This window comes from Carcharodon carcharias, chromosome 10 (genome assembly GCF_017639515.1).
Source record: "Carcharodon carcharias isolate sCarCar2 chromosome 10, sCarCar2.pri, whole genome shotgun sequence".
NCBI classification, from domain to species: domain Eukaryota; kingdom Metazoa; phylum Chordata; class Chondrichthyes; order Lamniformes; family Lamnidae; genus Carcharodon; species Carcharodon carcharias.
In genome coordinates, this window is record NC_054476.1 from 169588423 (window position 1) to 169732601 (window position 144179).

General features: G+C 45.3%; 1 protein-coding gene and 1 long non-coding RNA gene across 2 annotated transcripts; both read left to right on the forward strand.

Annotated features, from left to right (window-relative positions):
• Window positions 1-1363: 1363 nt before the first annotated feature.
• aifm4 (apoptosis inducing factor mitochondria associated 4) lies at window positions 1364-76367 on the forward strand. The gene is made up of 19 exons (XM_041196733.1): window positions 1364-1490; window positions 13011-13155; window positions 14339-14448; window positions 16123-16232; window positions 24715-24759; window positions 24872-24953; window positions 27897-28009; window positions 33599-33685; window positions 34278-34361; window positions 37867-37958; window positions 42009-42139; window positions 61053-61168; window positions 61493-61564; window positions 61682-61745; window positions 61863-61939; window positions 67900-68017; window positions 70224-70322; window positions 76040-76115; window positions 76226-76367. The coding sequence occupies exons 1-19, from the start codon at window positions 1466-1468 to the stop codon at window positions 76365-76367; spliced, it is 1788 nt and encodes a 595-aa protein (XP_041052667.1). The 5' UTR covers window positions 1364-1465.
• A 735-nt stretch (window positions 76368-77102) lies between these two features.
• LOC121283443 lies at window positions 77103-80067 on the forward strand. The gene is made up of 2 exons (XR_005944262.1): window positions 77103-77254; window positions 78329-80067. It is a non-coding gene; the product is annotated as an uncharacterized LOC121283443 (long non-coding RNA).
• Window positions 80068-144179: the final 64112 nt, after the last annotated feature.

Sequence of the window (144179 nt, forward strand, 5' to 3'; positions counted from 1 at the left end):
TCACCCCACCAGTCTCTGCATTCAAAGGATCATCCTCCGCCATTTCCGCCAACTCCAGCATGATGCCACCACCAAATACATCTTCTCCTCACCCCCCCGGCGGCATTCCGTAGGGATCGTTCCCTCCGGGACACCCTGGTCCACTCCTCCATCACCCCCTACACCTCAACCCCCTCCCACGGCACCTTCCCATGCAACCGCAGAAGGTGCAACACCTGCCCCTTTACTTCCCCTCTCCTCACCGTCCGAGGGCCAAAACACTTCTTTCAAGTGAAGCAGCATTTCACTTGCACTTCCCTTAATTTAGTCTACTGCATTCGTTGCTCCCAATGCGGTTTCCTCTACATTGGAGAGACCAAACGCAGACTGGGTGACCGCTTTGCAGAACACCTTCGGTCTGTCCACAAGCATGACCCAGACCTCCCTGTCGCTTGCCATTTCAACACTCCACCCTGCTCTCATGCCCACATGTCCGTCCTTGGCCTGCTGCATTGCTCCAGTGAAGCTCAACGCAAACTGGAGGATCAGCACCTCATCTTCCGACTGGGCACTTTACAGCCTTCCGGACTGAATATTGAGTTCAACAATTTTAGATCATGAACTCTCTCCTCCATCCCCACCCCCTTTCCGATTTCCTCCTCCTTTTTGTTTTTTCCAATAATTTATATAGACTTTTCTTTTCCCACCTATTTCCATTATTTTTAAATGTATTTCCATCCATTGTTTTATCTCTACCGTTTAGCCTATTGCGATTCCTTCACCCCACCCCACCCCCACTAGTGCTATCTGTACCTTGCTCATCCTGTTTCTACCCTTGATTAGCACATTCCTTAGATAATATCACCACCTTCAACACCTCTTTGTCCTTTTGTCTGTGACATCTTTTGGTTATCTCCACCTATCACTGGGCCTCTATCCAGCTCTACTTGTCCCCCCTCCCCCACCCCCACCACCACCACCACCACCCCTTAAACCAGCTTATATTTCACCTCTTTTGTATCTCTACTCAGTTCTGTTGAAGAGTCATACGGACTCGAAACGTTAACTGTGTCCCTCTCCGCAGATGCTGCCAGACCTGCTGGGTTTTTCCAGGTATTCTTGTTTTTGTTCTGGATTTCCAGCATCGGCAGTTTTTCTTTGCTTTTATGTTAGGTCTGGGCAGTGACAGCTCGTGTGACATAATTGGGGGGTGGGGGTGGGGGGCGTGGCGGTTCCTAGGAGACCGGCGTGTTACACAGTCTCTGATTGTTTACCCTGGGTTTAGTGTTGACGCCAGCCTCGGCTCCGCGAACCATTCGCTGTTTCAGGGCTGGCTGACCATTCATTCCTCTGCTTCAAACCGAACCTCTGCCCTCTCGCACACAACTCGGCGCCGTCCTGTCACTGACTGCGGCTCCTGCCAGCCCGTCATTGTACCTGCGCTCATGGTCCTTCCTCCTTCTAAAAAGACAATATATTCGATGCGATGGGAGCATCCAGATCCAGATCAGGTACTGACAATAACCAGAAAGGCACATCTGTTCTAATTTGGTGTGTCAGGGAAAACTGTTCCCACGTTGGGTTATGAACCAGGTCACCGTTAAAAAGGGAACACACAACGTTCACATAATGTTGAATCCACTCCTGTAACTGAAACTTTATTTTCAAAGTTTTTTTTTTCGGTAGTTTTTCATGTGTCCTGTTTCGAGATGAGCTGGGCAGATTATCCTGGTAAAGTAATCGAAAATATTTCAATGTTCTGGTTAAAATGTGAGCTTTAATGTATTTTAAATAATTATTTTTTATCTAAATTGGCAGCACTCTGTTAGACAGTTGAGTAATTTAAATGCACTTTACATGATACTTCGCAGTTTGTCAGTAATAACCTGGGAGTAAGAATCAGTATCGGTATTTTGTTACAAATAGCGTCAAGTCAAACAAAGTAGGTGTGTTTTTAGATTGAAAATCGCGTTAAGCGAATCTCCCAAACGTGGCACTTACAATTCTGGTCACTAGCTTATTTTTTATTCAATGAATTGTGTGTATGTGGAGAGGTGTGTGTTAGGGTTTACATATTAAGGTATCTAAATGAACATTAAAAAGCTGTGTTATAGTCAGTGCCGGTGCCACTAATAGGGCGTAGATTGGGTTTTATTATCTTAACCATACTTAAGTTTAGTTAGTATCTCCTGAATATGTGATATGTTGTATCTTACTGTGATATTGAGTCTTTTTCTCTCTCACTAATGGATCTCCCTTCATGGTGTACATGGGCGGTGAGGTGTCAGGCAGACTAGGCTGCCATGGGAGAGGAGGGAGCTGTGTGAGAACAGGAGACAGGGAGAGCAGAATGGGGGTTGGTAGCTGGGAGTAAAGGAGGGGAGAGGAGGATGAGATTGCAGTTTAGGAGGAAGAAGTTGAGGAAGAGGAGTAACAGAATTTAGTAAAAGGCTCATGGTGCTAGGGCAGTGCCCATTTCTTCAGAGGGTTTGGATGGAGAGGAGGAGTGTGAGATAGATGGGGAAGGGAGGGTAGGAGGGGAACAGGTTAGGCAAGAGGAGGTGGATATTGAATGTGGAAGGGTCGGGTGGTACTGGTGAAAGCCAATTCTACCTCAGGGGTGGGGTTGTGGAGAGAGGATTCCACCTGGAAACTGGAACATTATAGAAGGGAGGTTTTCAGCTCTGGGTTGACGTGATGTAAGTTAAATATTCTAAGTGAGGGGAGGAGTGTGGGGGAAGAAGGGGTAAGGGGTGTTGTGCCAAACCTTTCCTCAATGTAGGAAGAGGCGCAAACGTTAAGTTTGGAGTAGGAGCTATAATATTCTTGGTCTTGTTGTGCTAACACAGAATATTCATGGAGTCTGCTGAAGTAAGGAAAATGTTTATTAAGAAACAATTTACTGTGGGTTCCTTACCATGATATCTGAGAGAGAGCAAGATCATGAGCCATTACATCACTTTCTATGTGCTGTCTTATTAGCATATCACACAATAGAATTAATCCCTTATACTACTTCTCCCCCATTATACTACATCTCCACTAAGTTTTTGACTTTAATATCTTTATTATAGGGACAGTTACTGCTGTGGTTGTTTCATTACCTAGCTGACTGGGTCCTCTAGTCCTTTGGTGAAGATTGGGCATTTGAGTCCAGCTTGTGACCTGTCAGACTCTGTAAGGCAGAAGGAGAATTTGTAGATGACTCAGGGTTATCAGTCATCTGGATCCCTCAACGAATGCAGCATGCCTGTTTTTTTTTGGCTGTGTAGATGAATGCTCCAGCTGTGTAGAAGGTGGCTTCTGTGCGCCAAATAGTGCACGTCTGTTCCGTCTCACCATGCCATTTTTGGTTTGAATGAGGTAGGACTGCAGATGTGGTGTATATTCAACTACTTGTCCTTAGTGAGTTTGGTCTTGGATCCAAACTGGCTCTCCTGTTGGAACTGTGGCAGGTTGTGTGCTTTGTGACGCTTGTCATAGTTTCACATCTGGCTGGAATGATACTCATCGTCTTTCTCCCTCACCTTGTCCAAGCCATCAGCTTGTACTTGCAGCATGAGTGTGTGTGGGAGAGTAGGGAGTCGAATTCTCGGTTGCCTTCCCATGAGGAGTTCAAATGGTGCTAGTGGAGTTGAATGATAGCTCAGAAGTGCAAATTGGATGTTATTGTTCTTCTTCAGCAATGCTTTCACTGTACGTGCTCCTCTTGCAGCTTCACCATTGGCTTGAGGGTATTTTGGTGAGCTGGTAGTATGGACAAATCCATATGACGTTGTGAACTTTTTTAGGTATTCATTTGCAAACTGCAGTCCATTGTCCAAGGTTACAGGGTCTTAGATTCCATGTGTTACAAATATCTCCTTCAGTAATGTAATCACTGCTTCAGAAGTGTGACCCTGCAGTTGCTTGACTTCTACCTATCTGAAGTATTAGTCTACTATGATCAAGAACGTTTTACCTCTGTGTTCAAAGAGGTCCATTCCAAGAGGTTCCCACGGTCTCAGTGGAAGGGAAGATAACATCAATGGTTCTCTCATCTCCTGTTCATAAGCCGTACAAGCAGTGCAGCTTTATATCATATTTTCCAATGACTTTGAGAGACCAGGCCACCAAACAGAATATCTTGCTCTGGTTCAATATTTTATAATGTCCAAATACAGTGTAATAATTGCACCAAGGATATTGAGTCTTAGAACTCTTGGAATGTCCGCTCTTTTGTCAAATGACTAAATCATCAACAACATTCAGGTGTCCTCTTTTCATAATATTGTCTGATAATGGGATTGTGTAGTATGTACGCTGGCCATCCTTTGATGCAGTACTCTCTGACCTGAGCACATTCTTCATCAGACTTCTGTGCATCTCTGCATTCATTTAGTCGCTGAGTTGTTGGTGTAGAGTTTTGGAAGTTCTCAATGCAAAGGTTACAGCCCCTTGAACAAGGGCTACATCACCTTGTTTAGGTCTTGTCAATAGGATATGGGACAAAGCATCTGCTGTAGTCTGCTGTTTCCTGGGGAAGCGTTATGCCTTTGTATCAAACCTCATCATCCTCAGTCTGAATTGTTGTGCTTGTGGAGGCATTTTTGCTAGTGTTCACTAAGGATTTGTGGTCTGCCTTTATCTTAAAGTTGAGACCAAGAACATAATCTGCAAACTTTTCACAAGCCCATGTAGCAGCTAATGCTTTTTTTTATTACAGCATATCTCTGTTCAGTTTCTGTCAGTGAATGGGACATGCAGTAAACTGTGCGTGTCTATGCTTTCTCTCCACCTGTCCATTTCCCAATCCTGTAGAAGATGCACCTGCGGCAATGATGATGGATAGTTTTGAGTCATAGTGCGCTAAAATATCAGCATCTCTTTGATTTTCTTAAAAGACCTCTGTTGTGCTTCCTTCCAGCACCATGTATTGTCTTGTCAGAATAGCTGACATAGTGGCTCATTAGATTGGGCAAGAACTTTCCAACTTGGTTTACCATTCACATGAATCTCTGGAGTTCAGTCACATTGTGAGGAGCTGGAAACTCTTTGATTGCTCTTGTGTTTTGTAGATCAACTCTGACACCTGATGCATCCACAATATGCAAGGAACTTAACAGTCAACTGCAAGAATTCGCATTTGTTGTGTGTTAAGTTTTGCCTCCTGTGGGCGTTGCAGCACAGTTCTCTCTCTAGTGTAATGTTCCATCTGGGTGGCTCCATCAGGACATCGTCCATGTGACATAAGACTCCACCTAGTCCTTCTAGGTTACTTGACGTTACCCTCTGGAAGATGTCTGGCACTGATGTGATGCCAAAGGTAATCTGGTGAAACTAAATCTTTCAGACGGTGTAATGAAGATTGTCAGCAACTACCCTTTAATGAACAGTCTAAAACCACTATTTGCATCTATCTTTGTGAAGAACTCTCTCAGTTTTGCTAAATTTGCCTCCATAGACAACATAAGATAAACTTCACATTCAAGGGCTTTGATCAGCTGTGTAAGCGCTATGCAAATTTTGATAGGTCCGTTGGGTTTTGACACTGGGACCATTCCCAAGCATCAGCTTGTTGGTTCTGTCACAAGTGAAATAACTCCTTGTTTCAACTTAGTCAATTTCCTTTTTTACCTTTGGCAAGAACTTTTCTGGGTGTAATCAGACACACTGGCTTCATCTCAGGATGTATAGTAATGTGGTATGTTGTCCTTGTCTTTCCTATTCCATGAACAGCTGTGGAAATTCAGCTCTGAAGTTTTTATGCTGATCTTCTCGGCTTTCCAGATCCTCTACTCGGAAAATCAGATGCAAGTCAGCACAGGCTTTCCTGCTTAAGAGTAAACAACTCTGGTTCAGGATCACATATAAGGTTTCAGTTTTTTGTCTCTCTCTATATTGAAGGGTTGCAATCAGTAGTTATATCACCTTGAGTTCTATACTTCCTGGCCTGTGTAGTTTTATGCATGATGGCTGAAGTGAACTTTCCTGCAACCATGTTTCAGCATCAGAAAGAACAAAAGCTGCTGCACCTGTGCCTAACTTAAAGCATCTCTTGTTCCCCTCTACTAGGATAACAGCACTCCAGTAGCTTCCACTTGGGTCCTGTATCTCCCCAAGGAAAGACATCTCAATATCATTGATATCTTCTATTTCATGGATCTGGCCACATTTCAAAGGCTTCTCTTTTTGTTTATTCTGCACCGCCTCCTTGCTGTAACACAGCCTGAAAGTGCCCCTTCTTTCTGCAAAATTGGCATTTGGCCTCTTTGATGTAATAATTTTCACGCCTATGTTTTTTCCCACCACGCCAATTGCAGTTAGCTGGGGCAGATGATGGATGCTCTTCCTGCTTCTGTACAGCCACATCTTTGCTTTTAAATTTAACATACTCCACTGAGTCAGTTGTTTTTGGGATATTGTTCTCCCCATCACCCCGAATCATCGATCGATCGATTTTGCTTCCTGACCTAAGCTTGTCTGCTCAGATGAATTGCCTCTGTTAGGGTTAAATCATCCACCAACTGCGAGTGGTCAGACAATGCTTCATCTAAATCTCCGACAATAATTCTGTCCCTGATTAGTTCATCATCTTTTAAGCTGCCATATTCACAGTTCTCTGCAAGTCTATACGGATTTTTTTTTTATCGATGTATCACTACTTTCTCCTTGTCATTGGGAACACTTCTTTAAATTCAGCCGCTCAACAATGGTATTCTTTCATAGATTGATGAAAGAATCAAGTGCTTTTCTTACTTCATCGTACACAACTTTTTCTTCGATCTCTAGCCTGACTAGGATATTGTCTACACGGCCACCTACTACATACAACAACATACTGACCTGCTTGCCACTCAGCTTCACCATGAGGCCTGATGCCGTGTGCCGTGTGATATCTGGCATATCTGCACCACCAGTTCAGCCATGCTTCTCGTTGATTGAGTCCTGCTGCCTAGTCGAAGCTTTTCCTTGCTTGTTCTTTAGCTCGCTGCCACCATGTCATGCTTACACTATTGTGACATCTCTTATTGCTGGCTCGATGTTACAAGGAGGTTGTATAAGAAAGAGCAAGATAATGAGACATTGCATCAATTCCTGTGATGGGGTATATGTCTCATTAGCATTTCACAGTTAGAATTGGCCCCTTATTCTAAAGGAGTGACTGTATCAAGAATTTCTCATGCATATTGTCTGCTTAAGATCTTTCATTTTCTTACCCAGGTTCATGGAGAAAGTTGATATTAAATACTCTTGTTTGCACTTCCACTCCTTTATTATCAATAATTCTTAAATTGGAAATATGATTTCTTGTCTATGGTTGTTTCCAAAAATATTGTGCCAAATTCTCTACTCAGTTAGGGGGAAGGGTTCAGAATAGCTACAATCTCTGCTTATTCTGTGGAGGTGGCATAGATTACTGGACAGTAAGGGTAGGACAGAGGGGGGTTCCACTCATTTCAGAGCAATCATTACTTTCAGTGGATTTGCTCCACTGCTTAGGAGTTTAGGGCCTTTGCTCTGAATGGGGGTTGAATGGGCAAGATGAATTTTTGTTCACTGTTCAGTAAATCTCAGTTCTGCCAGAGTGTTTTGTTTTGAATGGAGTGGGTTTACACTCGGCTTTAGAGAGGGGCAGTTTGTTGGGGGTTGATGATGAGGAGCAAAGACTCAGTAGAAGAGGATTTTTTTGAGGTGTTGCTGGAACTGCACTCTGTGTGGATGAAGGGATTTGCTAAATCTCTGCTCCTGGTTGTGGGGGGGCGGGGTTTTGGGAGTGGTGGTGGAAAGGGGTATGGTGGCTGAGGGTTTAGGATTCTGTGGCATTCTTTCCGACTCCCAAACAAATATGCACTATATTTTAAGTGGCCTTAGTTCAGCCTCACACCTTTATGTGGTTTACACAACTTGTGCTTGTGAGAATGATTCCTGTCATTTGTAAGTTAATTGGACTCCCTCATTGTTCAAAAATACTGCTAAATTAAATTATGTTTCTCTGCTTTGGCTGCAGCCTACATTTGAATTCAAAGTCAGAGTCTGATTGAAATTAATAGGACATCCAAACCCTTAATATTGGCAGATAACATAATTGCATTGGAAATAACTTCTCTGGCAACACGAGTCTTTCAAGGGAACCAACTACATCAAACAAAACATTTCCTTTATTTGATTAATCCTATTAGCAAATGTCCCATGAAGCATATGTTTTCTGGCATAGTTTACAACAGCTTGTGGGCAATAACTAAGACAGCGAGCGTACATCAAATTGCAGGCTTGCAGTTGGAAATAATCTGTGGATCTTTAGCACCGAGTCTGTTGTATAACAGTGACTCATGGTTAAAAGGAAATTCTTCCATCCTGGATAGTGTTTCCATTTGGACAAAAAGTAGTTTTCAGGCTGGGTAATGCTCTGACTTTAGATTCTGATTTCTTGTAATTTTTTTTTAGTGAGCAAATTTTAATAAGTGGCTATTTTCAGTAGGTTTAGCTTTCTTACAAAGGTCTTTAGTATTGACCTGTACATGGAGCTATACAAAAAACTAAATTTTAATTCCTGAAAAGCTGCATTTTCAAAAATAATTTGAAAATCATTCCCTCCTCAATATTCTTGAATAGCTAGCTGTTCAAAATCTTATACTTTACTCAGCTCTATATCCTCTGGAACAGTAAACGGCGAGGATGTACATTTTAAAAGACTGTCTGAACTGATGTGGGTGAGAGTGACAATGATGGAAATCTTACTAAGCTAGCAGCATGTGGAGCTTTTCTACATTACTCCTTTTTGTTGCTTTACAGCTATGGATGTTTTAAAAATTTGTTATTTAAGAAGGGCTTTCTGTTCATCCCTACAGTTGAAGGGTGAAATTGGCTGTTTTAAAAAAAGAAATAGTGGAGGCTCTGACCATTATTTTTCAATCCTCTCTGGCTACAGCTGTGGTGCCAAGGGACTGGGGGACTGTTAATATTGTACCATTGTTTAAAAAAGGAAGAAATGAATAGACCAAGTTATTACAAGCCAGTCAGCATTACTTAAGTAGCAGGAAATTTATTAGAAAAAAACTCTGAGGGACAAGATAAATCTTCACTTAGAAAGACACAGATTAATCGAGGACTGTCAACATGGATTTGTTAAGGGAAGGTTATGTCTGACTAACATGATTTAATTTTTTGAGGCGGTAATGAGGAGGATCAATGAGGATAGTGTATTTGATGTAGTCTATATGGATTTTAGTAAGGCTTTTGATAAAGTCCCACATGGCAGACTGGTCACAAGTATAAAAGCCCAAAGGCAAATTAGCAAGTTTAATCCAAAATTCGTTCAGTGGCAAGAAACAAAGGGTAATGGTCAATGGGTGTTCTTGTGACTGGAAAGCTGTTCTAGTAAGGTTCCGCAGGGTTCAGTACTAGGTCCCTTGCTTTTTGTGGTATATATCAATCATTTGGATTTGAATTTAAGAAGTAGGATTAAGTAGTTTGCAGACGATACAAAAATTGGCCATGTGGTTGATAATGAAGCAAGGTGCAAACAGCAGGAAGATATCAACAGACTAGCCAGTTGGGTGGAGCAGTGGCAAATGGAGTTCAGTCTGGAGAAGTGTGAAGCAATGCACTTGGAGAAAGCTGACAAGGCAAGGGAATACACAAAATAAATGGAAGGATTCTGAGAAGGAAAGAGGAATAAAGGGACCTTGGAATGCATGTGCACAGATCCTGAGGGTGTCTGGACACCTAGATAATGTGTTCAAGAAAGCATAAAGGATCCTTGCCTTTATTAGCTGAGGCATAGAATATAGGAGCTGGGAGGTTATACTCTAACTATATTAAAACTACCATTAACACTCCTTTTGTCTTGTGTCCATGATATCTTTGTCAATCTCTCCTTAACCCCCACCAATCGCTGACCTTCTATCCAGCTTCAACCCCCCTTAAACAGTATAAATTTCATCACATTTCTACTTCTCTTTAGCTCTGAAGAAGAGTCATACAGACTTGAAATGTTAACTCTGTTCCTCTATCCACAGACGCTGTCAGATCTGCGAGTTTTTCCAGCATTTTCTGTTTTTATTTCAGATTTCTAGTATCTGCAGTATTTTGCTTTTATATTTAAAAACTGGTTAAACTACAGCTGCAGTACTGTGTGCAGTTTTGATTATTGTACTGTAGGAAAGATATGATTGAGCTAGAGATGGTACAGAGGAAAATTATGAGAATGTTGCCTGGACTGAAGAATTTTATTTGTGGGGAAAAATTGGATAGACTGCAGTCCTTGAAACTGATGAGGCTGAGGGGAAACCTAATTGAAGTGTATAAAATTGAGGAGTCCAGATAGGGTCAATAGGAAGGCCTTATTCCCCTTGGTTAAGAGATCCATGACCAGGGGCATAGATTTAGGGTGAGGTAGGAGATTAAAAGGGCATTCAAGGGGAAATTCTTTTCACCCAGAGGGTGGTGGGAATCTGAAACTCACTACCTGAAATAGTGGTAGAGTCGGAAACCCTCAGAATATTTTATAAGTACTTGGATATGTTTTTAGTGTCATAACCAACTAGACTAGGGGCCAAGAGCTGGAAAGTTGAATTAAGCTGGACAATTACTTGGTGCTCGGTGCTGACTGGTCTCCTTCCATGCTGGAAACTTCAATGATTGTCTAACAGCCAGCCAAGGTAAAGCTGTCAACAGCTGTAGCATCTGCTCACTGCAATGAGAAATTAGAGGTGAGAAACTGATGCTGCCTTTGGACTCAAATGGTGACTTTCACTTCCATGGCACTAAGTCTTCCTTAGACATGCTACACAGGGATTTTTCAGTATAGTGTTGTCTTTCTTCAGTACCAATGCCCCTTCCCCAATGCCATTCTGCAACTCCAAGAAAAGGAATTCAGTATCATTCTGTCTTCTTTCTGATAACTTGATGCATTGACTCTTATATTGGATTGTCAGTGTGGAGCTGTTTCCTTTGGCAGTGCTGCAAGTTCAGCTCAACATGGCTTGTATTCTGCATCAGGGCCTGCCTTAATGCTGAAAGAACCTAAGCAGGACTCTTTGGAGGTGACCATTTTTTGAACAAGTAAATCTAATAGTCTTTATTCTCCAAAACCTGAGTTATATTTTTTTGGGTGCTAACTATATTGTTCAAATACAAATTCTAAAACTGACTTGTAATCCAGCATAATGTGCTTCTTAACAGTGACACTACAGGCATTGTTAGTAAAGGAAAAGCTAATCAACAATGATGTAAACCCGCATGGGCCCCAGCTATGCCTGTCTCTTTATGGGGTATGTTGAACATTCCTTGTTGCAGTCCTACTCCGGCCCCCTTCCACAACTCTTTCTCCGGTACATCGATGATTACTTTGGCGCCGCTTCATGCTCTCGTCGGGACTTGGAAAAATTTATTAATTTTGCTTCCAATCTCCACCCCTCCATCATTTTCACGTGGTCCATCTCTGACACTTCCCTTCCCTTCCTTGACCTCTCTGTCTCAATCTCTGGTGATAGATTGTCCACCAATATCCATTACAAACCCACCGATTCCCACAGCTATCTCGACTACAGCTCCTCACACCCCGCTTCCTGTAAGGACTCCATCCCATTCTCTCAGTTCCTTCGCCTCCGTCGCATCTGTTCCGATGATGCTACATTCAAAAACAGTTCCTCTGACATGTCCTCCTTCTTCCTTAACCGAGGTTTTCCACCCACGGTCGTTGACAGGGCCCTCAACCGTGTCCGGCCCATCTCCCGCGCATCCGCCCTCACGCCTTCTCCTCCCTCCCAGAAACATGATAGGGTCCCCCTTGTCCTCACTTATCACCCCACCAGCCTCCGCATTCAAAGGATCATCCTCCGCCATTTCCGCCAACTCCAGCATGATGCCACCACCAAACACATCTTCCCTTCACCCCCCCTGTCGGCATTCCGTAGGGATCGTTCCCTCCGGGACACCCTGGTCCACTCCTCCATCACCCCCTACTCCTCAACCCCCTCCTATGGCACAACCCCATGCCCACGCAAAAGATGCAACACCTGCCCCTTCACTTCCTCTCTCCTCACCGTCCAAGGACCCAAACACTCCTTTCAAGTGAAGCAGCATTTCACTTGCATTTCCCCCAACTTAGTCTACTGCATTCGTTGCTCCCAATGTGGTCTCCTCTACATTGGAGAGACCAAACGTAAACTGGGCGACTGCTTTGCAGAACACCTGCGGTCTGTCCGCAAGAATGACCCAAACCTCCCTGTCGCTTGCCATTTTAACACTCCACCCTGCTCTCTTGCCCACATATCTGTCCTTGGCTTGCTGCATTGTTCCAGTGAAGCCCAACGCAAACTGGAGGAACAACACCTCATCTTCCGACTAGGGACTTTACAGCCTTCCGGACTGAATATTGAATTCAACAACTTTAGGTCGTGAGCTCCCTCCCCCATCCCCACCCCCTTTCTGTTTCCCCCTTCCTTTTTTTTTCCAATAAATTATAAAGATTTTCCTTTTCCCACCTATTTCCATTATAAAAAAAACCCCACTAGAGCTATACCTTGAGTGCCCTACCATCCATTCTTAATTAGCACATTCGTTTAGATAATATCACCAACTTTAATTTTAACACCTATGTGTTCTATTGTACTATTGTCGTTGACATCTTTTGATGATCTGCTTCTATCACTGCTTGTTTGTCCCTACAACCACACCCCCCCCCCCCCCCCCCCCCCCACCTCTCTGTCTCTCTATCTCTCCGCCCCCACACACACACCTTAAACCAGCTTATATTTCAGCTCTTTCCTGGACTCGAACTCAAGTCCTGTCGAAGGGTCATGAGGACACGAAACGTCAACTCTTTTCTTCTCCGCTGATGCTGCCAGACCTGCTGAGTTTTTCCAGGTAATTCTGTTTTTGTTTTGGATTTCCAGCATCCGCAGTTTTTTTGTTTTTAATTATGATGTAAACATAGGTCACTGTGGTACAGCTGTCACACCTGAAGATGGCATAGCTACTTTTCCTGTAGCCTTACAAAAGGAGGTGAACTTAAATTGTTTTTATCCCCTTTTTTTCCAATACAGTTGATCTTCGCACACTTCCTGACACTGGAGCCAAGGAACATGAATTGCATGGTGTCAGACATACATATCAAAGTAAAGTGAAAGAGGAGCCTGAGACTATGTTTGAAAAAGAAGTTTGTTTGGCTACTGAGATGCAAGATGAAGAGTAAGTACTGGTATTTTATAATTGCAGTTTTCAACATATTAATGTTTTTCCATTTAAGAACTTATCAGTTGCAGACTGGTATTTAGTGTTGTGGGAATGGAAAGTTTGTTGTCAAAACGCTCTCTTTGCTCTCCTTACTACCCCAAGGAAAAGGTTTTGATTACTGAAGGAAGAAGGGAAATGGAAAATTGTAGATATCGGGTATAGCAATTTATATTTATTCCAATATCCGAGATCTTTGCACTGCCACTTTTTAAATAATTGAGCAGATAAATCTTTCTCTAAATGGTTCCAAGTTAAAAGAGCAATGGACCATTATGTTTTGAATGTTGCCTGTCATCCATTGCTTACTTACGTCAGGGTGAAAGTAAAACGCAGCTTATTTATTTTTTTGTCACAAACTATGTCTTTATCCATTTGTTACTGAAGACCATTTGAGCTCTGTTTCTGGGATCTAATTGTTCAGTGTGACTGATCTCATTATTCCATGCTATGTTTAAAAACTATTGGTCTGGTGTTCACCTAAACTGCAGCTTGTCACCTCCAGCCTGCTCCATGCCTCAGCTCAGATAGCTCACTCCCAGCGTGCCAACAGCCAGCTAGCAAAGATGAATGTACAAAATTAACAGGCTGGATAAGACCAGTTTTTGCCTGCCCTGTATCACAATTGCTGGATGATCATGGCTGAAATATAGTATTCCAAATCTTGTGCCTACACATACTTCCTGTTGCTATGATTTTAGTTATGTTTTTAAAGCAATGTTTAATATTTAATATTGCCTTATAAACACTTAGAATTCAATTCAATTCGCGAATGATGCAGCCTCATATGGGGTGAATTGTCAAAGCACAAAATGCAGAATTGGAATATCAGATTGCAATGGTCTTACTATACTCACTGAAAATTTTAGATAATTGCACACGATCATTTAATTTCCCTACGACACATACATATGTAGTGGTGAAAAAGAAATGGCACGCTTAAGTTTTCTGTGAAAATTAACTACATGATTACAATGGAAATTCTTCCAGTCGATTAAATTATAACCTGACTTCTTAAGGTGCAAGGGTAGAAGGAAAATGTAAACTTGAACTGGTTGTACTATTGCTTAAGATTTTTTCCAGTGATATTTGATACTATTTACTGTGTTTAATCAGTTTTACCTTTTGTCGTTCCACACAGGATGCGTGAAGTTGAAATAAAAAACCACAAGGTGCTACTTATCAAAAGTAATGGAGAATTTAGTGCCATAGGGCACTTGTGCTCTCATTATGGAAGTCCACTGGTAAAAGGTAAAAGTGTTGTATTCCACAGACATTAAGTTGTTCATTATAGCACAAATAATTTGTTTGCTAATGAACTATTTATAAGGCCAGTAATTTTAAAATACCTTATGTTGATTATGGGTGTATGTGATTTGTCAGTGATTTAACACCAATTACCAGAATGAAACATTGTGCTCTAATTTCCCCATATGTTGAATTTCTGACCTTGGTGCTGATTGCCAAATTTCACATAGGGCAGGATTTTCCAGTCGGCGGGTGGGGTGGGGCCTGCTCGCTAACACGTAAAATGATGCGGGGATACATCAGGCTGCGTCCCGACGTTATCCCACATCACTTAGATTTTCAGTTTGGTGGGCTGTGCGCCCATCGAAGTGTCAGCAGCCTGTTAAGGCCATTAAGAAAATAAATTAAACTCATTGATGGACCTGCCTATCCAACCTTAAGGTCGGCGGGTAGGCCAAGAGCCCCGCCGGGCCTCAGAAAAAGCCTGAAACCTTAACCACAGGCAGGGTGAGGTTTCATGAGGGTATTTAAGTTTTTAAGAAAGGTTTCAATAAAACTTATGGACATGTCCTAACTCATGTGACAGTGTCACATGAGGGGACATGGCAGGGAAAATGTTTAAACTCCTTTCTTAAAAGTTTCAAAATGGAGCCGATTTCCCTGAGGCAGCACTTAGCCTCAGGGAGATCTGTGCGGTCTTTCGTGCGCATGTGCTAAAGAACGCACTCCCGGCTGAGGGAATCCCCCACTGCCCGGAACAGGGCGCATAGCGCTTCCTGGCGGACATCACACTGGGTGGGCCTTAACTGGCCTGTCCACTTAAAATGGCGGCATGCCCCCAATCAGGGGTGCCAATTGGAAGGCCGCCCACTGGCACCCACTTCCCCCCACCCCCCGACAGGGGGAAAATGTTGCCCATAGCCTATCCAAAATAGGTACTTGACCAATGCAAGAAAGTGTCTAGAGTAACTGGCCTGGTGATTTTATCTTGTGTGTGTGACAGGCACCGAGTTTCTATTTGGTATTTAATGTAAACAAAATTCCTAGCACTTTATCGCATCTCAAATGGTTCACATAACTATGAAATGTAATTGCTGCAATACAGGCAAGTCCAGCAACTATTTTACAAACAACAAGATCCCTCAAAAAGCAATGAAATGAATGAAGAGTTCAACTGTTTTCAGTGGTGTGATTGAGGGAGAGATATTGGCCAGGATACACCTCCCTGAAAATTAAAGTTCTTGCGGCAGCGTTTGAATAAGCAGTCAGAACCTGGGTTCGATGCTTTACTGAAGGGACTGCACATCTGGCAAAACAGCAGGTCACACAGTACTTTTAAAAAAAATACTCTTTCGTGGGCATCACCGGCAAGGTCAGCATTTATTGCCCATCCCTAATTGCCCTTGAGAAGGTGGTGGTGAGCACTTTCTTGAACGGCTGCAGTCCCTGTGGTGCAGGTGCACCCACAGTGCTGTTGGAAAGGGAGTTCCAGGACAGTACTGTAGATATGTCTCTGCTTAGGTTCAAGCCCCCAAAATTGAGGCTTAAACCAATAGCCTTATGAGACAGAGGTAACGATGCTACCAGATAAGTCAAGCTGGGTATGCTCAATCCTCTGAAAAGCATGTCTATTATTTTGCTTTTGACATTTTATCCCCCATCTTCCTATACCTCCAGGAGTTCTCTCACATGGAAGGGTTCGGTGCCCTAGGCATGGTGCATGTTTTAATATAAAAACAGGTGACATTGAAGAGTTCCCTTGTGTGGATGGACTGCAAAGGTTTAAGGTACAATTGATTGAGACTGCTTTACTGATTTCTATAACTTGTACTGGTGTTACACCTATGTGTTCTTTTGTTCTGTTGTCTGTGACATCTTTTGATGATCTGCTTCTATCACTGCTTGTTTGTCCCTACAACCACACCAACCCCCTCCATTTCTCTCCCCCAACCCCAAACACCACCCCCCCAAAACACCTTAAACCAGCTTATATTTCACCCCTTTCTTGGATTCACCCAGTTCTGTCGAAGGGTCAAGAGGACTCGAAACGTCAACTCTTTTCTTCACCACCGATGCTGCCAGACCTGCTGAGTTTTTCCAGTCTTAACCCAGTTTGGTCTGACTTGGTTTTAAACAGATTGAAATTTATGGCAGAATTTTCTGGGTGACGTGTGGGGCGCAGGCGGTGATGTCGAGTGAAAGTCCTGATGTCACCGCACGCCATTGTGATATTTTGCTGGAAGGGCGCACGATTAAGTTTTAATTAACAGGTTAGTTAAGGCCCTTAATTCATCAATCAACGGCGATTTTCAGGCGCCTGTGCAATCTTCAGCTTGGCACACAGGCACAATGGACAGGAGGGTCAGAGCCTTTTTAATGAACCTCATCCTTGGGTGGGGTAAGAGGGCTCAGTGGCATCATGAATCTGGTCTGTGAAGTATTTATTGCAGAAAGTTTTCTAAACTTGCCTGTATGATTGTTAATGGTTCAGATCGATTTCCAATAGTTTTCTCTGTACTTTGAAGCTTCAGCTCAGCAGTCTGCAGACAGGAATCTTTATCGGGTCTGCAGCCTTCCAGAGGCCTCCATTTAGCCTGGGTATGGGTTCTGACATCTCCACTGGAGGCAGCTCCTCTGAGGAGGAAGGGAGGGATAGAATAAGGAGGAGGCCAGGAGTGGACAACCAGCCTCCAGGGGAGCCACCTTTGGGAGGCTGGGTACAGGCACAAGGGGCGCAGAGCCAAGAGGTTGTCCAAGGTGGAAGGGGCCACAGAAGATGCCACTATCCTGCTGCCAGGGTTTACAGGTGGCGAAGCAGCAACCTCAATATGTCTGAGGTGCAATGCAGAAGGAGGCTCCGACTCTCAAGGGAGACAGTCACCTCCATCTGTCAGATGATTGGCCCTGAGATCTCCCCTAACTGTGTGGGTGGACACCCCATGCCAGCGGCTCTGAAGGTCACAGCTGCCCTCAACTTCTATACCTCTGGCTCCTTCCAGGTCTCAGCGGGTGATCTTTGTGGTGTCTCCCAATCAGCTGTCCACACTTGTGTCAAGCAGGATACAGACGCTCTGTTCAGACGGGCATTGACCTTCATCCACTTCCGGTGTGACCAGGCAAGCCAGACACAGTGAGCCAGAGGCTTCGCGGCCATTGCTGGCTTCCCCCGTGTCCAGGGTGCTATAGACTGTACACATGTGACCATCCAGGCACCAGCAGGTGAGCCCGGTGCCTTCGTCAACAGGAAGGGCTTCCACTCCATGAACGTGCAGATAGTGTGTGACCACAGGATGCTGATTCTACAAGTCTGTGCAAGGTACCCAGGCAGCTCCCACGTCACCTACATCCTCAGACACTCCCAGGTGCCGGGGCTCTTCAGTGCTCCAGCCCGGCTGGATGGATGGCTGCTGGGTGACAAGGGCTATCCCCTCAGAAGGTGGCTCATGACCCCTCTCCACCATCCAAGAACAGAAGCTGAGCAGCGGTACAATAGGAGCCACAGCACCACAAGGGCTGTGGTGGAGAGAGCCATTGGTCTTCTCAAGATGCACTTCTGATGCCTGGACCCTTTAGGGGGTGCACTCCAGTACCCCCCAGATCGTGTCTCGGTGATAGTGGTTACATGCTGCACTCTCCACAATCTTGTGCTGGAAAGGGGGGGACACAGTGGACGATGAAGATGTCGACACAGTGGCTGCAGCTGCACATGATGAGTCCAGCAGTGAATCCGAGGATGACTACACACAGGGAAATGCTGAGGGGGTAGACGCTGACCCGGGCATACTCCAGGGAGGCAGGGACACCCGGGAGGCTTTAATCCAACGAACCTTCAGCTAACACAGCACAGATGGATCAGGAGGACCAGCCTTGCCTGGTGCTTCCATACTCGACACCTCAGTGTTAAATCTGCCACCTAAGGGCTTTGGACATAAATTTCCATGTCAAAACAAACACTCAAGACATTTATTTTAAACATACAAATGCAGAGCAAAGGAGCCACCCTCAGCCAAGGTAACACATCTGGTTTTTATTTTAACCATCAGATGTTCTCACAAATCCAAAACAAAATGTTAATCAAGCAGAAAAAAATTATAAGGACCTAATCTAGGGCCAACACAAAAGCCCCAGTGAGAAACCCGTGCTGTGTCTAAGGTACCTTATGTTTATGTTTCCGGGTGCTGTGTCTTGGTGCTGCCCCCTCGCTGGGAGTGGTATCTGAGACAGCTGCTGACTCTGCTGTCCTGTTGGCCTCGATGACCTTGGCGGACGTCCTCTGGCCCGTGGAGCCTGTGCTGGTCCCACCTGGGAGGGAGCTGCCAGTTCCACAGCTGGCACCTCCCCAGTCACCGCAGCCTCACTGGATGCTATGGTCACTGGGAGAGGAGGGGAGGAGCTGCTGCCCTCATCCGGAGCGCCCTGAGAGGTGCCCACAGAGACGTCAGGGCAGCTGCTGCACCGACGTGAGGTCGCTTCAGACCTCCCTGCTCACCGTGGATGGATGGGCACTGAGATGGGAAACTTGGTGCCCAGGCCATCTCCCACACTGGCACTGACCAGCTGTGGCCACTGACACTGTGAGGGCTTGCAGGTCAGAGAGCATCCCCAGGAAGCCAAGACAGGTCTCCTGGAGGAGCCTCTCCACGAGAGTCACCACTCTCTCCATGGAGGACCCATGGCACTCGGACATGAGGCTCATTGCCTCGGTGATCATCTGCATAGACTCCTCCACCACGGAGACCAAGCCAATCACAGCCTCATGTATCTCCCCCAGATGCTCCCACACATCCGGCCGCATTTCCTGCAGCTGCTGCATCGCGGACGACTCCAGAGGGACATCATCAGGCACTGACTGATCATGTGCCTGGTACCCTGCAGTCCTCCGACTGCTGGCGCCGTGGGCACTCTCTGTCTCTGCCAGCTCCTCCAGCGAGTGTGAAGTGCTCTCACCGCTGTGCCCCGGGACACTAGCCGATGTTGCAATGCCCACTGAGGTGCTAGAATCTGCTCTGGTGTCTGCCTGGCAGGGATGGTGTGACGAAAGGGTCCTCAGGTGTGAGAGGGGGTATCTGCAGCTCCTCCTGCCGTTCATGCTCTGATGATGCTGAAATGAACAACAAGGACAGTGGACCAGTTAGTGTGCACACAGTGACACACTTCATTCCTTTCTCCCTGGCTCATTATGTGCTCAATCTCCCAGAACCTATGGACACGAACATTGGTGGGGTGGGAGATAGTGAGGAGGATAGCCTTACATTACAGGTGGATACGGATGGGCTGGTCAGATGGGCTGATGAATGCCAAATGGAATGTGGATAAGTGTGAGGCGATGCACTTGGTCAGGACAAACAAGGTACGGGAATACACGATGAATGGTAGGACCCTGGGAAGTACTGAGGATCAGAGGGACCTTGCTGGGCATGTCGACAGGTCCCATAAGGTTGCGGGACAGATACATAAGGTGTTTAAGAAGGCAAATGCCATACTTGCCTTTATTAGCCAAGGAATAGAATATAGGAGCAGGGAGGTCATGTTCCAAGTGCAGAAAACGCTGCTTAGGCCATAGCTAGAGTTCTGCGTGCAGTTGTGAAATGTGCTTCATGGGAGGGAGGTGATTGGAGTGGAGAGAGTGCAGAGGTCACTGACCAGGATGCTGGCTGGCCTGGAGAGTTTGACTTATGAGGAGACATAGCATAGACTGGGGTTATTTCCCCTAGAGCAGAGGAGATTGAGGGGGGATGTGATTGAGGTTTATAACATTATGAGGGGCATAGATAGGGTCGACAGAAAGGAACTTTTCCCTTTGGCGAAGGGATTGGTAACCAGGTGGCATAGATTTAAGGTAAGGGGCATGAGGTTGACAGGTGATGTGATGAACAACTTTTGCACACAGAGGGTGTTGGGAATGTGGAACGCACTGTCTGAAAAGGTGGTGGATGCAGAAACCCTCCTAACATGTAATAAGTATTTGGATGTGCAGTTGTGATGCTGTGGCATACAAGGCCATGGGGATAGTGCTGGGAAATGGGGTTGGGAGACTGAAGGTGTTTGACCCGTGCATCCTCAAAGGGCCGAAGGGCCTTTTTCTATGATCCACACCTCTGACTCTCTCACTCTGTGACCGAGCAATGTTACAACAATAACAAATTAAACAATCATCAGCGTTATGGATGTTGGGAGGACAGAGTGGATCTCACTGTTAGCCTCAAATACCTGGCCGTTCCACCCCAGTCTCACCGACACCTGTTGACCTGGGTACATGGCGCCTCTCAAGCTTCAGGGCCTCCTGTTCAAAGCAGCTTAACATCATCAGGTGAGACTGGCTGCCTCGAATGTTCTGACGCATTGTGAGCATTCTTCTCCTGAAAAACAGAGACCATTCATTGCGGCAATTTGCACATGGACTCTGCACGTGCACACTGCACCCCGACCACAGTGGCCCATATCAGGCCTCCTCTCTCTGCTACTGCTGATCAGCCACACAAAGACAACCACTCCCCAATGGCCACCTTGGACACATTCTGCGTCCATCACTTTAGGAAACACACGGTCTTAGCTCCCATAGCAAGGAGGGGCAACCACATGTAGCGTTGAGGGCAGCAGATGGTTCTTGGCCAAAACACCTTGAGGCTCCCCTTCCACCATCTCAACATCATGAATAGGACATGTCCTGGAGTTCTGAGCATGTGTCTAGCTGCATCTCCTGCAGGTTGCCCCCAGACTAGTCATGTGTGACTAAGAGCAACACATGGTGCAGGGAGAACTCATCTCCTCATGAACCACTCAGGCTGATCTAAGCATGGGCACTATCTGTTTGCCCAACATGATTCAATGCAGCCACGACACTAAGACTTTGGTGGGTGGGGGAGGCCTCAAAGGCTAAGGCTACCTACTGGGCTAAATGCCCAATGCCAACATGGTCCTCACCCTTCCTGAGCGCAACAAATCATTGAAGCGCTTGTGACACTGGATCCAGGTGCGCTGCACCACATCGCAGGAGCTCACCACCTCCACCACCTCCTCCCAGGCACGTTCGGTCATGTGGGGGGGCCTCCTCGTCCTGTCCATGGAGACCAATACCTCTCACCGTGCTGCCACCTCCTCGAGGTCAGCAGCAAGGCACTCATCAGAAAAGTGAGGGGCACAATGCCCACCCCACCACCCCCCACCACCCCCCCCTCACCCCCCCACACCTCCTGCTAGCCGACCCAGCAGGCTGCCCTGCTCCTGGGGGAGACCCTGCAGCCTGGCCCTGTCCCTGTGACAGACCCTGCAGCCTGGCCCTGCTCCTGGGGGAGACCCTGCAGCCTGACCCTGCTCCCCTGTCCTTCCCTCCAGTGTGTCCTGCTCAGACGACCCCCTGTGGTGTGACCTGGACATGGCCATTGTGAGCAGCCTACAGGAGGTAAACAGACTGCTGGCTGGCCATTGGACCCGCTGGTCTGTACATGCGCGCCGCAGCCCGCACACTCCTGCTGTTCACGCGAGTCGGCAAATGCACTGGGCGGGCCTTAATTGACAAAATGGTGCAAAATGGTGGCACGGAGCCGATCGCTCAGTGCCCGGCTACTCCAGCTCCGGCCGCGCGACAGGCAGAACATTCTGCCGTTAGTAAATCAGGCCAGTCACAATCTCAATGAAATGCAATAAATTATTAATTTCTATTATGAATTTTGCACTGAGGCAGGCCAGTAAAATGTGTATTACTTAATGTATTATCCCAGGGCAAAGCCTTTTGTTCATCTGTACTTGAGAGAACCTCCATGGAGTTTTACTGTGGAACACTCCTAAATCAGCCATTAGTTGCAGGATTACTGCCCTGGGTAGAAATGTTCGCTCGAGTGTGAAATGATGCGTGTTGAGGCCTTTAAAGAATCGATTCAATTAATTTTTTCGCTGCCCGTCCATTGGCAGGAAGGCAAAAAGGCCAAAGCGGCCTTTGCAATTTTTTGGAAACCTCATCCATGGGCGGGATGAGATTTCCAAAAGCAAATAATAATAAAATAAGATTTTTAAAATTTAATTAATAACATGTCCCTGCTCGTGTGACAGAGTCACATGAGCTGGGACATGTTTCATCACTTTTTTAAAATTTAATTTTTCAAATATCTCTTCATCTCCGTAAGGCAGCTCCGTGCCTCAGGGAGATGATACAGCACTCACTTGCTCACATGTGCAAAGTGTTTGTACTGGGCCCACGCACCCTCCCTGTCATTCCCACCCTCACCCCACACAGGCAGTGCCCAGCGCTGCCGCTCGTATTTCCAACTGCCCCCACCAAGGGCAAAATTCTGCCCCCTGAGTGGATGCATTCCTGTGTTAGACAATGATGATCAGCCCCAGAGAAACAGATCATAAAATGCATAAAATATAAAGATTCTTCAATCTTCCGATTCTCTTATTAATATACTGTCTTTCTCTGAGGCATAGTTCCGCATCTGATGACAGCCATCCCTGTTTTTCATCCAAGGAGCTGTTTCTAAAGTGTAAACTTGCACAGTAAGCATGGGCAGGTAACTTCACTGTGTGGGGTGTCACAGTGGGCTTCATCCTATCCTGGCACAACATCCACACACAACCACTCGTTAACAGAATCACTGCAAGGCAATTGGGTGCATGAACCTTGGCTGATTTTAATTCCTCTCTTCTGCTATGACTCTATTTGATTAGGTATTTCAGCACAGAAGGGAGATTATCTTGGTCTAGTTTACTCAGTAATCAACAATGGGTTGAATTGACAAATCATTTCCATGGGTTTGAATGCCGTTGCCTGTGGCTGCCATAGAGTGTGGACCTGCTGCAATAACTGATGGTCTGTGTTTCTCAGCCCTCTTGGTCATATCGCTTTCAGATCTAGTTTACTTTCTGGCAAAGCAGAGAAAGCAAGCAGAGCCTGAATCCAACCTGTAACTCTGAGCAAGATGTCTTTTAAGGAACATGAAAGACCATAAATCTTGGGTCCCCATTGGAGACTATCTTTTACATGAATGAAAGAGTGTTCGTAAACACCATCAATGATGTGGGGCTCAAGTTTTCCTTCAAATATTCACCGGAATGCCTCGTATAGTTCAAATGATCATCAGTCATTTTGTGTTGAAAAAGGCTGATTTCCTTTTCATTGTGTCTCATTATTGGATGTCTGGGCTGTGGAATCCTCACACTGCTGAAGAACTCCAACTAATCTATAAAACACCGCTGTGGAATCCTCACACTGCTGAAGAACTCCAACTAATCTATAAAACACTGCTGAAGAATCCTCACACTGCTGAAGAACTCCAACTAATCTATAAAACACTGCTGTGGAATCCTCACACTGCTGAAGAACTCCAACTAATCTATAAAACACTGCTGAAGAATCCTCACACTGCTGAAGAACTCCAACTAATCTATAAAACACTGCTGTGGAATCCTCACACTGCTGAAGAACTCCAACTAATCTATAAAACACTGCTGAAGAATCCTCACACTGCTGAAGAACTCCAACTAATCTATAAAACACTGCTGAAGAATCCTCACACTGCTGAAGAACTCCAACTAATCTATAAAACACTGCTGTGGAATCCTCACACTGCTGAAGAACTCCAACTAATCTATAAAACACTGCTGAAGAATCCTCACACTGCTGAAGAACTCCAACTAATCTATAAAACACTGCTGTGGAATCCTCACACTGCTGAAGAACTCCAACTAATCTATAAAACACTGCTGAAGAATCCTCACACTGCTGAAGAACTCCAACTAATCTATAAAACACTGCTGAAGAATCCTCACACTGCTGAAGAACTCCAACTAATCTATAAAACACTGCTGAAGAATCCTCACACTGCTGAAGAACTCCAACTAATCTATAAAACACTGCTGAAGAATCCTCACACTGCTGAAGAACTCCAACTAATCTATAAAACACTGCTGAAGAATCCTCACACTGCTGAAGAACTCCAACTAATCTATAAAACACTGCTGAAGAATCCTCACACTGCTGAAGAACTCCAACTAATCTATAAAACACTGCTGAAGAATCCTCACACTGCTGAAGAACTCCAACTAATCTATAAAACACTGCTGAAGAATCCTCACACTGCTGAAGAACTCCAACTAATCTATAAAACACTGCTGTGGAATCCTCACACTGCTGAAGAACTCCAACTAATCTATAAAACAAATAAAAGATTTCCGAAAGGTATCCTATTTATGTGCTAATATGTTGCATGCGTTAAAGAAAACTGTTAATTTACAATAATATTAACATTGTTTTTGTTTCTGTTTCCACAGGTTGAAGTTCAGGATGGCAAGGTTATTTTATCCATAAGTGCCAAGGTAAGTTTCCTTTTGTAGCCCTCAAGGCAAACTTTGAAAAAAATTGGATTTTCTTACCGATTTGTTTGGCTGCCTATAAATAGGATTCAGTATTTTCTGTGATTTTAAATAGATCCTGGAATTAAATAAAAGAACACAAGATATGGTTACCCGGTCACCAGGGAATAAAGGTGTCATTCTTCTTATAGGCGGAGGTAGGTTTAATGTGCCAGTTCAGAAGTTGTGTTCTCTGTTATTTATGAAGTGAAATAATTTTTGTCTTTCATGATCTTGAGGCTACAGTTGCCTGCAGTGATTGATTTGCTGTGGAGTGTGATGATGAATAGCCAGCAGACCCCAATTATACTGCCAGCTCCGAATTGCACTGGAGGTCAGCAACAAATGAAACCTGTGCATGCAAGCTTGCGTGTAGGCATAGAGCTCCTCTTCAATTGATAATGTTAGGAAACAACATGTGCTTTTGCCTAACATTAACAACATTGAAAAGTAAACTAATCCAAGTGCCCAGTTTATGCAGCCAATTGTGTTTTAATGTTTACCTGAAATCACCTTTGCGATAATGTTCCCTTGAAGGTGTTTTTGTACGTGGCTGTACAACACTGTGGGCTGAAGTTGATCAATGGTTTTTGTCTAAATGAGCACTTTACATTTATGATATAGATTGTGTTATTAATCATGTATATGGACCTTGGTCAATGAAAACTTGTAGTTAGCATTGATTGGGCCACATATACCAGCCTGAAAATCGCAGGGTAAGTGATAATTGAAGCTGTTCAGGCTAATGGATGATGAGGGACCAGATTATGAGAGTTTCATTTCACAATTTAGTGAGATGAATGGATTTTTAAGGTGGCTTATGATCTAAAACCGGACTTTCAGGCTACGTGCACCACCCCCCCCCCTCCCCACTCTTTTTGTTTTCATTTACTCTCCTTAAAGTGGGAGCTCTTATGTCTAGAAAAAGGAGCTAACATTCCAGGTGTGAGATGTCTCAGGACAGGTAGAATGGAACAGATTGAGGATGGGTAGAATGGGACCAGTGAGCGGAGAGTGAGAATGGGAGATCTGAAGAGAGGCTGATTGAAATGTGAGACAGTGGTAGAATGATACGACCTCTCAGAGGATTCACACCAGTGAGAAATGAAGATGGAATGGGACCTGTGAGGAGAGGGAGGAATGAACCAGTAGAAGGGTAATAATGCTTCCTCTAAGCACTGTGCAACAATCTGGAGTATACCATGCATTGAAATACTCAACTTTGTGACAATTGTGCTTTATAAAATATAAGCTTTTTATATGGACAAAATAGTGCTAAAAAGAGTTTGTAGCCTGCCAGTATAAAGAGAACTTAGAGGGAACATTGTTTACATCAATTTAATAAAGAAGGTAATATAACTTCTACTACATAGTGGACACAATTTTGCCAAATTTTGTATTAATTTGTCATTCACCTTTTGAGAGGTGTGAAGTATGATGAGTGGGTGATATTATTTTGTTTAATGGTGATTTAAAAACTGTCTCTGGCCCTGCCTTTGAGTTCAATGAGGTGCTTAACTGAGATCATGGCCCAAACACTTGCGACTGACATAGGAAGCTCAAGTCAGGAAATTTCCTGACTCACTGACCCACTTCGGAAAACAACACCTCCAAATGCCATGATGTGGGCACAGATGTGGGATGGACCCTGGCCTGTTGCGTCAGAAACAGAGCCTAGGTGGCCACGGCCAGCTGAGTGCCAAGGTAAGCTGGTTAGAAGGCCTGCTTCACTTCTCGGGGACTTGTGTTATATATTTTAGGTACTCTTTACCTCACATCCCCTCATCCCCACCTACCCTCCTGGCCCCTTATACCCTCTAAGCCAAATCAATCAATATCCACCCTGGACACACCTTGGGAGCCATGTAGAGATGGAATAAAATCAAAGTTGAAATATTTAATATGGCTCTCACTATACAGACTTGATTGTAAAAAGAAACTCTAATTCATAAAAGCCAGTTCAAGAGCAGTTTTTCAATATCAAGTACTTAATTTCTTATTAAAAACAAACAATCCTCTATTCAGACCTCACATCAAAGACTGCTTATTCTTCAATGGACTCTTTAGCACATCAATCAAACTGTGAACTCAGATTCCCCTGTTGAGATAATTATAGCTTTTACAAATCACTCAAACATTCCTAATGAGTGCATGGGGACATGTCAACAAAGAGCTACTGAAACTACTAGAACAGATGCTACATCACCTGGCCTGTCAATGAAAGCAATATAGCAGAGATTGTTGTAACTCTCTCTGACAGTGCAGCCTTTTTTCATTTTTTAAAGGGTTGGGATTTAGGTAGCTTCAGATTATGATAGTTTAATAGATCTTGTCCATCCTTCAAGAGCTTTTACGTGTACTCCATAAATATGTGACTCCGACATTCTGGTTAAGCCCCTTGCAACAGGAAAATGGGATCTGTTTTAACTCAACACTAAGTTCAACTGTCCCTGCTGACTTTGGGTTTTCCTTTCTGTGTGAATCACACCCCTCCCCCCCTTTTTTCCCCTATTGGCAAAAATTGGAAAAGGGGTCGGGACTTCTGCGTTTGGGTTATGCCTTCCCATTTTTGAATGTTCCCACCTCCGCAAAACTCTGTCCCTATGTCTACCTATTTCAGTGGATGTACTCTTGCCAAGTTGTCAAGAGGCAGTCACAAGTTCCAAAATGCTGCAGTGCTCCCTTTGGTTGTCTTCTAGGGGTGAATTGTCACCCATACTGAAGTACTCTGTCTCTCACACATCTTAGACATGCATTGCCTATGCTCTCCCCACAGAGTGAATAGCTGACCTTACTGTGCCACTGTGGGAAAGTGGCATTAATGGCATCTCGTGAAAAGCCAAAGGAGAAGGAGCAGCTCTGGGCTGTACTTATGTGTTTTCTTGTGGTTGTTTTCAGAGCAGCATTGTTAGTGTCCTGGAAGCAACTGCACATGCTCTGTTACTGGGTAAAGTCCCCAAAAAAGAAGAGAATGTAGATTTAAAAAGAAATTGTGTCTATTTTTTTCAATAGCTGATAATACCTTCCCCAGTAATGTATTGTGGTAGTGAGAATGTGCTTCTTCTGTCCACACTGTGCTCTTTTTCCATTTCTGCCATTAGGTCCAGCTTCATTAATCTGTGCAGAAACTCTTCGCCAGGAAGGTTACAAAGGACGTGTAATACTCGCAACCAAAGAAATGCACTTGCCTTATGATCGCCCGAAACTCAGCAAGGTTAGTAAGAAAAAAGCAGCTCAAAACAAAAAATAAAAAATACCTGGAAAAACTCAGCAGGTCTGGCAGCATTGGCGGAGGAGAGCACAGTTGACATTTCGAGTCCTCATGACCCTTCGACAGAACTGGTTCTTGTTTTTATCTTTGTTTTTATGTAGAAAAAAGTAACAGTTTTATGGGACAAACATGAATAATAACTAGGAACATGTGGGCTCAATAATGTCATGTTCTTATGGTTACGTTTGTATGATTAAATCAATTAGTTTTATAATACAGTTAAACATTAACTAGGCTCTTGATAATGCACCGTTTATACATCTGGAACATAATCGAGGTGCATTTGGAGTTGTGCTTGAAGAATGACAACAACAAAAATAACACTTTGTTTGTGAACAGCAGTTAAAAACACAATTTTTACTTTCCTAAATATAATGTGAGACAAATTAAACTTGCCTTTGGCTGTTTTTGGGATGCTATGAATGCTCACAGAGCTTCAAAGTGTCTCCTGTGGTGCACATGTGGGCCAAATCCCACTAGACACCATATTGTTGCAGACATTAACAAGCATGCAGGAATTGTCTGTTGGAAGTATGCAGAGTAGGAAGATCATGGTATCAATCAACATGCAGTGCTGATTGTCAGCAACGGTATCATCTTGGAGCTCAATGCTCTAGGTAGCACCCTCTTAACGTTGCACAGCTGAATATGTGTTCAGCAGCAAGTATTCCCCCCTACCACATCTCCACCGTAACTATTTAAAAGGATCATCACTAATTGCAGGTTAGTTGCTGGTTGATAGTCTTCTGGCGGTTACTACAATTTTATAAGTGTTTGGTGCTTTCTATAGTTATTTCAAAAGTCTACAGGAAGTGATGGGGCAATTGCTGAAGGACTTTTTGCTGACTTCAAGGCTACTCCACAAACCAGTTGCTCCAAGATGTGGGTGCATGAGTAGCTGTTCCCCTGGAACACAGCATTACTTAGAGAACTCGAAGAGGCCATTTAGAGCTGGGTAAGTTACTGGAAGTGTATGGAGATATGGGAGAGAAGGGGATCTCACCTCTTTCTATAATTCAAATCCAATAAATTTTACTAATTGATTGATTTATGTTGGTTTATCATCTTATTCTCCAATTACAGAAATGACATGTACACAAGGCGACTGTTTGCTGCAGTTTAGGTCTTGCGATTTTCTGACCTCACCTGTTTTTGCTACTGTTGGAGCTGTTATCAGTGCAGCTTTTACTATGGAAATATAACACCTTGATGATTTATTACTTTTGGCTGGAGTTGCTTATCCTGAATGAGGGCACAGTCTTCCCTTCTCTCCTTATCACATTCCAGTGAAGGTGCAAAGCCTTGGTTCCTATGGGAATGCAACTGCCCTGTTTGCAGCTCTGTTCTATTCTTCTGTTACTCCTTTAATTTACTTAGCCGCGTTACCCGTTACTTCCCTTCTAGTTGTCCGGCTTTTCCTAATATACTCACTTTCCCACTTTCATCTGCAAGGCATAATGTTTCTAAGATTACAAGTAAACATGCTTTGTTTCACCTTTTGTATGAGAGATATTTCTGGGATTACAAGGTAGAAGCATTTCAAGATACATTTTCTAATTAAGCACTTATCTTAATAAGCAACTAGTGAATTTACAGAAGAGTTCCCCGGTACTCAAATGCAGTCTTTTGACTTTATATCTGGAGGTCCTCCTGCAGATCCCAGGACATCTCCTTTCCACCTCCCCCACCAAGACTTGCAGTGCAGTGCCTGAAAATTTTGGAACCTGCTCTCTCCCATCTCCCACACTGTCCCCTGTTGTGCCATACCTCTCCCAGCTCAGAATCACTTCTTACAAAACTCCCAGCATCTGGTACAGCCACAATGCATCTCCCCTTTGAGAGGCTCCAGCCAACTTAAAGTGATGCTAGCTGCTCACAATATTAGCTCCTTGTTGATGTGTGCAGTGCATGAATAGCACATTAGTGCTGGCTGGATGCAGAGATCACAGAAGTGAACCGGCAGCATGGAGTTAGCTTGTGGTGAACTGATCAGGAAATTCACCTACTCCTTTCGATCTGGTGTAATGTATTCCAGGTCACGTGATGCATTCCGAGTAAACTCTCATTCCAGCACTGTGTTAAGTTTGGGGGAAGAGATGAAGAAAAAGTTCTTTCTTCATGTAGTAGGAAATTTGATTTTTGAATTTGTTGGTAAGGATATTATTATTAGCATACTTACATTTTCCAATTTTAAAACCTCCGCCATATTAGTTTTAAAGCTGCTTTCTCATTTAATCTGTTAATTTATTGTTAAAAGTCCTTTTTTATTTAATGAATGTGATGCCTGTACACATACACACACACACACACACACACACACACGCATACACACACACGCGCATACACACACACACACGCATACACACACACACACACGCATACACACACACACGCATACACACACACACACACACACACATACACACACACGCATACACACACACACACATGCATACACACACACACGGATACACACACACACACGCATACACACACACAAACATACACGCATACACACACACGCATACACACACATGCATACACACACGCATACACACACACAACACACAAACATACACGCATACACACATGTATACACACGGATACACACACACACACGCACGCATACGCACACAAACATACACGCATACACACACACGCATACACACACATGCATACACACACGCATACACACACACAACACACAAACATACACGCATACACACATGTATACACAAACGCATACACACACACATGCATACACACACACGCATACACACACACGCATGCATACACACACACATACACACACGCATACACACACACATGCATACACACACACATGCATACACACACACGCATACACACACACACACATACACACACACACACGCATACACACACACATGCATACACATACACACGCACACACACACACATGAATACACACTGTAACATTTGTGATATCATTTAACATTGGTACCATTGTTTTTGGCTTATTCTGTAGCTGAGTATGTTAATGCATCACACTAATGCATCACAATTCTGATGGTTGTTGGAGAACATGACTGCTGATAAGATTGTGATAACGCAATATGTGGTGGTATAACACAAAGTACTTTTCTAAGGCTAAATGCCAAGGCACAATGTAAGCAAAGTAGAGAACTAATCTAATTAGCTCTTAATTTGCCCAGTGCTATATTTGGGAGTTTAAAGCTAATATTGGGCTTAAAAAGAGGAAAACGCTCTCTTTCAGTCCTGGCGAACTCCATTTTAAGTTTCTGCAATGACTTGGTGTGTGTATGCATGTGTGTGTGTATGCGTGTGTGTGTATGTGTGTGTGTGTGTATGCGTGTGTGTGTGTGTATGCTTGTGTGTGTGTATGCTTGTGTGTGTGTATGCGTGTGTGTGTTTGCACGTGTGTATGCGTGTGTGTGTGTATGCGTGTGTGTGTGTATGCGCGTGTGTGTATGCGTGTGTGTATGTATGCGTGTGTGTGTATGCGTGTGTGTGTATGCGTGCGTGTGTGTATGCGCATGTGTGTGTACGTGTGCATGTATATGCGTGTGTGTGTGTCTGTGTGTATGCGTGTACATATGCATGTGTGTGTGTGTATGTGTGTGCGTGTGCGTGTGCGTGTGCCTGTGTGTATGCTTACTGACATGAGACTCCCAACAGCATTAGTCTGACAGGTTTTTGGTTTCCACAGTCCAAGAACAAATGATCATATAAGCAGGATTCTTGCAACTTGGACAACTGTGATTTATTGAAGTTACCTAAATAATAATTTGTCAAATGTTCTAATTTATACAGATTATTTGCATCACTCATATTTTTTTTAGGATGATGACTGAGTTTTCACAAGCTCTGTCAAAGAAAACAACTCCTATTTATGTAGTGCCTTTACTATAATAAAGTATTCCAAAGTGCTTCAAAGGAGCATTATAAAACAAAGTATGACACCGAGCCACAGTAGGAGATATGAGGTCAGATGGAAGAGCTAGGTTTTAAGGAGGATATTAAAGAAGGAAAGTGAAGTGGAGAGGTGCAGGGAGGATATTCCAGAGCTTGGCATTTTGCGATTGAAAGCCTGGCCACCAGTGGTGATTGCATAATTCATTTGAAACCACTACCAGGAAAAGTGGCAAACAGTAGTTGAATTATCCAACTAGCTCACTATTGCTTAAGTTTCCATGGATCCTCATAGGCGCTGTAGGATTATTTTAGCAAGAAAGGTTAATGAGTTTATTGCCCATCCCTAATTGCCCTTGAGAAGATGGGGGTGCATTGCCTTCTTGAACCGCTGCAGTCCATGTTGTAGGAACACCCACACTGCTGTTAGGAAGGTAGGATTCTACCAGGATTTTGACCAGCGACAGTGAAGGAATAACAATATAGTTTCAAGCCAGGATGGTGTCTCGCTTGAAGGGGAACTTGCAGGTGGTGGTGTTCCCATGCATCTGCTGGTCTTGTCCTACTTGGTGGTAGAGGTCGTGTGTTTGGAAGATGCTGTCGAAAGAGCCTTGGCAAGTTGTTGCAGTGCATCTTGCAGATGATACACACTGCTGTCCTTGTGCTTTAATGGTGTAGAGAGTGAATGTTTAAGGTGGTGAATGGAGTGCCAGTCAAATGGAATGCTTTGTTCTGGATGATGCTGAGTTTCTTGAATGTTGTTGGAGCTACACTCATCCAGGCAAATGGAGAGTATTCCATCACACTCCTGACTTGTGCCTTGTAGATGGTGGACAGGCTTTGGGGAGTCAGGAGGGAGGAAGCTCCACAATCCTCAGTGATGGGAGCCCAGCACATCAGTGCAAAAGCATTTGCACAATCTTGAGCCTGAAGTGCTGAGTGGATGATCTACCTCGGTCTCCTCCGGAGGTCCCCAGCATCACAGATGTCAGTCTTCAGCCAATTCGTTTCACTTCACGTGATATTAAGTAATGGCTGAAGACACTGGATACTGCAAAGACTATGGATCCTGACAATATTCCAGCAATAGTACTGAAGACTTGTACTCCAAAACTTGCCGTGCCCCTAGCCAAGCTGTTCCAGTACAGCTACAACACTGGCATCTACCCCTGGAAAATTGCCCAGGTATGTCCTGTACACAAAAAAGCAGGTCAAATCCAACCCAGCCAATTACCGCCCCACCAGTCCACTCTTGATCATCAGTAAAGTGATGGAAGGGGTCATCAACAGTGCTATCAATCAGCACTTGCTTAGCAATATCCTTCTCAGATGCTTGGTTTGGGTTCGGGCAGAGTCACTCAGCTCCTGAAACATGATGGACTTCTATCATGCTTGTATAAATGCCTTCCTAAAACCTTTTTGTTCATCCTCTCGACCCCTGGGGAAAAATATAGCAATTGCATGAGCTGAGAACTGATCATACTAACAACATCACTGTACACATTATCTGGATCACACCACAGAAGCATTCATCCAGCTAACTGTAGCTCTTTCTTTCTTCCTCTGTGACAAAGGATCAGGCTTTGTATTTTCTAACCAGATTATTGTGTGTTTCTTTAGAGTTTAAACAGCCAAGTTGAAAATATCCTGTTGCGGAAGGCAGAGTTCTACTCAACTTATGATATTGAAGTGTTGACCAACAAGGAGGTGAGATGTGACTTCACTTTTTATATTAACTCTGCCAAAATAATTTTAAAAAAGCAAGTGTCACAATTGTCTTACAAGAGAACATGTTGTCACCACATTGAGAGTGCGCCGTGAAGCCAATGTGGCCTGGTATTGAGCCAAAGACTGGAATGTAAAACTCTATGATGCAGAGAATCCAGTTTTAATACATGTGCAATGTAATATTGCATCAGCGCTTTCCATGCTGTGAAAAGAGTCCTTCCAATCTGCTCCAACTCAACCTTGAACTCACAGAAACTCAGATAAGATTCAAATTTATTAAAGCAGTTAAATGACTCATTTCCCAATGCATTTGTTTCTTTCTTATCCTCCATAGCTGCAAGCGATTCCACAACTGAAGAGGGTGGGCAGGGAATTCCAGGCCAGAGATCATAAAAAGTAAAACTGCAAAGAGAGGGAAAAGAATGGATGTACCCATGATTTCCCCTTGTTATTACGATAGCGCCAGCATAAACAGATTTCCTCTGGTTGATAATTCTATGAATTTGTAAATGTTAAATGCATTTACAACTTCACAAAATACTGATCAGAGGAAATCTTTCTGCATTTCCAGGTACTGTTGCTAAACATGGTGATGGAAGAAAATCATCCCAAGAGATTCATTGCCATCGGAGAAAAGATAGCTTTAATACTTCAGGTTTGTCACGACTCTTCACTTGAAACATTTTCATATTTTCTTCTCCTCAAAGCAGTGTTGCACCTTTTAGCCTAAATTCCCCAAGTACGTGCTGGCTGTAGAGAAATTTACCCAGCATAGCCACTTATCACAACATCACAGCTGGTGCTGTCATTTTCCATTGTGCTGGCAACAGGTCAACTTCCCCACTGCTGACATATATTCAAAAATGTACCCCCACTATGTCCTATCAGACTGAAGGAAAGAAAGGAAAGATGCAGCCATGTAACAACTTATGCCTCTGAAACATTTTGGGACATATCACTTATAATAAATTATTTTGAAATGCAGTGACTAATTTTACATAGGTAAACATGACTGTCATTTCAGTCACAGTAAGATCCCACATAGGAACGACACACACAAGAATTCACCAAGGGTCCTTAGACAGCACCTCCCAAACCCATGACCCACTACCATCTAGAAGGACAAGGGCAGCAGATAGATGGGAACATCACCACCTGGAAGTTCCCCTCCAAGCCACACACCATCCTGACTTGGAAATATATCACCGTTCCTTCACTGTCACTGGGTCAAAATCCTGGAACTCCCTTCCTAACAGCACTGTGGGTGTACCTACACCACATGGACTGCAGCGATTCAAGAAGGCAGCTCACCACCACCTTCTCAAGGGCAACTAGGGATGGGCAATAAATGCTGGCCCAGGCAGCAAAGCCCACATCCCGTGAATGAATTAAAAAAATACAACCAGCTAAACTGTCTTTTTTAAAATGTTAGTTGAGGCAGGAATGATGGCCAACACACCAGCACAACTGCTCTACTTTTTGAATAGTGTTTGGGATTTTAGTGGCCATATGAATTACTGGGAACCATTAAACAGAACCTTAGTTTAACGTTTCATCCAAAGAACAGTCCCTCCAAATGAAACACTTTCCTTGGCATTGCAGTGGAATATCAACTTGAACCAACAAACTTCTGTCTCAGAGGCAATAGGGCTGTCAGTCATAACAAAGTGATAGTAGAACAAATGTCACTCTAGTTTCTGGAACTGGCACTAAAAAGGAATGATATGATATAACTCTGAGTTTTGAATTTATGCACCTCATGGTATGAACTTACCTGAATGTGCCTTCTCTCAAATAGCCTGGCAAATGTTCGAATTTCACAATAGGGAAGAATTTCTTCAGTTGCTTTATGTAGCAATATCATAAAGATGCTCGAATAGTAATATTTAAGCATTGTGGCCAGAGAAATCCTTCCCTCATGCCGATAGCATGGGATAACCAATGGCATAGTAAGTCACAGCACAATGTTAAATCTTGAGTTTAGAATTTTAATTTTGTCTATTGCAAATTGAACAACTGTTTAGGATCACACGACGGTGTAGTCCGCATTTTACGAGAGTAATGAAAGTGAAATTGTCAGTGTTCTCTCCCATTGCTCTTCTGAAATTGAGAAACTTCTGCACATCTGCAGTTAAATGTGGAACCCAGATGTTGCTGTCAGGGACTCTTTCTTCCCCGAAGGATCCGGTGTTGAAGGTCCCACAGATAGCAATCATCTAGAAATCAGTGCATTGATGAAAACCTGCCCTTTTATGCTATTAGCCTCACTGTAGAAATCCTTGAAAAAGGGTGTAGATATTATAACCAGGTTTTTAATAGTGTACTCGATTCATAACTACTGCTGAACAGCCTCATTGTACCAAAAAAAGGTGGTATGTCAAATTTCTCCATTCTGATAATTCGCTTTTTTTTCAAAAATAACATTTGTTTATGACATTTCAGCTTTTACCTTGATACCATGTGTACGCCCCAATCATTTATTTCACTATCTGTAAAATTTCAGTTTAAAAGTGGAAAAGCTAGTGGTTTTCACTTTCTCGTTTACTGTCTGTGTCATACTCCAAAGCAATCGGCACCCCCTATTGGGGGCGCATTGTCATTTTACCTGGGTGGGCTAATTAAGGCCGCCCAGTGTGACCTCCCTGCTATGTGCTCCCTGTGTGGGCGGGGGTGGGGGGGGGCGGATTCCCTCAGTGGGGAATGCGCTCTTTCACCGCACGCGCACAAAAGGGCACACTGATCTCCCTGAGATCTCGGAGATCAGCTCCAAATTAAAAATTGTTAAACAAATGATAGAAAGATTTCCCTGACATGTCCCCTCATGTGACACTGTCATATGAGTCATGTGTCATATGGACATGTCCATAACTTTTATTGAAACCTTTATTAAATATTTTAATACCCTCTTGAAACCTCATCCTGCCCGTGGATGAAGTTTGATGCTTTTTCTGAAGCCCACCAGGGCTCCCGGCCTACCCACTGATGTTAAGGTTGGACGGGCAGATCCATTAATGAAGCTAATTACTTTTTCAATGGCCTCAATAGGCTGCTGACAGGTCAGTGGGCACACAGCTGAATCAGCTGCGCCCCCGCCGACCTGAAAATGGAAATGATGCGAGGTGATGTCGGGAGTTCCACCTGATGTCATCCTGCGTCATTTTATGTGTCGGTGAGCGGGCCCCGCCCCCTTGCTGACTGGAAGGTCCTCCCCTTGGTGATCCCTTGACACTAGATTTAAACTGATGTCTGGAAAGATGAATTCCACACCACAGAGATCATTCACTGATTGTGAGCAACTTTCTTCTAGGTCTGTGTTAAGCACTGTGGCTTCGCTGCTGATTGTAAAATTCAGGCCTACATAAACTTAACGTAACGTTAGTTAGCTAAACAGGTTCAACAAGCAAATATAAATTCATTTTGATTTTATTCATTTTCAATAGCTGTCTTGCGAAAGTCTTTCCACATTAGGTGTGTTCTGAACAATATTTTAGTCGAATCAACCAAATACCTTCCTGTAAAGTTCACAGAGAATATTTAACTGAGAGCAGGTTCTCTCTTCAAACTCAATCCAAAATTGCCTAAATGGTTAAAATGTGGGTCTTCCTGTAATTAGTAAGATATTCTAATAGTTATGTCGCATTTGGATTCTTTCTTCATTTTTTGCTTTCTTGCTGACTATGAAGAGTGCTGTTTACATTGTTCATCTGAAAACTAGCATAAGTGACTAGATTTTGCATAATTCTAACCTCCATTCCAGGGAGCTAGCTTTTCAGAGTATTTTCAATTGAAGCCCAATCATTGAGATTACAGGAAGTCTGTACTGCACCTTAAACAACTGATTGCTTTTTGTTATTAACTGAAATTGAAGTGCCCATACTCCAGATTCTGTGTGTTGAATCTATGTTCAGTCATGTAAGAATGTAATGTATCACACTTTTCATGAAGGTTTAATTACATTAATCCCTTGGCATTTATGGGATATGTCAATGCTACTAAAGGATCAGTGAACGTATCTTCAATTAATGAGGTGAAGAAAGGGATTTTTCTGCTTACATTAAGTTGTTTTTAGTATTTTTACTGTATCCTAGGTCCAGAGTGATTTCCTTTTTAAGCATGCCATTTCAGGTTGAAATTTATATCCTCTGTTTTACTGTGTTTAGGCCACATCTGTGAACACAAAAAAAAGGAAAGTCAGGTTCAAAGATGGAACTACTCAACAATATGACAACTTGCTGATCGCAACAGGCAGCATGTAAGTGGTTGATCCCCTTAAATCAGTCCCTTTTGAGCTGAGTAACTGCTGCTAGTAATCCTATATGTGGGTTGGGTTCCTCATAACCTGCCTAGAGCTTTTGGATTTTATTTGACAAAATCCAAGCTTTATTGCTTGGATCTCAAGTGAGATAGAGAATGAATTATGCATATTAGGAGCTAAGTACACACTGCCGCCTCATGGTGATAGTCTGAGGCTTTGAAAAATGCCATTTTTTCCCCCATCCTTAGTAAATTTATTTTCTGTCTTCTTAAATTCGTTGACTAGCATGTCTGGCTGGATTAGAAATGGTCAGGAGGAAGAATGTCCCTGGTGTGCAGGTTTAAGGAAAACTTTAAGGAAGATTAAGGTGTTTCTGAAGCTAGAGTATTAACATTTTATAGGTGTTGCTCATTTTTTCACTTATTTTAAATTCCCATTTCTCTTTTTGTCTGCTGGCTGCAGAAACAAGGGAAACTATTTGGAATACATTTTTTATGCACTTTGCTGAGATTCATTTGGATTTCTTCATCATAGCTTAGTTCCATTGCTTAAAAAAGAATTACTCCAGTGAAATCTGAAGTAATCTTTTTTATCTCCTCCCTCATGGTTCTGAGTGTTGCATTTATTCATACTATCTTCACACAGAGCTGCCTGAATTTTCATAATTCAACTCTAAGATGTTGATTACTGTATTTGTCCAGATTTCCCTTGATTTTCAATCTCTTTGTTTTGCTTCAAACTATAGAAACAACACTTTCAAATGTTGTTCACCCATTATCAATAACTTTGCCAGAATTTCCTTATTCCTTTTGAATAATACAACACTGAATATTATGACCAAAGAACACCGTCATCACTGTGGGGGAAGGTGGAAATTGGGGCAACTTTAATTCCCCAAGGCTGAAAGGGCAAGTCACGGGAAGGTTAAATTGTCAAATTCACAGAACCCAACACATCACAAATGCACCTCGCTTTGCTTTAACTGCAGTGAATATCAGGGCATTGAGTAGTCTAGAGAGGTGGATCCATAATTATAATATTTGAACTTATTTCTTGTACTTTTGCTCAGGAAATCCTACAGCGAAAGGGAGGCAAGGGCAACTGGATCTAGCAAATGAATGTTTTTTATATCACTGCTTGTGGGTGAAGAGGAGCAGGAGCTCCATTCTCTCCCATTCTGACCACTGAAGCAGGTTTTCTACCGCAATCAGCCAAACCCTCACTCTCCAATCTCTCCTGATAACCTTGTTCATCCTAACTGCAGGTCTGACTCCTATCTGCCACCCTTCAGCGCCCAGGAACTCTCGATCTTTCCAGGTTATCGATCATCCATAACTCTGGCTTTCCGATCTGGCAAGCGGCCAACCAATCGGGTTGCTGACTGAGCAACAGCGTTAAAATCTGAAAAGCAGGTGACACCATTAAATTTGGCAGAACCTCCCCAATTCTGGGACGGCTGGGTCACCATACCACCTCCCCCTCCCCCTCCCCCTCCACCTCCCTCCCCAATCCCATCTTGCTCCATCCGGGTATTAACAATCGCAGGGAATAATCTTAAACCTGGGTATTTTTGTGAGTTAATTATTGAAACGCCTTGTCTGTGCTCTTAATTTTAAAGAGAAATTTTTGAACTTTAGTAGACACCCTATTTTTCTTAAAGGGTTATATAATTAATTCTGTTACCTAGACTTAATAGGCTCCTATCTTAATTAACAACAACTTTCATTTATATAGAGCCTTTAATGTAGAATTACAGTGCAGAAAGCAGCCATTTAGCCCATGCTGCCTTTTCCGATTGATAAAGAGCTAGCTAGCCTAGTCCTATTTTCAAGCTCTTCATCCATTGCCCTGTAGGTTACAGCACCTTAAGTGTATGCATATTCAAGCACTTTCTAAAGGCGATGAGGGTTGCTGCCTCTCCCACCCTTCCAGGCAGTGAGCTTCAGACCCCTACCACTCTCTTGGTGAAATCATTATTTCTCAACTCCCCACCAATCCTTCCACCAATTATTTTAAATCTATGTCCCCAGTTATTGACGTCCCTGCTAATGGACATACCTTCTTCCTATCCACTTTATTTAGGCTCATTATAATTTTATACACCTCAAATAATTCTTCTTTCAATCTCCTTTATTCAAAAGAAAACAACCTTGGCCTGAATGTCCCAAAATGCTTCAAAGGAGCATTAATGATCAAAATTGGACACTGAGTTACACAAGGGGATACTCAGGCAGATGAAAGAGGTTGGCTTTCAGGAACACCTTAAAAAAACAGCGATGCAGAGAGGGTTAGGAAGGAGTTCCAGAGTTTAGGGCCTCAGCAGCTGAAGACACAGCCACCAATGGTGGAACAGTTCAAATCAGGGATGCACAAGAGGCCAGAATTGGAAGAGTGCCGTTATCTTGGGGGGTTTTTGGGCAGTTACTGAGATTGGGAGGGCCAGGCCATGGAGCAATTTGAAAACAAGGATCAAAATTTTAAGATTGGCTCCTGGTTATGCAACAGCTCAATGTAAGCCATAGAGTACAGGGGTGATGGATGAGCAGGACTTGGTGTGAGCAGGACACATGCAGCAGAGTTTTGCATGACCTCAAGTTTACAAAGGGATGAATGTGACAGACAGCCAGAGGTGCATTGGAATAGTCAAGTCTAGAGGTAACAAAGAAATGGATGAGTGTTACAGCAGCAGATGTGCTGAGGCAAGGGTGGAGTTGGGTGCTATTACAGAGGTGGAATTAAGCAGTTTTAATGATGGTGAAGATATGTGGTGAAATACAACACCAAGGTTGTGAACAGTCTGGTTCAGCCTCAGACAGTTGCTGGAAAGAGGGATGGTATCAGTGGTTAGGGAATGGGGTTTACGACAGGCACTGAAGCCAATGGCTTTCGGTGTTCCCAATATTATTTGGAGGAAATTTCTACTCCTGCTGAACTGGACAATGGACAAGCAGTCTGACAATTTAGAAAGTGGAGATGTCAAGAGAGATGCTTTTTCAATGTAGCTGGACATCATCGGCATACATGAGGAAACATTTTTTTAAGATGATGTTGCAGAGGGGCAGCATATAGTTGAAAAATAAGAGGGAACCAAGGATAGATCATTGAGGAATAATAAAGGTAATTGTGGAGGGGCAGAAAATTGCCAAGTTACCTTAAAACCAGCTAATTTTTTTAATTATATAAAGCAGCATTAACACATTGCTGCTGGTTTTACTAGTCTGCTGCAATTGCCATAGCCTTTTATAAATCAGTTAACAAATAAAACTATCACTATAATTTAGCAATCTCTAATTGCAGTTTGGGTTGGAGCATATCAGTTTTTTTCACCATCTAGGTTTACTAGTTACCCAGTTTTAAGTCAACCAATTGATTCAAAACCAAGGCAAACTACCCAATATATTTTTCTGTAGGAATTGACACATGTCACAATTATACAATGGCAATTAAGGATCCCACAAACCTATGGGAAGCCTCAGTGCCAAGTTATGACAGTATCACTGAGCTCATGGCTTTACTGATCTAAAAGAGCATATGTGCACTAGTTTTAGAAACATTTCATGTGCTGTCAATTTCATATTACTTCTAGCACTTTCAGTGAAGCGTCAGTGCATTGACTTGATGCACAAATCAAAAACTGTTTTTGGTTGATATACAGCACACTGGCCTCATTGAATAATTCCCTGTATGCAAGGAACAAGGTTATGAACTGGGTTTATAACGTACATGGATGTGTATCACCAAAAAGCAGGTATGTTTGTAGCTGCATATGTACGGGTCAAATAAAGAAGCCTTCCATGGTATGTTTAAATAACAAATGAAGTGTGTTTCAATAGTTTTACACTTGGTACTGTCTTGCTGTCAATGTGGTGCTTATTAATTTAAAAGTGCCTAAGATCTGTTTTATTTCTGAGTTCTTTGGAATTCAGTGTAGTTTCTGCTATGTATCCTGCTTAGCATCACAGCCGTAGTCAAAACATTGGGCATGCTTGTGTTCCTTCTGAGTTCTTACATCGCTCTATTTATGTCATGTTATCCTTTTAAATACAGCCCTAAAATGCTTGACTGTCCAGGAGCAGATCTAGAAAACGTTTGTCTCTTGCGAACCCCTGAAGATGCAAATAAAATTGATGAACTAGCAACAGGAAAGAATGTTGTCATCGTGGGCTCCTCATTCATTGGTAATTTTTAAAACTTCTTCTGGAGAAGCTTACTGACGGTATAGGTTTCCATTACTTAATAGAGAGCTGGACAGGTATTTGTATGCAAGATAGAAATTAGTTTTACAAGGCTCTCCTGATGCCACAAATTCAGGAATATTTCTTTTGTTGGAGCCCTGGGATTGCATGTAAATGCTTGCACTTTTCTATTACATATATGGGGCAACTTTTCCCATTTTGCATTTAGTAATAGCTACCTGGACAGTGTTAAAAAAAAATCAGGTTGGAATATCATTTGCCTGTAACAGAGCTAGCTTGATTTTCCTCAAATAAAAGATCATCAGCCTGAAATGTTAACTGTGTTTCTGCCCACAGATACTACTGACCTAAATATTTTCAGCATTTTCTGTTTTTCCTCAATGTGCTCCAACTGCTGAATTATTTAAAAGGCAGTACCACAATCAAGGTGTAGCTGTTGGTGCTATAAATTATGGAGTGTCTCTTTTTGAGCACAGTGATTGCATTACTCCCTCTTTGTCTTTTACAAAGACTGAACTGGCATCCCCATTTAAAAAGTTTATCTTTCATATTAAACTCAACTCTTCTTCTCCCAAAATTACATGTTCAGATTTGCCTTTTCCATCCCATTTATTAACTCTCAGACTGCTCTTTTAGTGGCTAAAAAGCCAAAGGACAGAATGTGCGGTAGCAGGCAGGTAAAAGGATGTTTTACCTGCCGGCCGCAATGGGGGTTTTTGCGCTGTATTGTCTCATTCCCGGCATGTCCCACCTCACTAATAATTAATTCCCGGGAAACTGGCAGGAAGGGCAAATCAGAGGCCACCCCACTGTCACCTTAGGCTTTCAGTAAACTGGGCACCATCTTTAAAATCTGTCCCTGCAAAGAGCAAGCCAGCTTCAAGGAACAGAAAGCTACCAAAGGGAGGAAACATGCTGCTCCCAAATTTAGCGATGCCCACCTGAAGCGCCTAATGGACACAGTGGAAGCCAGTCTCTACCCCCACTCTGGGTGAAGACCACCAAGCAAGGTCACCAATCCAGCATGGGAGGCGGTGGGAGGGATGGTCAGTGCCAACGCCCTGCAAAAGAGGTCAGCCACCCAGTGCCAAAAGAGGGCGAATGATCTCCTCCGTTCTGCCAGGGTAAGTCACTCTTCTCATCACTTTCAACTCTCACACTCACAAACCCATCACAAATCTACAGGGACCTCATTCACTGCCAGTTCAAGGGACATCACCATTCTCTCTCTCATGCACATCTTCATCTGGCCTGTGGATCGTGTCCTCATCCCATCCATGACACCAATCACCACCCATACACATGCCAGGCATCCTTCTTATCTGGCCTGGCCTGCTTACCCTCTCTCTATCTGTATGCATGCAAGACAAGCTGGCATAGAACAAAAGGGAGAGGTCACAGACTGGTGGAGGAATGCCTGAAATCAAGGTCTTCACAGACGTTGAAAATAGAATCATCCAGCTGGCCGGCAGCGATCTGGACCGTTCCTGTGCTGATGGTGAGGTCAGCGGTGAGGACCCAGCAGTGTAACATCCATCAGACAACCATGCTGTGAGTCAGTTCCCCTGTTCGCAATCCCCTGCCATGGACTAATTACCTCTCCTTCTTTCACAGCCACATCTGGGAAGCAACCGAGAGGGTCCACGACCCAAGACCTCAACTCAAGCCCCAAAGAAATCTCAGAAGAAGAATCTGATGACACCCCCATTGAAGTCCCGTCACACCATCACCCACACCCTCCCCATCACCCACACCCTCCCCATCACCCACACCCTCCCCATCTCCCACACCCTCCCCATCACCCACACCCTCCCCATCACCCACACCCTCCCCATCACCCACACCCTCCCCCATCACCCACACCCTCCCCATCTCCCACACCCTCCCCATCACCCACACCCTCCCCCATCACCCACACCCTCCCCATCACCCACACCCTCCCCATCACCCACACCCTCCCCGTCACAGTGTCACCCACACCCTCCCCGTCACAGTGTCACCCACACCCTCCCCATCACCCACACCCTCCCCATCACCCACACCCTCCCCGTCACAGTGTCACCCACACCCTCCCCATCACAGTGTCACCCACACCCTCCCCATCACCCACACCCTCCCCATCACCCACACCCTCCCCGTCACAGTGTCACCCACACCCTCCCCATCACAGTGTCACCCACACCCTCCCCATCACCCACACCCTCCCCATCACAGTGTCATCCACACCCTCCCCCGCCACCCACACCCTCCCCCATCACCCACACCCTCCCCCATCACCCACACCCTCCCCATCACCCACACCCTCCCCATCACCCACACCCTCCCCATCACCCACACCCTCCCCGTCACAGTGTCACCCACACCCTCCCCATCACCCACACCCTCCCCCATCACCCACACCCTCCCCATCACCCACACCCTCCCCATCACCCACACCCTCCCCATCACCCACACCCTCCCCATCACCCACACCCTCCCCATCACCCACACCCTCCCCATCACCCACACCCTCCCCGTCACAGTGTCACCCACACCCTCCCCATCACCCACACCCTCCCCATCACAGTGTCATCCACACCCTCCCCCGCCACCCACACCCTCCCCCATCACCCACACCCTCCCCCATCACCCACACCCTCCCCATCACCCACACCCTCCCCATCACCCACACCCTCCCCATCACCCACACCCTCCCCGTCACAGTGTCACCCACACCCTCCCCATCACCCACACCCTCCCCCATCACCCACACCCTCCCCATCACCCACACCCTCCCCATCACCCACACCCTCCCCATCACCCACACCCTCCCCCATCACCCACACCCTCCCCATCACCCACACCCTCCCCATCACCCACACCCTCCCCATCACCCACACCCTCCCCGTCACAGTGTCACCCACACCCTCCCCATCACCCACACCCTCCCCCATCACCCACACCCTCCCCGTCACAGTGTCACCCACACCCTCCCCATCACCCACACCCTCCCCCATCACCCACACCCTCCCCCATCACCCACACCCTCCCCATCACCCACACCCTCCCCATCACCCACACCCTCCCCGTCACAGTGTCACCCACACCCTCCCCATCACCCACACCCTCCCCCATCACCCACACCCTCCCCATCACCCACACCCTCCCCATCACAGTGTCACCCACACCCTCCCCATCACCCACACCCTCCCCATCACCCGCACCCTCCCCATCACAGTGTCACCCACACCCTCCCCATCACCCACACCCTCCCCATCACCCACACCCTCCCCCATCACAGTGTCACCCACACCCTCCCCATCACCCACACCCTCCCCCGCCACCCACACCCTCCCCATCACCCACACCCTCCCCATCACAGTGTCACCCACACCCTCCCCATCACCCACACCCTCCCCATCACAGTGTCACCCACACCCTCCCCATCACCCACACCCTCCCCATCACCCACACCCTCCCCATCACCCACACCCTCCCCATCACCCACACCCTCCCCCATCACCCACACCCTCCCCCATCACCCACACCCTCCCCATCACAGTGTCACCCACACCCTCCCCATCACCCACACCCTCCCCCATCACCCACACCCTCCCCATCACCCACACCCTCCCCATCACCCACACCCTCCCTGTCACAGTGTCACCCACACCCTCCCCATCACCCACACCCTCCCCCATCACCCACACCCTCCCCATCACCCACACCCTCCCCATCACCCACACCCTCCCCGTCACAGTGTCACCCACACCCTCCCCATCACCCACACCCTCCCCATCACCCACACCCTCCCCATCACCCACACCCTCCCCGTCACAGTGTCACCCACACCCTCCCCATCACAGTGTCACCCACACCCTCCCCATCACCCACATCCTCCCCATCACCCACACCCTCCCCATTACCCACACCCTCCCCCATCACCCACACCCTCCCCATCACCCACATCCTCCCCATCACCCACACCCTCCCCATCACCCACACCCTCCCCATCACCCACACCCTCCCCATCACCCACACCCTCCCGATCACAGTGTCACCCAAACCCTCCCCATCACCCACACCCTCCCCATCACCCACACCCTCCCCATCGCCCACACCCTCCCCATCACCCACACCCTCCCCCATCACCCACACCCTCCCCATCACCCACACCCTCCCCATCACCCACACCCTCCCCATCTCCCACACCCTCCCCATCACAGTGTCACCCACACCCTCCCCATCACCCACACGCTCCCCATCACAGTGTCACCCACACCCTCCCCATCACCCACACCCTCCCCCATCACTCACACCCTCCCCATTACCCACACCCTCCCCATTACCCACACCCTCCCCGTCACAGTGTCACCCACACCCTCCCCATCACCCACACCCTCCCCATCACCCACACCCTCCCCATCACCCACACCCTCCCCGTCACAGTGTCACCCACACCCTCCCCATCACAGTGTCACCCACACCCTCCCCATCACCCACACCCTCCCCATCACCCACACCCTCCCCATCACAGTGTCACCCACACCCTCCCCATCACCCACACCCTCCCCATCGCCCACACCCTCCCCATCACCCACACCCTCCCCCATCACCCACACCCTCCCCGTCACAGTGTCACCCACACCCTCCCCATCATAGTGTCAGCCACACCCTCCCCATCACCCACACCCTCCCCATCACCCACACCCTCCCCATCACAGTGTCACCCACACCCTCCCCATCACCCACACCCTCCCCATCACAGTGTCACCCACACCCTCCCCCATCACCCACACCCTCCCCATCACCCACACCCTCCCCATCACCCACACCCTCCCCTTCACAGTATCACCCACACCCTCCCCATCACCCACATCCTCCCCATCACCCACACCCTCCCCATCACAGTGTCACCCACACCCTCCCCATCACAGTGTCACCCACACCCTCCCCCATCACCCACACCCTCCCCATCACAGTGTCACCCACACCCTCCCCATCACCCACACCCTCCCCATCACCCACACCCTCCCCATCACAGTGTCACCCACACCCTCCCCCATCACCCACACCCTCCCCATCACAGTGTCACCCACACCCTCCCCATCACCCACACCCTCCCCATCACCCACACCCTCCCCATCACCCACACCCTCCCCATCACAGTGTCACCCACACCCTCCCCCATCACCCACACCCTCCCCATCACAGTGTCACCCACACCCTCCCCCATCACCCACACCCTCCCCATCACAGTGTCACCCACACCCTCCCCCATCACCCACACCCTCCCCCATCACCCACACCCTCCCCATCACCCACACCCTCCCCATCACAGTGTCACCCACACCCTCCCCATCACCCACACCCTCCCCATCACAGTGTCACCCACACCCTCCCCATCACCCACACCCTCCCCCATCACCCACACCCTCCCCATCACCCACACCCTCCCCATCACCCACACCCTCCCCATCACAGTGTCACCCACACCCTCCCCCGCCACCCACACCCTCCCCCATCACCCACACCCTCCCCATCACCCACACCCTCCCCATCACCCACACCCTCCCCATCACAGTGTCACCCACACCCTCCCCATCACCCACACCCTCCCCATCACAGTGTCACCCACACCCTCCCCCGCCACCCACACCCTCGCCCATCACCCACACCCTCCCCATCACCCACACCCTCCCCATCTCCCACACCCTCCCCATCACCCACACCCTCCCCGTCACAGTGTCACCCACACCCTCCCCATCACAGTGTCACCCACACCCTCCCCATCACCCACACCCTCCCCATCACAGTGTCACCCACACCCCCCCCATCACTCACACCCTCCCCATCACCCACACCCTCCCCATCACCCACACCCTCCCCCATCACCCACACCCTCCCCATCACCCACACCCTCCCCATCACCCACACCCTCCCCATCACAGTGTCACCCACACCCTCCCCATCACCCACACCCTCCCCATCACCCACACCCTCCCCATCACCCACACCCTCCCCATCACCCACACCCTCCCCATTACCCACACCCTCCCCCATCACCCACACCCTCCCCATCACCCACACCCTCCCCCATCACCCACACCCTCCCCATTACCCACACCCTCCCCATCACCCACACCCTCCCCATCACCCACACCCTCCCCGTCACAGTGTCACCCACACCCTCCCCATCACCCACACCCTCCCCCATCACCCACACCCTCCCCATCACCCACACCCTCCCCATCACCCACACCCTCCCCATCACCCACAACCTCCCCCGCCACCCACACCCTCCCCCATCACCCACACCCTCCCCATCACCCACACCCTCCCCCATCACCCACACCCTCCCCATCACCCACACCCTCCCCATCACCCACACCCTCCCCATCACAGTGTCACCCACACCCTCCCCATCACCCACACCCTCCCCATCACCCACACCCTCCCCATCGCCCACACCCTCCCCATCACCCACACCCTCCCCCATCACCCACACCCTCCCCATCACCCACACCCTCCCCATCACCCACACCCTCCCCATCACCCACACCCTCCCCATCTCCCACACCCTCCCCATCACAGTGTCACCCACACCCTCCCCATCACCCACACCCTCCCCATCACAGTGTCACCCACACCCTCCCCATCACCCACACCCTCCCCCATCACTCACACCCTCCCCATTACCCACACCCTCCCCATTACCCACACCCTCCCCGTCACAGTGTCACCCACACCCTCCCCATCACCCACACCCTCCCCATCACCCACACCCTCCCCATCACCCACACCATCCCCGTCACAGTGTCACCCATACCCTCCCCATCACAGTGTCACCCACACCCTCCCCATCACCCGCACCCTCCCCATCACCCACACCCTCCCCATCACCCACACCATCCCCGTCACAGTGTCACCCACACCCTCCCCATCACCCACACCCTCCCCATCACCCACACCCTCCCCATCACAGTGTCACCCACACCCTCCCCATCACCCACACCCTCCCCATCGCCCACACCCTCCCCGTCACCCACACCCTCCCCGTCACAGTGTCACCCACACCCTCCCCATCACCCACACCCTCCCCATCGCCCACACCCTCCCCATCACCCACACCCTCCCCCATCACCCACACCCTCCCCATCACCCACACCCTCCCCATCACCCACACCCTCCCCATCACAGTGTCACCCACACCCTCCCCATCACCCACACCCTCCCCGTCACAGTGTCACCCACACCCTCCCCGTCACAGTGTCACCCACACCCTCCCCATCACCCACACCCTCCCCATCACCCACACCCTCCCCATCACCCACACCCTCCCCGTCACAGTGTCACCCACACCCTCCCCATCACAGTGTCACCCACATCCTCCCCATCACCCACACCCTCCCCGTCACCCACACCCTCCCCATCACCCACACCCTCCCCCATCACCCACACCCTCCCCATCACAGTGTCACCCACACCCTCCCCCGCCACCCACACCCTCCCCCATCACCCACACCCTCCCCATCACCCACACCCTCCCCATCACCCACACCCTCCCCGCCACCCACACCCTCCCCCATCACCCACACCCTCCCCATCTCCCACACCCTCCCCATCACCCACACCCTCCCCGTCACAGTGTCACCCACACCCTCCCCATCACCCACTCCCTCCCCATCACCCACATCCTCCCCATCACCCACACCCTCCCCATCACCCACACCCTCCCCATCACCAACACCCTCCCCCATCACCCACACCCTCCCCATCACCCACACCCTCCCCATCACCCACACCCTCCCCCATCACCCACACCCTCCCCATCACCCACACTCTCCCCCGCCACCCACACCCTCCCCATCACCCACACCCTCCCCATCACCCACACCCTCCCCCATCACCCACACCCTCCCAATCACCCACACCCTCCCCATCACCCACACCCTCCCCCATCACCCACACCCTCCCCCATCACCCACACCCTCCCCCATCACCCACACCCTCCCCATCACCCACACCCTCCCCATTACCCACACCCTCCCCCATCACCCACACCCTCCCCATCACCCACACCCTCCCCATCACCCACACCCTCCCCCATCACCCACACCCTCCTCCATCACCCACACCCTCCCCATCACCCACACCCTCCCCATCACCCACACTCTCCCCCATCACCCACACCCTCCCCATCACCCACACCCTCCCCATCACCCACACCCTCCCCGTCACAGTGTCACCCACACCCTCCCCATCACCCACACCCTCCCCATCACAGTGCCACCCACACCCTCCCCCATCACCCACACCCTCCCCCATCACCCACACCCTCCCCATCACCCACACCCTCCCCATCACAGTGTCACCCACACCCTCCCCATCACCCACACCCTCCCCCGCCACCCACACCCTCCCCAATCACCCACACCCTCCCCCATCACCCACACCCTCCCCATCACCCACACCCTCCCCATCACCCACACCCTCCCCATCACCCACACCCTCCCCATTACCCACACCCTCCCCCATCACCCACACCCTCCCCATCACGCACACCCTCCCCGTCACAGTGTCACCCACACCCTCCCCATCACCCACACCCTCCCCATCACAGTGTCACCCACACCCTCCCCATCACCCACACCCTCCCCATCACCCACACCCTCCCCATCACCCACACCCTCCCCCATCACCCACACCCTCCCCATCACCCACACCCTCCCCCATCACCCACACCCTCCCCCATCACCCACACCCTCCCCATCACCCACACCCTCCCCCGCCACCCACACCCTCGCCCAGTGCAGACACCTCACCCACACCCTCCCCCAGCACAGACACCTCACCCACACCCTCCCCCAGCACAGACACCTCACCCACACCCTCCCCCAGCACAGACACCTCACCCACACCCTCCCCCAGCACAGACACCTCACCCACACCCTCCCCCAGCACAGACATCTCACCCACACCCTCCAGTAGCGCAGACATCTCACCCACACCCTCCACTAGCGCAGACACCTCACCCACATCCTCCCCTGTGCAGAGACACATGCCTCAATGGACCTAGCTTTAGAATAGCTTTGGGATCACAATCTGGAGAGCACATTGCACTGTCTGATCCACGGCAGGCAGCGGCAGGGACTTGCCAGGGTGCCAGCACTCGGAGGACTGCTGGAGGCCAGAACGTTGCTGAGTCCGAGTCAGATGAGAGGCCTCTGGACTCGGTCATGTCTCAGTTGCAGGAGCTGCAAAGGCAAGCTCGGGAACATCAGGAAGGGATGTCCCCTGCACTCCTCAGATTGCAAGGCACGATGGAGGAGTCCATCCACCTTCAGTCTGAGGTGATAGTGCCAGCATGCCAATGCACCAAGGTCAACCTTGGTCCAGGAGATTGGTACTGTACTCTTGTGCAGGCTGAACTCCATTGCTGACCCATAGTTGGCCTCCAACAGTTAACCTTAGAGGGGTTCGAGGCTGTTCAATCTCACTCCAGCTACCCCTTCTCCTCAAGGAGTCAGCCAGGGGCCCACGGGCATCCATAGGGAGGAGGGTCAGCAGGTGCACAACTCAGAGCCATCCACCCAGGCGACCCTGGGAGAGTCAGGCCCCTCTGAATCCCCTCTTCCTATGATCTCAGCAGCTCCAGCCCCACAGGCTGAGGAGGGTGCCATTGCCACACAGCAGGACCCCGAAAGTAGGCCAGTGCTGTCCAGAAGATGCCTGTCAAGGTCGTTACAGACAGGGTGTCACCGTCAGCAGGCTGCCTCCACCCCGGCTGTGGATGTCTGGGGAACACCAAGACGTAGCGGCAGGGTTAGGAAGGTTAAGAAGATGTAGTTGCACAGCCTGGGCATGGGTGTTAATCACTGGTACATAATGTTCACTATTGTCAATAAACTCCTAAGAATATCACCTAGCCTATGGCTCCTGTTCTGATGAGCAGTGTCCCTGTCACTCAAATGTGAAACCTCGGTTGCTGCACAAGATAAAAGCAGGTGTCTCAGACCAGGGCCTTTTCCCTGTGCTTTGTGCAGCCTTCCCAGCAAACTGATGGTCCAGTCTCGCACTCACTGGTCATGTCAGTCATGCCTGCAGCTCAAAGGGGCTAAGCATTGCTGCCAGAATGTTCTGGGCCGGCGGCACAGAGTTCCATCTTTGTCCGTGTGCTCTCAGCACCTTTGAGGTGCAGCTGCCCCCTCATCTCATCAGCAGCTGTGTCCAGTGACAGTGTGAAGGGTTCAGCTCCCGAAGGATGCCATAGGATCAGGAGAAGTTAAAGTTTCCAAGCTGCATCTCCATGACAGAGCGCAAGTGATCTGCATCAGCCAGACAGGAGTCAGACATTCACATGAGCTATGTGAGGATCACTGGAGTGTCCCCACTGCATGTTGTCATCATCCTTCTGGAATATAGGGACTATGGGCATCTGCTGCTTCTCCATGACAGGAGCATTATCACAGAGGGTATGCGCACTGCCATCAGCCAGACAGGAGTCAGACATTCACATGAGCTATATGAGGATCTATGGAGTCTCTTCACTGGATCCTGTCGTCAACCTCCACAAATCTCACGAATCTAGCAGTTCTGAGGGCCTCCTGAGTGCACCTGCCTCATCTGGCCAGTGCGATGGCCTCATCGCCTTCATCCTTTCCTTCGAGGACCTCTTCACCCTCAACCCCGTCAATGTCTTCCTCATCGGAGAAGATTGCAGCTCCTCCATCTCCTCCTCAGCCAGCTCCCCCGCCATTGCAGTGCCAGGTTGTAAAGGACGCAGCAGGTGATGATGATGCGTGACACCCTCTGGACTCTCTTTGCAGGGCTGCACAGACCGATCCAGGCACTGGAACCCAATCTTCAATACCCCAACAGTTTGCTCCACCAAAGTGCAGGTTGCAGCATGAGCCTGGTTATACCTTCTCTGCTGCTGTCTGAGGCCAGTGCACGAGTCTCATTAACCACAGCCTTTGTGAGTAGCCCTTGTCCCCAAGGAGCCAACCCTGCAGCCTCTGTGGACCCTGGAAGACATTCAGGATCTGAAATGTACTGAGAATGTAGGAGTTGTGGACACTCCCTGGGAATCATGCGCAGACCTGTAGAATGCATTTGTGGTGGTCGCGCACCAGCTGAACATTCAGTGAGTCAAGCCCCCTAAGAAACCGATATGTTTCAATAAGGTCACCTCTCATTCTTCTAAACTCCAATGAGTACAGGCGCAACCTACTCAAAATCTCTTCACAAGAAAATCCCTCCATACCCAGGATCAACTGAGTGAACCTTCTCTGGACTGCCTCCAGTACCAGTATATCTATCCTTAGATAAGGGGACCAAAACTGTTCACAGTATTCTAGGTGTGGTCTAACTAGTGCCTTGTATAGTTTTAGCAAGACTTCCCTATTTTTATACCCCATTCCCTTTGAAATAAAGGCCAACATTCCATTTGCCTTCCCTATTACCTGCTGAACTTGTATGCTAGATTTTTGGGATTCATCCACAAGGACCCCCAAATCCCTCTGTGCTGCAGCTTTCTGCAGTTTTTTTCCATTTAAATAATATTCAGCTCTTCTATTCTTCCTGCCAAAGTGCATAACCTCACATTTTCTCTGCAGTCCTGCCACATCCAGTCATGAATGGTGGTGGACAATTAAACAACTCACTGGAGGAGGAGGCTCCACAAATATCCCCATCCTCAATTATGGAGGAGCCCAGCACATCAATGCGAAAGATAAGGCTGAAGCATTTGCTACAATCTTCAGCCAGAAGTGCCAAGTGGATGATCCATCTCAGCCTCCTCCGGAGGTCCCCAGCATCACAGATGCCAGTCTTCAGCCAATTTGATTCACTCCATGTGATATCAAGAAACGGCTGAAGGCACTGAATACTGCAAAGGCTATGGGCCCGTGACAATATTCCGGTAGTAGTATTGAAGACTTGTGCTCCAGAACTCACTGCACCCCTAGCCAAGCTGTCCCAGCACAGCTACAACACTGGCATCTAACCGGCTATGTGCAAAATTGCCCAGGTATGTCCTACACACACACACCAGGACAAATCCAACCCAGCCAATTACCACCGCATCGCATCAGTCTATTCTCGATCATCAGTAAAGTAATTGTAGGGGTCATCAACAGTGCTATCAAGCAGCACTTGCTTAGCAATAACCTGCTCACTGACACCCAGTTTGGGTTCTGTCAGGGTCACTCAGCTCCTGACCTCATTACAGCCTGGGTTCAAACATAGACAAAAGAGCTGAACTCCTGAGGTGAGGTGAGAGTGACTGCCCTTGACATCAAGCTACATTTGACTGAGTGTGGCATCAAGGAGCCCTAGCAAAGCTCAAGCCAATGAGAATCGCGGGGGGTGGGGTGGGGGGATCTCTTCACAGATTGCAGTCATACCTAGCACAAAGGAAGATGGTTGTGGTTGTTGGAGATCAGTCATCTCAGTTCCAGGACATCACTGCAGGAGTTCCTCAGGGTAGTGTCCTCGGCTCAACCATCTTCAGCTGCTTCATCAATGACCTTCCTTCCATCATAAGGTCAGAAGTGGGGATGTTCGCTGATGATTACACAATGTTCAGCACCATTCACAACTCCTCAGATACTGAAGCAGTCCATGTCCAAATGCAACAAGAACTGGACAATATCCAGGCTTGGGCTGACAAGTGGCAAGTAACATTCACGCCACACAAGTGTCAGGCAATGACCATCTCCAACAAGAGAGAATCCAACTATCGACCCTTGATGTTCAATGGCATTACCATCACTGAATCCCCACTATCCACATCATGGGGGTTACTATTGACCAGAAACTGAACTGAACGAGTCTTATAAATACTGTGGCTACAAGGGCAGATCAGAGGCTAGGAATCCTGCAATAAGTAATTCACCTCCTGACTCCCCAAAGCCTGTCCACCATCTACAAGGCACAAGTCAGGAGTGTGATGGAATACTCCCCACTCACCTGGATGAGTGCAGCTCCCACAACACTCAAGAAGCTCAACACCATCCAGGACAAAGCAGCCCACTTGACTGACACCACATTCACAAACATTCACTCCCTCCACCATCAATGCATAGTAGCAGCAGTGTGTACCATCTACAAGATGCACTGCAGGAATTCACCAAGGCTCCGTCAACAGCACCTTCCAAAGCCATGGCCACTAACATCTAGAAGGACAAGGGCAGCAGATAGATGGGAACACCACCACCTGGAAGTTCCTCTTCAAGTCACTCACTGTCCTGACTTGGAAATACTTCGCCGTTCCTTCACTGTCACTGGGTCAAAATGCTGGAACTCCCTCCCTAACAACACCATGGGTGTACCTACACCACATGGACTGCGGTGGTTCAAGAAGGCAGCTCACCGCCACTTTCTCAAAGGCAACTAGGGATGGGCAATAAATGCTGGCCCAGCCAGTGAAGCCCACATCTCATGAGTGAATAAAAAAAACATTATATTTCATCTGCCACGTTTTTTGCCCACTCACTTAACCTGTCATTTACCCCTGTAGACTGTGTGTCATCCTCACCATTAGCCTTCCCACCTATCTTTGTGTCATCCGCAAACTTGGTGATTCACTTCCCTCATCCAAGCCATTAATATATATTGTAAATAATTGTGGCTTCATTATTGATCCCTGCGTCACTCCACTAACCCTAACCCCTTATCCCAACTCTCTGTCTCCTATTAGTTAGCCAATCATCTATCCATGCTAATATAGTTACCCCAACACGATGGGTTCTTATCTTAAGTAGCCTTTTATCTGGTACTTTTGGATATCCAAATATATTACAACTACTGGTTCCCCTTTATCTATCCTGCTTGTTACCTCCTCCAAGAATTCCAATAAATTTGTCAGGCATGACTTCCCCTTCATGAAGCCATGCTGATTCTGCTTGATTATGCATTTCTAAATGCTTTGTATTACATCCTTTATAATAGGGTTTAACATTTTCCCAAAAACGGATGATAAGCTAACTGACCTATAGTTACCTTTTTTTTTGTTTCCCTACCTTTTTGAATAAGGGTGTTACATTGGCAGTTTTTCAATCCTCTAGAACTTTTCCAGAATCTAAGGATTCTTGGAAGATTACTACCAGTGCATCCACAATCTCTGTAGCTACTTCCTTTTAATATTCTAGGATGTAACCCATCAGGTCCAAGGGACTTATTGGCCTTTAGCCCCATTAGTTTCCCTAGTACTTTTTCTCTAGTGATAGTTATTGTGTTTATTTCCTTCCCCCTCTTGCCCCTTGATTATTTAGTATTTTTGGAAGACAGTGAAGACTGATACAAAGTATTTATTCAACTCCTCTGCCATTTCCTGGTTCCCCATTATTATTCCCCCAGCCTCATTCTCTAAGGGACCTACGTTCACTTTGGCCTCTCTCTTCCTAGTTATATATTTAAAGAAGCTATTATGGTTCATTTTTATATTACTTGCAGTTGGTACAGCTGAATTATTTAAAAATCCCAGAGGGAAACTTCAAACAACTGTCATAACCTGTAATTTTAAGTGTTATGTTTGAGATACGACTCTAAATTCAGGAATCAGACCACCAGTTCTCCAGGTTTTACATTAAACTAAATGAAACCTTTTTATTAATTTGCACAGGTTAACATATATATATACACATGGTTACAAATTACTACTATCTTAACTTTTAACAAATTCCCAAACTAATTTCCATTAAGGCAACAGCAACCCATAGACTTAACCAGACACCAAGCAAAGCATTTTCACCTTACAAATTCAAAATGAGGCTCTTTTCACTTTGGTTCCTGTGGAGTCAGTTGGAGGCTTACAGCTGCCTTTTGATCTCACATTGCCTCTGCTCTGCACACCCAAAAACTGCTGAAGTTATACCTACCACCGCCTATTGAATGTAAATTCTCATTGTATCACCAGCCTCTTCTAACAACAAAACCCCTTTCATAGTACCAATGTTATTAGTAATATAAACATATTGCTTGATATCTGCTAGCTAGGTGGTAGTTTTCACCCCACTTCTTGAATGCTCTATTCAAAAAATGCACTTTATCTCTCCCACATATCAAAACTAGTACACATCAAAGCACCCAGACTAACTGGCTTTAATCCAATTAAGACACACCCACAGACTAAACCTCTATTTTAAAATATTTTCCAATAATATTATATACATTAATAGTTTCATAACACTTCCCAATTTACCCTCAAAGTTTATTTTAACCTTCTTTATTACTTTTTTGGATCATCTCCCATTGGTTTTTAAAACTTTCCTAATCCTTTGGTTTACCACTAATCTTTGACACATTGTATGTTTCTTTCAATTTCATACTATCCTTAACTCCCTTGGTTAACCACGGCTGGTTTATCGTCTCCCTAGAATCCATCTTCCTCACTGGGATATATCTTTGTTGTGAGTCATGAACTATTTATTTAAACATCTGCCATTGATCATCAACCATCTTTTCTGCTAAACTCCTTTCCCAGTCCACTCCAGCCAACTCTGCCCTCATTCCTCTGTAATTACCCTTATTTAAATTTAGCACAGTTGTTTCTGACCCAAGTTTCTCACTCTCAAACTTAATGCTAAATTCTACCAGTCACTGTTTCTTAGGGGATCTTTTACTCTGAGATCATCTGTTAAACCTGCCTCACTACACATTACCAGATCCAAAATAGCCTGATCCCTGGTTGGATCCACAATATATTGTTCTAGGAAACTGTCCTGAATACACGATGAATTCTTGCTCATGGCTACCTCTGCTGATTTGATTTTCCCAATCTACATGAAGATTAAAGTCACCCATGATTAATGTACTGCATTTTTATATACCCTCATTATCTCCTGATTTATTCTCTGTCCTACAGTACAGCTACTGTTAGGGGGCCTGTAGACTACTCCCATCAGTGTCTTCTTCCCCTTGTTATTTCTTACCTCCACCCATATGGATTTCACATCTTCCGATCCAAGATCATTTCTTGCTATTGTAATTATTCCATCTCATACTAACAAAGCTACCCCACCACCCTTTCCTTCCTGCCTGTCGTTTTGAAAAGTCACATACCCCTGAATATTTAGTTTCCAGCTTTGATCTCCTTGTAACCATGTCCCCATAATGGCTATAAGATCATACCCGTTAAGCTCTATTTGTGCCGTGAATTCATTTATTTTGCCCCCCTGCAACTCACCTCTGACTGTGCTTCCTTGCACCCCCAACTCACCCCAACCACTGTGCAGCCCTTGCCCCAGCACAGCAGCCAGCTGGGAAAAAGCAACTTGCCTGTGCCATCACCTGAATGCGCAACACCTCTTCCTTGAAGTTGAACAGGTGACCCTCGCGAGCGCTGTGGAACGTTAGTGTGCGCTCATTTTCAAGTTCCCCTCGAAGTTCAGCTTGCCATTTGCACACATTTTAAATGCTGTTATGAAACATGCACAATGACATGCGCGATGAACCAGTGTGGGGAGCAGGATTATAATTATATGCAGATGTATTGGAATGATGTTCCTGATGTCTGATGGCAGGAAACATGGCTCGCCATTGACAGGTGGAGCGAACGATTGCAAACTAGTTTCACGATGTAGTGGTCTTTTTGGTCTTCTTGCCATATTGTTCACTCACGCTGCCGTGACACCTGCACCAATGGGGACAGAAAGAACCTGCCAAAGTTTCTCATCTTTCTTCATTACTCAGACTACAAGTACTGGAAATCAACTTCATGGATTTTCTGTCTATTTACAATGCTTGCACATTTCCCTTGTGTCTCAGTGACCCAACCTGGACACAGTTTATGTGGTATGGACTGACTAGAGCAGTGTCCAGTTTGATCATGACTTCCTTTGACTATATATTCCTTTTTGCAATACAGTTCAACTTTCCATTAGTTTGTTAATTGCTGGACATGTTGAGCACTAAGTCTGCTAAGGTTCATAGGTCTTTTTCAACTTCATCCTTAGCTATATCAACCATTTATGGAGTTTGTTACACCCATTTTTTAATCCTATGAGAAATACTTTGCACGTTTTTATTGAAGTTAATCTACTATCTGACCATCTGCTTCCTTGCAAATTTTGTCCAGCTTATTCTGCGTTTTCTGAGCTGCCTCTTTCAATTCTATTGCTGCTGCTTAAACTGGTTTAATTAATTCACAGTGTGTTTCTGAATCAAAGTCAAAGTCAAATAATCAAAAGATTCAGATATCCTAGTGTAATCTGAAGCCAATAATCTTAGGATTTCTTAATATTTTAGACAGTGAAATTGCTTTGAGCTGAATGATAGGTTTGTTTGTGGTGTTATATGTCACATTGCAGATGTGCACAGCAGAGTTTTGGGGTAAAGGCAGCAGCATTGTAGCAACTACAATAAAAACTCCTCCTAGGCAGTGATGTCTATTTTAAGTGTTTGAAAGATACTATATGGCGTCGACAATTTAATGATGGGTCAGCTGTGGACGACCCCATTAATGGTGATCAAAATCTTTCTATCTTTGTCTATTAAGAAGATTAAAGACATAGGGTGGAATTTTCTGTGCCCTTTGACACAGGCATCATGGTGGGCATGAGCAGACAATATGGTGGGAAGACCAAGAATCGGTTTGCAATCGTCCGCTCTGCCCATCAATGGCTAGCCCTATTTCCCACCGCCACACGTCGAGAACTTCATTTTAATACATCAGACCATTATAAGCACTGCTCGCCAGAATCACCCCTCATGCTGGATCATCTGAGCATGTCAGTTTGACTGCACGTCGATGTGTTTCACAACTGAACATAAGCGACATGCGCCTGGTGAGCTGCATTTCACTTGGGACTTTGAGGTTTGTTTGCCTACCTTGCTTTAGGCAGCACTCACAGCCATCAGCACCAGGCTTCACAGGCACCACATCACTTTTAGGGGGGTTCACACAACCAGCCCTAGGGTTGGGGGGGGTGCTGGGTTTTCAACAGCTGCAGGACTCGGGGGAAGGGCGATATCCCATGGTGTGTGAGGCCAGATGGAGATGAGGGTGCATGTGAGAGAGTGAGTGGTGATATCCCTTGAGCTGGCAGTGAGTGAGATGCCAGTGAATGTGTGACGGGCTTGTGAGTGTGTGAGATCAGAGTGATGAGATGGTTGCCTTACCTTGGCAGCACAGATGAGATCATTCATCCTCTTTCTGCACTGGACGGAGGACCTTTTCTGTGCAGCATTGGCACTGACCACCACTGCCACTGCCTCCCAAGCCAGAGTGGTGAGACTGATGGACCTGCAGCCAGAGCAGGGTTAGAGGACATAGCGGCGGGCTCCAACGATGTCCAGAAGGTATCCCAGGGATGCGTCACTGAAGCAGGAGGCTGCAGTCTTCATGTCTTTCAGGGCCATGTCTTCTGTGCAGCAGTCCCGGGCTGGAAGCGCTGAGAGGTGTGCACACAGCTGCAGTTTAGATATGGTGCCCAGTGTGAGGAAAAGGCGAGGTGATGACATAGCTGGGGAATCAGCTGCTTGCCAGCGAAATAGCGTGTTTCCCGGGAATGCATGATTAGTAGGGTGGGATTGGGACAATATAGTGCGAAAATCTGCCATTGAAGCCAGCAGGCAAAACGTCCTTTTTCCCACCCACTACTGTACTTAGTGCAAATCTGGGATGATTCTGCCCCCAGATTTATATAGTACCTTTTATGCCTACCCTGTAGAATAGGCAGGTCCTCACTTAAATGCCTCATTTGAAAATCAGCACCTCCAGCAATGCAGCACTCTCTCAGTGCCACATTAGAGTGCCAGCTTAGATTTTATGCAAACCTGTTGAGTGGAACTTGAATCCATAACCTACTGTCTGTGAGCTGAGTGAGCTGCCAGGGAGCCATGGCTGGCATGCTGCTCCATAAAATGAAGCCATGGAAATATTTCTCTGAAGAATTTTACTCTCATGTTCCAGGAATGGAGGTAGCTGCCTATCTAGCTGAAAAAGCCAAGTCTGTGTCGGTGATTGGCACCAGTGAGGTCCCATACCAAAATGTGCTGGGAATAGAGATCGGCAAAGCTATAATGAAGTTAAGTTGAAACTCAAATGTCTGAAATGCAAACGATTCAGAAGATACAGATAGCATGGTCGGAAATGGTAGATCAGAGAAAGTTCTGAAAGGAAACTGCTGTTTTGTATTTTCTACTTTCTCCATTTTGTTAACTTCTAACTTATGTCAAACTTTTCAAAGTATTTTATTACTGTTCAAGAAGAGTACTTAGACCTGCTGCAGTTATCCTCAGCTTTTAATATAAACTTTACATGGTCTCCACTGTCCTGTGGGATTTATAAGAATAAAATAAAATGTGGAACTTTTAACTTGGTATTCTAATTTTAAACCTGTAAAATTACAGATGTTTGAACAAGAAGCCATTAAGTTTTACATGCTGGATCATGTGACTGAGCTAAGGGGAGAGGATGGATTGGTAAACCCACTAAATATTTAATTATTTAAATCTACAACTGTTTCCTTATATTTTTGCACACTGTTTCAAGTTCTGTACCATGTGTTTGAAAAACAATTGCTTTTCATATATTTACAGTTGAAAGAAGTTGTCCTTGCAAGTGGAAAGGTTCTCCCATCAGATATCTGTGTAGTTGGAATTGGTATAAACTTCTTCCCTTTTAACTAGATGCCTTGTTAGAATCTTTTAGTTCTTCTGATTGCTGGTGTTCTCAAATCTTGTTTTCTTTTGCATGAATTGCTTGCTGCCTTGTGGAAAGGAGTGACACCTGCCACCAGTTTCCTTAATGGAAGTCCTATAAAGACAGATTCAAAGGGAACAGTTGTGGTTGATCAGGTGAAGATTGTCTTATCTTGAATTCTTTTACCTTAATATCAGTCATCTTAAGGGGTAACACTTTCTGTATGAGATGATTGTATGCTACATTTTTTAACATGCACCCCTCTCCCATTTTAAAGTTCAAATGCAGAAGTAAAGCTTTCCCCAGTGTTTTTATTGTTGCCGTTCTCCCTCCCCACATGGATACAAGCAAGTCCCAACTGTCAATTTCCAGGGTACTTTCCAGGGATTCTTCCTAATGCATTGGTAATGGAAATTATCTGACGCATGGAGAAACTCAAAATAAGGGATTCCCTCAGGCAAGAGCTTCAAGACTTTTTATAAATTGTCTGTTTCCTGTAAAGCGGGAGGTCTTTGATTTATTTCTTGTAAGACTGTGTAGAGGTGCATGTATTGTGGGATGATAAACCAGGATAGGTTGGTGAAGATGGCAGTATGGGTAAATGAGATTTTGTGCTAGTCATGTAAACAAGTGGGAGAATTTTGAGCAAGTTGGAGTTTATTTTTATTTAACTCACTTCTATGAGTCTTTATGAAGGGAGGGGGATTGGACATCAATGCAGAGGTGCTGGAATAGTTAAGCCTTGAAGTAATACACACGTGTAATGGTTTCAGTGGCTAAGGTGGGGATAGTATTACAGAGATGGAAGTAAGCAATCTTGGTGATGGACAGGGTGTATGATTTAAAGCTTTTCTAAACATTGAATATTCTGAATGATCTGGCTTAGGGTGAGAGAATGTCCAATGAAGAGGGATAGAATCAATGGCAGGGGAGCAGAGTTTGTCGTATGGAGCCAGATGACTGATTCAGTCTTCATGATGTTGAGTTAAAGGAGTTTGTAGTATATTCAAGACTTTATGCTGGATAAGCCATTTGACACAGTGGAGATGGTTGAGGGTGGTGGTAGAGCAATTGGTTCAAGCTAATCTTGTGCCTGCAGATGCCATCAGTAAAGGGCTGCATATAGATCAAGAATAAAATAGAATGGACAAAGGATAGGCCCTTGAGGACTAGAGAGATGTCAATGTGGGAGGCAGGAGGGAAACTATTACTGGAGATGTACTGGTTGCATTCGGTAGGGTAGGAACAAACTAATGCATGGGATGCCCCATAGCTTTGGATGTTGGTGGAGAGGTGCTTTAGGAAGATGGCACAACTAGACAGTTGTTTGATCTCTCAGGGAATTGAGGGATATGGGGAGTGGGTGAGAAAGTGGACCTGAGGCAGAATATCAACTATAAGGGGCTACTGTTGCTCCTATTTCTTATGTTCTTATGACCAACAATAACAAATGCTGCCAAAAGGTCCAGGAGCATAAGGCAAGATGAAACATCATGATTACAGCACAAAGGGTGCATTAAAGATTTTGACAAAAGTAGTTTCAGTGCCATGTAAGTGAAGAAATCTTGCCTGTTGGAATTCAAACAAAGTTTGGGATATTTTGCTGTGGGATTGGGAAGTGACACTTTCACAGACCTCCGAAAGGGAAGAGAGATTGGAGATGGGGAGGTCATTACATTGGTCTTTTATGAAAGGGGATAATGGCAATATTTTTGAAAGGCAGAAGGATTATGGGTGAAAGGAGGGAATTATTTATAATGGAAAGAAAATGAGTGAGCTGGAATTGAAGCGGAAGGGAACAAGAGCATGGATTACGTGATTTTGGAGAGATGAGTAGAAGAGAGAGAGAGAAACATTTCAGAAGGTGTGGGCACAGAGTTAGTGGCCAGGAGTTGTGGGAGAGTTTAGGGACTGGGGTTTGTGGATGAGGGTGATAAGGAAGCGGTGGAGGTAACTGTGCAATTTGGCCATCTTTGATTTAAAGAAACCCATGACCACCTCATGTGACATTTGGAACAAGGAAGGAGAGTTTCGGGAGGTGGCTAGTCATTTAGAAAAGAGCTTGGGATGATCTTAGAATAGTCAGCAGGGTTGGTTGACAGAGTGGAAACATGGTAACGCTTGGCATGATTAACTAGATCTGGCAATTGATAAGACCAGTTTTGGGCAGAGTGCTAAAATCTGCACTCCTTGGGCGTTGAGAGAGTTGAGGTGGAGACTGTATTGGGGAAGTGATGAGTGCAGGAAACTGTGATTGGTTTGCTAGAAATATGGGCATGAAGACAGATTAGGGAACTACATGAGTGGCAGAGGTATAAAGTTGGGAGAGTGACCAAAGTGAGGAAGTTGAGAATTAGGGAATGATTTATGAGAGCAGGGGTGAATAATGAGGATAAAGGGGGGAAAGGATGGTCCTGGTGAGAGTGAAAAAAGATAAATGGTCGGTGATACCTTTGTCAGTAAAGAAATATTACAAAGGCTGTGAGAAATGATAGTCAAGGAGATGGTCAGTGATATAATTGGGGAGTGAATTTAAAGGGGCAGGTTGAGAGAGGAAAAGAGAATGGTGAAATTTAGGAATGGGGAAAGATAGAAGAGGATCAGGTGTTCAAAAGAACAAGAAAAATAAGGGGAAGAGCCTTACGGAAACTTAATGATGATGAAGCAAATAGTGGAAAGAATAGCCAAGGTGGGGGGGGGGTCTCAATAAGGATCAAAAAGTGAGTATGAATCAGGTTTCAGTTAGTGCTATAAAATTGAAATGTAAGGGCCATTTTAGCAATATAATGAATTTTGTGAAGGGAAATGCAGAGAAGAATGGTGAATGCTGATTTGGCAGAAGCTGGGTAGGCAACAGTGGAGAGAGAAAACAGGACAGGAAGTTTGAAAACTGATCCCTGAGGAATGCTTCAATCAAGATCTTTGCCAAGGGTAAAAGATGGGATTAAATTGAGTTGCCATTTTGGAAGGTCCATATGCCATGATGGGCCTGATAAAAAATATAAAGGGAGGTACAGAGGAAAGTAGCATATTTTTCTGAGCAAGCCTGGAATGAGGGCAGAAAACCAGTTAGGCTGGTGAGGGAATCTTTATTTTTGCATTTAATTTGTAGGTTTTTGAGACAGAAGGAAGCAGGGACAGATCCTCTTGGAGAAGACGAGATAAAAAGGAGATCTGATGGAGGTGCTCAAAATCATGAGGTGTCAGGACCGAGTAGGTGGGGAGAAACTGTTCCTTTGGAAAGGATTGAGAGCTAGTGGACATCAAGTTAAGGTTTTTAAAATATTTGTTCAAGGGATGTGGGCATCACTGGCTAGGCCAGGATTTATGCCCATTCCTAATTGCCCTTGTGGAGGTGGTGGTGAGCTGCCTTCTTGAACTACTACAGTCCACAGTGATGTTTGGAAGGGAGTTCCAGGATTTTGACCTAGTCACAGTGAAGGAGCGGCAATATATTTCCAAGTCAGGATGCTGTATGACTTGTGGTGGGTTCCCATGTGTCTGCTGCCCTTGTCCTTCCAGGTGGTAAAGATGCTGTTGAAGGAGCCATGGTGTGTTGCTGCAGTGCATCTTGTTCATGGTACACACTGCTGCTACTGTGCTTCAATAATGTATGGAGTGAATGTTTAAGGTGGTGAATGGACTGTCAGTCAAGTGGGATGCTTTGTTCTGGATGGTGTTGAGTTTCTTCAGTGTTGTTGGAGCTGCATTCATCCGGGCCAGTGGAGAGTTTTCCACCACACTCCTGACTTTTGTCTTCTAGATGGTGGACAGGCTTTGGGGAGTCAGGAGATGAGTTACTCTCTGTAGAATTCCCAGTTCTGACCTGCTCTTGTAGCCACAGTATTTATATGACTGGTCCAGTTCAGTTTCTATTCAATGGTAACCCCCAGGATGTGGATGGTGGGGGATTCAGTGATGGTAATGCGACTGAATGTTAAGTGGCTATGGTTAGATTTTCTATTGTTGGAGAACTTCATTGCCTGGCACTTGTATGGCATGAATATTATTTGCCATTTACCAGCCCAAGCCTGAATATTGTCCATGTCTTGCTGCATATGGACACTGACTGCTTCAGTATTTGAGGAGTAGTGATTGGTGCTGAACATTGTGCAATCATCAGTGAACATCCCCACTTCTGACCTTATGATGGAAGGAAGATCATAGATGAAGCAGCTCACAATGGTTGGGCTGAGGACACTACCCTGAAGAACTCCTGCAGTGATATCCTGGAGCTGAGATGACTGACCTCCAACAACCACAACCATCTTCCTTTCTGCTAGGAATGACTCCAACCAGTGGAAAATTTTCCCCCTGATTCCCATTGACTGCAGTTTTGCTGGGGCTCCTCGATGCCACAATTGGTCAAATGCTGCCTTGATATCAAGGGCAGTCACTCTCACCTCACTTCTTGAGCTCAGCTCTTTTGTCCGTGTTTGGACCAATGCTATAATGAGGTCATGAGGTGAGTGGCCTTAGTGGAACACAACTGAGCGTCAGTGAGCAGGTTATTGCTGAGTGAGTTGCCACTTGATAGCACTGTTGATGATCCCTTTCATCACTTTGCTGATGATCGAGAGTAGACTGATGGGGTGGAAATTGGCTGGGTTGGATTTGTCCTGTTTTTTGTGAATAGGACATACCTGGGCAATTTTCCACATTGCCGGGTAGATGCCAGTATTGTAACTGTACTGGGATGGTTTGGCTAGGGACACAGCTAGTTCTGGAGCATGAATCCTCAGTACTCTTGCCAGAATGTTGTCAGAGCCTATAGCCTTTGCAGTATCCAGTGCCTTCAGCTGTTTTTTGATTTCACGCGGAGTGAATCGAATTGGCTGAAGACTGGCACCTGTGATGCTGGAGACCTGTGGAGGAGGCCAAAGTGAATCATCCACTCAGCACTTCTGGCTAAAGATGGCTGCAAATGCTTCAGCCTTGTCTTTGCACTGATGCTGGGCTCCCCCATCATTGAGAATGGGGATATTTGTGGAACTTTCTCCTCCAGTGAGTTGTTTAATTGTCCACTGTTGTTCACAACTGGATGTGGCAGGATTGCACAACTTGGATCTGACCCATTGGTTGTGGATCATTTAGCTCTGCCTATTGCACGATGCTTCCGCTGTTTAGCATGCAAATTGTCCAGTGTTGTAGCTCATCAGGTTGACACTATCAGGAGCGGTGCTACTGAGCCACTCTTGGTGATGGACATTGAAGTCCCCCACCCAGAGTACATTCTGCCACCCTCAGTGCTTCCTGGTGTTTGACAAAAGGGGCAATGACAGCATGAAGAAAATCTTTTTTACCCTGGGAGTGGTTAGGATCTATAGTGCACTGCCTGGAGACAGATCAATTGAAGCCTTCAAAAGAGAAATGTATCATTATCCGCAGAGAAAAAATATGTAGGGTTATGGGGAAAGGCATGTGGGTGGAACTAGGTTAGTTCTTACAGAAAGTGGCATGGAAATGATGGACCGAGTGGCCTCCTTCTGAATGTAGCACTACTTTGTTTGTATAAAACCTTCTTTGTTTTCCCAATAGATTCAAGTCACTTGAATAGCTGCACCTACTAACTGTCCATTCCTGACAGTTCGTGTTTTTAATGCCACCTTCACTTTGATTAATTTCTGTAACTTCTAGATAAAACTCTAAAGGGAATTGTCCCCTGGGATTTATTGAAATGAAAGTCTTTGATATTAAAATTGCGTTACATCCCATCATAGCACTGAATCTGAATCTGGAAGCCTTCCCTGGACCAGTCTTCCTTCCATTGTGTGTTACCAATAGTCCAGTTTTATCAAAACATATGGAAAAATTGATCCAATGATGGTGCACTACATTTGAGACTGAAGAAACTAAGCACTCTTCATATTACAAAACAGGCCCATTAAGGCCAGCAATGTGGTTGACTCTTATGTGCCCTCTGAACAAGGGCAATTAGGGATGGGTAATAAATGGTGGCCTAGTCAGCGATGCCCACATCCCATGACTGAAGAAAAAAGACTGATTGGAGCAGAAGTTGAACTATATGGAATTTTGTGGCAGGCTGAATATAATGCTGTGATTTGGATTGTACCAGGAAAGTGATTATTCTCTTTTTTTTGGCTCTTCATTTCAGTTCATGCAGACCAGTGTTGCTAAAGTATTTGCAGCTGGGGACATTACTTCATTTCCACTACCACTGCAAAATAACCAGAGTGTTAATATTGGTCACTGGCAACTAGCGCATATGCAAGGTAATGAGATGGTCATGTGAAAAATATTATTTTAGAAATTGCAGTTTGGAATGAAAATTTTCCTATTTCTTTCATCAGTGTTTTCTACCACAGAAGGAGGCTTTTTGGTCGGTTTTTGTGTTTGGAAAATAATGTAGGCCCTGTTGGCTGAGAAATAGGCTTCTACCTGGTGTTGGTGGGATAGCTCACTCTGTAGGCTGAAAGAGTGCAAACCAAAATATGTTTGTCCAATCTCGACCCAGATCCTATTTGGACAGAAGCTACCCCATGGAACTCAAAAATTCAGCATTAGTTGACATTGTAATTTGGAGAGGTCACATAGGTAACTGGTGTAGAAAATGAGATGTTACGTTGTTCCAGGAAGGTGAACTCTTCTCAGAATGCCATTTAGGCAAAGGAGTGTAGCTAATCTTGAGCTGCTTATACTGATGCTGGTTGTTAAAAGTGGAGAAGTGCTCCATCTGGTAACATTTACATCCTTACGCTGAATATTTAAAGAAAATATCAAAATCAAAATTTGTGCATGCTGCAGTTAGGTAGAATGCTGATCTCTGGTTATGTTAATTGTAGTTGGGCAGATGCCAAGCTGCCACACACATCACCAATGTTGCCCTTCCCCATCAGACAGATCCATTGTACTGGGTGTCTACGAAGCTGGCTGTGGACCAGAACAACTAGAACAACTGTGAATATTTCCCATTATGTAGCATGTATACAACTTTGTTTTGTGCTCATTAAACAAAATGTCAAGGAGGATAATATTTCTTTACTCCCATCCATCATGTTTAAAGTTAAGAAACCATCACTTTGGTTTCAGAGGTATTTTCCTGTGGGAGGAGGGTGTGGCCTCCACAATTGATGCTTGATCCTTGGGAAAATGTTACTGAGACTCGTCGCAAAGTTAAACTACTTAATGCACTTTAAGAACATAAGACGTAGGAATTACTTACAAACGACAAAAGAACATTCAAGCAATGTCTTGATTTTAAAATTCTCACCTTTGTTTTCAAATCCCTGCATGGCCTAACTTCTCCCTATCCCTGTAATCTCCTCTAACCCTCTGAAATATCTGCATTCATCTAACTCTGGCCTCTTGAGCAACCCACATTTTAATTGCTCCACCATTGGTAGCTACACCATCATTTATCTGGGCCCTAAGCTCTGGAATTCCCTCAATTACACCTCTTTGCCTCTCAACCTCTCATTCTTCCTTTAGAACACTCCTTAAAACCTACCTCTTTAACCAAGTATTTGGTCATCTCTAACGGCCAGGATTTAACAGAGACTGCCAGAGCGGGCACGTTGTCAGGGGTGGGGTTGAGGGGAGAGTGGGGTGGGGGTGCCGGGAGAATCGGATGGGTGCACCCACTTCTGATTTCCAGAATTAGGAAAGTTATGCACTGCTTAGGGGGTGGGAAGGGCCTGACACAGGAATCCCATCCCTCGGATGGGATGTCAATTATCCCTGAGCCCACAGGGATCTAATTATGGCTCAGAGATTTAACAGGATTCTCACAGGTCTCCTGTGGCTGCTGAAGATCCACCAGACCCTGTCAGATTTGCCAGTGACCTATCGGGGGGTCCCTCATTCACAGGCACTCAGTTCCCGATTGGACCTGGCATTGGGAAGTGGGGTCTGCTGAAAGCCCTTGCACCTGACCTCCCTCACCGGTGACTCCCTCCTCATGATTCCCATCCCACCACACACCTGTTTCCAGGGATCCAGGGACAATCTTTGGTGAAGGCCTCAGAGCATTATTGACTGCAGCCACCATCCCTGGTGACACTGCCAGCCATGGACAGCGGCTGGCTTCTGATTAGCCAGCAGCTCTCGGGGCCAAGATTTCCTCCCTCGGGGGCCCTTTGATGATGTGGAAGGCCTGATGCTGTTCAGCTAAGTACCTGATTGGGAGGCCTGACGGAACTTAAGTCCAGACAGATCGAAGCGAGGCTCCCACTGGTTCTCCAGCTGGTGGGGTAGGGGGAGGGGGGATCCTCTGTTGCTGAAACTAAATTCCACCCAATATCTCCTTATGTGTCATGTTTTGTTTTATAATGCTCTTGTGAAGTGACTTGAGATGTTCTAATATGCTAAAGGTGCTATATAAATGTATGTTGTTATATAGTTGTAATTGTGTAGCATTGTCCATTAGACTGCATTGTGCATGTTAATATGAAAATGGTTTTAAGACCTGCTTTTTTTAAGGTCACGTTGCTGCATTGAACATGCAAAAGAAAAACACCGGCATTAATACTGTACCATTCTTCTGGACACATTTTTTTGGAAAAAGCCTTCGATATGCAGGTAATGGTAATTTTATGGGACACATCATTCTGGGGGAAAGAACCAAAATAAATGTGGTCATTCCCCGCTATGTAGAAGCACATGATAGTATGAAAATAATTGTAATTTACAATAGTGCAATGCATCAAGAGCATGTTTGGCTTCCTTTGCACAAATTATTTTTATCCATTCCCATTTGCATGATATATCACTGATCTAATCTTCATACATAAAACAAACCAAATTGTCCCACTAGAATTTATAGTCTTCAAATACTTAACTATAATTGGGGTACATATGGAGTACTGCTGAGTTTTAAACTTGTTGTTGCATTTTTATTTTCAACCACATTATAACCTGCTAACATTGTTTGGCCTTGCCTTGATGGAGATATAATCAACCTGCCTATGAGAGATTCCTACATATGCGTGGTTACGCATAAATGCAACTCTCCTTCTCTCTGCAGTTTTTTTTAAGAACGTAAATGTTTAGAGATGTATGTGATATTTTCACTATCTAAACATTACTGAAAAAAGAGACATGCTATCTAAACTTTTCATTTTGCACTCATCAGGATAACTCACAAGTAATTACCAAACTGTAATGCAGCAACAATTTATAATGCATGAGAAGAGAGTGCTGATTGGTTGGCAATTGGACTTTAGTTGTTTTCCCCCATTACAGCTTGGTAATTTTTGTCAGGAGCTATCCTGATTAGTGCAAAGTGCAAAGTGAAAAGTTTAGATAGCATGTCTCTTTATTCAGCAATACTCAGGTTCTGTACTATTAAATGAATATCTAAACATTTTTGTTCAGTCACTAGGTTTAACAAGTGCCCAGGAGATCTAACAGATCCCCAAGCATAATATAAAACTAGATTTGACCCTGCACTGCATTTACACCCATCTAATATACTAAATAGTGTGACGCTAACCTTCCAGTGAGTTTCCCCCTGCTCTGGAGTCAGGTCACACCCTGTCTCTGGACTGACGATGCAAGTTTAGTATTAGAGTAAAGGGGAAATTGCTGCGTACCTTGTGAAACCTGTATACATATTCTCATTTAGCCAAAAAAGGAACATGAAGGTCCAAGTGATTTAATGATCTGAGTTCTGATTAAATGAGTCGTTACATTGCTGGCTCTGGTTGAATTAAAGTAAAGGTATTTGAAGGACTGTTGATTTTAGCTTCCCACTGGCCCTTATACCTAACTGTAACGCTATTTGTGATGGGAGAACATATAACAATACAGGAGAACATAGACAAGTTATTGGAGTGGGCAACAGGTGGCAGGTGTAGCTCAGTGAGGACTAAAGGGGGAAAACACTGAAGGAATGTATACCTTAACATTTAAGACCCCTCTTACTGTAATGTATTAATGTTTTGAAAAGTACAATGCCATACATATTGTTCACTAGAAGATACCATGCAGAATTGTGCCAGCAGAGGGAGTTTGCAAGCAGAAACAGGGAGCAGGATTTTCCCGTTGGTGAGTGCTCCCCCGCTCGCTGATGTGTAAAATGACGCGCGGTGATGTCGGGCGGAACTTCCTACATCACCCCACCCCATTTAAATTTTCAGGTAGGTGGGGGCGCAGCAAAATCAGCTGTGTGCCCATCGACCTGTCAATGGCCAATTGAGGCCACTGACAGAGACATTAAACTAATTAATGGACCTGCCCATCCAACCTTAATGTTTCCGGGTAGGCCGGGAGCCCTGGCGGGCATTAGAAAAAGCATCAAACCTCATCCACGGGCGGGAAGCGGTTTCATGTAGGTTTTAAAAAATTTAATTAAAGATTTTTAAAAAATTATGGACTTGTCCCAACTCATGTGACAGTGTCACATGAGGGGACATGTCAGGGAATTTTTTTTTCTATTTTTAATGTTTTTGACAGTAGAGGTGATCGCCCTGAGGCAGCGCTTAGCCTCAGGAAGATGAGTGCGCTCTGTCGTGCGCATGCGTGAAAAAGCGCACTCTCGGGTTTAGAGATTCCCCCCGCCCTTGCAGGGAGAGCATAGCACTTCCACGTGGACCTCACGCTGGGTGGGCCTTAATTGGCCTGCCCATGTTAAATGGTGCCGCGCCCGCGATTGGGGGTGCCAATTGGAGGGGTGCCTCCATGCACCCACACTTCAACTTTGCCCCCGACGGTGGGGGGGGGGGAAATCCTGCCCAGGGAGTGTGAAGAAGCTGCTTTAGTAAAAGGAGCCATGCTGCTCATGCACTTTTATTCTGGTCTGTCTCTGACTGTTTCAAGTCCCATGAATCTCACTGACAATGAGGATGCTGCAAAATAAGAAGGTATGAGTCTTTCTGGATGGTTTTGCCTATACTCTGTGCAAAGAAAACAGAATTTAGGTTAAGTCAGCATTATAAGCTACAGACCTCCAAGAAACAATCAGGCTGCCTTGAAAGCATATGAGCTTGGATCAAATAGGCAGGAAAGCTTTACAGAGAAATTTCTTCATTTTTGCTGATGAAAATGGTGTTGTCTCTGGCCAATCTATCAACTTTTGGCAGCACATCTGGAGCTATCTGTATTCCCACATTGGCAAAAGTGGCTGAGACATATCGAAGGTGCTATGGAAGATTTTCCCATCACAGAAGATTCAAGGATAAAGGCCTTACTTTTCCACTACAGCGGTGAAGAAGTAGAAGTTTTTGAAACATTTACATCTAAGAAAAATGACTGACTCAGCTACAAAGACACTAATGCCCTATTTCACACCCAAGAAAAGCATAATAGATGAAACAATCATCTTCAGACACATAAAGCAAGAAGCAAACGAGAAAATTGACCAGTATTGTATGTGCTTGAGGCAACTAACAACCAAATGGGATTTAGGCAATACAGAAATTTTCAAAAGGGAAACCAAAACGCAAGTAATTGAAGGTTGGCTCTCCAGACAACTACATCAAAAAGCACTCGAGAAAGACAGAAAGCTGTCAGACATATTGGAGTTAGCAAGGACACTATCGCTTTCAGATTCCAGAGCTACTGAAGTTGAGGCTGCCAAAAAACACACTACGAGTTCAACTCCTGTGAACACTGTTTATTGCTCATGTGCCAGGAAACCAGTTGCAAAGCAACAATTGCAGTCTCGCAGAGTTGTGACTTGTGCAAACAATATTTCTACTGTAGCGGTGCTTACCCACTCCAGACAGAGTGTCCTACTGCTGATAAACAGTGTAAAGCCTGTGGAAAAATCCAACCACTTTGTTCATGTTTGTCACTCGTCAGCAAAATCAACTGCTAAGAAACTAGCAACAGATGGGTGCCGCATGTGTGTACCACTACCACAGCAAAACGGCGAGGGAATGTGGTCAAAGTAGAGGCAGATGACCCTGAACATAGGGTCATCTATGTTCTCTCATTCACAGTAAACAGCCACGTGAGATGTTGACCATTGGCTGCTCAGATGTAAATGTTCCCACAGACACTGGAGCATCTGCAAGTGTCATAGGAGTCAAAACGTTCAAGAAACTTGGATTGTCCTATTTTCTGCAAACCAGGGAATATGAAAACTTTCCCTTACAACAGTGACAAACCACCAGCGACAATTCTCAGGACTTTTGAAACACCAGCCTCATTCAAAGACACCAGAATAAAGGCTGTATTTTGTCATATCTGGGAAGTGCGACCCACTTATCAGTTTCCACACAGCAACGGACCTGCACATGATTACCATCACACATGCAATTCCTACGCATACCAACAACATTCTTGAATTGTATGCTAACTGCTTCACTGGCATTGGCAAACTGAAAAAGTCCAATTCCATGTTCCATGTGCACCCTAATGTGACCCCAGAAATGCATCAATGGCGGAGAATACCATTTGGTGTCAGGAAGCAGACTGAGAAGGAACTACAGTGTCTACTTGGCCTTCTCATTATTGAGAAAGTTGATGATGAGTCTACCCCGTGGATGTCTCCCATACAAGTCATCAAGAAACCCAAGAATGAGAACTGGATGAGAATCTGCATTGATATGTGGTCACCAAACCAAGTCATACATTGAGAAAGACACTTGACACCGATAATCAATATCATAAAGTGTATGGTTTTAAACACTTTGCTAAACTTGTCTCAACGCAGGATACCATCAAATCGAGCTTACAGAATTGGACTTTTTCGATACAGGAGGCTTAACTTTGGAGTGAATTCAACAGCTGAGGTGTTTCAGCACATGATTCAGATAGCACTTCAAATACTGAAGGCACGCTGAGCATCAGCGATGACATTCTAACCTGTGGTCACACTAAAAGTGAACTCAAGGCACATCTACAACATTTTAGAATGTAACCTCACCTTGAACAAAGACAAGTGCTTGTTCAATAAAAGCAGCATCAAATTCTTCGGTCATGTGTTCAATGGTGAAGGGGTGTCACCTGATCCATGGGAAGTTAAAGCCATTGCAAATGCTGCAGATTCTACAAATGTGCACAAAGTCCAGAGTATGCTAGGACTCATCAAGTACCATAGTCACTTTATTCCTCGCCTTGCTGTGCTAGCTGTCCCGCTATGCAATCTGACGAGACCATCAAATGGGAGTGGACTACATCTCACAAACAGGCTTGTACACCAGTTCAAACAGTGGTTATCAGCAAGTTGCACAAATGCCTATTTTGATTCTAAGGAAACCACCCAGCTAGTCGTGGATGCAAGCCTGGTTGGCTTAGTTGCAGTTCTCGTGCAAAAAGACAAAGCAGGAAACCCATCAATTATTGCAATGGCAAGCAGATTGCTAACAGCTGTCATGACAGCGGATCATAGCCTAGAATTACTTACTGGCATACTGAACTTTTTAAAGGAAGGTATGTGTTTTTTAAAAAGGCTGGCTGAGAATGTAAAGTAACCACTCTCTGGAAAATTCCTATGTGGATTATACTTGACTGACTAGCCCAGAGAGAATGGAATATCGCACCTAAAAAGGTGCCAAGGCCTACTTCAGACAGGGACACTTGACTGGAAGAGATGCAATGCAAAAGACTAAACTTTAATCTCCTGTGGCTGCGGAGACAGTAGAAACTGATTACCAATCTCAACAGAAACCAGCTCCTGTTGAGTTATATCACAGAATGTGGAAATGGTCTGAGTTGAAAGAAACCATTTTTGAAAAATCTTGCTGGGTACTCAAAGATTTGCGAACTCTTTTATTTAGGCAATCAAAAATGCATCAGATACAGGCCCCATTACCTTTTGTCTTGGCTATTTCTCTCTTTGTCGAGTTTCCCCACCAACTACCCCGGAGCCCTCCCAAATCCTCTACATGCACACACACTCAAATAAAAACTACCATAGTCTGAAACCCTGTAAAGCCTGTGGCACCCTCATGTGCTAATTAATTTTAAGTTTTTAAAAAAATGATAATTGTACTCCCATTTCAACTTTGAATAGCATGTTCTAGTTAAAGAACTTGTTAAAGGATTCTGCTCATGATATGACACAAAATGGTTAGGGATCCCTCTTATTTTTTATGGTGGGGGTGGTGGGGAAGGGCAGGAAAGTGTGACTAGCTAAGATCCTGCAGAGAGCCAGCATGGCCTAAGGGCCTGAATAGCCTCCTCCTATGCTGTAACCATTCTGTGATTCTATGGTATCTACTAAATCCACTTTGTGGACATTGTTTCCAGTCAGTACAGAGTTACCCTGTAGACACTAATAACTTGGGAGTCCAGCAAGGCAATCACATTTTAAGTTTTCTTGAAGAGTTTGTACCTTTTTGTTTTGGCAGGATATGGCACAGGTTATGAAGAAGTCATATTTCAAGGTGACATTGGTGAACTGAAGTTTGCGGCATTTTACATCAAGTACGTTTTTAGTATGAACACATTCAAAAAGCAAAAAAAAACATTCTAAATTATTAAGCTGAAATTGGAAATTGTGTTTTCTAACTGTAATATTCTGTTTCCGTTTTTAGAGAGGATAAGGTTGTAGCAGTTGCTAGTTTGAACTATGACCCTGTGGTTGCTCAGGTGGCTGAAGTTCTGGCCTCAGGAAAGACCATATCAAAGAGTGAAGCTGAGTATGTCGCTTTTAAAAATGAACTTGCTTTAACGTGAGAGTTTTCTCTTATTAATGTGAGAAATTCTTCCTGAATTTAACAAAATAAGGGCCATAACTTTTTTGTCTTTGATTGTAAAAACCTAATGTAGGTCACAATTCTCTCAAATTAACTGCAGAAGCTCACTGTAAGATATTTATAATTGCTTATCATTGTTAGAATTTTAGTACTAAAGGTGGATACTAAAATGTTGTAATAATTAGCACGAATTGTGCACTTTGAACTTAGCCCAGGAATGCACTAAAACTGATGAAGACACTTGCGCAAACTAGCATGTTTTTGCTTCATGGGAGTAAAGTGTGGTTTAAAAAAATGTTTTCTCTCTCTCTCCCTCTCTCTCTTAATGCCACTTTACCCATTCTGCTGTTAAAATTCTATTCATCTTATGCTTGCACATGTAGGCGTAAACAGCATGGCTAGCCTTCCCACACAATTACTAAGTGGGCAAAAAGTCCAGCCCAGGGAGAATTTATAGGGCACATTTATCTTGTGTATACATTCAATCAGGAAAATAGTTCTTTAAAAAAAGTTGAGGAACAAACCGAATCCACACTCCTGTTCATTTAATATTTGAGTTTTTAATCACAATTAAAAAAATCTTCAAATATTTTTAACTTAATATTTGCATATCTTATCACTCACACAACCTTCTAGTCAACTTTAACAGTAAGGGTTAACAGAATCAATATGCTAATGTATGACGTAAATGATGATGCATCACTGACACCAGTTAGTTATGTGTTAGACTCTTGAGAGAGGTTTAAATGCACTCGGCTCAGGAACAACAAGGTTGTGTTAGGGAGGTGACAAAGTTGATTGTAGCATCATAAACCAGTGTCGTCTACTCAGTGAATACCTGATTAGTCAGTATTCATATGGAAAGATGTAAGAAATATTTAACCACTTTCTAACACGATTGTATTTAATCCATGGAAGTATATAATTTTGTGCTTCTTTCATGTTGCATGATTTAAAAAAACAAGAATTAGAATAAAGCTACATTGTTGATTTTAGAGCTATGTTTCGAAAATGTTCACTTACCTCTAAGCTGATAAAAGATTTTATAAAATGGTATTAATATTTTGCTCTGCACTAGTAAGTAACAAAATGCTACTTTTGTGGTAAATGAGATAACGCACGAAACTAGAATTGACTGTTTAGATGTCGTCTTAGAGTTTGATACCGGATCAATGTTTTTATGAAAGTAAATTCACTAATCTCATGCTCCCAGCTGGGGGTGAAACTTGACAGGGGCCCAGTGGAGTAGTGCTACCATATTTTTACCCAATCTCTAATTTATGTTTCCTCTCAGTCACAGTTCCCCTGTGACAGTGCTGATTGGAGAGTTGAGCATTTTAAGATACATGCAATTTTAGGATTATGTAGCACAAAAAAGTTTCTTAAAATATTGATCTGAAAGATAGGCAGTTCAACATTCTTTGGATAAATGTTGCTGCAGCTTTGCATTTAATTTTATTTTGTTAACTAATCCCATCTTGTGTGACATGAACTCTTTATTGCCTGTGTTGCACTCTGCCTTAAGTTTCTGCAGCATATGTATTCCACAATAGCTGTTGGCTTGAACAGACTTCTGTGACAAGCATTGCTCTTGGGCAATTAGGGACAGTTGGGAAATACACATATCATGGAAAATCAGGCAGAGAGGATCCGACTCTGATATAGGAGCCCACGTGTTTCTCCACTCATCTGAATGAATGGACAGAAAACCATTCTTCATAACAGACATGCAGTCCTCCAGGTCAATTTAATTATCTGTGCGTTTCTTGTGTCTAAGTGCAAAAGGAGGAAAATCTGCTTCCCTTACTTCTAAACCTCCCTCGGTACGACTCTGCTCTGTTGTTCCAATTGCTGTTTTGTTCCAACTGCTTGCCTATTGTCCTGAATGTAATGCAGTGCAAGGTGTATGTGACTGAAGTACTTATCCATCTTTTTTAACAGGGCTGTGGACAGGCCATGGCTTAAAAACATCTGATATATGCTTACCTGTGCTTCAAGCAAATTTCTTTTCGAATCCTGGTCCTAAGGGAGTCTTGCAACACTTGATTGACTTTCCCATATTTCATTAAGTCTTTATTTTGAATCATTGTTGTATATTCATCTGGAGAATGCAAGAAATGATTTATATGATTTGATAATCCAATATAGCTAGCATTGTCCAAAGTTTAATTTTTACTCTGCTGAATAAACAGAAATTTATAGAAATGCCATAAAAATGCAATGAATATTGTTTTCAATGGTAGCTTCTTGTTCTGATATCTATTTTCATTTGTATAATTGGCCATTGAGTAACTAGGTGGGAAGTTGAATGCATAATTAATCACCATGACTGGCAATGAAAACCTTATAATCGGATATTCCAATGAACTGAGCATGAATTGGTAGGTTGGTCCTGTTATGATGTTGGAAAAGATGCATTTCAACTTGCAGCTTAAGTCTGTTGCAAAATCATGTACTCAAGACTCGAGGGCTCTTTTTTTTAAAAAAAAACATAAGCTGATCTGTTCTTGTTAATCCCTCTCTCCACACATTATTTTTGGCATTTTATTTGTTTAATTCAAAAACTAAAAAAAAAGTTTACAAATGAGGAACCTGCAAATGAAGAACATATTTCTTTATATTCAACTTTTGCAACATAGATGTATCTTAAATCCCACCAAAAACAGACAAAAACATTCAGGAATTCTTTTTGTCCCAAAAACATGATGGAAAGGATTGCTGGAAATCTGAAATAAAATCAGAAAATGGTGGCAATGTACTTTGTCAGCAGCTGCAAAAGGAAGATGGCCAAGTACCTTAGACTTGTACTCATTTCAAATTCTGCATTTTTTATTTTTCATATCCTTTTCAAAAATGGTTCTCTCAGTTTTCTGTCACTTTCAAACCACGAAAAACCAGAATTTAAACCTGTTCAGTGACTTTTCAGTCTGTTGGATGAACCTTACCTGCATTTTTAGTGAGTTGTTCTATTTTTCCTCTCACATTCTAGAATAGTTCTAATTTTTATTTGTTGAAAGTAGCATCTAAATCTGATTCTATATTTTTACCTCTGGTTGAGATACAAATTCCATATCTGAGGATGGAGCAGTGCTTGCCATATTGCCGCGACATCTATCTTTGCTGCGACATCTATCTTTGCTGCGACATCTATCTTTGCTGCGACATCTGTCTTTGCTGCGACATCTATCTTTGCTGCGACATCTATCTTTGCTGCTACAGCTATCTTTGCTGTGACATCTATCTTTGGATGTTCATAATGAAAACACAGAATCTGTGCCAATTCCAGAACAGACCAAATGTGTCTGCAAGAGAGATTGACCTCCTGAGTTAACTTGTCTGTCTTCTCTCTACCAGCAAAGTTACACCACTTTTGTGATGCAGGGCTTTCTTTTGGATGGCTTGCTCTGAACTGATACAAGAACATTTCAGCTCAATCCACTTTAAATAAAAAAATGTTCTCACAAGTTTCTTTGTCAAGGAAAATAAATATTTTGTGCTTCTAAACAGTTCACATTGTATTTAAATAAAAGTTCTTTATCATACACATGACTAACACAGATTTTATAGTTTCAGGTGAAAGAAATCACATTTAATGTTGATTGGTTTATGATTTTTATATAGAATCTTGTTCACTGATGTTTCACTTTCCAAACTGCAATAAACCTAATCATAAATGCAAAGTGATCTCTTTGTAAACCTAATTCTGAAACTATTAGTGTCCACTGGTGTTAGTGCTTTATTTATCCTGGCCATTTAGCTGAGAGGGCCAATTTTTGTCTTTTTGAATCAATTTTGTTCTCCAGCAAGTGGAGTGCATTTTATAGCATCACTGGCACATGTTAATTTAATTAAGTTTTCCCATAGCCAATAGAATTGGAACTTCCATCCTGTCTACAGAGTAGAAGAGCAGGGAGGTTATGCTAAGCTTATATAAGACACTAGTTAGACTGTGTTCAGTTCTGGGTATCACACTACAGGAAGAATGTGATTGCATTGGAGAGAGTGCAGAAGACGTTTACAAAAATGGTTCCGGGGATGAGAAACTTGAATTCTGAAGATAGACAGGAGAGGTTAGGACTGTTCTCCTTGGAGATGAGAACGTTAAGAGGAAATTTTATAGAGGTGTTCAAAATCATGAGGGAACTGGATAAAGTAGTTGGGGAGAAACTGTTCCTGTTCATCAAGGGATCGAGAACAAGAGGGCACAGGTTTAAAGTGATTTGCAAAAGAAGCAAATGTGATGTGAGAAAAAACTTTTTTACAGAGCGAGTGGTTCGAGTCTGGAATGGACTGTCTGGAAGTGTTGGTGGAGGCAGGTTCAATTGAGGCATTCGAGGGCATTAGATGATTGTTTCTATTCAAATAATGTGAGAGGGTACAGGGGAAAAACAGGAGAATGGCACTAAGTCATGCTCATTTGGAGAGCTGGTGCAGACACGATGGGCCGAATGCCCTCCTGTGCTGTAACAATTCTGTGATTCTGTCTTTTTATAATGTATCCTTAACAAACAAAACAGTGTGGCTGAGGAATATCTAAGCTTTTGGTCTTCATGGGCCATATAGATGCATATATGTGAGACTTAAGAGGCCACAAGTAAACTTCTTGAATCAAAATTTGTTATAAGGTTGTTTGGTGTTTCACTAAGAGGTTTTGAGGCTTGTGTGGTTGAACATAAACTGTTTATTGGTAACCCATAACTATATAGTTCCCCTCCAAGCCGCTTGCCATCCTAACTTGGAAATATATTGCTGATCCTTCAATGTCGCTGGGTGAAAATCCTGGAACTTACCCGCCCCACCTCCACACCACCCCACCACCCCCCCACCCCTCCACCACCATAAGCACTGTGGGTGTACCCACACCACATGGACTGCAGCAGTTCAAGAAGGCAGCTCAGCTCACTACCACTTTCTCAAGGGCAATTAGGGATGGGTAATAAATGCCCATGAACAATGCCCAGATCACATGAATGAATAAAAAAAAGACATCTCCAAGATGCAGCCCTGCATGGGTGCTGTCTCCTTCCAAGCTAATCTCCATGCAATCCACTATCGTGTGACTCTCTACTTCATACCGTGGGCACTACAGTTCTCTAGTCCTACATTAACCCTTTCTCTGCCAAATACTCTTATATTAGACCCCTCCAAGTCCTTACTTAAATATATCTACAATACAATCTTTCCTTGCTACCCTTTCCTCTGCATCCTCACCCAACCCTGCCCCACAACCCCTCAAGACTCTGACTTTACAAAATCGGATGGTTTGGAGGCTTAACAATTCTTCCAGATCTCTCTGCGCCCCTTGTGCCTGTGCCTGGCCTCCCAGAGGTGGCTCCCCTGGAGGATGAATGTGCATTCCTGGCCTCCTCCCCCTTCTAGCCCTCCCTTCCTCCTCAGGGGAGGTGCCTCCAGTGGAGAGTTCAGCTCCCATTCCCAGGCTAAGGGAAGACTTCCTGAAACCTGCAGGCCCAGAAAAGATTCCTCACTGCAGAGAGCCGACCTGAAGGTTGTGAGTCCAGACCAAGCAGCTGGGATGTGTTTTGTAGTATTGCAGATCACACAGGCAAGTATCAGTAACTTTGAAACATCAATATCTGACAGAGCACACTCGCAACCCCACTGAGCCCTCTTACCCTGCCCGTGGACGAGGTTTACACAAACGTGTCCTACCCACCTGCCCGTTGCACCTGTCCAAAGATTGCACAAGCGCTGAAAAATCATGGTCGATTGGAGCGTCAAGGGCCTTAAGTTGCCTGTTAATTAATGGTGGGTGCACATCGGAGAGCATCACGTGCTTGTGCCACAAAATATCGCGATGGCGCGTGGTGACGTCAGCACGTTCACCCAACATCACCGCGCATCACTTTACACACGTGTGTGCGGAGCCTGCCCTCGCATGCCAATGGGAAAATTCTGCCATATGTGGAAGAGGAAGGAATTCTAAGGTCTAACCAGTGGGAAAAGCCTTCAGCATCTAAGCCTCAAGTTGCTGTCTCCACAAACTGAAGTGAAGAAAACTCACTTTGAATTCGACTCTTCAGGGTATCGTGTCATTTTGCCTGGGTCTTTTAAAATCTGTGTCTTATTGTTGCCTTGACAGAAGTGTAACTGGGAGTTAGATTAACTAGGGGGCTAGGAGTTATCATAGTAGTAATTTGTAAACCTATGTATGTGCTTAAGTTTTTTTTATTAATTAGGTTTAATTTAGTTTTGTGAGAAACCTATAAGACTCGGTGGTCTTATTACAACTGAATTCAAAGCTCGCTTCTCAAAATAAATACAAATTGTAAAATAGTTGTGGCAATTGTTTCAAATTTCCACCTGGGATTTGAACAGCTCAGCACTTACCATCTGCTGTGGCTTAACACTTCCGTGGTCACGGACTGCTCTTTAGACATTTTGAATTAATTCATTAGATCCTTGATCTATTTCTCAGAAGTTTCCTTATCTGCTTTTAAAGTCTGGATTTGCTCTTCCATTCTGCACATAACATCTTTCATGTTGCTCAAATTGGATCGAAGCTCAATAATTTCATTTTTAGAATATTGCTGAAAAAGAGACATGTCTAAGCTTTCGTCTTCCACTCATCAGGACAGAAAGAACATGTACACAAATCGCCCCTGTTTCAACAAAACAAAATAAGTGATAGCCATTCGCTGACTCATTCCTCAGGGCAATGCCTTGACCAATCAGGGTCAAGCTGCCTGGTTTGAATTTCAAACAGCTGTCAGTCACCACCACTGGTGCATTCACCATGGCAACACCACTTGCCAACACTCAGCATTCTCTTCACATACAAATTGTTGATTTCCCCCAATATATTGGTATTCTTGTGAGTGTTCTGATGAGTGCAAGATGAAAAGCTTGGACATGTCTATTTTTTATCAGTGCTCAAGCTCAGTACTATCAAATGACGATTTAATTTCTCTTTTCAGGATGTTTTGGTTATTAATTCTGCATTTGACCAACTGTTCTGATTCATCACCTTTTCCTGTTTCAGGCATTGCTCAGGATACTTAATAGATAATTCAACAAGTTCTAAGTTTTCATTAGCAAACTTATCTTCCCGTACCTGAAAATTGGCTCTCTACACTGAACAGTTTTCCCTTAGCAGAGCCTAATTCTTGTCTGCTCCCCTTCAAGCTCACATTCTCAAATTTTACTTCTGCTAATTGTCTGGGACTCTTCGTGCTCCTTTGTGAGAACTTCTATTTTCTCTTGCAACTGCTCAACATTTTATTAACATTCTAGGGGCAGAATCATCCCAGATGGGCACTAAGTGTGGTAGTGGGCATGAAAAAAGTTGTTTTACCTGCCGGCTACAATGGCGGCTTTTCATGCCATGTCACCAGCTTCCTGGAGCTTCCTGGATTTGCTAGTGGAGCAGCTTTTGATTCGTCCACCCCACCATCACCTCAGGCCTTCTGCAATCTGGGCGCCATATTTAATGGGTGCCCGTGCACAGAGCGAGCCCTCCCTTAGGCAGCGGAAGCTGCTGGAAAGTCATGGCTGCCAAAGGGAGGAAACATGCTGCCTCCAAATTTAGCGATGCCCCACCCAAAGCACCTAATGGACACAGTGGAGGCACACCATGAAGACCTCTACCCCTGCTCTGGGCAAAGGCCAGCAAACAAGGTCACCAATCCAGCATGGAAAGCAGTGGCAGTGGTGGTCAGTGTCAATACCTTGCTAAAGAGGACCCAGTGCCAAAAGAGGATGAATGATCTCCTCCATTCCACAGGGTAAGTCACTCTTCTCATCACTCTCAACTCACACATTTACAAACCCATCACACATCACTCACTGCCAGTTCAAGAGACATCATCATTCTCTCTCTCACACACACCTTCATCTGCCCTGCAGGCCGTGTCCTCATCCCGTCCATGGCACCACTCACCACCCACACATGCCGGGCATCCTTTTCATCTGATCTGGGAGGCATCCTGTATTTATGCAGAACAAGTTTGCACACGACAAAAGGAAGAGGTTGCAGACTGGTGGGGAATGCCCGGCATCAGGATTCTCACAGACTTTGAAGACAGGGTCAGCCAGTTGGCCGATGACAATCTGAACCATTGCTATGCTGACGGTGAGGTCGGCGATGCTCAACCAAGTGAGGACCCAGCATGGCAGATGGTGGAATTTGAATTCAATACATGTCTGGAATTAAATGTCTAATGGTGACCATGAAACCATTGTTGATTGCTGTAAAATCCATCTGGTTCACTAATATCCTTTAGGGATGAAATCTGCTGTCCTCACCTGGTCTGGCCTACATGTGACTCCAGACCAATGGCAATGTGGTTGACTCTTAAAAAAAATACCACCTGAACAAGGGCAATTAGGGATGGGCAATAAATGCTGGCCTAGCCAGTGATGCCCACATCTCATGAACAAACAAAAAAAGACCCTTGGTGGACTGTACTACAGTGATCCACTGGACCTGTCAAGCCACCAGGACCTCAGTTGTAGCATGTGAAGGTCTTTCAAAATACCTATCATTTGCACCACCAAAGTCCAGGTTGCAGCATTGTTATACCATCGCTCTGCTGCAGTGTTAGGCCACCGCATGAGTGTCATCAGCCACATCCTCTGTGGGTAGCCCTTGTTCCCGAGGAGCCAACCCTGCAGCTTCCCTGGACCCTGGAAGATGTCAGAGATCTGAGACCTCCTAAGGATGTAGGAGTCATGGACGCTTCCTGGGAATTGTGTGCAAACCTGTAGGATGTGGTTGTCGTTGTCGCACACCAACAGAATATTCAATGAGTGTCCTTGTAGTCGACATAGTTGGCTGCTTGTTGCCATGAAGATCTAAGTACCACATGAGTGCTGTCGATGGCACCTTGCACAAATCCCAGTGCTCCTGCTTCCTGGCTTTCCTGATCCCACTTGAAATGCACAAAGTTCTGTGCCTTCACGAAGATGGCGTCCATGATCTCCTGGATATATTTGTGTGTGGAGGCTTGTGAGATCCTTCACAGGTCACCTGTGGAGCCCTGGAAGGAGCCACTGGCATAAAAATTGAGCGCCACGATCACTTTCATAGCCACTGGCAGTGGATGCCCTCCATGTCCCTGTGGCACCAAATCTTGCAGCAGGTGGCGTAAGTGACTGACCAGTTCCCTAGAAATATGCAGTCATGGTGACACTGATTCTCCGTCATCTGCAGGAATGACTAGAGTCATCTATAGATCCCAGGTCCAGCGAGGTGCCTACAAGCAACGGCTCTCTGTGGATATTCAGCTGCGTGCACAGCAGGCCCTGCTGCCCCTTCATCTTGACAGAGGTGCTCCTTCCTTTGCCAAACTGGTCACCTCCGCTACACCCTTCTTCTTTCTCTCTGTTCTCTGTAAGCCATGATGCATATTATTAAATCACCAGCCTCCATGATCCTGATATTCTCTTCCTGCAGGATCAAAGACAGAGATGTGTGGGTTAGCATGGGTGTACCAAAAACCTCTTTTGGTTAAGTCTCAAGGCTCCTTCACACATGCAAGAGAATGCAGACCACCACTTGGATGGCCAGTGTGCAGTGTGCTTTAAGGCTGTCTGAAACCCCACCCACCTCCGCCCCATTCCACTTGACCAACTTAGCAGCAGCTTCAGCCTCTGGGCTGCATGCTGTGCTGTCAGCTCAGGTGCAGACATTCTCCTAACCCGCACTGCAAGGCTGCACTGTTAGTTTGAATCATGAGAGTTAATGGTCCAAACCTTAATAAAGACATTGGTGGAGGTGCTCAGAACCCCTTGCAGTGACTGCACCATGGCCACCTTTCACAAGGGGATTGTACAACTTGCCCAGTCGGCCAATTGCTTTGCTGCCCCCTAAATCACAGATTCATTTGCAGTTTGTGCCCAAGGGGTGAAAAGTTCTGGAGCATTTGGTGGTGCTTCCATGTTCTTGTGTTGCTTGTGTGGGCAGACAAGCTTCAGGGAGGCCCGACTCCGAGTCTGTCAATGGAGCTGCTGCTGAATGGTCTTAGCTGCAAAAGAATGTTCACTTTGGATGAGCTTTTCCAAGTGCGTGGCCGCTTCGCTTCCCCCCACCCCCAACTCCATCGGCATGTGCTTGTGTCCTTTCTTTAATCTGTGCTGCCTTATCCCACCCCACCCTGGCCTGCCCCCGCACCAGCTGGGGGAAAACGACTTGCCTGTGACCCATCAAATGCGCGATGTCTATTCCTTGATGTCCTGTGGGTGATGCTTGTGAGCATTGCGCAAGGTTGTGTGCACTCAACTCTGAGTTCCCCTCGAAGTTCAAGTCACCAGGTGCAAGCCTTTTAAAGGCAGCTGTAAATCATGCCGTTCTGAAGTCACATCAACGTGGGCGGTAAATTTGACATGGCGGGGGATGTCTCCGGTGAGCAGGGTTTATAATAAGAAGCCTGAAGTATTGAAATTAGATTCCTGGCATGTGGCAGCAGGAAATGAGGCCAACCATTGACGGGAGGAGTGGACGATCGCAAACTGGTCTCATGACAGCGTAAAACCAATTTTTGGCCTTCTTATCATATTGCCTGCTCGCACCCACCATGATGCCCAATGCCAACGGGATTCTGCCCTAGGTTCTCTCTTTTCATTTCACACCATTTCATTTTTCAACAACTCAATGGTTCTCGGTATGTTTGAGGCATCCTGTGCTTTTTCCTTTAGTTCCTTGAGTTTCAGTGTCAGATTGACATTCTCCTATCTTATTTCTGTCTTTCCTTTCTCTGTCTGCAGTAGAGCTTTGTCCTTGTCCTTCATTTTGGTTTCACTCTTGGCCAAGTCTGTCTCTAATGAACTCTTGTTTCCATTCTATAATTGTGCTACATCATCCCCTCATAGCTTGGAAAGTTGACAGCTTTTCCTTTCAATGCTTCCTCTTTTCAGTTCAGCTGGTTCTCCAGCTCTTCAGCAGCTTGCATGTACTTCTTTGCTTCCTCCTGGAATATTGAAAATTGCTGAGTATTCTCTGCCAAATGGTTCTTCAGTTCATTCAGAGTGACATTAAATTCATTTTGCTTCTCTTCATAATTTTACAGGGGAACAAACTTTGATTTGTGGGCTCCTTGTAGCATGTGAAGGTCTTTCAACAGACTTTCCTTTTCTTTGTGAAGCTCAATTGCTTCGTCTTGACTTTTCTTGTAATTGGCAGAGTCTCCTTAACTTTGTTCTGCTGTTCTTCCATTCAAGATAGTCTTAACTCTTCAGGAGCAAGAAGAAATTATGTACTTTTGTTTGATCTTGAAGGACAATTAGCTATTCTTTCAACTGTTTATTTACTTATCGATCTCTTGCCAACTCACGCTACACTTTAGTACATTGCTTTGTCGCTACTGATAGCTCCAAAGCAACTTTTGCTTAAGCAGTCAACATCTTTTTTAGCTCGTCGTGTTTGTCCAGGGCTACTTAATTGATTCTTCAAAGAGTCTTTCAAGGCAGTGACTTCTTTGAGTACCTTTTCTACCTGTTGTTGTGTCTGGCTAGACTTCTGGTTGAGTTTTTCAACTCAGCTTTGGTACGAAAACTTTCCTGTGGATTAGCTTCATTTTTTTGTTGCAGGTTTTGTTTCTGTTGGATTAACTCAGGTAGTTTTCCCTCATTCACAGCCAAGTGTTTGCTCTGCACTGCCACCTGCCTTTGTTGTTGGATTACTGTGTTGGCATTTTCGAAAAGCTCTATTTTTAAGACTTTGGACTGCTTCTCAGCCTCTTCTTTCCTCTGCACTAAACTCTTCGGTTTCTGCACTTTATTGTTCTGACATCATTTATGACCATCTTGTGGTTTGCTTAGGTGTTGTCTCTCTCGGCTTGGGGTATCCTGTATCCCTCGCCCTGGTGTCACCTGTTTCCCTCATGCTGGGGTCTCCTTGCCCCTTTGGTGCTTTATTTGGTGCTTTTTAAAGGTCTGTGCTCTCCACAACTTGGAATTTAAAATATTTGTAAAAGGCTTTTAATAGCTCATCAAATGAATTTGAGGATTCATCTATATCTTGTTTTAGGATTACTTCATCCACAAATATACCAAACAAGTATGAAAATATATTAACTTGGACTTATTCTGATTTCTTGATTAATCCTGATGCACTCCTGTAATCTAAAAATGTTCTTCTCTGTGATGCCCAATTTTTTTGTCTGGTTTGGCTCTTACCTTAGCCTAAATTGGTCTGGCAATGTTACTTTGCTAGCCATGGCTGTTTTCCCACCCGGGGATATAGCTTTAAATTTTGCTGCCCTTTTAAAGAAGACGGTGCAGTAACCTTTTGTTCTTTTCTTTATTCTTCCTGTGCTTGTCAGTTTTGGCAGGCTCCCGTTGCTCTGATGGGCCACTTTTCACAACTTATTTTCTGTGCAGAAAACCTTTGAAACAAGAAATTTGGGCCATCTTGCATTTATAAGCCTGGGAATCAAACGGAAGGTGTTTTTTTTTTAGCTTGTCCTGTCATTTCAATAATTTTTTTCATTCAGTCGATCTCAGCCACCGCTTGTTATAGTGCTGGCTATTCACCTGTTGCTGCAGCTCTCTTCCAGCTGTGCTCTGGCTGTGCTGATCCTGGATGCTGCCTGTTTTAAAAGGTAATTATTTGTGACTTTTAGCTGTACTTTGTTCACTCTTTTTGTGATTTGGCTGGGTCCCTTGACCCTGCATTCACTCAGGTCTGGCTTTCCATTTGCACGGTGGATTCTTCTGCTGCCTTTCAGCCTTTTACTTCCCTTGTTTTTTTTTTAGATTTTGCTCAGCCTTTTGTGGTCTAGTTAGTTCCCTTGACTCTGCCTCTATGTTCAATCAGGTCTGGCAATGGATCTCCATTTGCTCTGGTGGAGTCCTTACCAATCCACGTCTGCAATGGAGCTTCCTTTTAGGCGATCTCCAACTGTGTCTTCAATTTAGGTGTACTTTGCTCAGGTAAGGCTTCAGTTTTTTTAGTTTCTTAGGATCCTGGGTTCCTTCTCCAGTTTCTTTGCAAGTTCAGGATCCACCCTTCACCGCTACCATGTTTTAGGGTTGTTTCATGTCTCGCTAAGAGATCTGGAGGATTGTATGGTTGAACATAAGCCATTTATTGGTATCCTGTAACTATATACACCTCCAAGGTGCAGTCATACATGGGTGCTGTCTCCAGGTTGGCTCCTTCCAAACTCTACGTACAATCCACTATCATGTGACTCTCTGCATCATACCGTGTTCCCCAGTCCCACATTAACACTTGCTCTGCCGAATATCCTTACGCTTCAAGATTCACAATGTGCATATATTTTTTAGGCTTTGGCTATGAAACAGGATTGGTCCATTGATGAGGTTAACAGTGCATAAATCAGACCTTTCCAAATGTCAAAGCTCACAAAATTCAAACAGGACAACCAGGAAATGAAATATAAGAATTAGAAAGGAGTTTGTGGAGCAGATTGCTCGTGCCTGATGCCTGTAAATCGTGCTCAGGCTGTACTTTGCAATTCTCTAAGGCAGCAAAATTTGAACTTCAATGTGGACTTAAAGATTTGGTTGTAGTTTTGTTGTGTTATGTATAATAGTTTGACTTGTATCTTTTTATCTAAAAATTGGATTATAATTTAATTATCCCTAAGTTCATGTAAAGGAAGTTGCTAAATAAATACGAGCAGAGAACTGGGAAACTACTATTTATTCTACAGTACAAGAGACATAAAGGGATTAGGCCTGGTTCAAGTTTGAGGTCAGTCTTGACATGGGCTACAAATGTGTTCACTCAATAGAATCATAAAATGATTGTAGCACAGAAGGAAGCCATTCCACTCATCAAGCCCTCTGCCAGCTCTCTGCAGGAGCAATTCACTTAGTCCCATTCCCCCATCTTTTCCCCATAGTCTTGCACATTTTTCTTTTTCGGATAATGATCCAATTCCTTTTTGAGTGCCTTGACTGAACCTGCTTCCACCAGACTCTTGGGCAGTGCATGCCAGATCCTAGTGCTCAATGCATGAAAAGATTTTTCCTCATGTTGCCATTGTTGCCAATCTGTCGTCTCTGGTTCTCAATCTTCCCACCAATGGGAACAGTTTTTCCCTATTTACTCTGTCCATGCCCCTCATGATTCTGGATACATCTATCAAATCTCCAACATCTTGATATGATTTTGTAAGCTTCCTTTCACGTTTTTGTTTTAGTTACAGTTCCCCACCAGGAGCTGTCGCCCCTTATTGATTTCTAGTTTAAGTTATTGATTTTGTTTCTAAAAAGAGTCTATCAAATCTCCTTTAAACATTCTCTTCCCCAAGGGGCACAGTCCCATCTCTTCTAATCTACTTAATGGTTCACCATTGTCATGAATCTTTTCTGGACCCTCTCTAGCATCTTTGCTAAAGTGTGGTGCCCAGAACTCGGCACATTACTCCAGTTGAGGCTGAATCAGTGTTTTACACAGGTTTCCTTACTTTTGTACCCCATCTCCCTACTGATAATGCCTGATTTATTTATAAGTACCTAAAGAATGATTACCCAGAACTTTGCATTGTATTGGTGGTGGGGGCGGGGGGAGGGGGGATGCCGGTGTTGGGGTCCTGAGGAAAATAACAGTGCAGGAGTTGCTGTTGAATAATTCCTGGCAGATACATTGGTGGGGGTAGAACAATAGGGCAGGCATCCTTCAAGCAAAGGAAAGGAAAACAAAAAATATAGCTCATTTAAAAATAGAATGCCTGAGTGGGTCATGACTAAAAATGGTCTATTTATGGGGGGAAAGAATTGTTCAAAAGCTGCCAAGTACATCATATTCTAACATTACCATTAATATAATGAGGATTTTTGCTAGTAACATTTTAATTTGACAAACATATTTGTAACCACCAGGAGGCAGCTCCTAACCTACTTGGTAAAGCTTTTATCCCAGTGGGATGTTTTTCCTGGGATGTTTTCTGCTGCAGGCATTCGGAAAGACAAGCCAAATTAGATATGGTGGATATACAGGATCTTCAGAAAATACCATATCAAAGATGAATTTTAGAAACAGTTTGATACCATGATAAGAGGCCCATGGGATGTCCTTGGTATGTGATCAAGAATGGGATGAATTACTTTCTTAGTTTTATTTATCTTTAATCAGGATGTATTGCAGGATTTCATTTGAATATTTGCATTTCCATAGAATTGATTTTCTATTTGGCCATTTGGCCCTGCCACATCTCACCCTTCTAGCATATCCTTTCAATCCTTTCTTCCTCATTCACTTTCTCGCCTCGCCTTCAATGCTCCTAAGCTATACACATCAACCACTCAACATTCTTAACACTTTGTGCAGACATTTCTCCTGAATTCCTAGTTGGATTTATTAGTGATTATCTTATATTTATGGCCTCTTTTGTACCTGACCTGCAGCAGTTTTAGGGCAAGGATGTTGCTGTGAACTATTAAGTTTCTTTGAAAAGTTGTGCTGCTACTCAACCATTCAATGTCACTGCTTACTGCCAGATACAATTGGCATATAATGTATCACAATACATAAGGCACTGTCCAACCATGCCCTCAAATATAACTAATCAATGTAGTAAGTGCTGACTGTGCTGGAACTGTCATTAGACAATGACAACCACTCACAAAGTCAGAGAAAACAAAACATTTGCGCACTGCAACAAATTCTACATGGAGCCTGTGTACAACATCCTTTTTAGATAGGTAATCCAACTATGCACTTTCATGAGACCTTTTTTCCATCCCATTGTTCAGGGGTTTTAGTGAGATTTAAAGAATCCTACAATTTATTTTTAAAGTGCATAATATTCAAACTTAATGATTGAGAGTGACTGCTTTTATTTAAAAAAAAATGTATTGCTTAACATTCCAGTCTCTTCCTTTCCTGAGGCCCACAAAACACAGCTGTCTAGGATTAAACCTGAAACAGATAAAATCTTAGGCTCACAGCCTCATTAAAATATTTAAACGAATGACCCACCTCCTGGGAGAGGTTTCGCTGCCTGCTCACCATCCCACCTGCAGAAGTTTTTTATTCTTTCATGGGATGCAAGTGTCTCTGTCTGGGTGGGCATTTATTGCCCATCCCTAATTGCCCTTAAGAAGGTGATGGTGAGCTGCCTTCTGATTTGTTGCAGTCCATCTGGTGCAGGTACCTGCATCCACAGTGCTGTTTGGAAGGGAGCTCCAGAATTTTGATACAGTTACAGTGATGAAATGGCAATATAGTTAGGATGGTGTGAGGTTGGAGAGGAACTTGCAGGTGGTGGTGTGTCCATGTGTCAGCTGCCCTTGTACTTCTAGGTTATAGGGGTTGCACATTTGGAAGCTGCTACCAAAGGGGCTTTAGTGAGTTGTTGCAGTGCATCTTATATATATTACACAATATTGCCACTGGGTGGAATCATCCCAGATTTGCCAGACTGGAATCAAACATTCATAGATGCAATGTGAGGATCTATGGTGTCTCCTCATGTGATCCTCCACAAATCTAGCAGCTATGAGAGTCTTCCGGGCACGTCTGCCTCATCCCCATCACCGTCACCTTCGAGGACCTCCACACCCTCATCCATGTTGGCGTCCTCCTCATCGGAGGAGACCTCCGGCTCCTCCACCTTCTCCTCAGCCAGCTCGTCTCCCCTTTGCAGTGCCAGGTTGCAGTAGGCAACAACAATGTGTGACACCCTCTATGGACTGTATTGCAGGGCTCCACCAAACTGTTCCAGGCACCAGAACCTCATTTTCAGCGTCCCGATGGTCTGCTCCACTAAGCTGCGAGCTGCTGCATGAGCCTCATTATACCTTCACTCTGCTGCAGTCTGAGGCTGCCCCATGGGTGTCATCAGCCACGGCCCCTGTGGGTAGCCCTTGTCCCTGAGGAGCCAACCCTGCAGCTTCTGTGGACCCTGGAAGACTTCAGTGATCCACTGAGAATGTAGGAGTCATGCACACTCCCTGGGAATCGTGCACAGATCTGCAGGAGGCATTTGTGGTGGTCGCACACCAGCTGCACATTCAGCAGCTGGAATCCCTTGTGTTTGACATAGTTGACCGCTCGTTGCGAAGGAGATCTGAGCACTACATGAATGTAGTCGAAGGCACCCCGCACTTGTGGGAAACCCAAGATCTGAGTAAACCCAATCGGTCTTGTATCCTGGCTGTCCTGGTCCTGGGTGAAATACACAAAGCTGAAGATGGCATCTGTGACCTCATGGATGCATTTGTGGGTGGAGGCTTTTGGGATCTCACAGAGGGCACCTGTGGAGCCCTGAAAGGAGCCACTGGCATATAAATTGAGCATCGCTGTCACTTTCATGGCCACTGGCAGTGGATGCCCTCCATGTCCCCGTGGTGCCAAATGTTGCAGCAGTTGACAGATGTCACTGACCAGTTCCCATGCGAAATCTTCAGCGACACTGGTTCTCAGTCATCTGCAGGAATGAAAGGCAGTGTCTATAGACCCTGGGTACCGCTAGGCACTGACCAATGACGGCTCACTGTGGCTCTTCAGGGAGGAGCAGCACCCCTTCTTCCAGAGGCTGCTGCTCCTCCCTCTGTGCAGCCAGGTGACTCAGTCTCTCTTTTCTCCGTCATCTTCACCCTCTGTAAGCCGCAAGGCACACAGCTAGTTTACCGGGCTCCCTGTTCCTGATGTAGTCCTCCTGCATGGTGAAAGAGAGAGATGCGTGGGTTAGCATGGGTAGACTAAGAACCACTTGGATGGCCAGAGATAAGTGTGCTGTATGGCTGACCGAAACCCCACCCATCTCTGCCTCACTCCACCGGACCGATTGGCAGCAGCTTTGCCCATTGGACTGCATGCTGTACTCTCAGCTCAAATGCAGAGATTCTCCTAACCCATGCTGCAAGGTTGCACTGTTAGCTTCAACCATGGGGGAGACTCATCCAAACCGGGATTTGGACATTGCAAGAGGCTGTAAGCACCTCCATCAGTGACTGCTGCATGGCCAGCTTTAACAAGGAAATTGTACAATGTGCCCAGTCATCCCACTGTTCCGCAGTCCAATAAAACACTCATCACTCTGAAGAAGAGTCATACGGACTTGAAACGTTAACTGTTCTTTTTCTCTCCACAGATGCTATTAGACCGGCTGAGTTTTTCCAGCACTTTCTGTTTTTGTTTCACATTTCCAACATCGGCAGTATTTTGCTTTTAACTCATTACTTTGCAGTCTGTGCCCTGGGGTGAAAAACTCTGACACACTTGGTGGCACTTTGATGCCTCTGTGTTGCTTGAGGGGACAGGGATGTTAGAGGCGCGACTCTAATCATATCAATTTTGCTGCACCTGAACTGTCTCAGCTGCAGAAGAATGGTCACTTTATACAAGGTCTCCCTAATACATGGCCACTTCCCTTGCCGACCACCCCCCTCCCCACAACCCTGCATGTGCTTGTGCGCTACCTTCAACTGCTGGACAGCCCTTGCACTCCAGCCCCCCTACAGTTACCTCAACGGCAAGGCTGCCCTTCCCTCCCTCCCACCAAATCGCCTCAATCGCAGGGCAGCCCTTATACTCTCCCAACAAGTTGCCTTAACTGCAGAGCAGCCCTTGGACCTCTCCCTCCCCAAGTCACTTCAACTGCAGGGCAGACATTGCCATCACACAGCCCTCAACGCGTCTCAACCTTGAAGTCCAACAGGCAACCCAGGCAAGCACTCTGCCACGTTACTGTGTAGTCACCCTTTAATTCCCCCTCAAAGGGCAGCCCGCCAAATGCACGCCTTTTATATGCTGCTGTGAAACATGTTGATGTGCAATCATGCGCGCCTCAATCATGGGGGGACAATCCTGGTGGGTTGGCCTTATAATGAAATTCTGATGCATCACAATGAGGTTCCCGATGTCTGATGGTGGGAGACGCGGCCTGTCATTGGAGGGCAGAGTGGACAATTGCAAATTGGTTTCACAACGTTATAAAACCGATTTTTGGCCTTCTCGCCATCTTGTCTACTCATTCCACTGAACACGCTTGATGCCAGTGGGCATGGAAAATCCCACTTACTGTTTGTCATGGGTAGACAGAGTGAATATTTGGTGGATGGGGTGCTTTTCCTTTATGGTGTTGAGCTTCTTGAGCATTGTTGGAGATTCATTCATCCAGGCAAATGGAGAGTATTCTATCACAATCCTGGCTTGTGCCTTGTATGGTGAACAGGCTTTTGGGAGTCTCAGAATTCCCAGCCTCTGACCTGTTCTTGTAGCCCCAGTATTTATATGGCTGGTCCAGTTCAGTTTCTGCTCAATGTAACCCCCCAGGATGCTAATAATGGTGGATTCAGTGATTGTATTGCCTGTCAAGGGGAGATGGTTGTATTCTCTTTTATTGGTGGTGGTCATTGTCTGGCACTTGTATTTCACAAATTTCACTTGCTACATTAGCCCAAGCCTGAATGTTGTCCAGGCCCAGCTGCATATGGACAGTATCTTCAGTATCTGAGGAGGTGCAAATGGTATTGAACATTGTGTAATCAACAGTGAACATCATCACTTTTGACCTTACGCTGGATGGAAAGTCATTGATGAAGCAGCTGAAAAGGATTGGGTCTTGGACCTAGTGCCACTGACCTGAGGAATTCCTGGGACTCAGATGATTGACATCCAACAACCACAACTATCTTTCTTTGTGTTAGGCATGACTCCAACCAGTGGAGAGCATTCCCCCGATTCCCATTAACAGCAATTTTTCCAGGGCTCCTTGATACCACATTCGGTCAAGGGCAGTCACTCTCATCTCCTCTCTTGAGTTCAGCTCTTTTGTCCTGGACCAAGGCCGTAGAGGGAGTTGAGTGGCCCTGGCAGAATCCAAACTGAGTATCAGTGAGCAAATTATTGCCATTTGATAGCACTGTTAACGACACTTTCCATGACCTTGCTTCTGATGGGGAAGATGTTAATGGGGTGATATTTGGCTGCTTTGGATTTGTCCTGCTTTATGTGGACAGGATGTACCTGGGTAATTTTCCACATTGCTGGGTCGTTGCCAGTGCTGAACTGTACTGGGACTTAGCAGAAGTGGGTAGATTCGTGGCTAGTTGGCCAAATGTTTGAGATTTTCTACATCCCTCCCGACCCACACCCACCCATTTGGGGCGGGCAGGTAGGGGAATGGGAAGATTAACACTGCCCCCATTCTCAGCTGCCCTATCCAAACCATTCATCATTTTAGAGATCTCCATCACACCAGCACATGGTCCTGATCTTCACTCCTGGGCTGGATGCACAGATAGGAGAATTTCCAGCTCTGTGAACCCAACCTTTAACAATAGCCACCCATAGGTTGGATTTTCATTCCATGGGGGTGGGCTGGATTGAATGTTGGGCCCGTCACCCCCAGAATGAGTGTGAAAACTGTCGGGTGTGGAGGTGGGCTGGGCAGAAAGCCTGTCTCTATGCCCCAGCATTGTGTTGAATTAAATAAAACAAAAAACACTCCACCCTCCACCCCGCCCCCCCAAGACCTCAGCCCTCACCCCGTCCCCTCCCCAAGCCCCAACCATGCCAGCCTGTGCCACCTCATGCCCCCATCCCACGTGGAACCTCACACCTCTTATGTCTCCCCATCCCACCAACTCTCATGGCCTCTCAATCACCCTTTACCACCTCATGTCATCCACCCCCATGTCCCCTCACACCCCCATATGCCAACCCATGCCCCCACCCACATCACATCATACTCTCTATAACACCTCATGTAATCGATTTAAGTCTTACAATTGAAGTTAGAGTGAACCCCAGATCTTACAAGGCCATCATGGTGAAAATCTGGGCCTAATTCTTCCCTTTTGTAAAGAAAAACATCCTAACCTATTCAATCTTTCCTGATTGCTATAATCTGTCAGTTCTGGTACCATCCTTATAAATTCTTTTTGCATTTTCTCCAGTACTTCTACGTCCTTTTTATTGTGCAGAGTATCCTATGTGTGGCATGAGCAGGGTCCTATACAAGTTTAACATAATTTGACTACTTTTAAATGGTGTCTCCCTGGAAATAAATCTCAGAGCTTTGTTGACATTGCTAATTGCTTTGCTGTTCTCTGAAGCTGCTTCTGATGATTTGTTCACCTGTATCCCTTTGCTCTTCAACCTCAGTCAGTTTCTTATTTTCCAAGGTGTAGGTGATTTATCTACTTTCCCTACTAAAGTGTGTCACCTTGCATTATCTATGTTAAAGTTAATTGCCCATTTTTCAAGTTTTCTAATGTCTTCTTGCTTTGAAGAAGAGTCACACGGACTTGAAACCTTAACTCTGTTTTTTCTCTCCACAGAAGCTGTCAGACCTGCTGAGTTTTTCCAGCATTTTCTGTTTTTGTTTCAGATTTCCAGCATCTGCAGTGTTTTGCTTTTATCTTCTTGTTTTATTGTGTTGCATTCTACCTCAGTGTTAGCTATACCAGCCAGTTTAATATCATTTACCTTTCTTAACCTGCCAAAACTTTTCTTCTGTGATAGCTGATCCAAAAACCTCATCATAGCAGCAGTTCATACAATATTGTGGCAGTAAAGCCCTATTCCATACCTGATGCTTGTACTTATATCTCAATGGCTATTTATATGCAGATGATGTGTTTAGTTTCATTCTGAAAGTTTATCTTCTAGTATATGGAGCTGACAAGCCTTCACTCTGCTGCTATGACTGTGACACAAAATATGGCAGAATTTTCTTTATAGCTACCAGTCTAAATAGGGTTAGCCACGTTAACATTCAGGAAAATGTATGAATCTATTCATCTATTCCTAGTTAAAGAGAGTATATGTAAACACATACAGAAGTTTCCACTGGGAAACCAGCTGAAAATAGAAAACTACAAATGAACAAAATGCTATCAGATGATCAGTTTCACGAGAGACTCTGTATAGTCTATTCTTAAATTTAAGAAAAACCAGCTTCTTTGTGTATTAGACATTCACGATATTCTATTCAAGCCACTAAAATGTTACAATACATTTCAGTGTCATCTAATTTAGTACTACATACATTACATCTCAATTTACATCTTCACTTCAGCATAAATAGTATCAATGAGTAAGCAAGTCCATATCAGTCAACCCTGCATTCTAAATAGTTTTTTTATAAATAGTCTACTCTTAAATCAAAGTAATTTAACTTCAATTATCTGATAATCCTAACCTTTTGTAAGCACAGTAAAGGTAATTTTTTTTTAGATTAGATTGTTAAATTTGTATTACTGGTTAATTCAATAGTTTCACACACAAACAATTTTGAATTAAAAGCAGCAGATGCCAAGGGCAAGTTGTTTGTATTTCTCAGTCTCATTTGAGGTTTATGATCAGCCACCTGGGGATTTCAAATTCTTCTTGTTTTTCACTATCATGGGAAGGCATGGCTTTCAATCTTGAGATTTTTGTTATTGAATTTTTAATTACGGACTTTTTGCTAGTATTGCCCTAAAAGGGAAATGCTATTCCTCCTTAATCTTGGACCCTATTACTAACTGGCCTTGACAGTATTTATTCTCCAACAACCTCCATTTTACTTATTCCTCCATCCCATTGCACACATCCATAGCTCTGCCAGGAAAGTTGTTCTGAAGTTAGATATACTAGATTGAATAAAGCAATGGAAAAAAAAACACATCATGTTATGACTCAAACAGAAACTTTATACCATGTGCTGTGAACAAAACATCTCAACAATAAAAGGGACCAATTGTGTTTGTGTTAACATTTTCCACATCCCATTATGTAAACTAAATAACATGACATTACCAAGGCAATGCAAATAGAATTGTCTCACCTGAACTGGCTAAATAAAAGATCATTGCACAGTTTATCCGCTTCATTACATAATTATAACATTTTTGAGCATAATGCTGGGAGAAGACCATAAGCTCTTCCAACAACAGACCAGATATGCCAGGAGGAATGGGGAAGTTCAGGAAGGGAGCACAGCATGGGCACACCATTATGATTCTATTTAAAATGGTGAGGAAAATCTTGCAACAGGTCCCATTATGGCAGCTGGAAGAGCTTCAAAAAGGTAGTTATTGAAGTTTTCTTAAGTGTATGATGACATTTTAATTGTCAGAATTAAGACATCATTGCAATGGCTGGAAAGAGCCACCAAATACAACAAGTCATAGCTCTGGTAATTAGTGGAACACATAACGAATACAATGAGGAAAATCCGTTTACACAGCAAGTGGTTAGGATCTAGAATACATTGCCTGATAGTATGGCAGAAGTTCAATGACTTCACAGTTGGCAAATCTGAATGAGTTACAAGTTGCACAACCATATAACTTACTGAAATACAGAGAGACAAGCGTACCATACTTCAAGCAATTCTATTTGGGGTGTCACATAATCGCTTGTTCCTTGCTATGTAAACAGGCAGCCCAAGCCTCTCCAAAAGCATTAGAGAAGGTAGATGAAAGGCATCTGAGTGAACTGATGTAAGAATTTTACAGATACACATAAGAAATCATCAAAAAGCAACAACTTACATTTATATAGTGCCTCTAATGTAATGAAATGTCCATGGTGCTTTACAAAAATATAATAAAACAAGGTGTGCCACCTAGCCACGTAAGGAGAATTAGGTCAGATGATCAAAAGCTTGATTAAATATATCAATTTAAGCAACATAGAGTCATAGAATGGTTACAGCACAGAAGGAGACTATTTGGCTCATCCTGTTTGTGCTGTTCCTCTGAAGGAACAATTCACCAAGTGCCACTCCCCTGCCTTTTCCCTGTAGCCTTGCATTTTTTCCTTTTCAGGTAATGACCCAGTTCCCTTTTGAAAGCTTCAGTTGACCCTGCCTCCATCATACTATCAGGCAATGTATTCTAGATCCTAACCACGTGCTTCATAAAAGGATTGTCCTCATGTCGCCATTGCTTTTTTTGCCTATTAACTTCAATCTATTCCCTCTGGTTTTTGATCATCCCACCAATGGGAACATTTTCTCTCTATTTTCCCTGTCCAGACCCCTCGTGATTTTGAATACCTTTATCAAATCTCCTCTCAACCTTCTCCAAGGATAACTCCTCTTTCTACATAACTGAAGTTCCTCATCCCTGGAAATAGTCTCGTGAATCTTTTCTGCACTCGCTCTAACATCTTCATACCCTTCCTGCACTGTGTTACCCAGAACTGGACACAGTACTCCAGTTGAGGCCAAATTAGTGTTTTATATAGGTTAACATAACTTCCGTTTATACTCTGCACCCCTATTATAAAGCCCAGGATACTGTATGTTTTATTAACTGCTCGCTCAACCTGTCCTGCCACCTTCGATGATTAATGCACATATACACCCAGTTTTCTGCTCCTGCACTCACTTTAGAATTGTACCCTTTAATTTTATTGTCTCTCCATGTTCTTCCTACCAAAATGAATCCTGTCATACTTATCCGCATTAAATTTCATTTGCCACCTGTTTGCCAATTTCACCAATCTGTCTATGTTCTTTTGAAGTTCTATATTATCCTCCTCATGGTTCACACTACTTCCAAGTTTTGCATCATCTTCAAATTTTGTAATTGTATCCTCTGCTCCAAGGTCCAGGTCATTAACACATAACAGGGTCCTTACACAGATCCCTAGGTAACTCTAGCATAAACCTTCCTCCAGTCCAAAATATAACCATTCACCATTACTCTGTTTCCTGTCACTCAGCCAATTTTGTACCCATGTTGCTACTATTCGTTTTAATCCATGAGGTCAAACTTTGTTCACAAGCCGTTGTGCAGCACTTTATCGACTGCCTTTTAGAAGTCATGTGCGCCACATCAACAGCATTACCCTCATCAACCCTCTCTGTTATCTCATCAAAAAACTCAAGCAAGTTGGTTAAACACGATAAAACCATGCCGGCTTTCCTTAATTAACTGACATTTGCCCAAGTAACTATTAATTTTGTCCCAAATTATCATTTCTAAAAGATTCGCCACCACCTGTAGTTGCTGGGCTTATCTTGACACCCTTTTTTGAACAAGGGTGTAACATTTGCAATTCTCCAGTCCTCTGGCACCACCCCAAGTCTAAGGAAGTTTGGCAAATTATGGCCAATGTCTCCGTCATTTCCACCCTTGTTTCATTTTTGAATCCTTGGATGCATCTCATCCAATCCTGATGCCTTACCAACTTTAAGTACAGACAGCCTGTCCAAGACCTCCTTCCATATCAATTTTAAACCCTTCAGGTGTCTGAACTACTTCCTCTTTCACCAAGACCTGGGTAACATCTTCTTCTTTGGTAAAGACAGATATAAAGTATTCATTTTATACCTCAGGTGTTCCCCCTGCCTCAGTGTGAAAATCTTCCTTTTGGTCCCTAATTCACCCCACTCCTCCTTTTACCACCCTTTTACTATTCATCTACCTGTAAGACATTTAGACTCCTTTTACTTTAGCTGCCAGTCTCTTTTCATACTCTCTCTCTGCTTCTCTTATTTGCTTTTTCAATTCCCATCTGAACCTTCTATAATCAGCCTGGTTCTCAATTGAATTATCCTCTTGACATGAGCACACTTTTTCTGCTTCATCTCTATATCTTTTGTCATCCAAGAAACTCTGGATTTGTTTACTCCCTTTCCCCTTCATGTGAATACCTTGACTGTATTTGAACTAACTCTTATTTAAAGGCAGCCTATTGCTCATTTACAATTTTGCCAGCTACTCTTTGACTCCAATTTATCAGGGCCAGGTCCATTCTTACCCCACGGAAGTTGGCTTTCCGCCAAATAATTATTCTTACTCTGGATTGCTCCTTGTCCTTTTCAATAGCCAACCTAAACCTTAAGATACTTCGGTCATTGTCCCCCTAAGTGTCCCCCCACTGACACTTGATTTATTTGGCCCACCTCATTTGGCCCAAGAACCAAGTCTAGCGGTGCCTCATTGGACTCAAAACATACTGCAGTAGAAAATTATCTGAATACACTCTAGGAAATCTTGCCCCTCTGTGTCCTTTACACTACTACTATCCAAATCTATAGTTGGATAATTATAACAACTCTTGCACCTCTCTGTAATTTCCTTGAAAATTTGTTCTGACATATCCTTTCTAGTAGTTGGTGACCTTTAGACTACACAGAACAATGTAATTGCATCTTTTTTGTTCATTAGTTCAAGCCAAGTGGATTCTGTCCTTAACGCCTCTAGGGCATCCTCTCTCTCCAGCAGTGCAATGTTCTCCTTAATCAATACTGTCACCACCCCCTTTTTCCTTCCTTTCCTATCTTTCCTGAATATCTTGTATGGAATGATCTGAAGAGTGGGGGAGCTCTCCTGATGTCCTGACCAATGTTTACCCCTCGACAAATATTAAACAGATTATCTGGTTACTTATCTTATTGTTATTTGCGGGACATTACTGAATGGAAATTAGCTGCCACATATCTCTATAACTACAATTTAAAAGCACTTTGTTGGCTGCAAAGTTCTTAGAGACCTACTAAAGTTTTGAAAAGCAGTGTATAAATGTGGGCTCTTTCTTTCTAAGTCTACGGTTTGCATATATCTGCCACATTTCATCTGCTTGCTCTGTAACCTCTTAGAATTTATGATGTAGAATGTTTGGGGCACAAACCCAAAGAGTTCCTTCCCCCATACAAATACAAATACTAACTTCTGTCCTCCCTCAATTGTGGCATTTTGAGGTCATGCTAACTAAAGATATTTAAAAATAACCCTAACTCTTACAAAAGCACTTACATACCATCATGAAAAATAATTCATGGTTTTGGTTTTCCAGTTCCCTCTAACTCTTGTTACAATTCCAGGCCAGACCCTCAATTTTTGGTAACACCGAGTTAGAGACCAATAACGTTTTGTTTAAAGTAGACAAAGTTTGAGATTCAAGACACTTGCTTAGTGAGTAAAGCCACAAAATTCTATGTGTTTTGAACAAACAAAGATAAACTTTACTATACAAGGTAAGAAAGATGAAAAAAATTGCAATATCTATCATATACTCTAATATTCAGGATTAATAAGAGGTACATGTGAATTAACAGACAAACTGTGGCTGAACATATCATAATGCGCACTAAATAACAAATGCAACCAAGACAGAGTTCAAGGATTTCTCAACAATCCACCTAGATGTCAATAACGCTGTGAATCAACCAATCTCACTGAAACTCTCTCTCTCTTACAGTGGATTCTAGTCTTCACCTTCAAAGATTTTGCCTTTGAATTCCCTCCAAAACTCATTCCAACTTGGATGACATCAACAATGACCCAACTTGCAGGGTTTCAACTTCACCTCCCAAGATTCTGTTCCCCTGGATTTCCGAATCTGCACTCAAGCACCAACTCACAAGTACAACTTCAGCTCTTCGGCCGTGCCAAGCAGAACACTACTGCTCCAAAGGGATACCTTTGCCCCAACGGCCCACAGCACAGAGTCCCCAACCCTCCACCATCTTCTTGGATCTTCTGCGCTTCTCCTAAGCCTTCTTCATTAAAGTTGCTAGCCATAACCCTTTTCCTGTTTGGAGCCTGTTTCTCTGCTCCTCGCCTCTTTTTTTCTTAACTTAACTGTCCCCTGCCTCCATCTCCTAACTCTGTCCCTAACCTGAGACTCTTCTTTTGGGTAAGATCATAACTGTATCTATTTAGAAAACTGAGCTAAAGACTGTAACTTCTGATGGAGTGGCAATGGAGTTGGATTGCTACTTCGCACCTGGTTTCTTACCTTAAAATGAAGCTGTTTCTATCTCATCCACCCTTCCGACTCAGGCCGAGCAAGATCACTCAAGTACAGTAGGTTTATGAGGCCTACAGTTGAGGGCAGCTCAGTCAAAGCTGACTAGGCCACGGCCCCCCCCTTTCTTACAGCACTAGCTGCCCTAAACCATGTAAGTATAAAGATCCAGTGACTTTGATAAGCTGGGGAGAAGGTAAGTGTATAGAAGGTAAGTAGGTAGGATTTGGGGAGGGGAAAGGAGAAGTGAGAGATGGTGGTGCCTGGCGGGGATGTTGGGCTGGGTTCGGTTGGATCGGGTTGGGTCAGTTCAAGTTGGGGGTGGGGATCAGGCCAGAGGTTGGAGGTCGGGTCACGCCGAGGAGGCGATGTAGGGATACACTGCCCCAGAACTCAGAAGCTATGGGCCAATATTTGTAGTTCAGTGTAGAGTCAAGAGAACAGAAGCAATAGGAGCAGTAGACCATAAAGCCCATCGAGCCTGCTCCACCATCCAATACGATCCTGGGTGAAGCAATACTGCAATACTGAAGGTAGGTTTACTGTTTTTGATGAGGTACTTTTAGGCCTTAAAGGAATACTGCATTGAAAGCTTGCTTTCATCGTATTTGTAAAATTCCTTTCATGTTTGATATTTTGTTAGCTTAAAAAATACAAGTTAAATTTACTCATCAGATTTCTCCTTTTATATCATGGAATCCACCATTTATATGGCACCTTTTTGAAAGTCAGTTTATGTGGTGATGGATTTCCAATGTCCACCAACTGAGTAACTTCCTCATAAAATTCAACCAAGTTGGTGAGACAGGGCTTTCTTTTCCAGATGCTGTGGTGAGATTCCTTAGCATTTCCTTTGCAATCAAGATGATTGTACAGTACATCTCTGATGGTCGACCTCCAGCAAGTTGCCCAGATCCAAGGCCAAACTAATGTGTCTGTAATTTCCCAGTTCCAACTGGTTTCTCTATTTTAAACAGAATCACCACACGGGTCTTTCGCCAGTTCAGGGCAATAATTCCAGACCCGAGCGAACTATTCAATATACAAGCACAGCACTACCCCCATTTTTAGATACTCCCAGGTTCAGCAGTCTGATCCATTTTGAGAGCACTAATTCTATCGAAGACTATGTCCACATCTATTTTGACACATTCAATTCCAGCATCAACTCATGTATCCCAGTAACATCTTAATCTATCCACAATCTTCCCACTCATTGTCCCTTTCATTCTTCCAAGAGCAACTTAGCAGCTTTTGTTACTTTCAGCTGTGTTTGATAACTATCCAAATTTTCTTGAGAGTTAATTTTCTTTGACATGAAAAACATTCTGCTTCACGTGAATTTGTCTTTAGACATGGCTAGTTAACCAATTTGGTTTTACTACTCTATTTGCCTTTCTGTTAATGTTAGGGACATATATGTATTTTATTTGCATGAGCATGATTTTGAAATTATTGCATTTGTCTTCAGTATTGCTAGTAGGAGTTGAGAGATTATTCTTCATCGCAATTTAAATCAGATGAAATGACCAGTGCACTTCTAGGGTGAAGAGTGATACATCAAGTGTTTTTCAAGATAAATAAACTATTGATAACATTTTTCAGATACACACGAATTGAAACAGTCAGCCTCTCAATTCCTTCTCTCCCCTAAAGTTAGTTCTTCTTTCCCACATATAATATGCACCGCTCGTAAGGTGACAGATTAAATATCCATTTACAGTCCCTGCCAATATTGTGAATAACCGTTAAGCTGTGCACTCAGAATAATCATCTGTGTTGGCGGGAGCCTCTTAACTGCATTGATGGCTTTCTCACATTGGTCTTCACTGGTTTCAAGTGGTGCAGAGCACCAGTCCCACCTTAGAATAGTACCTTAGCTGGTCAACTCAACAAGGTGAGAGTAGCTAGTGGTGAAAGTATTGCTATGGTTCCCTATTTCTCCCTATCTGGATTAATGTTCTAAGCATTACCTAGTGAATAACAGGAGTGATGTTGCAGCAGCAACTGAGTAGATGATGCTTCGGACATCAATCCAGATGTGAAGAAATAGGTGATTCTTGTCTCCTACTATTGAATTAAAATTGCAAGATACAAATAAGGAAGGTTGTCCTGTTAGTCTTAGTTCATCCAATTAGTAAGAACACAAAACTACCCCCGTTGTAGCATCCATTTGTTTCTTTAAGTGATTCCAAGGTTTTTTCCCCTTCCACTGCTCCACCTAAACTTCTATTCTACTGGTTATGTGCAGGTAGTTGCATTAACTGTAGTTAATGGCTGAAGCGCAGATGATGTCAACATTGAAGAATAGGTTAGATGGATGGTTTAATATTGCATTGCTGTCTTCTGCGCTGAAGTACAAAACAGAGAAACTCTTTTCAAATCTATCTTGTACTGCTATATGTCCATCTTTATCAACAATCAATCAGGGGGGGATGTCCTTTGCTACTCTTTGACTTGCCTACAGGTTCTGCTTTGTACCTCCACATTGCATTTCCTTTCATTTCGTTTTAGTCTGGCGCTCTGCCACACACCCACCATCCCCTCCCAAACCCCTTGCCATGCCTCCCCCCCTCACCACCGTCCCCGCCACCACCATTCCCTCCAGCTTTGATTAAAAGAATCATTTATTTGAAGTTAATATTGAATGAAGCCATCTAAATGATGTAACAATATGTATTCCCATAATCCTTTAAGTATGCACTCCCTGTAAATATGAACTTGAGTCCAGAATCTCTACATCTGTCATCAGTCAGTCAGGCTTCCTGCATAGGCAATTATGAATTCTTATTCAAATGAGTTGACCATGAAAAATTGGGAGTAGTCAGTTCACTGCACTGCTGGCTAACTTTACATCAGCAATAATGCTGAGAAACTTAAACTTAGCCTGGAGCAGAAATCAGCCCTGATTTACATGGATTACAATATACTTAATTTAGTAACGGTTACAAATAACAAACACCAATCCAATATGGAAACAAATATTGTATGAACTATTGAGGGAACTTAATGTCAACAGGATTCACAGAAAATGGATTTTTATAAGGCTATTGCACTCCTGATCCAGAAGACCTGTTTTTATGCTGAACATTTCTTTTTTTTCCCTAATAACACAGCTTGCAAACTTACATCATCATTTATCAGATTTGCAACAGTGAATGGTGAATTTTTTAAAGAAGGGATCAGAACGTGGTGAAAATTGGAAATGTAGGGTGGAATTTTCCAAAATTTGCACTAAGTGCGGTAGCGGGCGGGTAAAATGGAGTCCTACCCGCCGGTGAAAATGGCAGGTTTTCACACGGTATCATCCTGAGCTCGCCTTATCATATACTCACTCCCGCGAAACACACCGTTTCCAAGGCAAGCTCCCTGAAGTCTCGTCACAGCGCTCACCCACACCCTCCATCAGCGCAGAGACACACACCTTGGTGGGACCTAGTTTTAGAATAGCCTCAGGATCACAATCTGGTGAGCACATCGCACTTTCTAACCCACAGCAGGTGGAGGCAGGGACTTCCCAGGTGTCCAGCACGCGGAGGACTGCTGGGGGCCAAAACGTTGCTGAGTCCGAGTCAGATGATGAGCCTCTGGACTCGGTCATGTCACAGTTGCTGGAGCTGCAAATGCAAGCTCAGGAACATCAGGAAGGGATGTCCGCTGCACTCCTCAGAGTGCAAGGTACAATGGAGGAGTCTGTCCGTCTTCAGGCTGAGGTAATAGCGCTGTACAATGGACCAAGGTCAACACTGGCAGGATGTCAATCCTGCACTGCGTGGGCTTAACTACTTTGCTGATGCCATAGTTGGCCTCCAACAGTGTGTACATGAAAGGGGTGCAGGGCAGCTCGATCTCACTCCAGCTACCCCTTCCCCTCACTGAGTCAGCCAAGGGCCTGCAGGCACCGATAGGGAGGAGGATCAGCATGTGCTCTGGGGCCATTCACCCAGGTGACTCTGGGAGTGACCGGCCCATCCAAATCCTCTCTTCCTGTGACCTCTGCAGCTTCAGCTCCACAGGCCGAGGAGGGTGCCACTGCCACACAGCAGGACCCCGAAAGCAGGCTGGGGCCCTATAGGTCTCAGCCCTCCAGAGGACACCCGCTAAGGTCATCACAGACAGGGTGTCGCAGTCAGCAGGCTGCCCCCACCTCCACCGTGGATGTCTAGGGAGCACCAAGATGTAGCGGCAGGGTTGGAAAAGTTAAGTAAAAGTAGTTGCACAGCCTGGGCATGGATGTTGATCACTTGGACATACTGTTCACTATTGTCAATAAACTCCCAAGAATGTCTCCTTGCCTGTGGCTCCTTGTTCTGATGAACAGTGTTTGTGTCACTCAGATGTGAAACCTTTCTGCACAAGATAAGGACAGGGCAGGGCCTCTTCCCTGTGTCTGTGCAGCCTTCAGACCACAGTGATGGTCCAGCCTCACACTCCCTGGAAACATTACTGATGCCTGCATCTCAGCGGTGCTGGTTATTGCTGCCAGAATGTAGTGGGCAGGCACCACAGAGTTCAAAAGTTTCATGGCTGTGTCTCTGATATGGTCCTGATCATGGAGCGCAAGTCAGCTGCCCTCAGCCAGACAGGAGTCAGACAGAGGCTGTGTGACGGTCTATGGAGTGTCCTCACTGCATGTCATCATCATCCTCCTGCGCTCGAGTGAATATTAGGGCCTCCACTGCGTCTCTATGACAGGAGCATTCTCACAGAGGGTATTGGCGCTGCCATAAGCCAGACTGGAATCAAACACTCACAATTGTGATGTGAGGATCCATGAGGACACCTCACTGCATGTCGTCATCATCCTCCACAAATCTGGCAGCCATGAGGACCTCCTGAGTGTGCCTGCCTCATCCGGCCAGTTTGAGAACCTCATCCCCGTCATCGTCACCACTGAGGACCTCCTCACCCTCATCTCTATCGGTGTCCTCCTCATTGGAGGAGACGTGCATCTCCTCCATTTCCTCCTCAGCCAGCTCATCTCCCCATTGCAGCGCCAGGTTGTAAAGGGCACAGCAGACAATGACAATGTGTGACACCCTCTGCGGACTGTATTGCAGGGCTCCACCAGACTGGACCAGGCACTGGAACCGCATCTTCAGCATCCCAGTGGTCTGCTCCACTAAGCTGTGAGCTGCTGCATGAGCCTCATTATAGTGTTGCTCTGCTGCAGTCTGAGGCCACTGCACAGGAGTCATCAGCCACGGCCTCTGTGGGTGGCCCTTGTCCCTGAGGAGGTAACCCTGCAGCCTTTGTGGACCCTGGAAAACTCCAGGGATCTGCGAGTGACTCAGGATGTACGTGTCATGCACACTCCCTGGAAACCATGCGCACACCTGCAGGATGCATTTCTGGTGGTCACACACCAGCTGCACGTTCAGTGAATGGAAGCCCTTGTGGTTGATGAAGTCACCGAGTGTAGCAACAGAGACCTGAGCACCACACGAGTGCAGTCAATCGCACCCTGTACCTGTGGGAATCCCGAGATCAGGGCTAATCCAATGGCCCTTGTATCCTGGCTGTCCCGGTCCCGGGCGAAATGCACAAAGTTGTTGCCATGGAGAAGACGGCACCTGTGACCTCATGGATGTATTTTTGGGTGGTGGATTGTGAAATCCCACAGAGGTCACCCTGTGGAGCCCTGAAAGGAGCCACTGGCATAGAAATTGAGTATCGTGGTCACTTTCACAGCGACTGGCAGTGGATGCCCTCCGTGTCCCCTTGGTGCCAAGTCCTGCAGTAAGTGGCAGGTGTGAGTCACCAGGTCCCTAGACAGGCGCAATCGTCAGCAACACTGGTTCTCAGTCATCTGCAGGAATGGCAGGCGGCGTCTATAGACCCTGGGTGTTGCTAGGTGCCAACCAGCCACAGCTCACTGTCACTTGTGGGCAGTGTGTGCAGGAGACCCTGCTGCCTCTTCTTCATGAGGTTGCTGCTCCTGCTTTTGCGCTGCCAGGAGCCTCAGTCTCTCTCTCCTCTGCCTTCTCCACTCTCTGTAGGCCATCAGGCACACAGCTAGGTCACCAGGATCCATGATCCTGACATGGTCCTCCTGCAGCATGAAAGAGTGAGAGATGAGGTTATCATGGCTGTACTTAGCACCTTTCCTGGCCCTGTGTGACTGCCCCTTTAATGCTTCTTGGAGAGTGCTGGTCACCCCTCGGATGGCCAGAGATGAGTGAGCTGCACGGCTGCCCTGTCAACCTGCAACATGGGGGACACTGGTCCAAACCGGGATGCTGAGATCGCAAGGGGCTGTGAGCACCTCCAGCAGTGACTGCTACATGGTCCAGTGTTGGCGAGGAGATTGTACAATGTGTGCAGTCCAACTGCTCCACGGTCCAATAACGTGGTGGTGGACTTGAAATCTGTATTGGTGGGTGGGGGTGTGGGGAGCTCTTGGTAGTCCTTTGGTGCCTCCGCATTGCCTGCACGCGTGGGCAGGCTGGGAACCCAACCCCAATCATATCACTGTGGCTGCACCCGACCTGTCTCAGTTGCAGAGGAATGGTCAGTTTATACAGGGTGTCCCTAATGCGTGGCCACTTCCCTCGCTCACCCTGTCCCCCACCTCGATTGCCTGTGTGTGGGATGCAGCACCAGAGCAGCACTTGACCGTGGTCCCCCCACCCTCCCACAACCGACAACAGTCGCCTCACCTCAGAGACTGGCCAGCACTTGCCCCCGGACACCGTCCCCCCACTTCAGTAATCGCCTGCAGGGCCAGGCATCAGTTGTTCCCAGCACCCCTGAGGCTTGTAAACAACAGGCAAGCTGTGGAGAATGCTGCTGCTCACTCACCTCAGTTCCCCCATAGTGAAGGCCACCAAGTGCATGTTGCCTGCGTGTTGTTGTGAAACATGTCAATGTACTTTCCTGATGACGTGGATGGATGATATGGTGGATTCCAAGAGCCTGGCAGGATGGCCGTATAATTATATGCTGATCTACTGACCAATGGCGGGAAAGGCGGTCCACTGTCACTGGGCTAAGAGGATGATCGTGACCAGCCTTCACACTGTTGTGAAGCAGGTCGTGCTATATTTTATGCGCATGCCACCTATCACACCAGCTGGCAGCCAGCTTGGAAAATCCTGCCTGTTTATTCAATCCGGAGCTAAAATAAAACTTCTTACAAATATTTAATTTATTCTGCAGAATGGACATCCTCCTTCCCCAAAACATGTGTTATGATATGGCAGATGATGTGTGCCAGGTGGATCAAATCCATGAGAGAAACTTGATCACACGGTCACAACTGTTTTGCAATTTGTATTTTATTTCGAGATGTGTGCCCTCAATTCAGAAGTAATAAGACTACCACGACTTGACAGTTTTTTTAGAAAACTAAATTAAACATTTATTAACAAAATAAAAGATTTCAAGCACATACATAGGTCTACAAATTACTACTACAACAACTCCTAAAACCCCTAATTAATCTGGATTCCAGTTACACCCCATTGAGGCAAAAGTAAAAAAACAAATAGATTTAACCAGACCCAGGTAAAGCACCACAATACCCTGGACAATGGAATTCAAAGTGAGTTTTCTCAGCTTTGGTTCCTGTAGACAGCAACTTGATGCACAGAGGCTGGAGGCTTTTCACATTTGTGTTAGATCTTAGAATTCCTTCTCCCCATACACATAACTTCATCTCCTTTATAAATGTTTCTCCCTTTTTTAATGTAAATTCCATTATTCTGATGTGTCTTTGGAACTTTACCTTTCTCATAATATAAATCTTTTCATAATTATATCAGTAACCTTTGGGAAAAATATACACATTGTTTGGCTTAGTTTCTTCTGTCTAGGTGTAACATCTTACCATCTCTTTGAAATTCAAACTACGCTGGTTTATCTAAAAATTCAAATTTCCTTGCACCTCACATTCAAAAACTGCAGCCATGTTTACATATTTAGCATTTCAAACCTAGCTTCCCTTTTAAATGACTCAAAGCCTCCAGACCAGCTGTCTCCAGTTCAATTAAATCCCCCCACCCCCCCACACACACACACAGAAACTATCCAAACTGCACTATTGACCCATGTTTACAAGAAATCACAATAATATTATGAGAATTATTATATTTTCATGACATGATTGATAATTGCAGGTTTAGATTATTCTCTCTGTTGATTAATAATTTGTGTTACAATCCCTGTCGGGAAACAGTAAACCAAAATAATCAAATTTACCAAATGGCCCCCAAGAAGAAATTACTAACAAGATTCACTTTTTGCAACTTTTACTTTAACACAAATTTGAATCAACCTAAATTAAACATGAATTAACTCAAATGTAAATTTCACTTCAATTATTCAGTTCAACAAAGGTACATCTTCCACAACCAGGAGCATTTGTATCATACCCTGCACAAATGTTTCACTGTGTAGCTGTACAGTTCCACAATATGCTGTTCTCTTTTCTACACACAGCCGGTCAGGTGTCCTATCCAACAACAGCTTTCACCTTTAAATTTCTGAGGTATGATTATCATCAGCAACACAACTTTCTATGTAGCCTGCCTCCCTCAGTCATTACAGTCCTTATGGTGTAGCCTTCCAGAGCTCCTTTTTAACAAATCAAATAATACTGCCCTGGATAACAGTTTAGCCACTTGGGAGAAAACACCAAGCTCTTCAGCATCTCTGAGCTTTTCACATAGCTTTTTATGTTTGCACAGTACCTCCAAGAACTTCTGTCTCCTTTTCTGCCAAACAGAAAAACTGGCCCGCTTCCTGAGAGTGTTTTGCTTCTTCTCCTCACAAGAATTTTCCATGTTCCTCTTTCTGCCTCTGTCTGATTTTTCTTCGTGTCTGCCTTTATGCGCAAATCACCTTCACCCTCCATCTCCTCTGCTCGTAGCTCTCCTTTTGTTTGCCAGCCACACAGCTCCTTTTTAACTTCCTTTCTTTTGGTACAGCTTCCAGGCCAAGGGTTGCCTGGTCACATGGACCAGTATTTCTTATTATGCAAGAAAATTACAATTGATCCCTTTACAATTGATGCAAACTCCTCATACCCCCTTTCGAATATTCTTGAAAACAGTTACAGATTCCACAGGCCTTTTAAAGAAATTTCAAATTTTCCTTAGGGTACTGTTTCTGGGTCAAAGGTTGTCACACTTCCTCCCTTGGGAAAAAGAAAGCTTTACCATGGTAAAATTTTCTTTACAACAGTGTTTGATACACAGCAACTTCTTAAATCATAAACAACTAGTGTATTACATGTTACACAGGTAACAACAATGATACATCATATTTACAAAATAAGTTTTATTACAAACATAGTGTTATTTTACAGTCTTATAAAGTTAGGTTAATGTATTGGGTTTTAAGACATTGTTACCATCCCTTGATGTTTAAGCACTTGATAGAGTATCCACAAGCATATTGTTTCGACTGGCACATGCACAACTTTTAGTGTAAATGGCTGCAGTATCAAACTCCACTGAAACAACATTTGGTTCGTGGTTTTGAACTTTTCTAGGGACACCAGTGGGTTGTAGTCTGTATAGACTACTACCTTGGTTTTTCACTCTTCATGTTGCTTTTTTAAAATCTGTACTGGACTTTGTACAGTCAGGGCTCTGGATTAGTATTTGTGAGATGTCCAAAGGTTTGTCAATTTGTTTACTCATGTTAAGTTTGTCAAGAATGACATTGCTGATTGCTGGCAGGCGGTGGTGTTCCCATAGACCTGCTGCCCCTCCCCTTCTAGGTTGTAGAGGCTGAGAGTTTGGAAGGTGCTGTTGAATAAGCCTTGATGAGTTGCTGCAGTGCATTTGGCAGATGGTACAGGCTGCTGCTTCTGTGCACCAATGGTGGAAGGAATGAATGTTTAAGTGGATGGCCAATCAAGAGGGCTGCCTTTTACTGCATGGTGTTGAGCTTCTTGGAGCTGCACTCATCCAGGCAGGTGGAGAGTATTCCATCACACTCCTGATTTGAGTCTTGCAAATGGTGGACAGGGTTTGGGGAGTCAGGAGGTGAGTTACTTGCTGCAAATTCCCAGCCTCTGACTTGCTCACAATGTTTATAGGGCTGGTTCAGTTTAGTTTCTGGCCAATGGTGACCCCTGTGAGGGACTAAGACCTCATGCTGTATATTTGTATAAAATATCTATATATATGCTCATTGCTATTTGTAAAATTTTAAAACTGGGCAAAGACCTTTAAAATGGTTGAACCTATGTCTGTCTGTGAATTTCTAACAAAAGAAGCAACCTGGCAGTTTTGGGAAAGCTAGCACCTCATTATCTCTGAGAAACCATTAACAACCACCTGTGGGCTGCATAGCCAAATTCAAAGAGAGCTATACAAAGGCCATCTGTATTTAATAACCCATGCTGACAAGAAGGAGATGGATCATGTGCTAAACCAAGGAGCTCTGCCCAGGTGGAATACCTGGCCCCCATCTACACTGCTTCTGCTGAAACTTCTACACCATCACCTACAAGAATGATTCATCTCTGCATGCCTATATCATCGTGTGAAGTCAACACCGCTGGAAAAGTGAATTATCTAGCGTCAATTTCAAACCAGTGACCTCCGTGAAGTATTAACTCATTGGACCTTGATTCTGGACTCTAGAACCCACATGAAACAATATTTCTTTTGTCTGTAGTCTCTAATGTAAATCTTTCTTTTCCCTCTCCCCCTCTTTACCTTATGAATGCAAGGGGGACATTGTGGACCCACTTTTCGCATTTTGGATGTGCGCAAATAAACTACCCCTTTGAGTTCATCCTAACTCGAGTTTACTGTGGGTTTAATGATAGAAAACTGGATTGCACCCAAACCGAGGGGTTGGGAAATATGCCACCACTTATAAACAAATCAAAACACCTTTCTGTTTATGAGCGGATAGTAAAAGGAGAAATTAGTACTGTTAAAATTAACCTCCCTCCTGTCCATTGATGTTGATTCAATGATGGTTATGCCGATGAATGTCAAGAGGAGATTTTTACATCCCCTCTTGCTGGAGATGGTGACTGCCTGAAACTTGTGTGGCACAAATGTTACTTTCCACTTGCCAGGTTAAGCCTGAATGTTGACCAGATCTAGCACCCATGGATTGCTTCAGTATCTGAGGAGTTGCAAATAGTACTGAAGCTGTGCAATCATCAGCGAACATCCCTAATTCTGACCTTATGATGGAAGGAAGGCCATCAATGAAGCAGCTGGAGATGCTTGGGCCTAGTATACTATTATGAGGAACTCCTGCAGCGATGTTCCGGGGCTGAGTGTTTGGCCTCCAAAAACCATCTTCTTTTGTGCTAAGCATGACTCCAACCAGTGGAGAGCTTTCCCCTAGTTCCCACTGACAAAATTTTGGTAGGATTCCTTGATGCCACATTTGGTCAAATGTTGCCTTGGTGTCACCATGCCTCTGGAAATCTGCTGCTTTGCCCATGTTTGGACAAAGTGTGTAACGAGGTCAGGAGCCAAGTGGCCAAGTGGCCCTGGCAGAACCCAAACTGAGCATTGGCAAAGCAGGTTACAGCGAAGTGCCACATGATAGCACTGTCGTTGACATCTTCCATCACTTTGCTGATGATTGAGAATAGAATGATGGGGTGGTAAATGGCTAGGTTCATTGTTCTGCTTTTTGTGGACAGGACAGACTTGAGCAATTTCTCACATTGCCAAGTAGACGCTAGCATTGTAGACAAATTGGCACAGATTGGAAGGAAGTGCAGCTAGTTCCGGAGCACCATAGTACAGCTGGATTGTTGTCAGAGCTCATCACCTTTAATGTATCCAGTGCTTGTAAACATTTTTCAGTATAATTTGGAGTGAATCATATTCATTGAAGACTGGTACCAATGATGCTGGGGATCACAGGAAGGGGTTGAAAGGATCATAGGCTTTTCTAGCTGAGAAAGGCTGCAATTGCCTCAGCTTTGTCTTTTGCACTGAACTTCTGGACTCCTTGATAATTGAGGACAGTGGTGTTTCTGGAGTTTTCTTCTCCGGTTAGTTGTTTAGTTGTACACCACCATTCACGACTGGACTGCAGAGCTGTGATATGATCCTTTGTATTACAAATATAAGGTTTATAAGATTGTTGTGTTTGAGACTGAGGGCAGAATTGTCCGGTCTCATTGGCATCAGGCAGGGGGGGTACAATATGGTAAGAAGGCCAAAAATCTGTTTTACGCTGTCCTGAAACCAAATTGCAATCGTCTGCTCCACCATTCATTACTGGATGTGGCAGGACTGCAGGGCTTAGATCTAATCTGTTGGTTGGATCAATGGTGGGCTGCATTTCTCAGCACCGCACGTCGGAAACCTAATTTCAATACTTTTCATCTAATTCTAAGCCTTGCTCGCCAGCATCATCCCCCCACACCAAATTTACCACTCACATCGACATGACTTCAGATAGGCGTGCTTCACCACTGCCTTTAAAAAGCGTAAACCTGGCAACCTGAATGTCGAGAGGAACCCGGAGGTGAGTGCACACAACCTTCCGCATGCTTGCGAGCATTGTCCATAGGACACCAAGGAAGAGGCGTCGTGCATTTGGTGGGGACACAGGCAAGTTGCTTTTTCCCCTGCTGGATTTCAATGCGGTGCTGGGGCAAGGACTCCAGTGCGGGTGGGGCTGCTGTGGAGTGGGGGGGGAAAGCAGCACAGGCAGAAGCAAGTCCACTAGCACTTGCTGGGGGGCTGGAGGGGTGGGGGGAGGGGCAGCTGAGGGAAGCAGCCACGCACTTGGAAAAGCTTGTCAAAAGTGAGCATTCGTCCACAGCTGAGACCGTTCAGCTGCAGCTCCATTGACATGTTTGGAGTCAGGCTTCTGAATCTTTTCTGCTTGCTCAAGCAACCCAAAAGCCACAAAGTGCCACAAAATGCTTCAGATCTTTTCATCCCCTTGGGCACAGACTGCAAATTAATATGCATTTTAGCGGACAGCAGAATAATTGGATGACCGGGCAAGTTGTAGAATCTCCTTGCGAAAGGTGGCCATGGTGTAGTCACTGGTGGATGCACTCACAGCCCCTTGCAATGTCTCTATTAAGGTTTGGGCCAGTATCCATCTTGGTTCAAGCTAACAGTGCAGCATTGAAGTGCGGGTTAGAAGAATGCCTGTGCCTTAGCAAACAGCACATATTGCAGTACAGTGGCCAAAGCTGCTGCCAACTGGTTAAGTGAAGTGGGACAGAGGTGGCTGGGTTTGGACAGCCAATGAGGGAACCACACACTGGCCATCCAAGTGTTGGCCAGCACCCTCCTGCATGCATGAAGGGGCCTTCAGACTTAACCAAGACACCTATGCTAACCCACTTGTCTCTCACTTTGATCCTGCAGAAGGAGAACATTAGGATCAGGGAGCCTGGTGATTTAACAGTATGCCTCATGGCTTACAGAGAAGAAGAGTGCAGTGGATGCAGTGGCATAGTGGTGTTGTCACTGAATTGGGAATCCAAAGACCCAGGGTAATGCTCTGGAGTACCTGGGTTCTAATCCCACTATAGCAGACAGTGGAATTTGAATTCAATAAAATCTGGAATTAAAAATCAAAGGAAAACATTGTTGATTGTTGTAAAAACCCATCTGGTTCATTAATGCCCTTTAGAAAAGGAAATCTGCTGCCCTCATGGCCTACATGTGACCCCAGATCAATAGTATTATGATTGACTCAGTTGTATCAAACCACTACAAAGTAAATTTTAAAAAAAGAAATGAAACCAGATGGACCTAGGCACTGGAAATGACAATAACAAACCTACCCCTGTTGACCCTGTCCTCCTTACTAACGTCTCGGGGCTTGTGCCAAAATTGGGAGAGCTATCTCACCAACTAGTCAAGCCTAACATAGTCATAATCTTGGAATTATACCTTATAGATCATATCCCAGACACCACCATCACCATCCCTGAGAGGTGGCGGCACAGTGGTATACAGTCAGGAGGGAGTTACCCTGGGAGTCCTCAACATCAATTCCGGACCCCATGAAGTCTCATGGCATCTGGTCAAACATGGGCAAGGAAACCTCCTGCTGAGTACCACGTACCACCCTCCCTCAGCTGATGAATCAGTACTCCTCTATGTTGAACACCACTTGGAGGAAGTACTGAGGGTGGCAAGAGCACAGAATGTACTCTGGGTGGGGGACTTCAATGTCCATCACCAAGAGTGGCTCAGTAGCACCATCACAGACCAAGCTGGCCAAGTCCTAAAGGACATAGCTGCTGGAGTGAGTCTGTGGAAGGTGGTGAGGGAAAACATAATTGACCTCAACCTCACTAACCTCTACAGATGCATCTCTCCATCATAATATTGGTAGGAGTGGCCAATGCATAGTCCTTGTGGAGACAAAGTCTGGTCTTTACTTAAGGATACCCTTTGTCGTGTTGTGTGGCACTACCACCATGTTAAATGGGATAGATTTTGAACAGATCTAGTAACTTAAGACAGGGTATCCATGAGGGGCTGTGGGCCATCAGCAGTAGAAGAATTGTACTCGAACACAATCTGTAACCTCATGGCCTGGCATATCCCCCACTCTACCATTACCATCAAGCCAGGGGATCAACCCTGGTTCAATGAAGAGTGCAGGAGGGCATGTCAGGAGCAGCACTAAGCACACCTAAAAATGAGATGTCAACCTGGTGAAGCTACAACACATGACTACGTGCCAAACAGCTTAAGCAGCAAGTGATAGACAGAGCTAAGCAATTCCACTACCAATGGATCAGATCTGAGCTCTGCAATTCTGCCACATCCAGTAATGAATGGTGGTGGACAATTTAACAACTTACTGGAGGAGGAGACTGCACAAATATCCCCTTCTTCAATGATGGGGGAGCCCAGCACATCAGTGCAAAAGATAAGGCTGAAGCTTTTGCAACAATCTTCAGCCAGAAGTGCCGAGTTGATGATCCATCTCGGCTTCCTCCACAGGTCCCCAGCATCACAGATGTCAGTCTTCAGCCAATTCGATTCACTCCATATGATATCAAGAAATAGCTGAAGGCACCGGATACTGTAAAGGCTGTGGGCCCTGACAATTTTCTGTCAACAATACAGAAGGCTACTGCTTCAGAACTTGTTGCACCCCTAGCCAAGCTGTTCGAATACAACTACAACACTGGCACCTACAGGGAAATGTGGAAAATTGCCCAGGTATGTCCTATACACAAAAAGCAGGACAAATCCAACCCAGCTAATTACCGCCCCTTCAGTCTACTCTGCATCATCAGTAAAGTGATGTAAGGGGCTATCAACAGTGCCATCAAGTGGCACTTGCTTAGCAATAACCTGCTCACTGACACTCAGTTTGGGTTCCTTCAGGGCCACTCAGCTTTTGACCTCACTACAGCCTTGGCTCAAACATGGAAAAGAGAGCTGAATTCCAGATGAGGTGAAAGAGACTGCCCTTGGCATCAGCACAGCATTTGACCAAGTAGCATCTAGGAGCCCTAGCAAAACTGGACTCAATAGGAATCAGGGGGAAAATTCTCTGCTGGTTGTAGTCATATCAAGCACAAAGGAAGATGGTTGTGATTGTTGGAAATCAATCATCTCAGCTCCAGGACACCAATGCAGGAGTTCCTCAATGTAGTGTCCTCAGCCCAACCATCTTCAGCTGCTTTATCAATGACCTTCCTTCCAAATAAGGTCAGAAGTGGGGATGTTCACTGATGATTGCACAATGTTCAGTGCCATTCACAAATCCTCAGACGCTGAAACAGTCCATGTCCAAATGCAGCAAGACCTGGACAATATCCAGGCTTGGGCTGGCAAATAACATTCGCACCACACAAGTGCCAGGCAATGACCATCTCCAACAAGACAGAATCTAACCATCGCCCCTTTACATTCAATGGCATTACCAATGCTGAATCCACCACAATCAACATCCTCAGGGTTACCATTGACCAGAAACTGAACTGGGCTAGCCATAAAAATACTGTGGCTACAAGAGCAGGTCAGAAGTTAGGAATCCTGCAGTAAGTAACTCACCTCCTGACTCCCAAAAGCCTGTTCACCATCTAGAAGGCACAGGTCAGGAGTGTGATAGAATACTCTCTGCTTGCATGGATGAGTGCAGCTCCAATAAGACTCAAGAAGCTTGACACCATTCAGGACAAAGTAGCCCACTTGATTGGCACCCCATCCACAAACATTCACTCCCTCCACCACCAACGCACATTGGCAGCAGTGTGTATCATCTATAAGATGCACTGCAGAAACTCACCAAGGCTCCTTAGGCAGCATCTTCCAAATACATGACCACCACCATCAAGAAGGACAAGGGCAGCAGACATGCGAACACCATCACCTGGATGCTCCCCTCCAAGTCACTCACCATCCTGACTTGGAAATATATCATTGTTCCTTCACTGTCGCTGGGTCAAAATCCTGGAACTCCCTCCCTAATAGCACTGTGGACACCACAGGGACTGCAGCAGTTCAAGAAGGCAGCTCACCACCACCTTCTCAAGGGCAATTAGCGATGGGCAATAAATACTGGCCCAGCCAGCGACACCCAGATATCGTAAATGAATAAAAAAAATGGCTCCTGGCTTGGCAAATATAGGAGCACCTCCATCAAGATGAACAGGCAGCAGGGGCTGATGCGCACGCAGCTGGAGATCCACAGAGAGCCGTTGCTCATCAGCGCTTCGCTAGGCCCAGAGTCTATAGACGGCACCTGTCATCCCTACAGATGACTGAGAATCAATGTCACCGAAGACTGTGGATCTCTAGGGAACTGGTCAGTCACACCTGCTGCAGGATTTGGCGCCACGGGGACATGGAGGGCATCCACTGCCAGTGGCCTTGAAAGTGACCTTGACTTTCAATTTTTACACCAGTGGCTCCTTCCAGGATGCTACAGGTGACCTGTATGGGATCTCACAAGCCTCCACGCACAAGTATATCCAGGAGGTCACAGACAACGTCTTCGCAAAGGCACAGAACTTTGTGCATTTTGCCTTGTATCACGAAAGCCCAGGAAGCAAGAGTGCTGGGATTTGCGGCAATCTCTGGTTTTCCACAGGTGCAGGGTGTCATCGACTGCACTCATGTGGCGCTTAGATCTCCATGGCAACAAGCAGCCAATTAAGTCCCCGTAAGGCCTTCCACTTGCTGAATGCTCAGCTGTTGTGTGACCACTACAAACTAAACTTACAGGTCTGCACACGATTCCCAGGCTGTGTCCATGACTTCTACATCCTTAGCAGTTCTTGGATCTCTGACATCTTCCAGGGTCCAGAGAAGCTGCAGGGTTGACTTCTCAGGGACAAGGGCTACCCACAGAGGACATGGCTGATAATGGCCGTGCGGCGACCTCAGATTGCAACAGAGCGAGGCTCATGTCATGACCCGGACTTTGGTGGAGCAAACGATAGGCTTTTTGAAAATGAGATCTAGAGCACCGCACTACAGTCCACCGAGGGTGTCGCGCATTATTGTCGCTTGCAGGCACGCTACACAACCTAGCGCTGCAACAGGGGGAGGATCTGGCTGAGGAGGAGATGAAAGAGCTACACGTCACAGGCAATGATAGTGATGAGGTCCTCGAAGGCAAGGATGCTGGCGATTAAGCCATCGCACTGGCCAGGTGAGTCAGATGCACATGCGAGGCCCTCATATCCTGAAGATTTGTGAAAGATGATGATGAGATGCAGTGAGGGCAGTCCAGACATCCTTACCTTGTTTCTGTGAACTTTTGACTCCTACGTGGCTGATGGAAATGCACATACCCTCAGTGCTCAGGCTCCTTTCATGGAGGTGCAGCAGAGGCCCTAATAGTCGCTAGATTCCAAGAGGATGATGACAACATGCAATGAGCACACTCCATAGATCTTCACATTGCCTCTGTGAATGTCTGATTCCTGTCTGGCTGAGGGCAGCTCACTTGTGCTGTGATGAGGGTCATATCATGGAAACACAGCCGTGAAACTTTAAATGCATCTGATCCTTTGTATTTCTTCAGCACCTGACTCCTTCAGGAACACACCATCATCGATCACAGATGCTGAAGAGATGGGGCCCCACCTCAAAGGTGCTGAGAGCACATAGAGAGAATGAGACAATCACACAGAGAGAAAGTCAGTTTAACTTCACTGGAAAAACTCAGCAGGTCTGGCAGCATCCGTGGAGAGGAACACAGTTTCGAGTCCGTATGACTCTTCCACAGAACTAAGTAAAATTAGAAGAGAGGTGAAATATAAGCTGGTTTAAGGCGGGGGGGGGAGGCGTTGGTGTGGGACAAGTAGAGCTGGATAGGTTGAGAAAACCAAAAGGTATCATAGGCAAAAGGACAAAGAGGTGTTGAAGGTGGTGATATTATCTAAGGAATGTGCTAATTAAGGGTAGAAAGCAGGACAAGCAAGGTACAGATAGCCCTAGTGGGGGTGGGGTGAAGGGATCAAAAAAGGCTGAAAGGTAGATATAAAACAATGGATGGAAATACATTTAAAAATAATGGAAATTGGTGAGAAAAGAAAAATCTATGTAAATTATTGGAAAAAAAGGTGGGGGGGGGAAATCGGATAGGGGGTGGGGATGGAGGAAAGAGGTCGTGATCTAAAATTGTTGAACTCAATATTCAGTCTGGAAGGCTGTAAAGTGCCTAGTCAGAAGATGAGGTGCTGTTCCTCCAGTTTGCGTTGGGCTTCACTGGAACAATGCAGCAGGCTAAGGACAGACATGTGGGCATGAGAGCAGGGTGGAGTGTTGAAATGGCAAGTGACAAGGAGGTCTGGGTAATGCTTGTGGACAGACCGACGGTGTTCTACAAAGCGGTCACCCAGTTTGCAGTCCGCAAGCATGATCGAGACCTCTCTGTTTATTAATAGGGGCATAGAGTACAAGAGCAAGGAGGTTATTCTGAATTTATATAAGACACTCATTAGACCTCAGCTGGAGTATTGTATACAGTTCTGGGCACCATATCATAGGATGGATGTGAACACATTGGAGAGAGTGTAGAAGAGGTTTACAAGAATGGTTCCAGGGATGAGAAACTTCAGATATGAGGATAAATGGGGAAGGTTGATACTGTTCTCCTTGGAGAGAAGGCTGAGAGGAGATTTGATTTGGGCTGGACAGAGTCGATAGGGAGAAGCTGATCCCAGTTATAAAAGGATCAAGAACGAGAGGGCACAGAGTTAAAGTGATTTGCAAAAGAAGAAAGTGTGGCGTGAGAAAACACTTTTTCACACAAAGAGTGGTTTGGTCTGGAATGCGCTGTCTGGAAGTGTGGTGGAGGCAGGTTCAATCGAAGCATTCAAGAGGGCATTAGATGATTATTTGAATAGAAACAATGTGCAAGAGAATGGGGAAAAGGCAGGGCAATGGAATTAGGTCATAATGCTCGTTTGGAGAGCCGGTGCAGACATGATGGGCCAAATGGCCACCTTCTGTGCCACTAAGAATTTGTGATTCTGTGATTCTGTGACAGAACTCTGTGATGCCTGCCCATGACATTCTGGCAGCAATGCCAAGCACCATCAAGGCACAGGCTACAGTAATGTGTCCAGTGAGTGTGAAACTAGATCATCGGTCTGAAGATTACACACTGCACAGGGAAAAGGCCCTGGACTAAGGCACCTGCCTTTATCTTGTGCAGGAGCCAATGTTTCACATCTGAGTGGCACGAACACTGCTCATCAGAACAAGGAGCCATTGACAAGATTAAGATTAAGAGGATAACTAGGGAAAGAGTAGGGCCCATTAAGGACCATAGTGGTAATTTGTTTGTGGAGCTGGAGGATGTAGGTAGGGTTATAAATGAATGCTTTGTGTTGGTGTGCACAAGTGAGAGGGATGACGTGGGTATGGAAATCAGGCAGAAGGACTGTGATATACTTAAAGAAATTAGCATAGAAAGGGAGCAGGTTCTGTGTGATCTGGCAGGTTTAAAAGTAGATAAATCTCCAGGCCCGGATGAAATGTATCCAAGACTGTTGAGTGAAGCAAGGGAGGAGATAGCAGGGGCGCTGGCAATAACTTTCAGTACCTCTCTGGCCACAGGAAAGGTTCCAGAGGACTGGAGGACAGCCAATGTGGCACAGGAAGGGAGGAACGGATAAACCAGGGAACTATAGGCCAGTCAGAGTAACCTCAGTGGTGGAGAAACTATTGGAAGCAATTCTGAGGGACAGAATTAATCTACACTTGGAGAGGCAAGGGTTAATCAAGGACAGTCAGCATGGTTTTGTTAAGGGGAGGTCATGTTTGACCAATTTGATTGAATTTTTCGAAGAGGTGACCAGGTGTGTAGATGAGAGCAATGCATTTGATGTAGTCTACTTGGACTTCAACAAGGCTTTTGATAAGGTCCCACATGGGAGACTGTTAACAAAGGTAAAAGCCCATGGGATTCAAGGCAATTTGGTAAGTTGGATCCAGAATTGGCTGAGTGGCAGGAAACAGAGGGTGATGGCTGAGGGGTGTTTTTATGACTGGATGCTTGTGTCCAGTGGGGTTCCACAGGGATTGGTGTTGGGTCCCTTGCTGTTTGTGGTATTTATAAATGATTTATACTTGAATGTAGGAGGGTTGATCTGTAAGTTCACGGAAGATACGAAAATTGGTGGGGTGGTAAATAGTGAGGAGGATAACCTTGGATTACAGGAGGATATAGACACACTGGTCAGATGGGCTGATCAGTGGCAAATGGAATTTAATCTGGGTAAGTGTGAGGTGATGCACTTGGGCAGGACAAACAAGGCACAGGAATACACGATGAATGGTAGGACCCTGGGAAGTACTGAGGATCAGAGGGACTTGGTGTGCATGTCCACCGGTCCCTTAAGGTAGCGGGACAGGTAGATAAGGTGGTTAAGAAGGCATATGGGATACTTGCCTTTATTAGCTGAGACATAGAATATAAGAGCAGGGAGGTTATGCTGGAACTGTATAAAACGCTGGTTAGGTCACAGCTAGAGTATTCCGTGCAGTTCTGGAATCCACATTATAGGAAAGATGTGATTGCATTAGAGAGAGTGCAGAGGAGATTTACCAGGATGTTGCCTGGGCTGGAGAGTTAGTTATGAGGAGAGATTGGATAGACTGGGATTATTTTCCCTGGAGCAGAGGAGATTGAGGGGGGACATGTTATGAGGGGCAAAGATAGGGTAGACAGGAAGGAACTTTTCCCCTTGGTGGAGGGATCAATAACCAGGGGGCCTAGGTTTAAGGTAAGGGGCAGGAGGTTTAGAGGGGATGTGAGGAAGAATTTTTTCACCCAGAGGGTGGTGGGAATTCTGGAACTCTCTGCCTGAATGGTTGATAGAAGCAGAAACCCTCATAAAATTTAGGAAGTATTTGGATGTGCACTTGCGATGCCATGTCATACAAGGTTATGGGCCTAGTGCTGGGAAATGGGATTAGAATAGTTAGGTACTTGTTTGACTGGCGGAGACTCAATGGGCTGAAGGGCCTTTTTCTGTGCTGTAGACCTCTATGACTCTATGACAATGAGACATTCTTGGGAGTTTATTTACAATTAACACCCATGCCCAGGCTGTGCAACTGCATCTTCTTAACCTTCCTAACACTGCTGCAATGCCTTGGTGTTCCCTCAACATCCACAGGGGAGGTGGAGGCAGCCTGCTGACTGCTACAACCTTTCTGTGATGACCTTGGCAGGCGTTCTCTGTAGGTTTGAGAACTGGAGGGCCCCAGCCTTGTTTGGTGTGTCCTGCTGTGGGCCAGCTGCAACCTCCTCGGCCTGTTGAGATGGAGCTGTGGGGATCACAGGGAGAGGGGATTTGGATCGGCTGGACATTCCTGAAGTCACCTGGGTGGATGGCCCCGGAGTATTGGACTGCTGGTCCTCCTCCCCATGGGTGCCCAATCACCCTTGGCTGACTCCTTGAGGAGAAGGAAAAGCTGGAGTAAGATCAAGCTGCCCCATACCCCTCTTGCGTTGACACTGTTAGAGGCCAGCTATGGCGTCAGCAATGGAGTTCAGCCTGCACAGCAGTGTAGAACTGATATCCTGGACTAAGGTCTCCATGACTGCCGCTATTCTACCAGTGTTGACCTTAGTACTTTGGCATAACGCGCTATCCCCTCAGACTGAAGGCATATGGACTCCTCCATCGTGCCTTGCAATCTGAGGAGTGCAGTGGACATCCCCTTTTGATGTTCCCTAGCTTGCCTTTGCAGCTCCAGCAACAGAGATATAACTCAGTCCACAGGCTCTGAATCTGAGTTGGACTCAGCAGATTTCTGGCCTCCAGCAGTTCTCCGAGTGCCGGCAACCTGGGAAGTCCCTGCTGCTGCCTGCTGTGGATCAGACAATGAGATGTGCTGACCAGATTGTGACCCCCCCGATTGTGCTACTCCAGAACTTGGTCCCACCGAGGCGAGTGTCATTGCACTGGTGAAGGGTGCGGGTGAGAACTGGAATGGGTCTTCAGTTAGGGTGTCATCAGATTCTTCCTCTGAGGTGTCTTCAGTGCTTGAGTTGAGGGCCTGGCTCATGGACCCCTTGGCTGCTTCCCAGATGTGCCTGCGAAAGCAAAGGAAGATAATTAATGCATGGCAGGGGACTGCGGAACAGATAAACTCACACAGAATGGTTGTCCGATGGATGTTGCACTGCTGGATCCTCACTTGGTTGAGCACCGTCGACCTCGCTATCAGCACAGGAACAGCCTAGATCGTCACTGGCCATCTGGCTGACCCTATTTTCAAACTCTGTGAGGACCTTGATGTTGGGTATTCCTCCAACCTGCGATCTCTCCCTTTTGTTGTGTACCAGCTTGTCCTGTACGAATACAGATGAAGGGAGTGTAAGCAGGACCTATCCCAGGCTAGGTGAAAAGGTTGCCTGGCACGTGTGGGTGGTGAGTGGTGCCATGGACAGGATGAGGACATGATCCACAGAGCAGATAAAGAGGTTTGTGAGAGAGTGAATGGTGATGTCCCTTGAACTGTCAGTGAGTGAGATCCCTGTGGATGTCTGATGGGTTTGTGAGCTGAGAGTGATGAGAAGAGTAACTTCTTCTGGTGGGACAGAATGGATCATTCATCCTCTTTTGACACTGGGTGGCTGTCCTCTTTTGCAGGGCATTGACACTGACCACCACTGCCACTGCACCCCATGCTGAATTAGTGTCCTTGCCTGCTGGTCTTCGCCCAGAGAAGGGGTAGAGGACTTCTTTAATTTAGGGTAAAAATTAAGATGGGTCATTTGACTTGTCCTGAAGTCTGCCTGACAACAGTCATGGTGACGTGGTAGTGAAAGGTTAAAGCAAGGCCCAGGTTGTTTTGCCAGAAAGAGGGTGTAAGGTGTTCACATTTGGAGATAATAGTAACAGCATTTGTGTTTACAGTGGTTAGACTGTTAGTCTCCAAAGCCCCAGGAAGGTTTTGAGAATGTTGGATTGTAAGCAGTTATGTTTTAAACTGTCCATTTGCCTCCAAGATAGAGAGTTTGGCTCTCAAGGACAGCTAATCAGCATTTCTACTTGGACAATGTGATTCTCATTGTCATAGATATGGGATGTGAGGGATGAAGGGTTTCTAAGATATCCCTGAAACTCTCAGACACAGACAGTTTGCCAGGATCCAGGAGAGAGGGAGCAGCTAGTGGCTAAAAATCTCTATGGTTCGTAGCTCAGGAATGTGGGAAGGAGCTTGTGCTTGGATTGAAAAGACCAAATTTGTGAGAATTTGAAACAAAGCTGGATGATTCACCTAACTTGTGGTAGGGGGAGAATTGCCAGGAAAAACCCTCGCCATGAAAGTCAGTTCTGGGATTAAAAGTTACCAGGCTGGGAAAGGAAAGGAATGAAATTAAACCCTCAAGAGCTAAGAATCACTTTGGACTGGGTCTGGGAAATTCCCATGAATACTTAAGGAACAGTGTAACATATACCTGTGAAGTGATTTTTTCAGCTGTATTAAAAATAAAAGGAGAATATCCTATTCTATAATTTAAAGTACAGGTTGCTGACAAAAATATTGTTTAGTCAGTAGTGCTTTTAATCTGTTTGTTACAGTAAAAGTTTTAAAACATGAAATCTTGTGTCATCCTTTCAGCTATCAACTGGAAGTTAGACTTTTTTTTAAAGCTATCAGTCTCTGTGAGGATTGTACATTTGGTCCTGGGACTGCTTAGCTCTATCACATGCTGCTTCTGCTGTTTTGCATGCATGTATTCTTGTACCGTAACTTTACGTTTGCACCTCATTTTTAGGTATGCCTGGTGTTGCTCCCGGCACGCTTTTCCATACTCCTCATTGAACTAGAGTTCAATGTCCATCCAACCATCAAACAGAGGATGGTAGTGAGAAGTGACTGAGAAGCATTCTGGGAGAAGTCAGCGCGGTCACCGCAACTCAGAAGGGAATCGAGAAGGACCCTTGCCCTCAACAGGAGGAAGGGCATCCGACAGAGGGCGGTAGTAAGAAGTGATTGAGAAGCATTCTGGGAGAAGTCAGAGCAGTCACCACAACTCAGAAGGGGATTGAGGAGGACCCACTGTCAAAGAACGGAATAGCCCCAAACATTACATTGCTGTAGTGTATCCATCCCTCCCTCCTCCCCAAACCAAAAAAAAGAGAGAGAGGGAGAGGCAGTACCTTCAGGAATGCACCAGACCTGTGAGGGACACTCTTCTGAAAGTGGATTTTTAAAAAAGCAGCTGATTGGTGAGTAGATCCTGGTGAGCTTTTTTTCCAATCTATTAAAGGAATTCATTGCTTAATACTAAGGTAGGAGCTAAAAAAAAGTATAGAGTAGTGCTGTAGAAGTATAATTAGTCAAGAATCAATGTTCCTAGCTAACATAAATAAGACACCGAGCTAGCATATTTTTTAAGGGAGTAACTAGTTTAATCGTGAGGGATGTCATGGCAGGAGATCTCAGACCCATGATATGCTCCTCCTGCAGGATGTGGGAAGTGAGGGTTGCTTCCAGCATCCCTGATGACCATGTGTGAGAAGGTATGTCCAAATGCAACTTCTAGCTAACCGGATTTCGAAGCTGGAGCTGCGGGTGGACTCATTGTGCAGCATCCATGATGCTGAGCAAGTTGTGGATAGCATGTTTAGCGAGGTGGTCACACCGCAGATGAAGATTACACAGGCAGAAAGGGAATGGGTGACCATCAGGAACAGTAAAAGATTCAGGAAGGTGGTGCAGGACTCCTCTGTGGCCATCCCCCTCTCTAACAGATATACCACTTTGGAGACTGTTGGGGGGATGGCCTCTCAGGGGAAAGCAGCAACAGCCAAGTTCATGGCACCATGGGTGGCTCTGCTGCTCAGAGGAGCGGGAGGAAAACAAGTGGCAGGGCCAGAGTGATAGGGGATTCAATAGTTAGGGGCACAGACAGATGCTTCTGTGGCCACAAACATGAATCAAGGATGGTATGTTGCCTCCTTGCTGCCAGGGTCCAGGATGTCACGGAGTGGCTGCAGGACATTCTGGGGAGGGAAGGTAAACAGCCAGTGGTCGTGGTACACATTGGTACCAACGACATAGGTAAACTAAGGGATGAGGACCTGCAAGCTCAGTACAGGAAGTTAGGAGATACATTAAAATGCAGGACCTCAAATGTAGTAATCTCAGGATTACTCCCAGTACCATGTGCTAGCGATAGCAGGAATAAGAGGATAGACCAAATGAACATGTGGCTGGAGAGATGGTGTAGCCGGGAGGGATTCAGATTCTTGAAGCACTGGGTCCGGTTCTGGGGAAGGTGGGACCTGTACAAACTGGATGGGCTGCACCCAGGCAGAGCTGGGACCAGTGTCCTTGCGGGGGCTTTTGCTAGTTCTGTTGGGGAGTATTTAAACTAATGTGGCGGGGGATGGGATCCCAGGAGTAGGATCAGATAGGTCAGATTCAGATCAGAAAAATGGAGGTAGAACACTAGCTAGGGATGTTGTGATAGACATGGAGTTACAGGAGAAGCAAAGTTTAAAAAGTGTCCAGCGAGGGAAATTGACGGGGTTAAACTGTTTATACTTCAATGCAAGGAGTATTACAAACAAGATAGATGAGTTAAGGGCACAGGTAGACACATGGCAGCAGGATGTCATTGCTATAACAGAGACCTGGCTAAAGGAAGGACAAAACTGGCAGCTTAATATCCCTGGTTATAGAGTCTTCAGACACGATAGAGTAGGAGATAAAAAAGGAGGGGGGTAGCACTAATGGTTAAAGAATCAATTCCAGTTGTGAGAAGGGATGATATACTAAATGGGTCAAACAAGGCTTTATGGATTGAGCTTAGAAATAAAAAAGGGGCAGTCACACTACTGGGAGTATACTACAGACCCCCAAATAGTGAAAGGGAGATAGAAGAACAAATATGTAGGCAAATTTCTGCTTGTAAGAACAAGAGGGCAATAATTGTAGGAGACTTCAACTATCCTAATATCAACTGGGATTCAAATGACATAAGGGGCACTGAGGGAGAAAAATTCACGCTGTGTATCCAGGGAAAATTTTTCAACCAATTAGTGACAAACCCAGTGAGAGGAGATGCAATTCTAGACCTAGTCTTGGGGAACAAAGAAGAGCAAGTGAGTGAAGTGACAGTTGGCGACCATATCGGGGACAGTGATCACAATTCAGTTAGATTTAGCATTACCATGGAAAAGGACAGAACAGGAGTAAAGTCTTGAACTGGGGGAAGGCAAATTTTGCAAAAGTAAGAAGGGACTTGGCTGAGGTGGACTGGACAGCACTGCTGGAGGATAAAACAGTGGAAAACCAGTGGGTAGCACTAAAAAGCGAGATCCTAATTGTACAAAGTAGACATGTCCCCTACAAAAATAAGAGTGGTACTGCCAAATCTAGACCCATCTGGTTGTCTAGAGGAATACAGGGGAAGATCAAACAGAAAAAAAAAGCGTACGATAGGCACAAAGAACTAAGCACTGCAGATAGCCTAGATGAATTTGGAAGTGCAGGGACGAAGTAAAACAGGAAATAAGGAAATCAAAGAGAGGGCATGAAAACAGTTTAGCAAGTAAAGTTAAAGATAACCCAAAGATGTTTTACCAATACATTAATGCTAAAAGGTTAGTTAAGGAAAAAGTGGGACCTATCAGAGATGAAGATGGAAATTTGTGTGTAGATGCAGAGGCTGTGAGAAGGGTTTTGAATGAATATTTTGTCTCTGTGTTTACAAAGGAAAGGAAGGATGTAGATATAGTAGTCCAGGAGGAACACTGTGAGATATTGGATGGGATAGTCATAAAGAGAGAGGAAGTACTCAAAGGGTTGAAGTCCTTGAAACTTAACTCCAGGATAGTATGTTGCCTCCCTGGTGCCAGGGTCCGGGATGTCACTGAATGGCTGCAGGGCATCCTGAAGGGGGAGGGTGATAAGGCAGAGGTCATGGTACATGTTGGTACCAGTGACATAGGTAGAAAGAGGGATGAGGTCTTGCATCAAGGATTCAGGAAGTTAGGCAGTAGACTAAAAAGCAAGACCTCTCGGGTTGTAATCTCTGGATTACTCCCAATGCCACGTGCTAGCAAGCTCAGAAATAGGAGAATAGCACAGATGAATATGTGGCTTAAGAGTTGGTGCAGGAGGGAGGGTTTTAGATTCCTGGAGCACTGGGACGTTTCTGGGGAAGGTGGGACCTGTACAAGCGGGACGGTCTACGTTCGAACCAGAGCGGGACTAACATCCTTGTGGGCAGGTTTGCTAGTGCTGTTGGGAGGAGTTTAAACTAATTCAGCAGAGGGAGGGGACACACAATGTTAGCAGAATAGGGACACATCATAATACAGTAAAACATTTATGTCAGAGGGAGTACAGCTGCATTAAGTTTTAAGGCAAGGCTGGATGGCCTCTACTTTAATGCCAGGAGTATGACAGGTAAAACAGATGAGTTAAGGGTGAGGAGTGACATGTGGAATTGTGATATAGTAGCCATCACTGAGATGTGGTTGAGGGAAGGGCAGGATTGGCAGCTCAACATTCCGGGATATAGAAAGTTCAGGGAAGACAGGGGAGGGGTAAAAGAGGAGGAGGCGTTGCATTATTAGTTAAGGAATCCATTACTGCAGTAAGGAGAGATGATATCTTAGAGGGGGCATCGAATGAAGCTTTGTGGGTAGAGCTTAGGAATAAAAACGGGGCAACCACATTGTTAGGTGTTTATTATAAACCCCCAGATAGTCAGCGGGAAATTGAGGAGCAAATATGTGCATAATTTGTGGAGGTGTGTAAAAAGAATAACAATAGGGTAATTATATTAGGTGATTTCAACTTTCCCAACATTAATTGGGATAGACATGGTGTTAAGGTCTTGGATGGAGTGGATTTCTTGAAATGTGTACAGGAGAACTTTTTAGGTCAATATGTAGAGGGTCCAACAAGGGACGGTGCATTGCTGGACCTAATTCTGGGGAATGAAGCCGGACAGGTGGCTGAGGTGGTGGTGGGGGAGCATTTTAGTGATAGCGACCACAACATGGTACAATTTAAGTTTGTTATGGACAAAGAAATAGACAAGTTGCAAAAAAATGTTTTGGATTGGGGGAGAGTGGATTTTAGTAAAATAAGGCATGATCTGGCCAAGGTAGACTGGGAACAGTTACTTGTGGAGAAATCTACAGAGGGGTAGTGGGGGGTGTTCAAAAAGGAAATGGGGACGGTGCAGGCTCAACACGTTCCCTCTAGGGTGATAGGAAGGAGTAACAAGCCCAGAGAACCATGGATGACTAGAGATGTTCATGATACAATGAGAAGGAAAAGAGAAGGTTTTAGCAGGTACAAGGGAATCAAATCAGCAGAGGCATTAGTGGAGTACAGACAGTGCAAGGCGGAGCTTAAGTAAGCAATTAGCAGAGCAAAGAGGAGATATGAGAAAGCTCTGACTGGTAAAAGTAGGGAAAATCCCAAGATATTCTATAAGTATATCAATGGGAAGAGGATAACCAGAGAAAGAGTAGGGCCCATAAGTGACCTAGGGGGCAATCTATGGTTGGAGCCAGAGGAAATCGCTAGAGTGTTGAATGAATACTTCACATCCGTCTTCACCCAAGAGAATGAGGATGAAGGTATCGAACTCAGGGAGAGAGACTGCGAGGTTCTTGAGCAAATTGATATAGGGAGTGACAAGGCATTGGAGGTGTTGGCAGGCTTAAAAGTGGACAAATCTCCAGGTCCGGATGATTTGTGTCTCAGACTGCTGAGGGAGGCAAGGGAGGAGATCACTGGGGCTCTGACCCAAATTTTTACTCCCTCTCTGGCGATGGGGGAGGTGCCAGAGGGCTGGAGAACAGCTAATGTGGTTCCGCTATTTAAGAGGGGTTGTAGAGATTAGCCAGGGAACTACAGGCCAGTGAGTCTCACGTCAGTGTTAGGGAAACTATTGGAGAAATTTCTGAAGGAGAGAATCTATCTCCACTTGGAGAGGCAAGGTTTGATCAGGGATAGTCAGCATGGCTTTGTCAGAGGGAGGTCATGCCTAACAAATTTGATTGAATGTTTTGAGGAGGTGACCAGGTGTGTAGCTGAGGGTAGTGCAGTTGATGTAGTTTATATGGATTTCAGCAAAGCCTTTGACAAGGTCCCACATGGGAGACTTATAAAGAAGGCAAATGCACATGGAATACAGGGTAATTTGATAAAGTGGATTCAAAATTGCCTTAGTTGTAGATGGCAGAGGGTGATGATAGAAGGATGCTTTAGTGACTGGAAGCCAGTGTCCAGTGGCAAACCACAGGGATCTGTGCTGGGTCTCCTATTATTTGCCATTTATATAAATGACATAGATGACTAAGTGGGGGGTAGGATTAGTAAGTTTGCGGATGACACAAAGATTGGCCAGGTGGTTAACAGTTTGGTTGAGTGTCTTGGGCTACAGGAAGCTATAGACGGGATGGTCAAATGGGCAGATGTGTGGCAGATGGAATTTAACCCTGAAAAGTGTGAAGTGATACACTTTGGAAGGAGGAATTTGACAAGGAAGTATTCAATGAACGGCATGACACTAGGAAGTTCTGAGGAACAAAGGGGCCTTGGTGTGTGTGTCCATAGATCCCTGAAGGCGGAGGGGCATGTTAGTGGGCTGGTGAAAAAGGCATATGGGACACTTGCCTTTATCAATCGAGGCATAGATTACAAAACTAGGGAGGTCACTTTGGAGTTGTATAGAACCTTGGTGAGGCCACAGCTGGAGTACTGTGTGTAGTCCTGGTCTCCACATTATAGGAAGAATGTGATTGCACTGGAGGAGGTGCAGAGGAGATTCACCAGGATGTTGCCTGGGATGAAACATTTAAGTTATGAAGAGAGGTTGGATAGACTTGGGTTGTTTTCATTGGAGCAGAGAAGACTGAGGGGCGACCTGATCGAGGTGTACAAGATTATGAGGGGCATGGACAGGGTGGATAGGGAGCAGCTGTTCCCCTTAGGTTCAGTCACAAGTGGGCATAAATTCAAGGTGAGGGGCAGGAGGTTTAGGGGGGATGTGAGGAAAAACTTTTTTACCCAGAGGGTGGTGACGGTCTGGAATGCGCTGCCTGGGAGGGTGGTGGAGGCGGGTTGCCTCATATCCTTTAAAAAGTACCTGGATGAGCACTTGGCACGTCATAACATTCAAGGCTATGGGCCAAGTGCTGGTAAATGGGATTAGGTAGTTAGGTCAGGTGTTTCTCATGTGTTGGTGCAGACTTGATGGGCCAAAGGGCCTCTTCTGCACTGTGATTCTGTGATAAGTCACCAGGGCCAGATGGATTGTTTCCGAGGCTGCTGAAGGAAGTCAGGGAGGAGATAGCAGATGCTCTAAGGATGATTTTCCAATCTTCACTAGATACAGGGGAGGTACCGGAGGACTAGAGAAATGCAAACCCAGTTCCATTGTTTAAAAAGGGATCAAAGGAAATGCCAAACAATTATAGGCCGGTTAGTCTTACATCAGTGGTGAGCAAATTAGTAGAATCAATCCTGAGAGATAGGATTAACTGTCATGTGGAAAGGCATGGACTAGTCAGGGATGGTCAGCATGGATTTGTTAAAGGAAGGTCTTGCCTCACAAATATGATTGAATTCTTTGAGGAAGTGACAAGAAGGGTTGATGAAGGTAGTGCAGTGGATGTTGTGTACATGGATTTTAGCAAGGCATTTGACAAGGTCCCACATGGCAGATTGGTCAGGAAAGTAAAAGCCCATGGGATTCAGGGTAATGTGGCAAACTGGATAAAAGGTTGGCTTTGTAACAGGAAACAAAGGGTAATGGTCGATGGATGCCATTGCGAATGGAAAGTTGTCTCAAGTGGTATTCCACAAGGCTTGGTGTTGGGACCCTTGCTGTTTGTGTTATATATTAACGATTTGGATGTGAACATGGGGGGGGCACGATTGGGAAATTTGCAGATGACACAAAGATTGGCCAAGTAGTGGATAGTGTAAAGGATAGTCATAATCTCCAAAACAATATAGATGGGTTGGTGGAGTGGGTGGTAAAGTGGCAGATGGATTTTAACATAGAGAAGTGTGAGGTCATACATTTAGGGAGATCAAACAGTTACAGGGATTACACAATAAATGGGAATACACTAAGAGGGGTAGATGAAGTGAGAGATCTCGGTGTCCAAGTACACAGGTCCCTGAAAGCAGCAGTTCAAGTAGACAAGGTTGTAAGAAGGCATATGGAATGCTCTGCTTCATTGGCAGAGGTATAGAATATAAAAGGATATAATGTTGGAATTGTATAAAACACTGGTGAGGCCACAACTGGAGTATTGTGTGCAGTTCTGGTCACCGCATTATAGGAAAGACGTAATAGCTCAGAAGACAGTGCAGAGGAGGTTTACAAGAATGTTGCCAGGGTTAGAAAAGTGTAGCTACGAGGAGAGATTGGATAGGTTGGGGTTATTTTCCTTAGAACAAAAAAGGCTGAGAGGTGACTTGATTGAGATTTACAAAATTGAGGGGAATAGATAGAGTGGACAGGATAAAATTGTTTCCCTTGGTGGAGAATTCTAGAACCAGGGGACATAGATTCAAGATAAGTGGCAGAAGGTGTAGGGGGGACATGAGGAAGAACATTTTTACGCACAGGGTAGTGGGTGTCTGGAATTGGCTGCCCAAGTTAGTGATAGAGGCAGAAACTCTAAACTCTTTTAAAAAGTACCTGGATCTGCACTTTATGGGCTGGGTGCAGGAAGGTGGGATTAGAAAGGGCACCTGGGTGTCCTCGGGCTGGCATGGACAAGATGGGCTGAATGGCCTCCTTCTGTGCTGCAACTTTTCTATAGCTCTATGGTCCCCTGGCTTGATGGTAATGTCCAGCCATGATATTACAGCCATGATATTACAGATTGTGGTTGAATAGAATTCTGCATATGCTGATATCCCACCCTACCCCTGGATGCCCAGTTTCGACCTACCAGATATCTATATCATTTAGCATGTTGATTACGGCATACAACATGACAGAGGGTGTCTTCAGTGTGAAGAAGGTACCTTGTTTCCATAAGTACCGAAGGTGTCACCCAGTGGTGAAAGGAGTGTCTGGTCCCTTGGATGGTGAGGAGAGGGGAAGTAAAGGGACAGGTGTTGCACCTTCTGCTGTTGCAACCTTTCAAGTGAAGCTTGCACTTCCCTCAATTTAGTCTACTGCATTCGTTGCTCGCAATACGGTTTCCTCTACATTGGAGAGACCAAACGCAGACTGGTGACCGATTTGCAGAACACCTTCGGTCTGTCCACAAGCATGACCCAGACCTCCCTGTCGCTTGCCATTTTAACACACCACCCTGCCCACATGTCCATCCTTGGCTTGCTGCATTGTTCCAGAGAAGCTCAACGCAAACTGGAGGAACAGCACCTCATCTTCCGACTAGGCACTTTACAGCCTTCCGGACTGAATATTGAGTTCAACAATTTTAGATCATGAACTCTCTCCTCCATCCCCACACCCTATCTTATTCCACCCCCCCTCACTTTTTTTCCAGTAATTTATATAGATTTTTCTTTTCCCACCTATCTCCATTATTTTTAAATGTATTTCTATCCATTGTTTTATCTCTACCTTTTAGCCTTTTTTGATTCCTTCACCCCACCCCCACTAGAGCTATCTGTACCTTGCTTGTCCTGCTTTCTACCCTTAATTAGCACATTCCTCAGATAATATCACCACCTTCAACATCTCTTTGTCCTTTTGTCTGTGACATCTTTTGGTTATCTCCACCTATCACTGGCCCTCTATCCAGCTCTACTTGTCCCCCCCCCACCACCCCTTAAACCAGCTTATATATTCACCTCTCTTCTATTTTTACTTAGTTCTGTTGAAGGGTCATTGGGACTCGAAACGTTAACTGTGCTCCTCTCCTGGTAGCACCTCCACTAAACTGATCACTTTACTGAGTCCCATTACTGATTATTCAGTTCACCACTGTCCCACTAGCCTTGCAGTTTTTCTTCTCTCAGAGCTTAAAATCCCAGTTTTCTATCTCTGACACATGCCGAACACCCCTCTCTCAGCTCCTGTCTATTTTGTGTCTGTGTCCCTTGATCACTGTCGCTGGACAACAGTAAAGCTTTTCTACTTTGTTTTTTCTTTCAAGAATCACTAAATTTTAAACACTGTCTCTTTAACTTCAGGGTTTTTAAGACCTCATTAAAAATGTATATAAACAAATAAATCCAAAAGACCTGAAACCTTTTAATCACAAGGCTATCCAGACTTAAAATTTAAGACTTAAGTAGTTCAACTTAAAATCAGACATTGTCCATAACAGTGCTCAGTGAAGCCGTTACCACTCCCTTGAGACAGAGCTTCAACAAACCTAGCAGATGAATTGCTGGACAGCTGTGACACCCTGCAAGCACTGTTGAACGCTGGTATCCACGGCTTGCATGATTTCACTTTGAGCTTCCACTGTAGAACTCAGACTTTCGGTGGAAGCTACTTGTGCTGCAATGGAAATTGAGATATTGACCATCAGAGGCTGGATCATCATTGGATCCACAAGTCTGTTGGTGGAGTTGGCCAACCATTCCAGCTTGGGAAGCACGGGTTTCAAGATATGTGCAAAGCCCTGTGTCAAGTTACTGCCGGAACCCTCCATTAGCTTCAAAATTTAATGCAAGTTTATATCAGGTTTCCCAATACAGTAAGCGTTCTGTTGTATATATTCATCAGCATTTTTTTTAGCCTGGTTCCATCAGACATCATAGAATTCTTATGCAACCCAGTCCTCCGGTGAGCTGGCACCTCCACTATCCAGGCCCCTTGTCTGAACTGTAGCGCAATGATGTCCGATCTCTTACTATGTGCTATGCTAGCATGTAATGATGCGTGCAGCCAACGAACAGCACAATCCAACACCATGCCATTCTGCCTGCATTACATTCAATAGCCACGAGTTAACCGTATATTGTGATCCTCTCACCTGTTGGGTTATCCAATTTAGGCCTTCCTCTTAAAAGAGTCTTCGACCTTTATTTCCAGATTCTTTTAAGAGGAAGTTAAGGTCGAAGACTCTTTTAAGAGGAAGTTATCACTGAAGAATCGCTGGCATTCTTCACTTACCACGAATTGTAATTGTGTGGTTCTTCATAGCTAAAGAGTTTTAAAAAAAAATACCACTGTTATGGTACAGTAAATGGTAAATGCTGAGCTGCTCAAATCCCAAAGGGGAACTTGAAACAACTGCCAAAACTGTTTCGCAATTTGTATATATTTTGACATGCGTGACTTGAATTCAGTAGTAATAAGATCATCGAGTTGTATAGGTTTCTAACAAAACTAAATTAACCTTTATTAATTAAAAAATGACTTTAAGCATATACACAGCATTACAAATTGCTACTGTTATAACTTCTAGCTCCCCTGATTAAACTAACTCCCAGTTACACCTCCACTAAGGCAACACTAAGACATACATATTTTAAAAGACCCAGGCAAAGTAACATGATACCCTGAACAGTCGAATTCAAAGTGAGTTCTTCTCAGCTTCAGTTCCTTGTAGACAGCAGTTTGGGCACAGAGGCTGGAGGCTTTTACACATTTGTTAGACCTTAGAATTCTTTCCCTTGCATGCAGCCTTCTCTCTTTTATACATATTTTCCCCTTTGAATGCAAATTCCCACTGTTGCACTACGTCTTTGGGCTTTACCTCTCTAGTAATAAAAAATCTATCATAACACGAATTTTATAGTAATTTTTGGGAAAAATAAACACACTGGGTAGAATTTTATGGCTGACATGCGGGTAGTGGAGCCTGCACATCAGCGCTTAAAATGTTGTGCACTGATGTCGCGCGAGCAGCCCGATGTCAGCGTGTGGCATCACGATATTTAGCTGGGTGGGCGCTATGAAGTGGGATGCACACCCGCCGTTAATTAAAGACCTTGTTAAGGCCCTTAACTCGGCAATTAAAGCCGATTTTGAGGAGCCTGTGTGATCATCGCCTTGGCGCACGGGCCCAATGGGCAGGCGGGTGACTGATTTTTTAACAAACCTCATCCACAGGTGGGATACGTGAGCTCAGAGGGGTTGTTAATGTTTAATCTGAAGTATTTAATGCAGAAAGTGTTTTCAACTTGCTTGTGTGATTGTTAGCAGTTCAGATCGATTTCTAATAGTTTTCTCTGTACTTTGAAGCTTCAGCTCAGCAGTCTGCAGACAGGAATCTTTATCGGGTCTGCAGCTTTCTGGAGGCCTCCATTTAGCCTGGGGTTATAGGTTCTGACATCTCCACTGGAGGCAGCTCCTCTGAGGAGGAAGGGAGGGATAGAATAAGGAGGAGGCCAGGAGTGGACAAGCAGTCTCCAGGGGAGCCACCTTTGGGAGGCCAGGTGCAGGTACAAGGGGCACTGGACCAAGAGGTTGTCCAAGGTGGACGCCACTATTCTGCTGCCAGGGTATACAGATGGTGAAGCAGCTACCTCAATATTTCTGAGGTGCAGTGCTGAAGGAGGCTCCATCTCTCAAGGGAAACAGTCAACTATATCTGTCAGATGATTGGCCCTGAGATCTCCCCTAACTGTGTGGGAGGACACCCCATGCCAGCGGTTCTGAAGCTCACAGCTGCCCTCCACTTCTATGCCTCTGGCTCCTTCCAGGGCTCGGCGGGTGATCTTTGCGGTGTCTCCCAATCAGCTGTCCACACTTGTATCAAGCAGGTTACAGACGCTCTGTTCAGACGGGCATTGACCTTCATCCACTTCCGCTGGGACCAGACAAGTCAGACACAGCGAGCCAGAGGCTTCGCGGCCATTGCTGGCTTCCCCCGTGTCCAGGGTGCTATAGACTGTACACATGTGGCCATCAAGGCACCAGCAGGTGAGCCCGGTGCCTTCGTCAACAGGAAGGGCTTCCACTCCATGAACGTGCAGATAGTGTGTGATCACAGGATGCTGATTCTACAAGTCTGTGCAAGGTACCCAGGCAGCTCCCACGACGCTTCAGTGCTCCAGCCCGGCTGGATGGATGGCTGCTGGGTGACAAGGGCTATCCCCTCAGAAGGTGGCTCATGATGCCTCTCCACCATCCAAGAACAGAAGCTGAGCAGCGGTACAATAGGAGCCAAGGCTCCACAAGGGCTGTGGTGGAGAGAACCATTGGTCTTCTCAAGATGTGCTTCCAATGCCTGAACCGCTCAGGGGGCGCACTCCAGTACCCCCCAGATTGTGTCTCTGTGATAGTGGTAGCATGCTGTGTTCTGCACAATCTTATGTTGGAAAGGGGGGATGCAGTTGACGATGAAGACCTTGACGCACTGGATGAGGCTGCACATGAAGAATCCAGCAGTGGCTCAGAGGATGAGGAAGCACAGGGCGATGATAAGGGGCAGAACACCGACCCGCTACTACACCAAGGAGGCAAGGACATCTGGGACACTTTAATCCGATGAACCTTCAGCTAGCTCCACACACATGGATCAGCAGGACCAGCATTGCCTGGTGCTTCCACAGGTGGCACTTGGTGCTACATCTTCCACCTCTTCAGCTGCAACTAAGGGTTTAGTACAGAAACATCAATGTCCACTCAAACACTCATGATATGTCTGTGAAACATACAAATGCAGCACAAAGGAAACACCCTCAGCCATGGTCAGAAAACAGGACTTTGTTCCCACTAAAATAAAGCACAAACATCGCTCTGAAGCAGATAATGAAACACTCCCTAATCTAGGGCCAATACAAAATCACCAGTGACATACCCGTGGAGTGCCTACTATGCCTTATGCTTACATGTGCGGGTGCTACGTCTTGGTGCTGCCTCATCACTGGGAATGGTATCTGAGACAGCTGCTGACTCTGCTGTCCTGTTGGCCTCGATGACCTTGGTGGGCGTTCTCTGGCCCGTGGAGCCTGTGCTGGCCCCGCCTGGGAGGGAGCGGCCAGTTCCAGACCTCACCAGTTGTCGCAGCCTCAATGGCTGCAACGGTCACTGGCAGAGGGGCGGAGAGGAGCTGCTGCCCTCATCCGGAGCGCCCTGAGAGGGGCTCACAGCAATGACAGGCAGCTGCTGCGCCAACGTGAGGTCACATTGGAGCTCCCTGCTCACCGCAGATGGATGGGCACCGAATGGTGACACTTGGTGCCCAGAACATCTCCCACATTGCGAATGACCACCTGTGGCTATTAGCATTGTGAGGAGTTGCAGGTCAGAGCGTATCCCAATCAGAAGAGTCTCCATCTGATCGAAGCCCCTCACCATGAGAGTCGCCAGTCTCTCAATGGAGGAAGCCTGAAGCTCTGTCCTGAGGTTCATGCCATCACTGACACTCTGCCTGGACTCCTCCACCACACAGTGAAGCACACCCTAATGCAAACACTGCCAGATGCTCCCGCGCACCCGGCCGCTTGTCCTGTAGCTGCTGCATTGGTGACATCTCCAGAGGCACATCATCACTGCCCGACTCAGCATGTGCCTGGTCCCCTGCAGTCATAAGACCATAAGACATAGGAACAGAAATTAGGCCATTCGGCCCATCGAGTCTGCTCCGCCATTCAATCATGGCTGTTAAGTTTCTCAATCCCATTCTCCCGCCTTCTCCCCGTAACCTTTGATCCCCTTACCAATCAAGAACCTATCTATCTTGGTCTTAAATACACTCAATGACCTGGCCTCCACAGCCTTCTGTGGCAATGAATTCTATAGATTCACCACTCTCTGCTCTAAAAGGTCTTCCCTTTACTCTGAGGCTGTGCCCTCGGGTCCTAGTCTCTTCTACTAATGGAAACATCTTCCCCACGTCCACTCCATCCAGGCCTTTCAGCATTCTGTAAGTTTCAATGTCCTCCAGCTGCTGGCGCCATCGGCACTCTCTGTCCGTGCCATCTCCTCCGGCGATTGTGAAGTGCCCTCTCCACCGTGCCCTGGGACACTAGCTAATGTCATAATCCCCACCGAAGTGTTTGTCGCTGCGCTGGTCCTGGCTGGCTGAAAGGATGTGATGCAAGTTGCAAGTGATGCCCCTCAGGTGTGGAGGGGCTCTGGATGTGTTGGGTGTGGCCATGCGATGGTGATACTGAAGTTAATAACAAGGACACTGCATCAGTTAGTGTTCAGTCAGTAACACTTTTCATCCCTTTCCCCCCCAGCCTCATAAATCGCTCACCCTTCAAGAACTTAAGGAGATGAACATTGAACAAAGAACAAAGAAAAGTACAACACAGGAACAGGCCCTTCGGCCCTCCAAGCCTACGCCGATCATATTGCCTGTCAAACTAAAACATTTTGCACTTCCGGGGTCCATTTCCCTCTATTCCCATCTTATTCATGTATTTGTCAAGCTGCCTCTTAAACACCACTATCGTACCTGCTTCCACCACCTCCTCTGGCAGCGAATTCCAGACACTCACTACCCTCTGCGTAAAAAACTTCCCCTGCACATCTCCTCTAAAGTTTTCTCCTCTCACCTTAAAACTATGTCCCCTAGTAATTGACTCTTCCACCCTGGGAAAAAGCTTCTGACTATCTACTCTGTCTATGCCACTCATAATATTGTAAGCTTCTATCAAGTCGCCCCTCAATCTCTGTCGCTCTAGTGAGAATAATCTGAGTTTCTCCAACCTCTCCTCATAGCTAATAACCTCCAGACCAGGCAGCATCCTGGTAAACCTCCTCTGTACCCTCTCCAACGCCTCCATATCCTTCTGGTAATGTGGCGGCCAGAATTGCACGCAATATTCCAAGTGTGGCCTAACCAAGGTTCTATACAGCTGCAGCATGACTTCCCAGCTTTTATACTCAATACCCCTGCCAGTGAAGGCAAGCATGCCATTTGCCTTCCTGACTACCTTATCCACCTGCGTTGCCACTTTCAGTGATCTGTGGACCTGTACACCCAAATCCCTCTGCCCGTCAATGCCCTTAAGGGTTCTGCCATTTACTGTATAATTCCTACCTGTATTAGACCTTCCAAAATGCATTACCTCACATTTATCCGGATTAAACTCCATCTGCCATTTCTCCACCCAAGTCTCCAACCAATCTATATCCTGCTGTATCCTTTGACAATCTTCTTCACCATCTGCAACTCCTCCAACCTTAGTGTCGTCTGCAAACTTACTAATTAGCCCATTACATTTTCCTCCAAATCATTTACATATACTACAAACAGCAAAGGTCCCAGCACTGATCCCTGTGGAACACCACTAGTCACAGCTCTCCATTCAGAAAAACACCCTTCCACTGCTACCCTCTGTCTTCTATGACCTAGCCAATTCTGTATCTATCTTGCCAGCTCACCTCTGATTGGTGGGTGGTAAATAGTCAAGAGGAGGCCCAAACTTTACACGCGCATACAAACAGGCTGGTCAGATGGCCTAAGGAATGCCACATGGAATGTTATGTGGATAATTGTGCAGTTAAGCACTTGGGCAAGACAAGCAAGGTATGGGAATACATGAGTAATGGTAGGACCGTGGGAAGTCACGACGATTACAGGGACCTTGCTGGGCAGACCCGTTAAGGTAGCAGAACAGGAACATAAGGCGTATAACAAGGTCGAAGGCAGACTTGCTTTTATTAGCTGAGGAATAGAATGTAGGAAAAGGGAGGTCATGTTGCAAGTGCAGAAAACACTGTCGAGGCCACATTTACACTTCTGCGTCCAGTTGTGACCTGCACTTCATGGAAGGGATGGTATTGGAGTGGGGAGAGTGCAGAGATTCCTGACCTGGATGCATGCTGGCCTGGAGAGTTGGAATGATGAGGAAACATTGCATACATTTGGGACATTTGCTGTGGAGC

Excerpts from the sequence above, each read along its gene's own strand:
- aifm4 (XM_041196733.1), top strand. The coding sequence starts at position 1,466 with ATGGGAGCATCCAGATCCAGATCAG. Across the intron at positions 33,686-34,277 it reads AAGTGTTGACCAACAAGGAG|GTACTGTTGCTAAACATGGT; the intron begins GTGAGATGTGAC and ends CTGCATTTCCAG. Across the intron at positions 61,746-61,862 it reads TATCTGTGTAGTTGGAATTG|GAGTGACACCTGCCACCAGT; the intron begins GTATAAACTTCT and ends CCTTGTGGAAAG.